At 37.3% G+C, this 130632-nt stretch overlaps 5 protein-coding genes, 1 long non-coding RNA gene, 1 other non-coding gene and 2 pseudogenes across 7 annotated transcripts; 6 read left to right on the top strand and 3 right to left on the bottom strand.

Moving 5' to 3' along the window:
* Positions 1 to 26634: 26634 nt before the first annotated feature.
* LOC103935167 lies at positions 26635 to 57254 on the bottom strand (annotated as a pseudogene).
* Positions 42847 to 43443, top strand: LOC103934635 (defensin-like protein CAL1). The gene is made up of 2 exons (XM_009344392.3): positions 42847 to 42984; positions 43066 to 43443. Exons 1-2 carry the CDS (start codon positions 42921 to 42923, stop codon positions 43269 to 43271), a joined length of 270 nt encoding a protein of 89 aa, XP_009342667.1. The 5' UTR covers positions 42847 to 42920; the 3' UTR covers positions 43272 to 43443.
* A 4512-nt stretch (positions 57255 to 61766) lies between the features above and the next one.
* LOC125469753 lies at positions 61767 to 62743 on the top strand. The gene is made up of 2 exons (XR_007251972.1): positions 61767 to 62217; positions 62378 to 62743. It is a non-coding gene; the product is annotated as an uncharacterized LOC125469753 (long non-coding RNA).
* A 528-nt stretch (positions 62744 to 63271) lies between these two features.
* Positions 63272 to 67972, bottom strand: LOC103934644 (MLO-like protein 3). Its single transcript, XM_009344400.3, has 14 exons — positions 67642 to 67972; positions 67484 to 67541; positions 67115 to 67392; positions 66917 to 67033; positions 66760 to 66820; positions 65574 to 65662; positions 65400 to 65474; positions 65177 to 65315; positions 64782 to 64822; positions 64523 to 64696; positions 64408 to 64443; positions 64164 to 64231; positions 63982 to 64042; positions 63272 to 63876 (listed from the first exon to the last, which is right to left on the bottom strand). The coding sequence occupies exons 1-14, from the start codon at positions 67762 to 67764 to the stop codon at positions 63559 to 63561; spliced, it is 1638 nt and encodes a 545-aa protein (XP_009342675.1). The 5' UTR covers positions 67765 to 67972; the 3' UTR covers positions 63272 to 63558.
* Positions 67973 to 78707: 10735 nt separating this feature from the next.
* TRNAP-AGG lies at positions 78708 to 78779 on the top strand. The gene has a single exon. It is a non-coding gene; the product is annotated as a tRNA-Pro (tRNA).
* A 1746-nt stretch (positions 78780 to 80525) lies between these two features.
* LOC103935186 (4-hydroxy-3-methylbut-2-enyl diphosphate reductase, chloroplastic-like) lies at positions 80526 to 81170 on the top strand. Its single transcript, XM_009344945.1, has 4 exons — positions 80526 to 80534; positions 80650 to 80754; positions 80891 to 80900; positions 80995 to 81170. The coding sequence occupies exons 1-4, from the start codon at positions 80526 to 80528 to the stop codon at positions 81168 to 81170; spliced, it is 300 nt and encodes a 99-aa protein (XP_009343220.1).
* Positions 81171 to 86829: 5659 nt separating this feature from the next.
* Positions 86830 to 87573, top strand: LOC103935195. Its single transcript, XM_009344958.1, has one exon. The coding sequence runs from the start codon at positions 86830 to 86832 to the stop codon at positions 87571 to 87573; it is 744 nt and encodes a 247-aa protein (XP_009343233.1).
* A 19963-nt stretch (positions 87574 to 107536) lies between these two features.
* LOC103934665 lies at positions 107537 to 111991 on the top strand (annotated as a pseudogene).
* A 4671-nt stretch (positions 111992 to 116662) lies between these two features.
* LOC103934654 (polyubiquitin 4) lies at positions 116663 to 118143 on the bottom strand. The gene has a single exon (XM_018644328.2). The coding sequence runs from the start codon at positions 117963 to 117965 to the stop codon at positions 116817 to 116819; it is 1149 nt and encodes a 382-aa protein (XP_018499844.1). The 5' UTR covers positions 117966 to 118143; the 3' UTR covers positions 116663 to 116816.
* Between the last annotated feature and the right edge of the window lie 12489 nt (positions 118144 to 130632).

Below are 130632 nucleotides of genomic sequence, written 5' to 3'. Positions count from 1 at the left end.
ATCTTTCGAATCTTGCTTTCTGGCTTTTACTTTGGGAGGCTCGTGCCATTAGTAAATTTAGCATTGGGAATTTACGGAAAATTTCTGGTGGCACGTTCGGTGTAACGAGCATTCGTTGTCACGCTACTTTTGTTTTGTTTTCTTACCAATTATTTTGCTTTACTAGTTGTGAGTCAATGATGTCACCTAATTGTCAATTATCAATGTTAATGACATGGAACTTTGAGATTTAACGGGACGAAAAATCAGATAGATTCTTTCGTAATATTCAATAAATATTTATCATGTATTAAAAAAAAGTAATGCTAAGAAGATTAAAATTTTAAATTAATTTTACAAATTAAATAGTGTATCACCAATAAGAAATAAATATGTTAATTAACGTTTAAATAACAATACAATATCAACAACCACATTGTTGGGTTTATAAATTTAGTTTTGAAATTTTAGTTTCCCTAGCATTATCCTTTAAAAAATATCATACTCTTCAACTCTTATCAATTGCACAGTAAATTAGTTATAAGAGACAATCTCTAAAAAAATGGGGTTACAATTTTTTTTGGCTTTTTAGTCAAAATGGCTTTTAAGATTGGCAGAACTCCACACTTTGGTCCCTAAGATTTGAAATCGATAAAAGTAGTCCATAAGTTTGTATCATCAATCACTTTGGTCGTCCATGAAAATCTCCATTAAATAAGGATAAAATGACATAAATACCCTCAATTTTTGTCAAATCATTTTGGCCCATTGTCAATTAAATTGATGATATTTTTGTCATTTTGATCTTTATTTAATAGAAGTTTTCACGGAATGATCAAAATGATTGATGGTGGACAAGCTCATGGACTACTTCTATTAATTTCAAATGTGAAGGACCAAAGTGGTGAGTTATAGCTAACAAGTCTTTTTATTTCCTCCAATGCGAAGCTAAATAGGGGGTTTCCGTATCTTTCTCCACACTCTTTAGCAAAATCGAGATAATGTTGTAGTTACACTCACTTTATCCTTCATTATTAAAAGTAGGCTTTTTAGCCAAACTGGTCCCTGAGATTTGCATAACTCCTCACTTTGGTCCCTGAGATTTGAAATTAATAGAAGTGGTCCCTGAGATTGTCCACCATCAATCATTTTGGTCATTGAGTGAAAAATTATGTTAAATAAGGATCAAAATGACAAAATTACCCTTAACTTAATAAACAATAAGCCAAAATGACTTGACCAAAATTGAGGGTATTTTTGTCATTTTATTCTTATTTTATGGAGATTTTCCAAAGAATGACCAAAATGATTGACAGTGAACAAACTCAGGGACTAATTCTATCTATTTCAAATCTCAAGGACCAAAATGAGAAGTTATGCAAATCTTAGAAACCATTTTGACTAAAAAGCCTTAAAAGTACAACAATAACAAAGAGTGTTGAAAGTGAAGATATATAGATCATTATTTAATAGCATTGACAATGAAGATGCTATTATAAGATGCATGATTTATCATGGTAACGTGATGGACGCTATGATTATGGTGCTCTTAAGTGAATTTGTATACCTCCAAACCATCTCCTAAATCCCACACCCTGTCTCAATCTCTAAGACCATCTCCAATAAGAAAATTTATGTTTTTACCCAGAAACAGTTTTTAACCTCCAACCCTTATGGGTTAAATTTTTAGCTTGAGATTATTAAAGAATGAATTTAAGATAATTTTTTTCTTAAAGTAAATTTAAAAAAAAAGTTATGTAGATTATCCTAATTTAATTTTATAAACATCTTAGCCTAAATATATTTAGATTTCGATATATATTGAAAAATCACTAAACCGGCATCATGAAACTCATGGAATATTATGAAAGAATATGAAACACATAAAATAAATTTCTTTAATTACTTTAGCCGTTAGATTTAAATTTGGACAGTTAGATTTTTTTTTTTTTTTTTTTACCGTTGAATTTGATCAAATTATATCTTAGCCGTTGGATTCAATGAATTTATAAATATAAAATTAAAAAAAAAAATACACATATAGGGTGGACAAACCCTACTAACTCAGGGAGGAATCATTGACTAAATTTGACCCAGAAATGAATTTTAGGTTTTAACTCATATTTATTCCAAGAGTTGGAGTAAGTTAGAGTAAATTTAGAATCTAAAATTTAAGTTTTACTCAAATTTTTTTTTTTAGCATAAATTAGATGTTTTATAGATCATGTGACGTGATGTGAGAAACACAATTAACGTATACGTGAAAACGCTCATGTAATTTACATAATTAACTAACTTTTGGGTTTGCCTAAATGACCTACATATAGTGGAAATCATCACATCAACGTTTTATGTAGAGTAGACATTGACAATGTAGAGTATTGGGCCTATAGGCACCAAGTATGGAATACTGGCCAATCATCTTCCTTTTGCTTCCTCATTAAGCACGAGGCAACATGATGAGCCTGCACACCCCTTAGGGCAGTTGCGTGGGTTTTACGGCTGTGTACTAGTTTCATAATTTCATTCCAACTCCCGGGAGATGGCATGTGGAATGTACGAGTTATAAAGGAGTTACGGTGCTTTTGTGCCATTTTATTTAAAAAAAAAAAATAGTTGAATTTACCATTGTAGTCTTAACTCTTTTGAAAGCTGAAAAAACACACAGAAACATTTTAGTTCTCATGATTATCAACGTGTGATACACTAGCACCAGTTATCGAACCCAAGACATGTGCCGTGTGAAATTATATGGGTCTGTAATTTATTTCCAACCATTGTGTCATCCCATGGTAATTGTGTTTTTGTGCCATTGATTGTTGAATCGACTATAAATTACTTCATATGCTGGATAAAGTAATGTTAGGAGATTACATTTGTGTATTATTTAATGTGGTAAGTAATGTGTATCATCTATCATGTTAATTGATGAATTTATATTCATTGGATTTTGATTTGCCACATATAATATGACACACCAATGTGGTACAAAGATATAATCTCCTTAGTATTACTCGTTGTAGAAAAAAAAAGGGGATTGTTTAATAATTATTATTTTTGCTTGTTTTTTGTTTTACTTTTGTTAGATATAGAAGGAAACTACAATTAAAAAGAACGAAATATAAAAGAGTGGATGAAGAACATGGAACAATTGTAAAACATTTTGTATAAGGAAAGATAAATAAATACAAAAGTAAAAAATAAAAACCAAAATTATTTAAAGGTATTGTTTCATAATCATTTCGTTTTGTTTTTGTTTTTGTTATTGAAATATAGTGTGTGAATTCAAGTCTTTTAGGTTTAGCTTTTCTTGTCAAATATTGTAATTGAACCAGACACGCTCAATCTAGTTTTAGGCTATATTCTGATTATGGAATGTTGCTGCTGGAGTAAACGTTCAAGATGTGGCACATTTCACTTCAAAAAGTTTGTTCATGCATGTAGATTTCATGTTTATATTCATGTTGCATTTTAACTAGTTTGATTGTCTAGTCAGTTTTGAGCGTTGACTTCCAGTTGTTTGGGCACACAAATTAAAACAACCTATATGGGCTGACTGACACCTTTTTGCTGGTGGTCAATTTCTGGCCATTGATCTGCCTATATTTTTTTGCAGTTGACTTTTTGCAGTTGACAAGCGTCATTTGCACAAGTTAGCTGATGGAAATCAGGTTTCCTTTGGTATATCTATGTTTTAGGGTTTCAGTTTATTCTCTAAGGGGTTCATAATTTATTTTAGAGTAAGAGAGTTGTCTTAAAAGCTTTAAGCTTGCCTCTTCTCCATTTATGAAACTCTAACGGTCAAATCTTCTTCAAGCATTAAACACCAATTATTAGGAAGTTGGTTTGCATTGTTTCCATGGTCTAGCATTAAGTTTCAAATCATTATTTAGACCTTGTTTTTGGATTCTCGTCAGTTTCTTCCTTTAAGTATTTGTCTGGAGAAACTGATTAATTATTGAATCCAGATTTCACATAACCATCATTGTCATATCATTTGCATCGGTTGTGTTGGTTCTCGGTGCCACAAAGTGATGAGCTTAGAAGGAGCTACCACTTTGTGAAGACTGAAGGAGTCCATCTCATGTAAGGCAAGGTTTTACAGAGCTATAAGTTGCTCCGTAGATTACGATCTAGTAATTGAGCTTGTATGGATACCTTGTATGAAACTTTTTACACTAGTGGATTAGACTTAGTGGTGAGTCTTCGGTTTTTTAACCCAACGGTGGGGTTTTTCGGCCAAAAATTCTTTGTGTTGATTATTGTTATTCTTATTCACATATCTTGTTAATTTGCATGTAACTCATTGACTTTAAGGTTTGTAAATAGATATGTGCTTTCAACTAAATTTAACAGAGTTTAAATGTGCACTGAATTGGACCTTTGTTAACTAGGGTTACGTTAGTAAACCAGTTATAATTGTTTATTTTTGGTTTTGGTAAACTAACAAATCTAATCTTAGTTGACTAGAGATTGACTAGTCAATCAAGTATATATTGAATTTTAAATTATAGGATATTTTGCCTGATACCAATTTCATTGTGAAAGTAAAGTATATGGTGTTAAGAAGAGTGAAGAAGTGAAGGAATGATTGTGGGATATACATATATATATATATATATATATGTAGAGCCTATGTATTAAGTGACAAACCAAATCTATTTTAAATTGTTTTCATTTTGGGATATTACACTTTACCACCTCAGGTTTAAGGTCTATTGCAACCTTATACAACATCTTCAAAACATTTCACTTTCATACCTCACGTACTATTATATTTGAATATAATACCGTCGTTACATTTTCCATCCATTGATCCGTTAAGAGCTGACATGTTGCCACATTTGTGCCACAAGGCAAACAAATAATTTTTTATGCACTAAAAATATAATAATAATTTACCTTAAAAAAAATACAAAAAAAAAAAAAAAAAAAAAAAAACCCTTGAAACCCAGAAACCCATATTCCCTGACACCTTCTCTATCTCCTCCACTATCTTCACCTCTCCCCCCATCCAAAAAACCCACCCCCACCTTCCCTGCACCTTCAAGATCAAATTCCACCCCATCGCACCGCAAATGCAATTTCCGTCACTCTCTCTCCTTCACCCATTCATTTCTCCCAACAAAACCACCACACACCACCATTTTTTGATTCTCGAATGCCTGACCCTCTATCAATGGTGATTGCATTTCAATCCTTTCCGACCTTCTCTACCTTCTTTTGCCGCACCTGTGAAGCCTAAAATAATCCCAAAAATTCTAGAGGCGACACGTGGACTTTTATTCAAGAAAGACAAGATTACCCTTAATAAATGGGCAGGCTTCTCAGATGCTCCCATGAGTAGCTCACACCCCTGGAGGTCTCAGCACCTAAAGACAACTGCCAACAACTCACCTGCCCTTGACAAGGAATTAAAGATAAGGATTAATTACCCAAATCCTGTCTTTAATATATTCCTAATTGAAGATTGACTCTAATAAAGTAAGTAATCCTAATTTAAATTAATTAGGGATAATTACCCTATTATCTTAAGATATTATCTCCTATTAAATATCTTGGGAATATTTAGAGAATATCTCTCCTTTAAACACTATATGGCCGGTCCTAGCCCTATAAATACCCCACATTCTACCAAATTTTGAGAGCCTTTGCAACCCTAAAAAAGCCCTATACACTTTACTTTTTCAGAGAAACTAACTTAGGCATCGGAGATCGTTGACCTAACCCCTCTCTTTGATCAAAGATGTTGATTGTTTTGCAGGTGCATTTTCGTCAAGACTGAAGACGGCGGAAATTTTCATCAACAAATTGGTGCTTTCATTGAGAGCTGATTCAAAACACTCAAAGAAGCTTCTCACATTTGTTTCTTGAATTTTCTATTACGTTGAATTTCTCACACGTCGTATCAATTAATTTTTTCTAGAAAAGTTTCCTGATCAATCCCTGGAGAAACGATACAATGGTAGGAAATTCAGAAACTACAACGAACAGAACCCCGTATGTTCAAGGATTTGGACCGGAAAGTGGAGACGAGGACATAGCCCCACGTCAAAGGTCCTCAAGGCTTTACACGATGGTAAGAGGAGCCCTACCGCTACGAAGTCGCGCCGCTATCACCATCACCGGGACCCACCAGGCCATGACACCATTTCCAACCTTGCAGTTTTGCACCCTACCAAACCCTAGGGTACCAAACCTTAGGCAGAAGGCCCAGGTCCACTTCCAAGCCCATGAGCAAGAGGCCCAAACCTTAGTAGGTGCCACAGCAAGCCTTGGGCAGAAGGCCCAGCCCACTATAGTAGCAAGCCTTGTTCCCCGTCAGGCCTAAACTCAAACCCAAAATGCGACAGCTGCTGCCAGCCAGGCAGCTCAACGGGCCTAGGCTTAAGCTACTTAACCAGCAGGCCATGATGTGGCAGCTCAACGCCCAGGAGAGCTCATGGCCATGTAGGCTCAATGAGAGCAGGCGCTGGTCCAATGTGTGCTACAACTCGCTCTAACGACCTGACCTATGGCCCAATCCATTTCGAGCCACCTCTCTGACCATAGGTTCCATGATCGATTCAGGGTTACTTACACCCCACTTTTTTGCAGGAATGCCTGCTTTAGGCTCAAGCTTTATACCTGCAGTCCACTATACTTCCACCACACATGGAGATGCCCATTATCCAAGCTCTTCCAATCCAAATGGCAAACACCACTTGCCCCAACAGGTCGCCAATTTGACGAACGCCCTTGCGTAGCAGACCATCTTGGTGAACTAACTTCTCGAGCGCATCGAGATGCAACGTGGCTCAAACAAGGTGTCCTGAAGCAGACAAGAATGGAAGAACGTGACTTATTCCAGCGACATCCGGGCAAAGAACCGCTCAGCCGGCCATAAACTGTGTGTTCAGGTAGTGTGCGCTCTTGTTTGGGCCCTCGGTGAAACGTTTTCTCCCACCTAAATACGCAGAGACGCGTTCATTTCTGACTTGGGTCACGAGTTAGTGTACATTCGAGGTTGGGTCCACACTCTGACAAGCACTTAGGACATTCCAGGCAAAGTGTTCACCAGAGGCTAGACCCATAAGGAGATCCTCCTATGAGGCAACAGAGTAGGCAACCACTTGACGCCCAGAGAAGAGCACGTGAGTAGTCCAGCTCAAGTTCCACTAGTAGCCCCCACCAAGAGCGATGGCGAGCAGTACAACAAGAACCATATGCACAACAACGGTGACACAGATGAGTAGGACATGCCGAAGAGCAACATAGACCAGTAGATCAACACCGGGGGTAGTTGAAGGCTCTACTACCTCACCAGGAGCAAATCTAAGAGGAAGTACAAAGACTCATAGTAGAGCAACTAGACAGATTCCAGCGCATTGACACTATCGACGATGCCCTTCGTAAAGATGTGGCCAATTTCAGTAGGTTACCGTTTACAGACGAAATCAAGCAGTCGGAGCCACCGCGAAAGTTTAGCCTGCCACATTTCACATATTCAAAGGAGATGAAGATCCGGACAGACACTTGATGCACTACTGAAGTGCCATGACATTTTATGCCAACAATGACGCTCTCATGTGCAAGATCTTTACCACGACGCTCCAAGACGAGGCGCAAGACTAGTTCCACACCCTACCTCCACGTTTAATCCAGAACTTTAGCGAACTTTCCTTGGTTTTCACTAAGGAATATTCGTCATAACGCTCGATTAAGAAAAAGTCTGACCACCTCTTCAGCATGAAGAAGGATCCAAATGAATCATTCCGCATTTACGTCAAGAGATTCAAGGCGGAGAAAGCAAAGATTGTCGGATGCGATGACAGCATCGCATACTCAGCTTTCCGAAAGGGGTTCCGAGCAAATCACCCGTTTTTTAGAGAATTGATTATGGGCGAGAACCTATCCTTGGAAAACTCTTATGCTTTGATAGAAAAGCACTCCCTTTGGGATGAAGAAACGTGCTCCCAGAAGCTTCCTGGGCAGCCATACGGAGTCGAGGAATCGACTTAAAAGAAGGCGAGCGATAAACAACTAAACATTAAAAGCAGGCCAGGGGACAGACGCAAAGACCGGTCTCCAACAAAAGGAGGCACAGTGCCCAAGATGTACACCAAGTTCTCAAGGAGTCAACGAATAAGTCTTTCACCCCCGAAGTAGCACCTGAAGTGCAGAAGGACGACTTTACCTCTGCCCAATAACAATCATAGCAGGCAAGTCAGGAAGGTGGTGTTAAGGTCAACAATGCCCTGGCAGATGAATCAGGATGGAAACTCAAAGAAGACGTCGAACACATCTTTCTTGACCCTAAGCAATGGTTAAACCACGCTAAACATACAACCAAAGAAGATCTGAGCAATCCCGGATATGAAGTCCCCTACTACTCTAAAGGAGATCCAAGGTCTGACCTGAAGAGCAGCTGCACTCAGCTGATTCCTTTTACGACCTACCGACCAACCTGAGCCGGAAGCAGCGGAGGATCTATGCATCTATGTGGCGGTATTTGAGCAGCAATGAGCTCTACCCTCATACGAGAAGAGTTGGGGGCCCAACCACCCATATTTCGTAGTTCAAAAGCTCTCATCGATACGGAAACCAGATACTTGAAAATCAAAACTTTGGATTTTGCGCCAGTTGTTGCAACCCCAGGATGTACCTTCAAACATACACAATCATCATCATTGACGCAATATTCCGTACAATTCAAATGCATGACATTAAAGGCTTGAAAAATGACCAACATCCAGACGAGAACAGTAACTCAGCATAGAAATGCTCCAGAGGCAGCTGAACACACTGTAGCCGCATCAGCCCTACCTGCAGGAGATTTATGATGCTTGTACGTCAACGTATCATTCAACTACTAAGGATCGGGGGCAGGTTTAGTTCTTACTACTCTGGATGGTTTGATGCTCGAGTAAACGATCACTCTAAGCTTCAAAGCATCAAACAATGAAACGGAGTATGAAGCCCTACTAGAAAGTCTTCGATTGGTAAAAGACCTAGTGGTGAAGAAGCTCGCGATCTATTCTGATTCCCAGCTGATCACCAATCAAACCTCAGGGGAGTATGCAGCAAAACATCCAAGGATAGCCCGATACCTCTAGAAGGTATGAGAACAGTTAGCGACATTCCAAGCGTACACACTCACTCAAGTTCCATGAGCAGAAAATGCCCATGCAGACACACTAGTAAGGCTAAGCTTCGTGCTAGACCATCAGCTCAGGCGCTCTATCCTAGTCGAGTGCTTGGAAAAACCAAGCATAAATGAAGAACCAGCAGTCGAGGTGGCGCAGATCAACACAACCTCGAGTTGGCAAGGTCCCATTATTGACTACATAGTTAATGGAACACTCCATGCAGATTGATTGGAGTCCAGAAAGCTCCAGATGAAGGCAACGTGCCACTACATATCGAAATGCATCCTCGTTTGAAGATCTTTTTCATAACCTTATCTCCGTTGCCTATCGTTTCTTGACGACCTAAAGATTCTTAACTCAATCCACGAAGGCGTATGTGGAAACCACTCTGGAGGTTTCTCTTCAGCAGAAAAAATTCTCAATGCTGGCTATTACTGGCCAACCATGCATCAAGACGCTAAAGAGTATGTACAAAGATGTGATAACTGTCAGCGTTTTAAGCCCGTGCCCACACTATCTACCAATGAACTCCACCCGCAGACAAGGCCTTAGCCATTCATGCAAGTGGGCGATTGAATTAGTAAGATTAATGCCGCATGCCACTGGGGGTAGATGCATGATGATCATAGCAATGGACTACTTCACAAAATGGGTTGAAGCTGAACCCATGACTACAACTACCCAGATGAACATATAACGCTTCATATGGAAGATCATCATTTGCTGCTTCAACATCTCACACTCCATCGTCATCTACAATGGTCCTACTTCATGGGCAAAGAGTTGGCGAAGTTATTCGAAAAATATGGCATCAAGCAGCACATGTTTATGCCCTGGTATTCGTATAGCAAAGGGTAGACTGATGCGTCTAACAAGACCATCCTCAACTGTCTTAAGAAGACCCTCTCCGACAATAAGCGCAAGTAGCCAGACGATCTCCTTGGTGTTCTATAGGCATATCGCACCACCAAAAGACGAGCAATCGACGAAACTTCATTATCCCTAGCGTATGGTTTTGAGGTGATCATTCCTCCTAACGTCATAATGCTAAGCATCAGCACTGTACTGCCGAACCTCAAGCAGAACGAAAAGGAGATGGCCACCAACTTAGACTTAGCAAAGGAAGAGCGCGAGAAAATTATCACCCGTATTGCGGTATATCAGTAGTAGCTCATCTTTAGCTATAACAAGAGGGAAAAAATTCGGCAGTTCCAGCTAGGAGACTTATTCATCAGAAAATCCTTCATCACTATCCGACGAGAAGGCTCCAAAAAGATGGCTCCCATTTGGGAAGGTCTGTACAAAATTAGCTGAGTAGGCAGAAGGGGTAGCTACACCCTCACCACTATAAGCGACAAATAAATCAACAAACAATGGAATGCCTACAACCTAAGGAAGTACTACGTGTGACCTCCATCATTTCTTGGACCCTGTTCAAGACAAAAAGTTTGAAGACTTAAGCAGCTCGACGAACAAGACCTCGCATGCCAAGAATTATCAGTTGTTATGCCATTACTGCCTACGAGCAAAGTTAATAAAAGCCCATATTTTCAATGAAGATTAAAGAAATTATTCACAAGCCTGGGCCAAATGCATAGACAAACTGACCAACCCTGTGACAAGCAAAAGATGCCTACTACTACGCAGACATAGCGTAAGTACTCCAACGCGAGAGGGTAAACTAATTCCCAGACACCTATCTAGGGTTTGCTTTCTAATGTGAGAGGGTAAACTACTCCAAAATATCCAGATGTGGATGGGTTATACAACTGCTCAGTTCCCTCTGAATGCAACGACTACTGGGCCAGACGACCCCCAGAATTGGCCACGATAATCCTTCCCTAAGGATAGACTTAGCCAATTGAAGGATTCAATTTTGCGGGATCCTGGGTCTTTAACCAGAAGAGACGCTAAGTGCAGGACCCCTGCCTATGAAAGAATTCGTGTGACAAGATGGTCCGTCCTCGACGTGCACATCTTCATGAAGTGGCTTGATTCTAAAGTGTTGTAATACTAGTTAAGCAACCTGCGGAATCAAAGCTATGACTCAGAATGATGTGACCTCTGAGGCATAAATTCGCTTACACCTCATGCCTAAAACGCCTTCGAAATGCTAGGGATAACGCCTAAAGTTGTTACGCGGGTTGTTTGCTTCTATAAGTAAGGCGCCCAGCTGATGACCCAATGGCTAAAAGCCTAAGGCAATCCGTAAGTCGAGACTTACACTTGCTATGCCTATGCGGACTCGCCTTTTTACTTACAAGCAGCGCTTTCAGTCGACGATCTATGGTTTAAGTTTTGCTGGAACAAAGTCGATGTACAACTATAGTGGATACGCGGACCTCCTCTGCTTCATACGGGATGCATGAGTCCAGGCTGATGACTTTATAAGTTAAACACTTCGCAACATGCCCCAGGAGAGCCAGGGTTTAAGAAGCCATTCCAAAGCGGAGGTACGACTATAGTGGATATGTAGACCTCCTCTGCTTTCTACGAGAAGCATGAGTTTCACCGACAACTCTATAAGCTAAACACTTCGCAACATACCCCGAGAAGGCCAAGGCTCAAGAAGCCTACTCCAAAGTCGAGGTACGACTATAGTGGATATGCGGACCTCTTCTACTTCCTACGAGAAGTATGAGTCCGGCCGACAACTCTATAAGTTAAACACTTTGCAACATGCCTTAGGAGGGCCAAGGTTCTAGAAGCCACTTGAAAGTCGAAATACAACCATATAAGCTACGCGAACTCCTCTGCTTCCCACAAGAAGCATGAGTCCGACCACCTGCCCTATAGGTTAAACAATTTGTAAATATGCCCCATAATGGCTAAAGGTTCATGAAGCCATTTGAAGCTAAGATTCACAACTATAGTAGCTACGCGAACTCATCTGCTCCCTACGGAACATGAGTTTGGCCTGCCGGCTCTATAAGTTAGAAATCACGCATTTTTCCTTTTGCAAGAAAAGCTCTATGAGCATCAAAGCCAAAATTGAAGCCTAAAGTGACCACACGAGTCAACTGCCCTATCGAAGTAGCCAACTCAATTGCTCGTCCTACGACGAAGTTTTGCAAGTCACCTCCAGTAGGCAAGGCTCTTAAAGCCCCGAAGCTGAAACTAATACCTAAGTGACGACGTGGGATCAACTGCTTCTTTGAAGCAGCTCACCCAGCTGCCCGTCCTACTGATAAAGTTTCGCAAAAGACATGGCAAAATATAAGGATGAAGCAGAAACAAGGAAACTTGTTTATTAAATTTCTAGCAAATTGATAAACCCACTCGAAGGCTAACAAAGTTCAAGCAAAGTGGAACAAAAAGGAAAAAGAAAAAACTCCTAACTCTAAGCAAAAAGACCATTCCTTAGCTGCTTGCGTAACCATTGGTTCATCGACTGCCATGCCTTTAGCAGCTGTGCCATTCCTAGCAACTAAAGCTTATATCAGCTTATCCTCAGCCGTTTTTGCTTGGACTGCCTGACCCTTATTTGCTCAACCGAGTCAACTGCCTTATTGAAGTAGGCAACTCAACTGCCCGTTCTACGACGAAGGTTTGCAAGTCGCCTCCAGCAGGCAAAGCTATTGAAGCCCCAAAGACAAAACTAATACCTAAGTGACGACGTGGGATTAACTGCTTCTTTGAAGTAGCTCACCCAGCTGCCCGTCCTACAGTAAAGTTTCACAAAAGACATGGCAAAATAAAAGGATGAAGCAAAAACAAGGAAAGCTGTTTATTAAATCTCTAGCAAATTGATAAACCCGCTTGAAGGCCAAGAAAGTTTAAGCAAGGTGGAACAAAAAGGAAAAAGAAAAAACTCCTAAGTCTAAGCAAAATGACCACTCGTTAGCTGCTTGCGCAACCATTGGTTCCTCGACTGCTACACCTTCAGCAGCTGTGCCATTCCCAGCAATTAAAGCTTCCATCAGCTCATCCTTAGCTGCCTCTGCTTGGACCGCCTGACCCTCAGCTGCTCCACCAAAAGCAGCCTCAAATGAGAAATTAAGCAGATCAACTGGAGAAATGGAAAAAGTCTTGAAGTCCTTCTTGGAAAACTTATAATCCGACGGCCTGCCCTAAAGATGGTGTAGATAGCCAAGCTTGTAGAAATTGGCCTGATAAGAAGCAAGCGCTACTTCGTGACTAACTTTCTCATTCTTTATCTGCACATTCTCATCAACAAGCCTAGCCTAGTATGAGCATCTTGTAACTCATCTAGTTCTTTTCTCAAGTTCTCGCTAGCAGACAGCACACTTTGCAGATCTATCTCTTTGGACTCAAGCTTACTGACAACCTTTTTGAGACGAGATACATCAACATGCATTAAGATAAGCTCTTCATCCTTGGCAAAGCAAGCAAATCGTAGCTCTAAATTGACACGCTTTAGATTCTCGAGCATTGGAGAAACATGACTGATTTCCTTTTTTGCAGCTTCTAACATCGCTTGAGTCGTACTAAGCCTAGCATTTAAATAGATAACCTCCTGATGAGCGATCTCCAGCTGCAAAGAAGTAGGGGCAAAGACATCAGACCTCTTCAAAATGATGAGTTCAGATTCGAGATTCTCAATCTTTTTAGCAGCTGAGCGAAGCTGAGCCACCAACGCCACTTTGGCTTCCTTAGCACACTTGACAACATCCTAATCAATGCGCATAGACTCAGCTGCCATGATCAAAGTCTTATGCATTCTAGCAATCAGGGATGACCTACTTGAGTAGGCAGGACGCTTCGCAAAAGAGTCTGAACGGATAACAACTTTCCCAACACTGTTAACAAACTTGGCACATGCATCAACATCTTCAAGCAGGTTAGCTTTCAGCAGCGCACAAACTTCGGGAAACTCTCTAACCTCAGACTCGGTGAATCTCTCAGAACTGCCCATGCGAGCAGATTTCCCCTTTTCAGCAGACGAGTCAGTCATAGCAAACGGAGGAGCAGGCCTAGACACCACTTTAGCAGCATAATCCACTTTTCCGCTCTTCATAGCGGCGAGCCTCTTAGAAGCGAAGCCAGACTTAGTTCCTGACTGATGCCTCGATACAAACCTGGACACTGGAGACACCACCGAACTCTTCCGTTGGGCAAGTTTCTCAGTAATGGATGCGGTTACCTTTAGAGTAGTAGGTTTCAAAGGCTCAAGCTCAAGGATCATCTTCGCCCCATTGGGAAAGTTAGATCAATGATGAGCTTCTCGGCAGCAGACGAGCTCCCACGAGCAGCAGAAAGAGTCATCGGCTTCTTCTTAACCAAAGACTCACAGGTAGGTGAGGAAAATATTTTCTTTCCACCCTAATTGGCAGTAGGCTCTACAACAACGATTGGACGAGTCAACGCCTCATCCTTTATCCGCTTTATCTCTTCCTTCGGAGGTAGCCTACCTTTCTCCTAACGAAGAAGACTGAGCAGCCAACGCCACTTACGGTACTTAGCAGGAATGCCCAATGTGACATGCACTTTTTTCATATCTGCCGACGTCCTGGGAGTTGAGCCAAACTTTGAATCTACGCAAAGCAAGAAAGATAATCAATAAATTGAAGTCATGGAGTAGCTCAACAAAAGCTCAAGTAGGACAAGAATGAAGCAGTTCACTTACCACTGATAAAGGTAGTCGGGACACGCAGCTTAGGAGAAGAGTCAGACTCCCATTCTCCACTCACCTCCAAGGAGTCTCTCACTCACTTATGATCACCTTTGCTAATAGCATCGACCAACCTATAGCAAGACCTCAGCTGCTCTACACATTCCTTGTGCCCAATCTTAAAGAAGTACTAGAACTCATTTATGGTCAATCCAAGATCAAATAACCTGCTCAAGTTCGAGAACCCCATCATCACATGAACTGCATTTGGGAGCAATGAGCAGGCACACACTTCATGGAGTAGAACACTTCCTGGAAAAGACGAGGCATGGGAAAAGTGAATCCCAACACAAAATAGTACAAGTGGAATTTGATAGCTCTCTTCCTAGCAGATGCACGCTCATTGCATGGTTCATGACCGCTATCATCTTTCACTCGCTTGACGCGAATCCTTGATGAAATCGCGTGCTTGTACGCCTCAAGAAAATCTCGAAACAGTTTGTCGAAGTTGATCTTGACTTGTGCAGCTTTGAAGTAACCCACCTTGCTGGAAAAACTATCTTGACGGTACAAAGGTGGAGGATACTCGTCACTTTTGAGGTCAGAGGAGGACATCTTAAAATCTCTGTAAAAAGTACGAAGGAAAATATTTAGAGGGCAGCTCGCGAGAAGATAATTTTTTAAAAAAAAAAAAAAAAAAAAGAGATAGGACTGTAAGCCTAGTGCCCACACGCCAGGCCTCATAGCTCTCACTCTCTCTCGCGCCTGACACCCCACGGCCCAAGCCTTTTCGACCTAATGCGCGGAGAGGCCCGCGCCACCTTCCTATCTTCTCCTTTTTCCCACTAGCCCAAGCTCCAACCCTGTAGCCATGAAGACCCGGCCCAGGCCAGTCTCCCTGCGTCCCAACGCACCATGCCACCTGGCCCGCGCCAACCAACCCCTATGCCGCACCACTGTGCTACCCATTCACACACAGCAGCCCACGACTTCTATGACGTGTCTCACTCACACCACCTCTGCCCCCGTCGAGCCAATTTTTTAAGTACCCAAGACTTCCAAAAATTCAAGAAGAAGAAAAGTCAAAATTTTCTTACCTTGTTGTGCACGGAGAAGAAGAACAACGAGAAACGACTCTTTGCAAGGGCAAGAAAACCCAGTCTTTCATGAACGTACAAAGCACATTGAGATTAACTGTCATTTGGTATGAGAAAAAATCCATGAAGGCCTGATATGAACAGCTCATATTTGAACCACAAATCAAACTACATATTTGTTGATGAAAGCACCGAATTCACCACAGTTTGGAGCTTTACTTGCCAAGTTGGGTGTCATCAATATACACTCCAACTTGAAGGGGAGTGTTGAAGATAATTCCAAGAAATAAGCAAAGGAATATTGTAAATTGATTGACATTAGTTTCCTTCCTTTTCTGTATGTATAGCAGACGTAATTATAGGAGATAGTCTAGAATCCCTATCCTTATAAAGATGTAATACTAGCATTGAGATGAAACAGAGAAATCATTTTTCACCAAATATTCTTCCTATAGAAATTCTCAAATAAATAATGATGGATAAATTGTTGACTGCCGAAAATTATTATTAAAAGAAACTTAAGAAAAATATGTTATGCATACGTAATTGGCATAGACATAAAAACGTGTGACCATCATCTACCAACGGGAATGGTTTGAAATTAAGATGCATCGTCATCGTGTGTGTATGTAGATATGGGACCTACAGTTAGGTGGAGCCTTGGAGATGCATGCAATATCTAATCATTTTACGATGTACGGAGTCTATGGACTGATCTGGGTAGCTACATTGGAAAGGAAAGCTAGGTCGATCGTCTAAGACTTCTACGTGATAATACACAGTGGAGGAGACCATTGATGCTTTGGCAGCTTCAGTTTCAGAGATTTTGAGTGCCTTTTACATTTTAACCTAGTTTTTTTAGTAATTGTATAATACGAATTTATCAACCGATTGACGTTCCTAAGCACTTTAAAAGTGTGCTTGTTTTTCTCCGTATTTTCTTATATCATTAATATGAGATATCATTGTAGTAGTATACTTGTGTCATACAAATTATTCTCCTAATTTTTCCCTTTGTTTTACGATTGCGCTAGTTCCTGAGTTCACACACGTGCTCATGTGCATGCATAGCTCAAGAAATTTCCGGGAGCAATTATACCTCTCTCAAAGTAAGCTAATTTGTATCATCTGTAGAAGTATAATTACCACATTAATTATATCATACTGTCGATTCTAACTATTGACATTAATCTTCATAATATCGCATTATGACATGTAGCAATATGTTATTGGTTGCTACTCACTCAGTCTTAATTAGTGGCATTTACGCAACATCATCTTTTTCCTTCATTTCTAATAATTAAGTCAAACAGATAATCATTCTTGCATGCTCATGAAATTTTGTTAAAATAACTTTAGATGCTCAATACATGGAAGTGTTTGTTATTGTTTATATAAGATTATACAGCAATCAGAAAGATTACATTTAGAAATAGAAAGAGATTTTTTAATGTGTTTAAAATATGGACAGTACGTCATATGTTATGCTCTAGAAATAATATTTAACGCTGATGAATTACACGATGATAGCAAAAAAAAAAAAAAAACTGAAATGCTTTTATGAATCTTTCTGGTCCTCAAAAATATGGTATGCCATGACGAAGCAGCTAATCCCCTTTTAAAAAGAAGTTATATACTCCAAATTACGATGTCATACATTGCTAGTCTGGCTTTGTTGCTAATATAAAGAATTGTAAGTTTCATGAACCCGGACACCAGTCACACCAAGTACTTTATATAATAAGAATGATCATGGATAGATCCAAGAAATGTCGACTAATAAATATTTATATTTACTTAAGCCACCTCTCAAATATGGATGATATATATATATATATATATGTGTGTGTGTGTGTGTGTATTATTGAAGGATCAAGTGATTTTAAATATCTGATTGATAGGTATGATCAATATAATATGTCAAACTGCAGATATGACAAAATTAAACACCCAAGTTGTATTACAAAATACAAACGGCTGGGAACATAGGTAACGTATATGACATGGAGTATTTATCAAATATAGCTTAAAAAAATTAACTTTTAATTTAAAAAATGTTATTTTTTATAAAAACTTTCAAATAGATTCAAAATTTCACTTAAATAGACATAAATACCCTCAAATTTAACAATTAAATAAATTAATTTTTTTTTAGCTTTTGTCGCCTTCTACACTCCACCACCACAACCCTATCCCCTTTGACCCCTCATCATTGACATTGAGCGCTGCCGCAGTTACCGTAAGTGGGAGCAGCAGAATTTTAATCATGCTTCAACGCCTGTTTTCTTACTAATATCATTTTTAGTTTTAAATATAAAAATAGTTTTTGAAGTTAATCCACATGTCGTTATATGATTGTATTTGTGAAACCTACGTGGTGCCACATCATCACACTAACAGAGCAATTGACAGATTTTTCACGAAAAAAACTAAAGTGATCACGATGGACAAATTTAAAGAAAGACTAAAATGATTCACGATAGACAAATTCAAGGACACTACTATTGATTATCATTAATTGTTAAGGACCAGATTAAGGAGTTATGTCAATGTCACGAATCATTTTGGCTAAAAAGCCTTTAATTTATTTGACTGTTAAATTTGAGGATTTTTGTATCTATTTAGGTGAAATTTTGGATATATTTGAAAGATTTTATAAAAGGTGACATTTTTGAAATTAAGGGTTAATTTTTTGCTATATATATATATATTTTGTCAAAGAGTAGATATCATTAAATTCGAATTGAAATGTTTACATAAGATGCCAGAACATTAAACAACCATTATGGCTCATAACAATCCCATACATGTACACCCCTACACGCGTGACAAAAGTTGCCACTTGATGTGCGGCCCCATTACAAACACGAGAAGTGAAAAGAAATTCAATCGACCGTAGTTGTAGCTTTAACTATAGAATATCCCACACAATACCGTCAATGATGGTCTCATTTTGTAATGCACTATTCAATATATCCACCAAGTTTTTTGAATTAGATTCCACTTGGACCATTTCAAACCCCCTATCCACACATGCCAACAACGCCTCCCTTATTGCCTCAGCCTCTGCCACTAAACTCGACTGCATGGTACACTACCCACCCCTCTAGCAGCTTTAAAAATCCTAGCAAAATCTCTTGCTACCCATCCACAACCCCCTTTCCTGTTCGAGAACACCAGGCACCATCACAATTAACTTTGATCATCTTAAATGGCGGTTTAGACCAGCTACCCCAACGCCTCTAACTTGCAGATCCTGACGACATGACTTTTGTCCTCCCTCCCCCGTAACCAATTCAATATCACTCCAATGTTGTCTTAAAAGTTCCACCGCCTCCCTTGGATCTACTGCAAGCTTATCAACAACCACCCTATTTCGACACTTCCAAATTGGCCAAAGGCCACACACCACCCATCTTAAAATCTTTCCTGCTCCATAGAATCACTAGATTTTTTACAAAGCCATTTCCAACAATCCAAAAAATCCTTCCCCTCCACGCGAGCAATATCCAGCTGAATGGGTGATCCAACCAAACACACGAGCGAAAGGATATTGAAAAAATAAATGTACCTAGGTTTCGAAAGCATCATCACAAAGTGGGCATTTTGTCTCTAACCGAACACCACACCGCTTGTAAATTCATACGAACTACCATAATATTTTTTGCACCCCTTCCATATGAAATGTTGCAACTTTGGGGGAACCTTTAATTGCCAAATAGCGGACCACACCGGATCCTTCATCTGATCACTACTAGATTGCCCCACTCCCTTACAACCAAGCTCACTATTTCGATTCATCTCCTGAGCCACTAAGTATCCTGATTTGACCGTATATAGCCCATTCCTCGTGTAATGCCAAATATGCTTATCACCACTTCCAAATTTACTAAATGGCATACCTAATATAATACCAGCTTCCTCCACATCAAAGCACCTTTCAATAACATTTTTTTTCCACTTACCTCCAGGCGCAATTAGATCCTCTACCCTTCCTAGCATCTCCTCATGCCGAGATATAGGAGAAAAGTACGAGGAGTTGGAAGCCAAGGATCCTTCATAACTCTAATACTCCGCCCGTCCCCCATCCTCCACCTAATGCCCGCCTTCAACACTTTCCTCCCCTGCACGATTATTTTCCATCCCCATGAAGTACCTCGCCCCACCGGAGCGTCGATGAACGACGAAGTAGGAAAATACTTAGCACGTAGGACTCAAGCAAGGAGGGAGTCCGGATTACAAATAAGATGCCAACCAACCTTTGCCAACATAGCTAAGTTAAAGGAAATGATTTCCTTAAAACCAAGCCCACCAACTGACTTCCTTTTCAACACTTTGTTCCAGGCTAACCAATGCACCCCTTTCTTTGTCTTTTGGTCTCGCCACCAAAACCTCGCAATCACCTGTTCAATCTCTTTTGCGAACTGAATAGGCAATTGAAAAAATGACATTGTGTAATTAGGGAGAGCCGAAGCCACACTCTTAATTAATACCTCATTCTCAGTCATCGATAAGAACTGCTCCACCCACCCATTAATTTGTGCATCCAATTTATTCCTGACCACCTCAAAAACTTTCTTTTTAGACCCTCCAAAATCTGCTTGAATGCCCAGATATCTCCTAAACCCCTCCACATGCTTGACCACCAAAAGCTCCGATATTTGGGTTTTTAAAGATTGCAGACAACCCGAACTAAAGTGGACTGAACTCTTCTCCAAATTGATAAACTACCCTAAACCCTCGCATACTATTGAAGCATATTATTAATACATTCCGCCTCAAACTTTGTAGCGTGGCAAAATAGGATCGAATCATCCGCAAAGAAAACATGGGATAGAGAATCCGCATGTGGCTTCACCTTTATCCCCTGAAACTGTCCTAGTCTCTCCTCATTATGTATCAACGATGAGAACCCCTCAGCATAAAGTAGGAATAAGAAGGGCGATAGTGGGTCACCTTGTCGAAGGCCCCTACGTGGTGTAATATACCTCGTGGTCTCCCCATTAACTACCACACTATAAGAGACAGTTTGCACACATTCCATCACCCATTGGCAAAATAAGTCATCAAATCCCAATTTACGCAACATAGCATTAAGAAAAGACCATTCAACACGATCATAGGCTTTCGCCATATTCAACTTCAGAGCCATATAGTTTATACCTTCATCACTCCCTTGATTTATAGAATGAAGCAACTCATGAACCACCAAAATATTGTCCGATATCTATCGCCCTACCACAAAAATTGACTGATTAGGACTAATCACCTTTGGAAGAACTTTCTTCAACCGATTCGTTAACACCTTTGATATCACCTTATACACTACATTACATAATGCAATAGGTCGATATTGGGACATCTTCGTAGGGGTATCCACCTTAGGAATTACCGCTATATTGGTATGGTTCAATTCCTTAAGCATTCGTTTCGATTGGAATTTTTTTGAACCATACCCATCACCACTCCATCAACCGTTTCCCAATGGTGCTGAAAGAATCTCGCAGTAAAACCATCTAGACCAAGTGATTTTGTGGGATGCATTTGATAAAAAGCTTGCTCAATTTCAACATCATGCACCGGTGCAATCAATAAACAATTATCTATCTCTCCTACCTTACATGGCACAGAAGGAAGTATATCCTCAAAACAAACCTGTCGTTTCCTGGAGAAGAGATTCATAAAATATTGAACAACAATACTATGTAAATGGCTCAAATCAGTGGACCATGTATTATCCTCATCCTCCATCCCCCGAATACAATTCCGACGTCTTCATTTCATAGTTTGAGCATGGAAGAAACATGTATTCTTATCTCCTTCATTTAAACATTGCACTCTAGACTTTGTACGCCAGTAAACTTTTTCCCTTTTGATTGCACTCTATAATTCTGATTCCATCCCTCGAATTCGTTGGCCATAAAAAACCGGTTGTTGATACGCCGATTGGAGTTCTTCCTTCAATCTACTTATTTCTTTTTTATCATTGCGACCCTTTTTTTTTCTCCACACAAGCAAACCCTTATGAACACACTTTAACTTAGAGACTAAATTAAAACCAACAGAGCCATCATGATCTCTCTCCCAACAAGTTCGGACCACCTCCTCACACTTCACCTCTTGACTTCAACTGCGAATCATACATAAATCTCTTCCTTCTCCGAGGTTGCTCCACTTCAGTCGAAAGAACAAGCATCACATGGTCAGACCCCTCAAGAACAACATGTTGCACCACTGCTTGCTGATAATACAATACCCACTTATTCGTAGCAAGGGCACGATCAATTCGCTCCTAAATAAAACCTTTATGTCGTCTGTTATGCTAGGTATAGGGATAACCTTCAAATTCCAAATTTAGCAACCCAGAAGTCGTCACAAAATCTCGGAACCCCCTTATACTTGCAGCCGTACGGCAGTTCACCTTTCCTTCTTAGAGTCCAATAATAAATCGTTAAAATACCCCCATTAACAAGCACAATTTCATATAGCTAGTAATGCACTTGGATAAAATTGCCAACTGTTAAGACCTTTTTCTCTTATCCGTACTCCCATATACCACAACGAGCCTTAATTTACATTTAGGACCACGTCATCAATCACCATTTCAATAAAGAAATCCCCATATTTGATTAAAACAACTTCCTTAGCATCTTTCCAAAATAAACACATTCCTCCAGTAATTCCCCTAGGCTCAATAGCATGTATACACTCCATATTAAGCCTCTATTTCAAATACCGATACCTCATACTATGGTTCTTTCTTTCAGTAAGGCCACAAGCCCGAGGGAGTGGAGCCCATTTTGCTCCAACAAATTGTCAACTGTCAGGTCTTCCCCGATCCCCTGACGGTTCCAACATATGATTTTCATTGTGAACGCGGAGACCCTACACAGGTAGTCTCTGCTGGGTCAATACCTAACCCATGCATTTTAAATTGCCGACACTTTACCCCATCAGTCACTTTTAACTCATCATTAGTCTGGCAACTTCATTTCACACCCTATCTCGAAACCTTAAAAGGATCGGAGTACTGAGACAACCCTCCCATCTCTATTCGAGTCACCAATAATCCCTGCTCATCGGTACCTTCATGAGAGTCTTGGTTCACCACCATCACCGAAACATTCAAGCTAATCGAGTAAGACGAATACCGCACTTTACTACTATCCGTAATACCCATATTTTCTTCAGGATGATTCACCAAAGCTATCATTCCCGCTCCGGTGCAATCACACCCCCCGGATCAATGAAGCCTACATCAAAAGCCCTTTCTCGTTTTACACGTTGATGCTCCATCTCTTCGGCTTCCCTTACACGACGTTCAATTTATTCCATATCAACTACATTCTTGTTACATCGCCAATTCGAGGACGAAGCATGACCCCTTAGTCTTCCATGCATAGCCTTCCCCCTATGACTAACCAAAGAATTTTGCCCACCCAACCAGTTCCCCCGCATATCATGTTCTGCATTAAGCCATTTGAAAGCAAATAAAGCCTCCGTATCATCCTTTGACACCTCCGTATCATCTTCTGACGCCTCATCCCCCAAAATTTTTGACCTACAACATCTCGTCACACATCCCATTTTACCACATATCAAACAATAATTAGGTAACCCCTTGTAACGAAAGTCAATCCATAATTCTCCATCATCTGGAAACTCAACATTCACTCCACGCATAAGCGATTCACAGACGTCAAAACAAATCTTAACCCGTAAGAAACGACCAATACAGTCCCGACCATCATCCTTATCCACCTTAAGCACTTGGTTGATCAACCCACTAATCGTAGATGCCACCACCCTTCTTCATACTCAGTGGATGAACATTATGCAGTTGAACCCACATAGAGACTAGATGAAGGGGTTCACTCATTCGACTATGACGTGCCCCATTAACCACCAACACCAAGTCATCCCGAAATAGCCAAGGTTTATCTGCTTTCAATACTCGGCACATATCTCTTTGACCAACAAACCGAGCATGAATCAAGCCCCACCTAGGGCTTTAATAGACACCCCTTCGCTCCCTCTCCACAAACTAGTAACTGATCAATAAACCCATTATCATTGACGGCTTTGTTGGTAAACACTTCCGCCAGTACACTATAATGGAACCCTTCCCCCTTTCTTATTCTCCATCAGAGAGAGACTCATCCCAAACTTTTGTGTCAAAGACTCCAAGTTTGTTCTTCCATACCTTGTCATTGTTGGAACCCGTACTGCTACTGATCCCAACAACCAACTCCAACTTGTGCAAACCCTAATTCTGTCTTACCCACAAACTTCCACCACACCGAGAAAAACCTAATCGCAGTCTTAACTTCAATGCTAATTGTATGCCCTCAAGCTAGGAACCCCACCACAAAAATTGGATCGAGAAAACCAAACCCTAGCACTGTCACAGTCAAGAAACCAAACTCTATGACTTGATGTGTTGACTAGTTTTTCAATTTTTTATGGTGGCCAATAACATTTTTAGTATTGTAATTTTCTAAATTATAAATGGATTCACCACACTTTGTACTCCTCTAATTCAAGTAAGGTAGTCACTTAGTACTACGATATAGTGATATTTCTCTTCGTTTGTAAGTGAGAGGTCTTAGGTTCGATTCTCACTAAAGGTGAATTTGAACCACATTATTATAAGTTCATTATGAGGCTAAGCCCACCCTTCCCCCTTAATGTAAATAATATCGTTTGTTACAAAAAAAATTCAAGTATGATAACTTTTTGGTACACGTCTTTCAAAAAAAAAAAAAGTTACAAAATCTTAGACCATCTCTAAAGAAAATGTCCAATTATAAGAGATAAATTACAATTAATGGGTGATGTGGCAATCTAAAGTCTTATGTCAAATTTTATGCTTCTCTAACCGAATTGTCAAATGTTATTTAATTATTTAAATAGAGCTTGAAATTGTTGTAATTATTAACAAAAATCTTGAAACAAAATTTTTATTGGTTGAAATGTTAGTGGAATAAGGGACCACCCATAAAATGAATTAAAAATAAATTTGATATTGATATTAAATTTGACTCTAAATCACAAATCCTTCAAATCCAGTCAGCAAAAAACTTCTGTTGGAGAGACTTTTGATGTCAAATATCCACAGTAACATTTCACCTAAAATTTTAACATCTACTTTGGAGATGCCCTTACACTTCTAGCCCCTATGTTAGAATAATTGTTTAGTTAATTTTGTTTTTAATGCATCACTCAGGTGACCCGCCTAATCTTGCTTGCATGCATTCATATCAATGACCAATTGATTAACTAATGTTACATGTGGTAACAAAAAGGAACTTTTATTTAAAAAATAAAAATAAAAACCTTAATCGTCTAGCTCTCACTAAAGATGAATAGCGACCTATTAATTTGGCGTTCAGTTAAAATTTTCTTTAGTGTGTTAATGTGTCATGCTTGTGATCCACACATCCAATGAAATAGCGATACATGGATATAATAAAAGACAAATTTAGATTTTTTTTTTTTAACAAACAATATTATCTACATTAAGAGAGATAGAGTGGACTCAGCTTCACAATATGACAAATTTGTAAAAATTATTAAAAAGAACTAAAAATAATAATAAATAAATAAAAGTTGAACAAAAAACAAACAAGTATCAGATTAGAAACAAAAAACGACCATGAAATTAAAAGAGAAATGCAAGCCCCCAACCTCTCCCCAAAATCCCAGCACTATTCCCTTCCCCCATCCCGGATCCTCAAGGGCAGCCCCACCTCTACAGCCACCATCCTAACCAAACACAGACCCAACCTAATCCCTCCCAAGTCCCAACTCTACCCGAAGGCATCCTTGCCCACCTCAATTTGAAAATTTCATTTTAGTTTGAGAGAGAGAGAGAGAGAGAGAGAGAGAGAAAGAGAGAAGAGGTCGGATGCGTGGAAGGATGTACTGGTTGAGCGCTAATTGTGGCGTTTTATTTATTTATTTATTTATTTATTACAATTGATATTATTTACACTAAAGGGTTGGGGGAATGAGCTTAGCCTTACAATGCGCTAGCAATAATGTGGTTTAGATTCGCCTTTGGCGAGAATCGAATCTAAAATTTCTCACTTACAAGTAAAGAGGAATACCACTAAAGTGTAGTACTAAGTGACTCCTCTTTTTTCTCATTAATTATTTCCTTTTCGCTTGTGTGTTATCCACGTGACAGTATGTATTTGGTTGTATGCACCTCACATAGATGCCATGTCAGTACACTAGCGGATATTTCAAACTTAATGGCATGGGGCAATTAGTGAGACACATAATTAATATTTAGGGAATTAAGTGAGAGCTTTTGAGTTTTATGAGGTAAAGTGAGAGAAATGTTGAGTAGTTTCAGAAAGCGTTTAAGTAATGGTTCACTTTGAAAGGATTAATAGTGAAATAATTTGTAAAGGATTAATAGTGAAATAATTTGTAAATTTAAGATTGTAAAGCGTTTAAATGACAATGACTAAAATGTTACATATCCTAAACCACAAGGATGCAATGTAATTTACTCTAGTAGGGTAAATTCATTTATCCCTATTTATAAATCACGCAAAATCAAGATCATCATCAATGGGCCAAGTAGTTCTTCAACCGGATTAATTTAGTTTTGGAAACTTTCTTTACTTTATAAATAGACCAAACTTGCATGTATCAAGCCCATATATAGTTTCCACAAACTCTGTCTTATGGTTCATGTTAGCAATTTCTTTTGTAATAAAGTTTGAATTTCACAAAACGAAGAACGAAGTTGGTGATTCCATTACCATATAACAAAGACAGAAAATTTAAAGTTGATAATTTATTTTACATATGTTGAGAGACATGCAACCATGCAATATAGTCTCGATTAACTTGCATTCACATATTGACATGCCTTCCTCACATTCTCCTTGGTCCCCAGTAAGAGGGTTGTTCTCAGACAAAAGAAGGGCAGCCCTAGAAAACTGCTCCCTAAAGTAGCCGTTGTCAGCGGCCATATTTTCCACAAAGGGCAATGTCAATGGGTCAGAGCCCAGTTCTTGGTCCACCGTGAGCAGACCCTTGTGGCTCAGATGGTTCTTGTAATAATAGTTGTCGAGAAGCATGGGTGTTTCACGGTCGTTCCTTGCGTAGAGGACTGCTTTTGGGTCTGGGGTCGAACTCGGGCACCGACCTGTGAGGTATTTGGCATGGTCACGGTCTAGGATTGGATCGATGGTTGGGTAGAGCCTGTGTACCAGGTTCACACAGTGGACAGAAAATAAAAATTTTCACTCGACCCCCAGAGTGAGCTCCTGCATGATTACAGAAAATAAAAATTTTCACTCGACCCCCAGAGTGAGCTCCTGCATGATTACAGAAAATAAAAATTTTCATTCTTAAATAAAGTGTGTGTTTTAATTTAAGGTTAATCTCAGCTTACTATCTTGAAATTTCTTAATTTTCAACATTTCATACATCAATTTTTTTTTGTCCCAGTCTGATACCAAAAGTGATAATTTTGAGATACTGTCATACATCGTAACCCTTATGAGAATAATGAATAGGTGGATATTAAAAAATACAAGCCATGTTCATGATATTAAAAAAAAATTAAAAAATAGAAAACTAAAAAAAGTTTAAAAAAATTAAAGAAAATTATTTTCTCATAAGACCCAAAAAGAAAAAAATTAACTCCAGAAAGAGGGCTTGCTTCGTATGGAGAGCTTGGAAGAGGAGAGTTTGGAGTTTAAGGTGGTGGCAGGGGTGGCAAGGAGGCGGATCAAACACTTGGGTTGTGACGTTTTGGGGCTGAAGGTGGAAGACAAGAAGGAAGCAGGGTGGGATTGGAGGCCATCCCTCCTACGCCGTCGCATGCACACACGTACACACAATGTTGCTCCTATGCCGTCGCACCTTGTTGGGTTCATCCTTCCCCACCAAGGTCACATACCTCACCTCCGTCCGCCGCCTGTTTTTCAAATGGATCTGGGTCTTGGCTTGCAACTTTGTTTGCAAGCATGGTGGATCCCTTGTTTTGCTTTCTCGCTTCTTCGAGAACTGAGAGAAGATGAGAGAGGGTTGATGGAAGAAGGGCTGTTTGGGTGGGCGAGATTTAGTGCTCTAGTAAGGACTTGGACGAGGGAGTTGACAGGGAAGAAGGGGTGTTTGGGAAGGGATAATGTGTAGGGAAGAAGGAGGGTAAGACAAAAGAATTTTTCTTTTAAATTTTTAAAATTTTTAATATTCACGTGGCCTACATTAACACGTTGCTATCTAGTCATTATCCACGTGGGGGCCACGTCATATGTTAACGGAGGTTCTAACGAAAAAACTTAACGGATGTATGAAAGTGTCTCAGAATTATGACTTTTGGTACCAGACTAAGACGAAAAAAATATGATGTATGAAATGTTTAAAACTAAAAAATTTCAGGATAGTAAACTAACATTCACCCCTTCTTTCACTAGTAGGAAAACCATTTACGTGATAGATGTTTGGGCGACAGAAAAATTTGTCGTGCAAGTGTGTTTTGCGCAACGAAACAATAGCTTCATCAAGCAAGAATAGTGCTACTTTGTGTGACGCACACCCTTGTCATGCAATACTATATGCACGACAAAAAAAAATACTCGTCTCGCAAAGTCAGTAAGAAAGCAGCAGGTAATTTTTTTTGGCGCAAAAAAATATGGGCGACGAAGTTTTTCCTGCGGAAACCTTGCGTGACATAGGCTTCTTCTCAGAAAGTTAATTCAGTGTTTAGGTCAAAACATTTAGTGTATGCGAATAAGCGGAATGACGAAGTTTTTCTTGTGGAATCCTTGCGTAGCACAGGCTTCGTCACACAAAGTCCATTCAGTTTTTAAGTCAGAGCATTCAGTGCATGTGAATCAGAGGAATCAATACCGTTTTTAGTGTAGATGTTTGCGGGACATAGGCTTCGTCACGCAAAGTCCCTAACCTTCCTATAAATATGTGTTTTTGCTATCCTTATTCTTCACAATTCGTTTTGGAAACACTTTACAATTTTGCATATTATAATCAATTTGCTTTTATTGTTGGTACGATAGCCGACTGTGGTGCGCATTCGTCGAAGACAATGGATGACGAATAATCTGGAAAAGGTTTGGATTGTAAATTTTGCATTTTGTATAAAGTTTTTATTTACCTTCAGTATTATGAATATATATTTTGTTGATAGACGACAAGAAGAAAAGAGTTGCAGTACAGGTCTAACACACTTGTGATCGAAGCCGCTACTGAATCACTTTAGATGAATTAATAGGGGTTGTGAAGTCAGATATGTGCGCCAAGTTTTGGTTCAACATTGGAGTACTAGTACATGACAAATGTGGCGTGGATTAGGAGTTTTGGAGATCCATGCCTGAGGAGCTGGAGATGCACTTGATCGATGAGTTAGCTTTATGTGTTAAGTTATTAGTTAAATAATAATTATGCTTGTGAAACTTAATATAATAGTGAGATTTTAATTTAATAATTTTCACATGATAGCCTAATGGGGACATTGACAAAAGTAACCCAAATCTGATGAAGTCTATCGACAACATCTTCAAGTCTCGTTTCCGAGAGTGGAAGTATGATAATCAACGTGTGGCAGAACTACAGTGGAAAGTGTTTTTTTTTTTTTTTTTTAAATAATTTTATTGCTTATTTAATAATGAGATCTGAATTAAAAGTTTTTTTTTTTTTTATGAATGGTTTAATTAAATATGTACTTAATACTTATTTTGGAATAAAATTAATGCATTTTAATAAATATTTATATTAATTAATTATGCATGAATGGTTTAATGAAGTAAGTTCTTGATTTTTTTTTAAAAATGCGCGATGAACTATGGTTCGTCACAAATTGTTCTAAAAATAGCATCCTCGTTTTCTGCAATAGTAGGACAGCAGGTGAATTTACCTTGGCGAACTTAAAACAAAAAATGCATCTCGATGAAAATAGTTTAGTTTCATCTTAGGTTGTACCTTATACGGGCTAGTCTGTCATTACCAAAGTTATAGTCAAGATTGGGTGGAGGATCAAAGATCCCCGGGTTCGAACATTGTCTTTTCTGTCTTAGGTGGATATAGAAGCTACTGATGATGAAGAAAAACTCTCAATCCTAGTTCGAGGCTATGTTGCTTCTAAGCTCTTACTTTCTTCGGGTGCATCGAAGAATATTACTGGTGATTCTTCACTTCTTTCTTCTCTTCATTCTCCATCTTAGTTTCTTTTTGTTTAAATTGAAAACTCCAAACAATTCGCTCTAGCCAATCATGGTACTCTCTCTCGTTATCATCGAATATATTCTGCTATTTTTCATTTTCCCGTTTTCTCAGCAAATCTTCTTTCCGGCTTGGAAAAAAAAAAGGCAGAGCTCTTAAATTCGGAGTTGTATACTTCTTTTTGGAATCAACATAACGCGAAGGAAGAAGTTAAATCTTGTAGATGGCGTCAAGAGTGGAAGCACCAAGTTTTGCACAATGATGCTTTTGTCGCACAAAGTCTCATCATCGCGCAAAGTCTTTTCACTTTATTGAATTTAACCAGAATGCAGGAACGTAAAAGTTGCAAAACAATTGCAGCATCTGCCTTCCTCCTGAAATTTCCAGGAATTCTATTGATGTTGCCGTTAATCTCAGAGGTATATTTTCCTAAATAACTTATTTAATTTCCATTCATTTAAATTTTTTTGTTTGTAGTTTATAATTGTTGTGAGTTTATGTATTTGTATGCAAACATTTTTGTATGAATGTACAAAAAATGGTTTGCAATGTTCATATAGCTTAGGTTTCTCGTTTGAGAATTAGTTGGATTTTGTGAATGGATGTGAAAGCATGACTGCGGTCCAATTAATTATTGAATTGTCCCAAAATTTTGGATAGTTTGAGAATGCACAGTTACATGTTGTATTTTGCGGTTCATGCATTAGAGTTTGAACGTGAAAAATTTGGTAGTATATCTTTGCGTTCTTCGGGTGCATTGTAGTTTTTTTGTATATATGTCATGCACTTGAAAATTGCAGGGAGATGCTACCTAATTTTTCTCACAATCGAACTTTAATGTGTTGGAACCGTAAATTACAGCATGTAAGTGTGCATTCTGGAATGAGATAAGACCCATATCAGAGGCATAAGGAAGCATGTCATAATTAAAGTTGTTGTAACCCTTGTAAATTTTTTATGTTTGTAGATGATATAGATCAACAATGGATACATAATCTAACAGATGTGCTGATGATTATTTGGATGGAATAAATCACTTCATTGATTTTGCAATTGCAAACAACCGGGGTTCAACTCAAATTCGGTATCCTTGTAGAAAGTGTAATAGCTCAATGATTGAATATTTTTAACTGTTTGATACCATTTAGTCAAAAATGGGATAATGGAGGCCTATACTACGTGGAATCATCATGGAGAACAAATACAACATGCTTCATCCTCACACATAACTTGAGCAGTGGAGACAATTGAATCTGTTATGGACCCAAATGAACAAATTATAGACATTATCAATGATGCTTTTCCGAACACAAATATGAATGTGGAAGTAGAAGATGACGTCCCTCCCACCATGGACAGTGAAGCATTTGAAAAACATGAAAAACTATTAAAAAGTGCCAAGCAAAAATTATATCTCGATTGCTAAGGATTTTCGATGCTCACAACCATTGTTGAGTTGATGCATAGCAAAATAAAGTTTCGTATGTCGAACCAGTGTTTTGATTACTTATTGCGAGTTTTCAAGAGGATACTTTGCCTGCCTAAAGATCATAAAGTGCAAAGAAGGTGCTGAATGGTCTTGCATCAGGATATGAAAAAATTCACGCGTGTAAAAATAATTGCATTTTGTTCTACAAAGAGAATAAAGTTTTAGATAAATGCCCTGCATGTAATGAGCAGTTTAAAATGACCACTCATAATAGAACATAGAAGATTCAAAAAAAATTATGCGTTATCTCCCATTAAAGCTCAGGTTGCAGCGATTATATATGTTGACGCACATTGCAAGCGACATGAGATAGCATAAGGACAAATGAGTAGAAGACGATGTTATGAGACATTCTGCAGATGGAGAGGCATGGAAAAAGTTTGATTGATTGTACCCCGATTTTGCACGTGAGCCCTGGAACATTAGATTGAGACTTGCGACAGACGGGTTTAATTCGTTCGAGGTTCTAAACCAAAACCACAATATTTGGCCAATCATCATAATTCTGTATAATTTCCCACCTTGGAAGTGCATGTAAAAAGAATATATGATGATGACATAATTGATAACTGAAGATCTAGGCACATCTATTGATGTTTGTTTACAACAGTTGGTCGATAAACTAAAAGAATTATAGGAAAACAGTGTTCCCACGTATGATAAATATACAGGGAAGATGTTCACTTTGTGAGCAGCAGTGATGTGGACAATAAACAATTTTCTTGCGTATGCTATAATGTCTTGGTGGAGCATTAAAGGTTATTACGCATGTCTAGTTTGCAAAGAGAACATAAAGTCTGGCTGGCACGCGGGAAAAGTTTGTTACCTAGGGCATCGTAGATGGTTGCTGTGGGACCACGAGTGGCATCAGAACGAGACAGCCTTCTTCAAAGGCACAGAGATTAGGCCAAGACCCAGAGAATGGTCCAGAGATGAAATTTTGGCTCAGGTAAATCGTTTGGATTTTGCTCCGCTGGGCAAATGTATAAGTAGGACAAGACCAGACACATATTTGAATTGGACACACAAGAGTTTGATACACCGTTAAAAACTATACTAGACATCGAGGGAAAAACAAATGACATAATAAAAGTTCAATTCGATCTGGACAAAATGGGCATTAGGCCAAGTTTATGGATGACAAGGGATGGAGACATAGCCATAAAGAAGCTTGCATCATTTTCGGTGAAAATGGATAAGAGGAAAGAGTTTTTGCAATTTCTATCATCTGTACAATTTCCATATGGGTATACTTCAAACATCGGCTGTTGCGCAATGTGAATGAAGGCAAATTTTTAAGCGTCAAGAGTCATGATTGTCATGTGATACTTCAAAGCCTTCTCTTAGTGGGAATTCGACACCTTTTGCCCAAAAGATGTGGTGAAGACGATTATGTTGCTAGTGAGATATTTTTCTCAATTAACTACAAGATCTTTGAGCAAGTCTAATGTTAAACAATTGTACAACAATATTATTGAAGTGCTATATAAGTTTGAACAAATATTTCCTCTAGCTTTCTTCACAAGCACGATCCACGCCATAATTCACTTGCCGGAGGAGGCACTTCACATTTCTAGCCGAACTCATTAACTATCGATGGATGTATCTGATATAAAGGTATTTATTCGCCATAAATGCTTTAGTTCGTGATGTATGTACAATTTGACTAATTTTACACATTTGTTTATTGATGCAGACTACTGGGTGAATAAAAAAAAGTATAGAATAAGGCAAAGCCCAAATGATCAATTGTGGAGGCATGGGTCGCATTTGAGTCGCTTACATTTTGTGCAATGTACCTAAGATGTTGAGACTACGTTCATTCAACACAACGCAATAATGACAATGTTGTGAGAAGTGAAAAACTTTCTGTTTTTACCCAAATTGCACAACCTTTTGGCTAACTAATCAGAGGGGAGTCGTTTAACAAAATGGACATGGAGGTAACACCTTGGTTTGTACTTAACAATTGTGATGAGACAATTACCTATCTAGATGAGCATGAAGAGTTGATGAAGCGGGAACATCCTTCACATTTATATGTCAAAAAGCACCATGAATTGTTTCCTTGTTGGTTTCGTGACAATGTAAGTTGTTCGTGTATTGGGTTATTTGCATAATTGTAAATGGTAAACTAGCACATGAACTTTTTATCATTAATTTAGGTGAAGAAATTGAAGGACATGAATTCACCCGCTTACACTGAAGAATTGTACAACTTGGCTATTTGGGCCCCTAAGCGCGGAATTGTACTCCGGTTATCATCTAAACAACATCAAAATTTTGGCAGTTGATCACGATGACAAGCTATGTACACAAAATAGTGGGATACATGTGAAACCCCGCCCCTAAAACTAAGTGTAATTTCACAAATTTTAAATAGAAAATGAAATTACCTTTATGTCCTTAACTTTGCCCAATCCGGATCCCTTATTTTTGGATTCCCTCTCTAGTTCTCGTCATCTCTTAGCCTACCATATGGAAGACCCCCTTATTTCTCATTCTCTCTTCTCCCCGATCATTCTTTCTCTCTCTCTCACTTGAATCTCTCTTACTCTCACAGAATCCTCTCTTCTTTCCCCGATTACACTCAACCACCCATACACCCAATTTGACAAATGAATGGTATTGACGGTGTCATCATCACCACCGGTGTCAACGCTCTTCCTCCCTTGTCTTTGTGAAGCACGAGACACCCAGAGTCCACCCAAAATTCCTCTGGTGAGCCGTGGTGTTCGAGCTTGAAGTTCGGCGAAAGTGATAAACCTTCCCTTTCGTCTTTATTGTCATTTTAAAGGGTAGATTGTAGGTTATTTTGCATGTTGATGTCAACCGGAGCTCGGGAGGCTCCGGCCTTCGTTCTCGAAGGAACCAGGTCGAAAAGACCCATACCCGGGAACTCGAAACCCAAACCCATATAACCCAGGCTCGTGGGTCGTACGAACTCGGGCCATTGGCCTGCTAAATCTTCAGCCTAAAACTTAAAGGCTTTGGCCCTCTGAGCTTTAAACCCAAAACCCTATAACCTTATGCCTGGCTTTCAAGCCTAAGCCTGTTGAACCCTTAAAACCCTTTGAACCCTAGGCCTTCAAGCTAAGATGACATGGGCCTTTGGCCTATTAAAACAAGGCCTCTGGGTTATAGAACCAGACCCAGTTTTGAAGCCTAGCTCACCGAACCTAAGCCTAAACCCAGAACCGGCCCAAAGCCTAAGCCTAGCCATGTATGGATGACATGTGGGTGACTACCAGTGCCGGCGCATGGAGTACACGCACCACCGTTCACAGCAGCACGTGGCCGCCACCTTGTTGTGGCGCGTGCGGCGGTGCATAAGGTTACCCGTGGTCCCCTTCTATGTTTTTTGACGTCCTAAATCCGTTTTTGACATCCCTTTTCCCAAATTCAATTGTTTTAGTAGGGTTTTATTAATTGGACCCTTTATGTGCTTAGGTGCGTTTATTAGCAGCGTTCCCGTCATTCCTATTTCGTACGGCTCTTCGACAATGAGTATTTGTGATTGGACCTTTCTAAAATGCATGTTTTAATAGTAGAAATGCATACATGAAAAACATGATTTAATGGTTATGTTTTATGAAACATTCTATGAGTAAATTAAATTTACACTTTATGATTATCATGCTTTACTAAGAATATTTTGGAATACCATACTTTATCTAATTTATGTTCTTTAAGTATATATGAGGGATGACTATATACTATTTATGAACATGTTTTTACACTTCTTTGTAGTATATATGATGGATGACTATATGCTATGAAGATGCTTTTGAGATATATGGATTTATGTTGGAAAGACTTTATTCAATGTTTTTGTGCTTATCTAATGGTCACTATTATGCCTATGGCGAAGATACTTGTTTATTGGTTTCGGGCCGGGAGATATAGTTATTGGCTTTGGGCTGGGAGATATAGTGATTGGCTTCGAGCCGGGAGATATATTGTTGGCTTCAGGCCTGGAAATGTAGTACCACGAGCCACTATGATACCACTACGTACACATTATACGATATATGTTTTATGAAGGTTTTATGGCATGCTAGGGTTTTCAGAAAACCTATTACACATTATGCTATTGATTTTCATAAAACTTTGGGGGTTAGTATGTTAATAACTGTTTCAGTATTATATATATATATATATATCAACTTGGTCCACTCATGTTTGTTTTGCGCCTTCTCAGGACATAGGAATAAGGCTTACGATCCGAGCTACGAGGCATTCCCCTACCAGTGATATCGTGCCATTATCTCTGTTTTTCCATCATTGTAATAGCACATTCCGTTGTATTCTAAATTAGATGTATGCTCTGAACATGTCATGCACTATCACTATCTTTATCATTGTTGGCAGTTGAATATTATTATATTATTTTATGTAGTTCGAACGAAATTTATATGCATGTTTTACACGTTCTTAGCATATACGTGCATTAAATGGCTTGTGTCACCCTCGAGTGTCAGCCAGCACGTGGTCATCCCGATGTCCCTCGGACATCAGGATCAGGGGCATGTTAGTACATGTCCCGGGTGTGGGCGGCATTGCAAACATTGATTTCTATGGAAAACTTACAAGTGTTGTGCAATTGCTTTATAAAGACTGCTGTTAAGTTATCCTGTTTAAATGTTGCAGGTTTGATACAAACCCACGTAAGGTTAAAGGTGTTAAGCGAGACGATGGTTTGTTATCGGTTAACACTAACAAATGTTGGTATAACAACAACCCTTACATTTTGGCAATGATGACCAAACAAATTTTCTATAGATGACCTTAAAGGCGGGAGGGGATGAAAAGTAGTTCAGAAGATTAAGCACATAGGGCTGTATGATATTCCAGACCGAGATATTGCTAACAATGATGATTATAGTGACGTTGCTGACCAACAACTGGAGACTTCAACTGAACTTGGTGCAGATACACTGTGAGATATGACTATTGTACAAGAATCGTATTAGGTAGCCGGATGTCCTGAAATCGAAATACCGATCGACTCTATTACGATTGACCTCGGGGATCTACCGCGATATAGTGCACCTAATCGTGCAAACGACAATGTTGACATGCCTACAGACAAGGAGGAATGGGAGTCTGAATTTGATGAAAATCACAATATTTATTCTAGTGCAGACGAGGATTAATGAAAACTTGTGATGTAAATGTAATGATATTTATTGAATGGTATTTATTTTGTGTACAAACAAAAGTTTCCTTTAAAATTTGTAAAAAATTAATTAAACAAACAAAATTATTTATTTATTTAAACAAAAAAATAAATTAAATTTACAAATATGCGCGACGACATTTTAGAAATGTTTGTCCCGTAAATATTTAAAAATTCATTTTTTTATTTAAAAACTGGACGCGCGATGAAAATTAGAACACCCTCGTTGTGCAAACATATAAAAATTTGATTTTTTTGGCGAAAATTAGACGTGTTTTTATTTTGATGAAGCTCACAGACTCTATCTCTCTCATTCTTTGCGAAGCTCACTTTTCTCTCTCTCTTTCTCGATTCTCTCTGAATCTCACTCTCCTCTCTCTCTCTAGATTCTCTCCATCTCTTGCTCTCATCACTCACTATCTCAGTCTCTGCCTCTCTCCCTCTCTCACTCTCTCTTTTTTTCAATCTCTCTGTCACTTTCTCCTCCGCACTTGACATCTGCCGCTGCACTCTGACGCCACACCATCTCACCACCGCCGCAACATTACTAGGTAAGCACCTAGTATCCCTTAATTCACTCTCCCTTAATTCAATTATTTATTAGTGCAATTTTTCATTTGTTCTATTGAATTTTTTAATTAGAACAATTAGGGATTTATGGTTTCGAATTGGGAATCCTGGGTTTGGGTTTTCGAATTGAGAATATTGGGTTAGGGCTTTTGAATTGGGAATCCGGAGTTTGTATTTTATTTTTCATTTTATTTTTTGTTATAAACAAAACTATTTATCGAATTGGGAATCAAATAGGGGTTTCAAACTGGGATTAGCAACTAGGAAGGAGAGGCAGTCCCAAAGGAGAAAAGCGCACTACGGAGTTTTTGGGAAATTGGTAAGGGTTTCAAATTGGATTCTGATCACATAAGGGTTTTGAATTGGGGTTAGTTATCTGTGTACTAATTGATTTGGGTTTCTAGAATTATTAATTTCTTTCTTCATATTAAATTGCAGTTTTTGATTTGTGCAAGTACGATTTCAATGTATTTTTACAACTACCTTCTTTTTAATTTGGTTGTTGAGTAATCCAAACACACAAATTGAGAGCATTACTGATATATATACAGACCCGGCCTAGGCCTCCTGCGAGCAGGGCGACTGTCTGGGGCCCAAAAAAATTGTGGACACCAAAATCATTAAGGTGGTATATTTATATATGTTTTTATAAGAGTATAAATTTATAAAATTTGGTTTAGTGATAAAGAAATTTAACTAGAATTGATGGTTTTGTTGTTTAAAATGAATGAGGAGGTCTTAGGTTCAAAACACCTTGTGTGCTTATTTACATTTCAATTTTTACAAATTTCTTTTCATAACATTATAAATTTATAAAATTTGGCTAAATGATCAAGAAGTTTAATTAGAAGCAATAGTTTTTGTTGTTTAAAATTAACGAGAGGTCCTAAGTTCGAAATGCTATGTGCATGTTTATTTTTTAAAATTTTTACAAATTTTTGTTTGGTTGTTAATTTATTCACTAGCTAGTAGCTATGTGGGTTGCTATTTTTAAATATCCGTTCCAATTCAAGTCTAATCTTTAGTAAAGAGTAATGCGTATACTAAATTTTTAGACCAAATTTGCAAATAATATTATGTGTCATCAAAAGGTTTAATTTAGTGTTCATTCATTACTTATACATATCCTTAAAGACTCAAAAACATTAATATTTTTTTAGTCTTGTATTGACGAGGTTAGTAAATAAGAAAAAATGACTCACGATTTATACAAAAACACTTTAAAAGTTTAGATGGAAAACAAAACTCATAATCTATCTACTTGAAAGCCCAAAATTTTTAGTATCCTTCTCTTGATACAAAATAAATTAATTATTCCATGTTTCTAAATTATTGAGTTTGAAGTGTTTTTCTAAATATAATTTTATTGATGTCTTACGTGTAAAAACAAATATTTTTTTTATATGAAATGAGGGCACATTTTTTTTTATTTGAAACTTTGAAACTTTGAAACTTTATTTCGTGTTAATACTTTGAAACTTGAGAGTGGGTTAGAAGTTTTAAAATGAGTTAACGGAAGAAAGAATGTTCTACAGGTTGAGTTTCTGATATTTCAGGATCTTGCTCAATTGCCAGCACCATTTGGAATCTTATACTAAACACAGATATTTCAGGTTCCAGTAGCAAAGTTTAGTAGAATTGTGTTAATCAATAGAGTTTACATTGTTTGCAGTTTACTTAATTGTCTTTGGCTGATAGATTAACTTCGCTTCCCTTTACAGTCATAGGTATGTCTCATACTAAAATCTAAGATCTAGAATTTAAATTTTAATGCTTAATGAGCAAACGTTTATCTATTGAATGAGCAGCTAGTAGGAAGTCCTAAACGGTTGTACATATGGGAAGGTGTTGGAGGAAATTGTTGAAGGTAGTTCATCAATCTTACAATTTCTGCACTTATGAGTTCATCTATGCATGTTCTTTACGGTGATCAGCTTTAACAACATATATACTGCATGGAGAAATATGATGCAAGTAAGGCCCTCTCTGTCACAAACTATGAATTCCAGAATTCATATAATTATTTCTTACATGCACTGAAAACACAAAGTCTAATATATATGTTAACTGGTAGTCAATGCAAGAGAGCTTTCTAAGCAGTTTGGATGTTCGGAAAGCCTTTATTAAAATGTCTCATTAAAGAGGAATAGGTAGTAAAGAATAAGAAATAGGGTTTGCTTGATAACTGTTTTGTTTTTAACTAGAAAAATGAAGGGGAAAAGAAAGAGACAAAGGAAACTGAGTAGCCAGATGATAGTTGTGACTAGTGAAACAATCAGAGAAGATAATTTCAACGCTATTTTTCGTTTGGGAATGAGTACTATATATGTTTGTGTGTGTGTGAGTGTGTGTGTGTGTACATGGATAGATAATTGATTTGAATTGATTTATATGCTATTTTGCCATTTGTTTCCCTACACCAACCAACCTTTTCCATTCACACATTGTCCCTCCATATATGCTATTGTCTCGAATGCTTTGCCATAGTTATATATTCATATAAGTTCATTAGATTTGGTGTTTTGGATCTTTTTCCCAAAAATAGATAAACTTAATTTATCTCTCACTCTGTGTGTGTGTGTGTGTGTGTGTATGTATGTGTATGTGTGTGTGTGTATATAGATATCAAGGAAAATGTTATATATTTGACTATTCTTTGTCCATTACTGATCTATTAGCGGATCGGCTACTTAGGATTCATTGCTTATGTTTTTTTATAGACAGTTGATAGCTTTTAAATGTAAAACATATACAAAAACATGTTGGTGTTGGTGGATTATGTATATTATGTGCCATGTAATATACTCTAATAAACTGACTAAAACTAGTGGAATGTGACTTTATTATTTTTGTAGATGTCGAACTTAATTTCAAACTGCTAGGCAGCTAGTAGGGTCAATCAGACACCTTCTTTAGCAAGTAGTGCTGCTACCACTTCCCCACCTGATATGGGCATGACGGGTGTGTCTCCGGTCACGCCTTTCGATCCAACTGTGTCTCCGGCTCTTGCGTCATTGACTTCTTCAGTGACGCATCCTCTACTAAGTGCCCGACAGACTCATCGACAGCCCCGAAGTTCTGAGGAGGCTGAGCAGTCTGGTGAGGCTTCCTCTGTCCCTGCAAACTTTTGAAGACGTCACAGACCACTCGCACCCCGACTGAGAAAATCACCATTACATGGGATCCTCGACATTGTGCGGCTGCAACAAATGAGCAGCACAGGTCGTTGGCTAGTGACATTGGCTCAATTATCAGGAATCATTACCCGTTCTTGTGGGAGTCATGGATAGTTGTCCCACATGAAGTCAAGGAAGCCGTTCTTCATGAATTATCGGTAAGTATTTTCAACCTCAAATACTAAATTTTTATTAAAGTATACAAATATTATAAATTTTAACTACTATTTATTTGTTGAGTTTTGCAGCATCACTATGAGCTCATGAACCTCGATGCCAATCAAAACCAGTACATCAATGAGCTTTGAGCCGGCAGGTTCACTCAGTGGAAGACTGACCTCCACAAGCATTATGAGAAATATGACGGTCTGGAGGTCACCCTAATAGTTGGGTGCCCTAAAGAGTTGGTGGACCACCGGGATGAATGGGAGTGGCTGTGCAACCATTTTCAAGACTAGAAATACCTCGTAAATATAATATTTAATCAAAATTTGTATATTTTTAAATAATATTTTAATTTTTTCATTAATTTTTTATAAATATCTAAACTAATACGTTTGTTTAATTCAACAAAAAAAAGTGAAGGAAAACTCGATCAATCGGTCGAAGAAGAAACTTCTTCACCACTCTGGCTCACAATGCTTCTCTTATATGTTGGAGGAGTGACATAAGGTAACGATATATTTATTTTAAGTTTTGATTCTTTTTACTCTCTATTACATAATTGGTAATCTATGTGTTAATATATATATATATTTTATTTTTTTTATTTAGGGGGGTCAAAGTTTCCTGAGATTGACATGTTCAAGGAGGTATACGTTTGGTCCGGGGATGAGCTAGTAGAGTAGCTTCCATGTAAGTTATTTCATTTTTTTAGTATTCAATTAGTATTAATATTAATTACATGTATATTAAAATTAATTTGTTTGTTTTCATTTTTCTAGTCCACCATGGTGGAGAAGGGTCAGACTGTTCTGGAGGAGGTGGCTTACTAGCTTCCCCCAGAGGCCCTAATCGAGGAGGTGTTTCCCCCTAAGGATGCGGGTTGTTAGATCATGACGGACACACTTGATCAGACCCTCAGTCATAGGCAAGTGCATGTTCACCGGGGGCTTGGGAAAGTTCACCTTCGGGACCCATCTACCTCCTCCTCCAGGGAGAGAATAAAAGAGATCGAATCACTGACATCTGAAGTGGTGGACCTAAAGAAGCAGATTGCCGCCTAGCAGTCTCAACTTGAGGCCTAAAGCAGTTTGATGAACCAAATTCGTCTCGCCCTTCAAATCTCTGGCATTCAGTTCCCCGACGTTGAACTAACTCCAACAATGACCACCCAACCCCTCGCAACAATAGATACGACCTCCCAGCCCCTCAACGCAGCAGCAACACCACCAACAGGCGATTGTGACGTGGACGACTACATATTGTAGCTTTTTTTAATTATTGCAAATTTTAGAATATTTTTTTCCGTTGTATGTACATTTTCAATAATTTTTTAATTCAATACTCTTCTTTACATTTTATGTTTTTAATTTCATTAAATTAATTTAAATTACATAAAACAGTATTATCAAAATTTCAAAGGAAAAAATAAATAAAAAATAGTTTCGTCGCTCGGAGGTTCACTCACAACGAACACTCATTCATCGCTCTTTGTTTCATGCAATGACCACCAATTCCATCGCGCAACATTCATTTCGTGCAATGAAGAACTTTCCTCCGTCGTGCAATGTCTGACATCACGAGCTTTGTGCGACAGAATTTGTGCGACGTCCTCTTCGCTACCCAATTGTTTTGGTGACCGTATTTACCTTTACGCAAGAACTGTCACTTCGTCGCCCAAGCAGTTATGCTTAGTAGTGTTTATCTGTCAACAAATATAAGTCTTTGTAATGCCCTACGTTTGGAATACAAGTAATTATCTTTTCCTCAACGATTCTACTTTAACATTCATTTTATTAGGCTTAGCCACATTACCTAAAGCAACGTAATATTCCTCTACACCTAAGGTGCAAACCCTAATCTATATAATTTAGATTAATTTGGTACAGATAGACTAAAATTTGTGTAAAAAACAATTATATTGTTATAAGAACTATGGCCTTTTATGTGAATATATATATATATATATATATATATATATATGCCGCCTCATTTACATATAAAAATGTGAATAATAAGTCAAATATGCTTAAAACCCAAATATTCTTTTTAAAGCAAAAGTTAATTGTGCTCGAAAACGAAACCCTAATGTGCATAGAAAAATGTATGGCGGAGAACTTAGTCAACAAAAATAGGAATTTGGTTTATGGTGACTCTTAAGTTGGAAATTTAAATTTTGTATTTTGGGTATGGAGTTACCTCACTTTATGGAGACCAATCTTCTTTAATCTGGACTAAAACCCTATATAATAAGCCTTGCATGGTTATTGTTCTTTGCATCAGCGTCTGAGATCTCTCTTATCATACATAAGCACACACATAAAAACAAGTGGATCAAGCGCACACTCACATACACACAGATTCAAATGGAGTGTTCAATGCGTCTTGTTTCAGCTGCCTTCGTTCTTGTCCTGCTTTTGGCCGCTACCGGTAATTATACCTCTTTTTAATAATTAATTTTTTATGATGTTTCGAATAAAGCATCTTATTCAACAAAAAATTGATCTTCAGAGATGGGGCCAATGGGTATTGAGGCAAAGACTGAGTCAAGCAAGGCAGTTGAGGGAAAGATCTGCGAGGTTCCGAGCACCCTGTTCAAGGGGTTGTGCGTTTCGTCTAACAACTGTAAACACACCTGCAGAAAGGAGCAATTCACCAGAGGCAAATGTATTGGCGATGGCCTCACTCGTAAATGCGTGTGCACCAAAAAGTGCTAATTATTTTGTTAAAAAAAAATGTAATCTGTGTAGAGACCGTACTTGTCTAATGCGATGGACAGATATGGTCATGTATCCACATGGTTGCTTTTGCTAATAAATTGAATGACCCTGCATGGATCATTAGTCATATGTCTTGTGTAGTGTTTTCACCGCGCCTTACTTACGTTTACTTGCCTATTGTACTGAAAAGGTTCAAAATTGCCAAATCAACTTTTAAGCAAAGACTTAATTGTTTTTTTATTTTATTTTAGAAGAAATAGTCCTTAAAGATTAATATTTTCTTGATAACATTTTAAAAGGCTCTTCCACATTTTTTTTCTTAAAACACTCTCAAATTTTTCTCTCACTTTTTTGCATAGTATGCGTGGTATTACCAAGGACGAAGCCATCTTGGGCCAAAGGGGTGGATGCCCTAACTTAGTTTTTTTGTGAAAAAACTGTACATATTGCATATAATAATTTCACGTGATAGAGCATTTTCAGTTATGAAATTTCTAAAAGATTAACTGAGAAATTGTAAGAAATTAATGTATGAATGATAATATGGTTATTTTTACAGAAAGAGATATTTGATGGTATTGGTAATGAAATTATTATGCAACGCCCTTTCAAAACTTGAAAATATGTCGTGAGAAGATATTGTAGTATGTTGTATGAAATATTTTATGGATATTTGCTTCTTCTTGCTGCTTTTGGTGGTCACCAGTAGTATTTCTTCTTGCTCAATCTTGTTACTATATATATATTATTACGATTTTAAGCATGCATAGTAACCATATTTTGTTTGGAATAATTGTTTAAAGAGACGAGAGTTGCCGAGTGTAGGACCTGCAAGTCTGAGAGTAACCGCTTCAATGGAACTTGCGTGAGTAAAAGTAATTGTGCGGTTGTTTGCCAAACCAAGGGCTTTTCCCGGTGGCTGGTGCTGGGATGTACGCCGCAGATGCTTTTGCACAGAAACTGTTAATTAGCTAATTAAGCTAGTGATAAGTTGATCATTTATCACTTAATTATTTATTAGTGGGTGCACGGACGCACGTACTTTGGTACTAGTGTGGAACTAGCTGGAATAATTCACAGTTGGGTTGCTAATTAATATCGTCTCTGTTATGTTTTTAGTGTTCTTGTTCGTTTAGTATCACCGTCATGAGTTACTTTGTACAATATGTCGTACTGCATAAATTCTCTATGGGTTAATCTTAGTTTGCTATTTTGAAATTTTTTTTTCTCAACATTTCATACATCAAGTTTTTTTTTTTTTTTTTGTCCCAGTCTGGTACCTAAAGTAATAATTCTGAGACACTGTCATACATTCATTAAGTTTTCCATTAAAACCTCCTCTGTTAACTGATGACGTAACGCCCACGTGAACAATGACTAGGTGCCATATGTCAATATAGGCCATGTGGATTTAAAAAACAAATAGAAAAACTAACAAAATTAAAAAGGGTTAATCACAGTTTACTACTTTAAAGTTTCCTGTTTTTCAACATTTGGTACATCAAGTTTTTTTCGTCCCAGTCTAGTATCTAAAGTCATAATTCTAGGACAATTTCACACATCTGTTAAGTTTTCAATCAAAACCTCCATTAACTGATAATGTTTTAGAGTAAAAATGTACTTAACGTGAACAGTATGAGTGTTTTGTTAAGACTCCAATTTAAAATTGGGGTTAATCTTATATCTTACTACTCTCAAGTTTCTTGATTTTCAACATTTGGTACTTCAAGTTTTTGTTATCCTAGAGTGGTACCTAAAGTCAAAATTTTGGGACAATTTCATATGTCTGTTAAGGTTGCTCTTAGGTCAGCCGTTAACTGGTGACGTGACGCCCACTTGGACACTAACTAGGCACCACGTGTCAATCTAGCCCCACTTCAACATTAAAAAATTAAAAAAAATTAAAAAATACTTTTTTGTTATCACATACAAAAATTACTCTTTTTCCTCAACATGTACCATTAATCTCCGCTTTCTCTCCCTAACCCTCATCTCTCTCCTCCACTTCTCAGCCTTATTCACTCCCTCCAACAACTACCTTATCAGCTGCGGCTCATCCTCCAATGCCTCCGTCTTCAACCGTGTCTTTTCGACGGACCCATACAGATCAGAGATGTGCTTCATTTTGATCGCAGGACAAAACCCCAGTCTCCCAATTCGCCCCACCTCTACTGCACAGCCAAAACCCATCTTCTCTTCCCTCTTCTCCCGCTTCGACGCCGTCACCAAGCTCACCCTTAATGTGACCGCATATCCATCAGTGTTGGCAACGAGGAAAGGTGGGTTCAGCTGATTGGACGCTCACGACGGTGATTTGATGAGGGGGAAGGCTCAACTGCAATGATGTTTTTATGCAATTCAAGCCTCGATGAACATTTGGGCTGCAGTGTTCTAGGGCTGAAGATGGAGGACAAAGAGGAAGATGGGTGGGATTGAAGAGCTTGGAAATTAAAGCTACCGCTGTTGGATTGCAGAGATGGGGAAGAGATCGGGGTTGGTGAAGACACAAAGACTGGTTGATTATGCCATGGCACATATGCCATCGAACCTTGCTAGGTTTTCCTTCCCTCACCGAGGTCATGGACCTCACCTTCGTACGTTGTCTGCCGCCCATTTTTCAAATGGATATGGGTCTTGGTCTATAACTTTGTTTGCAAGTATGGCAAATCCCTTTCTTTTGCTTTCTCGCTTCTTCTAGAACTGAGAGAAAACGAGAGACGGTTGATGGAAGAATGGGTGTTTGGGTGGGGAAGAATAAACATTTGGGAAGAGAGGATATGCGGGGAAAGATGGAGGGGAAGACGTACGAAAGAATTTTTATTTTTAATTTTTTAATATCGACATGGCTAACATATGAAACCTAGTCATCGTCCCGTAGGCGTCTTGTTATCAGTTAACAGATGTTTTGACGGAAAACTTAACGGATATATGAAAGTGTGCTAGAATTATAGCTTTTGGTACCAGGCTGGGATGAAAAAACTTGATGTATCAAATGTTGAAAACCAAGAAACTTCAGTGTAATAAACTAATATTAAGCCTAAAACAAATTATTTTCTTATCAGATCCAAAAGAAAAACAATTAAATTCGGAGAGAGAGGGGAAGACAGAGAGACTGTTTGCTTCGTACAGAGAGCTTTGAAGAGGAGAGTTTGGAGTTGAAGGTGGCGGCAAGGGTGGCGAGGAGGTAGATCAAACACTTGGGCTGCGGTGTTCTGGGGTTGAAAGTGGAGAATAAGGAGGAAGCGGGGTGGAATTATAGGTCATCGCTCCTACACCGTCGCACGCACGCACATTGTTGCTCTTACACTGTCGCACCTTGTTGGGTTCATCCTTCCCCCATCTAGGCCATGCACCTCACCTCTATCCGCCGTCCCCTGCCCGTTTTTCAAATGGATTTGGGTATTGGCCTGCACCTTTGTTTGTAGGCATGGTATATCATTTTGTTTTACTTTCCTGCTTCTTCAAGAACTGACAAAAGACGAGAAAGGGTTGATGGAAGAATGGTGTTTAGGTGGGGGAGATTTAATGTTTTAGTGAGGAATTGGGTGGGGAAGTTGGAAAACAAGAATGGGTGTTTAGGAAGGGAGGATGTGTAGAGAAGGAGAGTAAGACAAAAGTTTTTTTTTTTTTTTTAATTTTTAATTTTTTAATATCACGTGGCATCCAATCATTGTCCATGTGAGCACCACATCATCAATTAACGACGGTTTTGACAGAAAACTTAACGGATATATGAAGGTGTCCCTAGAATTATGACTTTAGGTACCAGACTGGAACGGAAAAAAAACTTGATGTATGAAATGTTGAAAGCCAATAAACTTTAGAGCAGTAAATTGATATTAGCCCTTTTATTTAATTAAAGTTGAGTGTTGCAATATTTATTTACTATTTGGGCTAATCGCAGTTTACTATTATGAAGTTTCTTGGTTTTCAACATTTCAGTTTGGTACCTAAAATCATAATTCTGGGACACTTTCATACATCTGTTAAATTTCTGTTAGAACCTCCGTTAATTGATGACGTGGCGCCCACGTGGTCACTGAATGGGCACCACGTGAACATTTAAAAATTAAGAAAAAAGTTTTTTTTTATAGGGGATGGGTTTACTTCTGGTGTCCTTTCCAACCCAAAGCTAAAGAAATTATCAAACCCCTTCCCTCAGAGGGGCTTTTCAATTTCTTTCTTCCCGGCCTTGATGAATTAAGCCGCGTCTTCAACCACTACCTCCATGTTATATCAGTCCCCAACTCCACCCACGATTCAACTTCCTCCTCATACCAAACCCCAAAACCCTAACCCAATTTTTGGCTTAAATCCCCAAAAGAGGCTTGTCGAGTTGGGCTTTGTTCGGTTCTTACAACCAAGAAACCATTTACACCCATTTCTCATCTTAGTTCAAATCCGCCCAAGATGTTGTTTTCCAATTGCAAAATTAAAGGGACGTCAATGATTTGCATGTTGGCTTTTAGATTATTGGCTACTACGATGGATGATGGTGATGAGGATGCATTGTAGCTCCGCGATGTGACTGGGAAGGAAAGGGAGTTACAGAGGAACAGAGGGTTGGTTGCCTATGTGGAGAACGAAATGATGAATCAAGTCCAACGCCGATGCCGTGCACATCCCAGTTCCAGTTGGTTCTTGCCTGAGGGACATAGTGAGGATGTTGAAAAGGCGGCGACGATAGGAAGGAAAATGAAGAAATGGCGTTTTGGAGAACATGGTAGCTCAGGTGGAGGGGGGAAGAGAAAGGAAATAGGGTTTTTAGTTTTATTATTTTGTAATTTTTAAAAATTTTTAATATCCACATGGGCTCATATTGACACATGGCAATCAATCATGTCATCTGTTAACAAAGCTTTTGACAGAAAATTTAACGGATGTATGAAAGTGTCCCAAAATTATGACTTTAGGTACCAGACTGAGACAAAAAAAACCTTCACGTATAAAATGTTGAAAAACAAAAAAATTTAGGGTAGTAAACTTTTTACCTATTTTCTTTTGTCTAATTTCGATTAGTATTGGTTGTTAATTTGTGCATGGACTTATTTCATTTGGGGAATATAATGTTAGGACCTAACTTTTTAAATTTCAGTTGATGTGATTGTATCTATTTCGTTGTTTATATTAAAGTTTACATTGAACCTTATTAGCTAACAAGTAAATTAAACGATAGACATGTTATGTTATCACAGTCAGTTGATATTAAAACCTTGAAATAGTTTGGTGCTATTTTGATATCTAACCCAATAAATAGTGATTACCATTTAAGATTCGTTTTGTACAATTTGTGTTATGGACCTACAACATGGGGGGATACATATAGCTGATTGTTGTAATGTAATATGTGGATGGCCCACTTAAATAGTTTGTGACTATTCATCCAAATTAAAATCAGATAGGTTATCATTCATATGAAGAAAGTTTGTAAAGCAAATAGTGTTGCTACATTAACATTTTTCCTATCAAATGAGAACATACAAAGGAAGGAAAGAGGTGTCAAAGAAAAGAAAAGAGAGGAAAGGAAGAAGATAAAGAAGAGAGATACATAGTAAAACACCAATGAGTTAGACTAGAGAGAAGAGAGAAAATAATGAGGATCATCTTTGTACTCCTATTATTTCACGTAATAAAAGAAAGTACTACTGCTGGCCCGAGGACGTTGGCATACTTGCTGAACCTTATAAATATTGTGTCTCATTTACTTATGCTCCACTGCAGACATACCAGTTGATTTTACGACACGTTATCAGCACAAGAAGCTTTCATGTCGGTGCAAAGCACAACGCCATAATCCGGTGAAGCATTACCTACATCTCACCTCTGTCAGCTGGAATCTCACAGATAAAAAAAATCTTTTCATTTCATCATCATATCTCTATATGACTACTTTTCTTAAAGTAGATATACATTTGGCTATATAATTATCATTATTATTAGCAAAAAATTTGACAACTATGTAAATAGCCTCTAAACTCCAACTTGCTGACCTCGCATTGAGATACTCGCAAGTACCTATAACTTGTTGACCTCGACTGAGATACTTGGATTTGACAACTTGCTGACAACTATGTAAACAACCTCTTCTTGAAAGTTGTTCGTCTACCCAGTACCTATAACATATCAAAGTTTTAGAAAATTCCAACGGTACAATCGTCGTAAATGTCTGAAACGCCAACCCAGTTTCTAATTCCTCAAAAAAACTGGACAACCATCTTATGAGTATGGAAACTCCTTTTTCAATAGCTCAGATCAAATAGTTTCTTCACAAAAGTTGTTCGGTATCCTCTTATCCATATCATACTGAATTTGAGCCCAATCTAGCGGTTTGATTTTCTCATAAGTTGCAGACACTACTCCTGACTCCAAAACCTATGGGAACCGTTTCGATTTTTTTGAAACTCACCGGAATGAGGAACATTAGTTGGGACTTATTGTTACTATTACTTCTTAGGTAACTAAAAGGACTTAGAACTATGAAATGAAAATAAAATAAAAAGGATGAAATAAAAAAAAGTGGCAGACAAAGAAAAAGAAAAAAAAAAAAAAAAGGGATGGATACTTAATCATTGCCTTTTTTGTTATGGCATATTTATGTGAATATTGCTGGTTTAAAGCCCTATTACAAGTTCTATTGATTTATAGTGGGTGGAATTATTACCCTTTGCTTTAAGTTTTGATATTTATGTGAATGATGATGGTTCAAAGCCCTTGTCACAAGCTTTATTTACTTAAAAGCAATTTATTTATTATGGCTGGAATTACCACCTATTACTTTAATTTACTTATTGTGCTACATTTTGTTATGATGAGTATAACAAGACCCGAAGTTCCTTGATCAGATTAGACCTAAAGTTTCTTGATCCTCATCATCTAAAAAGATCGAACCAGAAATTCCTTGATCAAAATCAAAACATGAAGTTTTTGAATCAACTGAGAGAACAACATTTCCTCAACTAAATTAAAATGACGGTCCTAAGTGCCTCAGTTCACAAACTATTAAATGAGGGCCAGAAGTTCCTTGATTCATGTAAATGAGGATCATAAGTTCCTTAATCCATGTACAAATTACACACGAATAATGTTTTGACTTGAAGTTCAAAATATGAATAATGTTAAGAACTTGAAGTTCTAACATTTTGTGTAGACATATGTTATATGTGGTATGAGTTAATTATCGCATTTCTATCATACCTAAATTTCTTCCTTTTGGGAATTGGAAAATGGTGAACTTAGCAAAACTTGATTTTGTGACCATCGACATCTTACACAAGAGATACTTTCATGAATTCATAATGCCCGAGAATTCATGTGGAAGCATATGATATTAGAAAACATCTATACTTAAATGTTCATTGAATCATGTTCATGAAACTAGAAGTTTCCATGGGTTACCATATATAACAAGCTAAAGTAGAAGCTTTTAGACATGTATAAAATTAAATGGGAGAAATTTTTTTTATACATACACGTGAGTTACAACTACAAAAAGAAACAATTAGAGGGGCCTTCACAAAGGTTGCTCATGTGAAGTCTCAGTACTTAGTAGTATCCCAGAAGGATGAAGCATTGGAGATTGGCCATGTGACGACCTAACACTTGCAAAACACCAGGAGGGAAGGCACCAGTTACCCTCAGAATCTAGCCATGAATCTTTGGTGATCACTTTGAATCCGACTTTCGGATTCTAGCAGCTGGTCGAACTTTCTTTTCATGCTCATTGAGTAAATATTTGCAAGTTTGTGCAACTCTTTATTCTCGTGCTTAAGCCCTTTAATTTCTTGTCTAAGACTTGCCACCTCAGCGATTAATGCTTTGACTTGGCGAGTTCGAGCAAGTAGGCGTTGGCTCATGTTGGATACAGACACACTAAACATTGAAAGCCAAAGAGTCTTAAACACTAGCTACTACTGTAGCCGTTGTATCATCCCTCATCACAAAGTCTCTAACTGTAAGAGGACCATTAGGAGATAAAAATGACAGGATATTATCTTGACACAGCTTGTGTGTATCTCCTCTGAGACTCAAATCTAAACAAAGGTTGGATAGACAAGCCACTTTTAAAAATGATGAAGAAAAAGGTTGGATAGAGTGAAATGTCAGAAATACAACAAAGATAATTTTTATAGACGACTAATCTTCAAAGCGTGCATTTTGGATACATTTGATACCTCTATAAAAGGAGAAGCAACAAAGCCACTTGTTCAAAAATCAAGACACTGCTCCCTGAATTTCAAAAGCCAAATTTTTCTGCATAAAGTTCGTCAACATTTTCTCAGACGCAATCTCAGTTTTCTAGATATCAAGGACAACTCTGTTAAAATATCTTTGGCAAAGTGAAAACGCGTAAAGTTCACTATTCTAACTACACCCATTATTACCAACAAGCGTGGGTGACAAGACCACATCCGCACCACTACCTGCTATTAGGAAATTCCTATATATGTCGATCTTCGTCCTTCATGGCAGGAGGCACCTCCAAAATGCCTAACTCGTCTTCCTTGCTAAGAATGCATCTGCAACAAAATCTCTCAACATATTCAGTCTTCATTCTCTCTGAGAATACATCTTCAACCAAGTCCCTTAAAATGCCAAACTCATTTCCTCAGCAAGAAACCCTTTTCGATCGAAAAGGTTTACACCAGCATTAAAATCTTATACTTTTTCCTTCAAGAGTAAAAGTATCACATATCATCAGGGTCGAGAGTAAGAGTATCTCATATCATTCTTTCCTTGTTTTTTCCTTTGCCCTTGGTCTTGCCTACAAGACAAGGATAAAGAAAGAAATCAATCAAAACCTAAAATCAAACTTCCAGTCAGGAACCTTTGCCTGGTTGCTTACCTTGCATTGCTCTCAAGTAGTCATCTTCAACTATTGTTAGAGCAGGGTTTCAAGTCACCAACACTGCAGAATAATTGGTACGTTGTTGGCTCTTTACACTGAAGCTACTAAGCATGGACGAGTCACCAAGAAATAATGGACCATCCAAGGGAAACGATTGCACACCACCTTTATTAGGCAACAGACTGAAGCAGAATGATCAACGATGAGTCCATGGAAGTCCAAAGAGAGATAATTAGTGGTTGACTGAGTGATTAGAAGACCAAAGTTCAAAAATGGGAATCCTACTCATAGCCTCATCAAACTCTACCAATTTATATCATTCACATGAGGAATAAAAAAAAGTAATGAAAATTACTAATTGATTACAAGTTACAGAGATGCCAAACAGATTGAAGTCTTAGCAGACTATCCATAGACTTGGTACTACTAAACTATTGCATACCCGAAGCATAACAGTCACCACATGGATTCAAGTTCCAAAAGGGATAATCCATAGACACTACAATTTTAACATATGTCATGCCTGAAGCATAATCGATGTGTAAGTTCCAATGATTCAACTCCTCAGAAATGGAGATTAAAAATTCAAGCTCTATAACGCTCTAGATGAGGTTATGATCCAAATGCTCAAACAATTCATCTAATAAGAGATGACTATCCTAGAAGAGACAATGTAAAGCCCCTGAAGAGGCAAAGATATCCAAAGTAATGAAATACTTATCAATATGCATGCGCATGCACATAAGAATTATAGGATCATGAATTGATGATTACCAATGTTAATTTTGGTTTTACAGTAGCTACTAAATTCATCAATGAGCTGTGTTGATATTGAGTCACGTTCTTTTGCTTGTCGACAAAAAAATAAAATTATTGGCCAAAATGGAGAAAGGCAATCCCATTACAATTTATTAAGAACATGAAAAAAATTGACCTATAGTACAAACCGCCAAATGATGTTAAACCCAAAAGGTTACATATGGGAATTTGTAATACAGTAAAATACACTCACATGATATGACAGAAGGTTTCTAGTTGAAACTTGAAATTGTAATACAGTCTTGGAAACATGATTTTTCATTGTAAAGCTTGTTCATTTCAGTGGAGAATTATATATATGCCCAAAGCATATCTCCACAAGTAAATCCCTCAAGTATACATGGAAGCAAGTTGCTCTGTATAAATTCTAAAGGAGAATGTGTTATGAAGTGTAGAAAATCCCTGAATGATTCAGACTGCTTGATGGAAACCCTAGAAAGGTAAAGTATAAATTATATACTCAATACCAATGAATGATATAAATTGCCTTAGTAAGTAACAATTTCACATCTCTCAGAAATTCATGAGTTTGGTTAAAACCTGTGCCATTAAAATTTGGAGCGCATGTGAACCACCTTCAGATGCAAACACTCGAACTATCATGAATGGTATCAAATTGCATCAACTTAGAATTCAGCCAGATTGAAGAATTCAAAATCAGGGGGAGATACTCATCAGGAGGATTATCCAAAACAGATCAAGTTTTAAACGAGGCAACCGAAATTGACATATGACCATCCAAAGGGGAGTGTTGTAATGTAATATGTGGATGGCTCACATGAATAGTTTGTTATTATTCATCCAAAGAAAAATCAGATAGGTTATCATTCATATGAAGAAAGTTTGTAAAGCAAATATTGTTGCTACAGTAACCGTTTTCCTATAAAATGAGAACATACGAGGGAAGGAAAGATGTGGAAAAGAAAAGAAGAGAGAGGAGAGGAAGAAGGGAAAAAAGAGAGATACATAATAAAATACCTTTGAGCTGGGCTACAGAGAAGAGAGAAAATAGTAATGGTTATCTTTGTACTCCTATTATTTCACGTAATGAAAGAAAGTATTACTGCCTGCCCCGAGGACGTAGGCACACTTACCGAACCTCGTAAATATTGTGTCTCATTTGCTTGATATTCCGCTGCACACATACCGTCAATTTTACAACACTAATCTATTCTTTGGTTGATATATGGAGGTCTAGTCTGTCTTATATAATGACATCGAAAATTAGCTGACCCATTAAGCTATTAGAATCAGATTTATAGTGAATTTTGTGTTTTTTAATTTCTTGGGTGAATTATTATACAATTAGAAGATAAATATTCAAATACTTGATATTCTCCTTTTTATTTTTCTTTAGTGAATGATATTCAAGAGTTGATGTCAAAGATAGTGGAAATTTAACCAAAACTTCCTCTGTTCCTTCAGCATGGATGCCGATGGACTGAAAGCGAGAGAGCACTAAAGTTATTGAATCATTGTGATAAGGAATAAACTCTTCCAACACACTTGCATAGATCTCCTCACTGTCCTTCCTTCCCGTCTTCGTCTCAATGCGTGGCCCTTCTAACTGCAACTAAATCTTCTTAAGTAATGAATCTCAACGAGGCAAGGAGCCTAACCTCTCAAAGAAAAACTAATTAATCGAACACGAAGAAAGTCAACTGAAACGATAATTTAATTTATTAACATACCTTTTTTTATTGCAAAGATCGTAATGAGATTTAAAGAGTGGTAATAGATGAAGAAAATTAAACGGAAAGTAATATTGAAGTTTTCTCGAACACCATGTGATAAAAAAAATGCATGATTATTACTCTTTTTTGGATTTCAGATCAAAGTTTGATGTTAAAGCTTTAAAAGTGTATCTATTTATTCTCTAATCCGATATCAAATCCAAAAGACGGGTGACCATGAATCTTTGATCACTTGACTCACTACAATATGTACATGACAGCCATCTCTTGCCGAAAGAGCAAAAACATCAGCACAAGAAACTGTGTGGAAGGGCATTCGTTCTCAAGGGCCTTTTTTTGGTTGTGTTTACGTACTTGAAATTTCTCATCCCGAAGCTCCTCCCCGATGCCTTCTCCGACTTTATTCCATTCACACTCTCTAACAATGGAGACGCATCACATCCCTGCATGCCACAAATTAATTAATGTTAATTAACTAATGAAAATTATGAATTTGATGTCTCTAACTTAATTAACTAATACTCAAAAGTCAAAGGCAGACAACTCATACCTGAACGATGCTATCGTCAAAGAGATTTCTTAACCAAGAAATTGATATTTCCATGTTTATAAAATGGATTACTGACCTCTTGCTTGATGATTTCTTCAGCTTTTAGCAACTATCACTTTTACCTATGTCAACCAGTCAAAATACACAACATTGTCAACTTAACACACTAAGTTATGGTTCCTCGTTTTATATAAATTTCTACGTACATAAGTACGTAATAGTTAAGATAATTTTGACATTCCGGAGTACTGTACTTAATCAATAGTTCAGATTGACGAACTCTGTTTGACAAGGTATGCATAGATTGATTAAAATGACATCTGGTATAGGATAGTTTTCGGAGAGGATAGTTAAAATCCACAAATAAATGTAAAAATATGGTGAAGCTGTGTACCAAATTGAAATTGCAAGAGTAATGGAAACAACATCAAGATCAGAAAGCTCGAGAAAGCGGGGTTATAGGAGGCCATCTTGTTTCGCAGTTCTTGCTCTTCGTTTGCTTGTGTGATCTATGTGAGCTATTGTTGGCTTTTTTTCTTTGTTTTTTTTGAACAAAGGTAAACATTTCCATTACCAACAACCCAAATTTACACAACAAAGGTCTAAAGACAAACAAGTACAGGCAAAATTGGACTAGCAGAATTAAACAAAAAGGAGCCCAAATAAGAATTCAGGCCCAAACCAGAAACTAGCAAAAAAAACCGTAGATGTCTACTTCCATCGCCTTTGCTACAGTGCACCAACAAGATCTGCAAGATCCCACGCCTCCAACGGACGAACACCTCACCAATCACATCAACTAGCCGCAAGCAACTTATCGAACACACCCACAAAGGAAAAAACCAGTCAATAAGTGGAAGAAGCCCGTGGTAGTACACAAGCAACGCTGTCGACAAAGGCAACAACTAGAGAGAAAGTGGTGGTGTTATGAAAACCCTAGCCGGTGGGAACACCGAAGCTCTACACACTCTCTCTACGAACCGCAACAAATCGCGATAAATAGTGATTGCAGATCAAAGTAGAGATGGTCGAAGATGACGGATGTTGTTGTGGTGTGAGGGACAATCCAAATTGGGGTGGGGAGCGGGGAGAAAAGGCAGCATCAGGGAAGAAAAGAGGAGACAAAGGGCAGGAGGAAGGAATTGCCAGCAACCCCAACCATAGCTAGGGTCGGTAGCTTCGGAATTTATCAAAATTGGATACACTCACAACCTTTGAGACGAGACTCCCAAATAGAGAGAAAGTTTCTCAAGAGAGAAGGAAAGTATAAATTGGAGGGATTTTTTTTTTTTTTTTTTTCTTTGATCGGAATTTTTTTTTTTTTTTTTTTTTTTTTCCTTTTTCTATTGTTGGCTTTTATATTGGAGTTGTGGGATGTGCTAATTATTAGGAGGATTGGATCAAAATAGAAACCCTAGAATTAATTCCTCTCTGCACCGAGCCACTTTCTTTGATGTTATCACAAATTTGCCTCACGCATGAAAGACCCACTCAAAGCAAATAATATAATATGAAATTAATATATATATATATATCAAATAATTAAAATTTGTGGTCCATGAATAATACCAGCTTATTATTTTTCTACGAAGCCATAATTATATATGGACTCTGTTGACCTTAAAAACTATATTGATGCCATGATTAAAATATAAAATTATGTAATCAAATAGCATGAGGAATTTACGTGATTCATGTTTTACCTTCACGGGCGAAGAGTCAAAGGAGATTTCGCAACACAAATGTGTTGAATTACAAAGAAGCAAAAAACAAGAAAAGTATTATATATTGAGGTGTGTAATCTCAACTCTAAATAATGATTTACAAATTAAGGATTTCAATACAAAGCCATACACTGAAACGGAAAACTAAATTCAGTTACAAGGAGAAAAAAAGAAAAAAAAAAGCAATTAGGTTTTGCAACTCAATCTTGGACTCCAAAACCGGTTGTATTGCTGTCGTGGCATGTCGCATCCCAGCCTGAGCCCCCACCACATCTCGGGCTCGACTTTACTGTAGCACGATATTGTCCGTTGGGCCCCAACCACGCCCTCACGGTTTTGTTTCTTGGAAGTCACACAAGAACTTCCCAATGGGCCCCAACCACGCCCTCACGGTTTTGTTTCTTGGAAGTCACACAAGAACTTCCCAATGGGTCACCCATCCTGAGATTGCTCTCGTGCGAACTCACTTAACTTCGGAGTTCCGATGGAACCCGAAGCCAATGAGCTCCCAAAAGACCTCGTGCTAGGTAGAGATGAGAATATACATATAAGACTTACAAGATTCACTCCCCTGGACGATGTGGGATGTTACATGGCAGGTGCCATGTGTTCAAGAATTAGGCACTATCAAAGCCACATTAAGGGCTACCCTTGGCTATAGCCAATATAGCTTTTGGTAGAAAATAAAATTTTACATGTAATTTTTATAGATTTTCAAATGTAGCTCACCATATATTTAGTCACTGATTCAAATTCTCTTGGTTTAATTATATAATACAATTTACAAACCATCTCTTTTTCTCACATCTTTTTTCTCATCGCTTCGTGTACATGTACAAGTTTGAATTTGTTTGAATAATGAAAGTTCTTGGCTCACCTTGTGAAATTTTTCTTAAGCTAGCTAATACTGTAAAAAATATATATAGTATCAAGTTTCTTTATTTATAAAGATTTAAATCTTTAAGCTAGCCCACCTGATAAAAATTTTCTAGCTCTACCATTAGAACTAGGTTTATCAGGTTTATCCTTTTGCCGTTTAGGTAAAAGAGGGAGAAAGTTCATACCATTGTAGGAATAAGTTCTCAGTATAAAGCTTATAATAAAAATGAAGGGATATAAAAGTATTGATGGAGATTCCTTTTTTCTTTTTTTTTTCTTTTATGTATATAACGATATTCTACTGTGCCACTTTTTGTGAGTTGAATACGAGACTTCTGACTTCAACTAAATAGAAATACAATTGTGCTATAGTATTTGTTGATACTTAAAATATTCTAATTATGCAATAAGGGTTGGCTTGGGTAATCTTAATTTTATCTTTTATACAAGCAATGGTGTGGGAAGGAGAAAATGAACGTTGAACCTTGAGTGCAAGAGTAAATGTTGACTTTGATTTGAATTTCTTAATAACTCTAAAATGTCTAGTCCTAAACATTATTGAATGGAGATACATAGGAAGTCTATATGCAACAATGTTTCATAATAAAATCCTTTTTCAAGTTGTAAATCCGACCCCAAAATATATATTACACAGTCTGTCTTGACTTTGATTTCTGTTGTTATTGAATCACACGATGGTGCCCTGTGAAAGGCTGAAATGTTTCTGTGAGTCATCTCGACCCCTCAAAAAAATGGATTGTGATAGCGAAACCACCAACTAGTCATTTTTTTTATAAGAAAATAAATTAATGAAATACTGTGCATACGGACATAGAGAGAGAGAGAGAGAGAGAGAGAGAGAGAGAGAGAGAACAAATGAGTTAATAAGTCACAAACTGCCGTTCAAAGACTCCAAACTAATTATTAAATAGATAATGGAAGAAATGGGATCATGGCAGATCTGATCATGTAGCTTCTAAGATTCATAGACATGTATGTCAAACACTTGAAGGCGTAGAGATAATTTTGTTTATTCATTTACATTTCTTAAATGTATATATCATTATTCTCGTAAGATGAGAATTTCGCTGTGGAACCGTTTACAATAAAATATATTATTGGGCCTTAGTTTAGTCTAATAAGGTGACTCATAAGGAAATAAAACTTGGGCTTTTAATTTACTATAAATGAATCGTACATGCTCAGATTGTTTTTGACTTGTCAAAGGTATCAAAATTTAAGTTTTCTTTATCGACTGCAGAGAGCATTATGCACAATACTTTGGTTGTTTTTTTTATATTTTTGGAACTTTAACGAAAAATTTCTGGTATTATTTATTTTAATGAAAAATTATATTTTTACATTAAAAAGTTAATCATAATACTATTTACTTTACCCTTTATTTTGTTCTTATCGTTAAAACTCAAAATTTTCAAACTCTTTTCATTAATTTTTTTTTTTTTTTTTTCAGGGAAGGTCATCATGGATTTAGGCAAAACTACTGTTTTGGTTATGCTACTCTTCATTCACCACCCAAATATTTTGGATTACTTTCCTATTGGTATATTATTTAAATGAAAGTAATCCTAGATCGGCTTCAAATGAAAACATAGGAAGCATTGATTTAAGATGTGAAAGGTGAAGGGTCTATAATACAAGTGAAGGACTCGTATTAAAGGACACTCAAATCATTTAACAAAACTTTCAAACCAAAGGCTCTCTGCCTTCTACCCGTTTCATTCCTTTTGCCTTACCAAAAGACTACTTGAAACCAAGACCTTGGAACTTTAGGAAACCTTCCTTTAGACTCTTAAGATTATTTAGAATTAGCTTTGCTACCGTCTTTCTTGCATAGTATGAATTTACCAACCTTAAGACAGTAAGTCTCCTTAGTTGTAACCCTTTACAAGGAAGCATCTTTAACCCAATCCAATGGTCCCACATCCACTCAGATAAGAGTCTAAACGATTGTTCTAAGTTCATATATGTATATGCTTTGTTTGTTTTGTGATATTCAGCAATATTAAATTAATATCAATTTCAGTTACTTACTGTCTTGACTTTCTATAGTGAATGATTGAAATGATGCGCTTGAAATAACCAGTTATGTGTAACCCGTCTAGTTTCTTGTTTAATATCGAGAAACAGTTGAAGTCCTTAACATATAAGCCGTTAAAAAGAAACTAACTCGAGGTAAACACTGCCACAATCCTTTGTAAAAGAAGTTTTATTACTTGTGTGCAAATATTGATTATAAATACATTATATTCTACTTAAATATAACATATCTTTCTGTTGGCAAAAGTCAGCTGTGACGCACCTGATAATCTACGAACTAAAGGACTCATTAAGCCTGTTCAAAGGACAAAGTGTGAAGCCTATACCAACTGAGAAAGAAAACTACTCGGCAAACCAACAATGTTTGTTTTCACGCGAATAGAAAGAAACGAGAAAATTGAGCTCATAAGCTGTGAATTTAAAAGTCCCCACAATAATCAGGTTGAAGATTAATATTAGTTGAAAATCATAGCACTATAGACAAACGAAAGATAAACTGTGAGTACTATTTTATTAAACGGAAACTCTACAACTTTGTTGAGATGGCTACACAACTCGAATGGACTACATTATGATTGACTTGCTTCTCATACTAAATTATAGACTATATTTATATAACAAAACCTAAGAAACTCTAATTTAGATGGATTAGGCACAAACCCAAAGAATAAAATAAGAGTTTGCCAACAAGTAGATGTGAATGCTAGCTTTATTGTGCTAACTTCCGATGCCAATCCAAATACAAAATTTCATCGGTGCCAGTGCAAGATTTCAATGCTTGTGTAAGGTTACAATGTCAGTGCCAGTGCAATTGACATTGTGCCTCTTCCCAAGGTTTAGCTACTGTGTGCCTATTGTTGGAAAAATCTCCATTTCATTAAGCTAAACCAAGCCTACTCGCTAAGCGATGGGCCAGTCTCCCCGGTTGGTACATTTACATTCAATCCCTATTTTTATCATTTTCCCCCTCTTTCTTTCCTTCCTCCTAGTCCGAAGGTCCCTTCAAATCACGCAAAACAAGCGCAACAGCAACAGAGGTGTGGCAACAAATGGTGGGTGTGGTGGTGAGTTTGATGCCGGTATGTCAGGCGCGGCGGTGCAGTTTGTCAAATTGTGAGCAGGCTGTGGTAGTGAGATGTAGACGGTACGATGCGGAGAGTCGCGGATGCAGACTTGGGTGAGGGTGCATATGGTGGTTCGTTAGGCAGATGCTTTAGCGGATTCGATCTCTAGAACTTTTTTTTTTTTTTTTACAAACCGAAAGTGACGACTCCTTACCGAAATAAAAAAAAAGGGACAATTCGTACGGATTCAACCAAGTCAAAACAATGGAAAAGACGATGATAGATGTCACACAAACTCTTGCACACCCAATGCGGGTTAAACCCAAATCCAAAAAAAAAAAAAAAAAAAAAAAAAGTGGAAGACACAAATAAACGACAGACATATACCGAACATAAACTGATTAAATCCAGAAGGACTAAACTTGTTCTGATACCAAGTTGAAAATTAGAGTATTACAAACACATGAAGGATAAACTATGAAAATTATTTTATTAAATGGAAAAAAAAAACCCTACAACTTTGCCGAGAGGGTTACACAACTCGGTGGACTACAATTTGACTAACTTGTTTCACATAATAAACTACAACCTATATTTATAAAGAACAAAACCTAAGAAATTGTAACTCAAATGGGCTAGGTCAAACCCAAACAACAAAATAAATAACTAGTATTAGCGTCTAGAATTGGATTTGTTAGTTGATGCATGACATCATATATATATATATATATATTTAGATATGGCGCGTTTACTAATCTGTAATCAAATTAAGATGAATTGAATTGAGGACGAATAAAAATGAGGTGGAATTAGAATCAGATTCATTTTGAAGTTGTTTACTAAAACTGTCTGGAATCAAAGTAGGAAACATTGATCTATATAACTGTTTACTAATTCACATGAATCAGAACGAAAACTATTGTGATTACTAAAATACCCCTAGTTTAATTAATCTATTTATAAGCTAATTATTTTTAGTAAATCTTTTATTGTTTCGTTTTTTTTTTAGGAGAACAATTATTATTTTTTAGTAAAACTTTTATTACTTTATTTTTGGATTTTTTAGTGGAATTCTCATGCTTATCTACTAACCCAGAACCCACTGTCCTCATCCAAATTTGCATTATCTAGAACCCACAGCTCATAGCCTCACCTCGACGAAGAGATCACCGTTCCTACCACTTCTTCTTCAATGATGTGCGGGCATCAGAGCCTGCGCCTCAACGTGGGACTTCGCAAACCCGAGCTCCAATTTGGGTCTTTCTCGGGTCCCTCTCACCTGAACTCGTCCCTCTCCCTTGGCCTCTCTGGTACCACTTTTCTTCTCTGTCACTTCCGTTTCCTTTTGTTGCTGAATTTTCTGTTATTATCAATGGTGGCAACTGGGTTCGAATTTTCTGAAAATTTGATTTTTGCTTTGGGTGTGCTTGCCATTTTTGGGTTGATTTTGATGTGTTGAATCCTATGGAGGAGGACGTGGAGGATTTTGAGGTGGTGGAGCGAGAGGAGGCAACGGAGGAGCAGAGAGCTGCTGGAGAGGATGGCGGAGGACAACGAGAAGATGGAAAGGAGTACTAAAGGTGCAGGGCATTTTGGGAAGGAAATTTTGATTCTAGATGAAGCCTTCTTCCCGGAATCCAAATACTACCTTCTTCTATGTAATCCAATTCCGACAATATCAAGAATTGAATTCCTAATTTTATGTGGGGTCCACAAAACTATTCATTCCAATTTGGTAAACGGAGGTATAATCAGGAATAGGGGATGATTCCTATTCTGCTATATCCTTTCCCCATATGTAAACACGCCATTAGTGGATTAGATTCGTTCAAACCACTAAATATTTTTAGGCGCTAATAGATTAATGGCCAACATTCATAATAGATAGATTAGTGGGTTGGAAACTTGGAATCATATTTACGATTGGAAACTAATTTTAATCCGTCGTTGCACTAGTTGACAGGATTTGTTTATTAAGGCCATTCTCTCGGTGCGCATGCGTATTTCTTTTTAAACTGAAACGGTAGCGGAATTTTATTTATGAAACAAAGAATTACAAGAGGCATATCCATGAGTAATATACTTCAGTAACTAATTCTTTGATTTCGGAAGAAGATTTGCACAAACAACAAAAAGAATATAACCGCTACAAATCATATCTCAATCATATTAATTGTTTACCGACCAACATTCAGTTACTCGTTCAATACATGTATAAGATTGAGGTTTTGAATTTTGTGGTTCATTTCTCATTAACTTGACCTCAATCCCTTGAGACTTGGAAATATCCATCGGCCGTGTAGACTTGTTTAGGTTGAAACCTTGGATTCATTAGTGCATTCCAAATGAATTGGTCATGCTAACTAAAGAATAATTCAAGTTCCTAAACTACTTTGTATAGAGATACAGTGCAAATTAAAGTTAGACGAAGTTTGATCCCTATGATTGGTTCGCATTGGATAACTCACTAGATTTGACAACATACCTTGTTGCCAATCAGTCATCCTATCCAATTCAATACTAGAAACCAAACATGGTAATGGTTTTTCAATTTACAAGCAATAGGAGAAGTCTCATCCCTATACTATGATGATTGACGTGTATTTCCCTGTAATTTTCTGTATATACTAATTACAGCTTTCTGATTCTACTCAAGCCCCATAATCCCCATTTCTTCTATAACCCCTTGAGCTTCCCTCTTGTTCTACTATCTCGTCTTGTACATTCCCTCTGTTAGACAACTGGACACTGCTTTCAGCTGGTTCATCTGGTTTGAAAACCCTTCTTATATAAGAAGGCATTTCTGAAAGGCTATTCCTCACGGAGCTCCAATCGGTGGAGAAAGATGTTCTTGCTGATTGCGGAGTTTGTTGTTCCTTTCTCCTTCTATTCCTCACCTCAGCATGCCATTGCTTTAAAATGTCTGCCATGTTATCTTCCATAATCTTACCCTTGAACTGTGAACCCATCTGTGTTCATATATATAAGCAGAAGTACTTCAGATATGAACAAATTAGGTTTTTGGATCCTTAAAGATATAGCTAAGAACAGTACTTCAGACCAATAGACTTCACCTGTGTGACAAGTGCATAGAGAGGAAGAGTGATGTAGCTGCAGAGGACTTGAGTAGCCACCCTGAAAAATCAGAGGAATTAATATGCAATCACTACTGCAAACAAGGCATATGTGATTATTAATTCATAACAATTTTAAAATTATGATCTGATCAAAATGAATATAATTTCGGTAGTCTTACGCTAAGAAAATCCTCGTAATAATGACCACAGTGTGCTCGTGGTAGCACGATGTGAACCCGAATTGGATCTAATAGCAAGAAGAGAATTAAATCACATATATATTTGTTTTGTCATAAATTTAAAATTTCAAATGTTGAACTTCTGTAGAGCGAGGAGCCAACTTTTCCTAATCCTCTTCTATTTATATAAAGAACGCAGAATTTCTGTAGACTATGGAGGATATATATGGGAAAGAAAACTCACTGTAACCCAAATGAAGAAGGCCAGCTCAAATGCATTCTACAAGGTCCAAAGAAAGTAAAATCAGTTCAATTAATGTTTACACATGAAATCTTAGGAAAGTTGTGAGGGCATTTACCAAAAATAGAGTATAATGTAGCAGCACCAAGACAAATCTAGGTTTCCTGAACCAGAAGAGATCGTCGTTTACTCGCACAAGTGGTGTTCCGACGATCACACTGTTCTGATCTTTAATTTGAAGAGCCATTTTTGCAACGATATACTGAAGTTTGGTTCCTAGAACCAGAACGACCTACAAAAAATCCAATTATTATTGTATTTGGAACACATAAGAACTTATGTACTACATACATATATACACACAGCACTGCACTTACCAAGAGTGGAACATAGGAAAGCCAGAGATATACATACCAACCTGGTAAGGGTTCAAACAAATGCCATGAGGATAACACTTATCGATAATCTCAATTACAACACGAATAGTTCAGAATTAAGAGTCAATTACACTATGAAAATTGACATAAACAACTAAGTGATGAATCCTCTTGGCCCCTCCTACAGTCTAACTATCAAGTTAACTTTTTTTTTCTTTCTTTTTTTTTTTTTTTTTTTTCTAACATAGTACTCAGTTGACCCACTTTTTGTTTGCATGGATGCTTGATTGATAACATGTGAATTAACAGATGTCATATGAGCAACAATTGAAAAAAAAATTCATAAGAAAACCTTAACATTCTTGACATGGAGTAGATAGATGAAGAATTGTTACCATACACGTCGAGGAGCATGAGAATTGCTACTGCAAACCACATTAAGGGGCTGATTGCAACCATGATCTTGAAATCTTCCTCCAAAGATCGCTGTATGTATTTTTGGAAATCAAAGCTTTGCCTGCTTGGCAAATGAGCCTGGAGAAAGTTGTTCATTAGCAACAAACTCAATTAATTCCATCAAAACAGTTAGTAAATTGGACTTGATCTTCATTAATTTACCGCTATGAAGCCATGTCTCATGGTGATGTAGTCAACTTTTGCCACTGAGTTATGGAATTGCCTCAAAAAACATCTCTGCGCCATATTCACAATTATCATCCAAAACCAAATTAGAAGTGTACTTATTCTTTGTTGTGTTGTTATACATAAGATTAAGCTAGTAAAAGCACTCACCATCCACAGATGAAATGACGTTTCTGAACTAGAATTCATGTGCCTTCTTCCAAATGTTGTTTGCCTGGTAATCCTGAACCGGTTGGGATCTGCATACATGCTAACCATGTCAGCAAGGAGCAACTCAAAGGTGTAACTAAAAATATAGGCCGATGAAACTATAAAATATTCAATTTGGAGAGCAATGCTCATGACTAAACGAAAAGTAGCAGTGCTTAACCACCGTAAACCTTAAACCCTAAATACTAAACCCTGACCAAAAAATAAAGCTAGGTTTCTTTTGTTACCTTCTTTTACTTGTGGTAAATCCCATAGGATTAAACAGCGAAACACAAAAGCGTAAATTGGTTTCACTGCATACGGTCTATATTGGCTACATAGTTCGTTGGAATATTTTCAGTCATATTCTGACTTTTATGTTTGAAAACCTTCATGAAAGAGCAAAATTCCCTTCCAACGTCTTCGAAAGCGCACCAAGGTTAAATTAATGATTTTTTTCGGAACCAGCAAAGTCAAAGAGATCTACTGCCATACAGATATACACATATAACGCTCTAATACAAAAGAAAACGCAACAAATTTGGAAGAACTTTCCTTTTACAGGTGGCCTAGCATAAGAAAAAGTCTAAAAAAAATAAAATAAATCGCATCTTTATGTCGACAACGTGCTAAAGACCAAAAGCACTAACATATGTGAGATATTTTTAAAGGATTTAAATGTAAACATAGCAGTCTTTGGAAGACGCCAAGGTCAAGTCAGCACACATACCAGACAAAAAGAAAAAAATAATACATACAAAAATCAACAAGCATGTTTAGAATTCCCTTTTTCTCTTTTTTGGTCAAACTTTTCTCCTTCTAGTTATGATTAAGGTCATGGACAGTTTTTTTTTATTTTTTATTTATTTTTATTGAACAAATAATATTATCTATACTAAGAAATAGAGATGTAAGTTTAGCCTCACATTGGTCATGGACAGTTCTTTGATAAACTATAATGTGCCTTTTGAGGAATTGAACTCATCTTTCGTCGACAATTTTTTCTTATCAAACTATGCATATTTAGTGATCGCATTATATGGTCATATCTCCACGAGACATGCTATTCTCATTTCCAGTTGAAAGACTATATTATCAATCACCTTATTAACCGCGTTATTAGTTAATATCTTAGAATGAGACTTACCATTCTCAACTTGGTACTCCATTGTTCGAGTTTCTTGCTCCCAAGCTTCCCAGCGCGTCATCTATACAAATTGAAAATTAAAGTATTTGGGATAATTCTTGCTTAATCATAATTAATCGCATTGATAAAGCTTAGAACAATCTTGAAACAAACGCACCTTGGCCCTCCCCAAAGCCATGGTAAGAACACTATACACAATATGCATAACCGCCAGCGCAAAAATAAGTATGTGAAGCTGATGAAGAGCATCTTTCGTCATGAAAGGTAATTTTCCCTGCAAAATTTCGTCCGAATTAATAACAAAGCACCCAAATTAACCCGATTAACTGCATGTTCAGAACTATTAATGCATTACCTCACCGCAAGAACCTGTAGCATCTGCATCGTCCTCTGCAAGTCGCCTATGCACTGATATTTGCCTTAGTATTTCATCATACAAACTATTTGCACCGGTCGAAAAGTTTGTCACAATCTTATTCACAGTCACAAATTTCTCGACATCTTCTTTTTTGGTTGTCTCATTTCTGCGACATGGAAGCATGATGTTTCCCACCTTTGCAGATATACAGATTTTAGATATCGAATTTTGGGTTATTGCCAGCAAAAGTGACACAAATCCCATAAGCATCAACTCTGCACAACAACAAACCAACTTTAAGCCAATAAGCCAATATAATCAGAATCAAATAGTTACAGAATAATTCATTTGGCTTGACTATTGCACCTGATTTGAGCTTCTCAACCGCGTCCATCAAGGCAGTTTTCCTGTGCCTTCTGAGAAACTGCACCAAATTAGATGTGTCCTAACGTCAGAATTGATTTTAAAAAATTTCTCGTGACATCTTAGGCTTTAGACTGAATTCAAAAGAAAGAAAAGCTTACGTTGACAAGGAGATGGATGGAGTGCTCGATGACAAGGGAGGTGAAGATGAAGAAAAAGCAAACGGTGGCGAGTGCCCATGTCGGAGTGTATTCCAGAGAGGCGCCTTTGGAGTCTCCTGCCATGACTGCCTTGAATTTCTCTTCTTCTTCTTCTCCTTTTTGGTCTTTTATGTGATATTTGTTCTTCTTCTGTCCTCTTTTCTTCAAATAATGGGACGGGAAGAACGCAGACTTTTTGGAACGAAGTTTTGAGAATTGGAAATTGTTTTCTTTCCACACTATGATTCATTTCCCATAACATGTTATGCAAATTTCAGCTATATATATTGATAAACATTGATTATTAAGAAAAAGTCTACATAATTTGGGTTAACGTCAAACGTCAAATATATGTAAATGAAGAGAGAAATTTCAAAGAATTTGATTAACTTTCTACATTTGTATACTGCAATTGTCATCATCACATTCCTTTCCCATGACTACCATTTGACAATTTGAGTTTATGACTTTATAAACAACGGTCAATTCTTACCATAGTATTAGACAATTATTACTTTAATAAAAATTGTGACGCCCATAAAAACTTTTCAAACTTCTGATTAATGACTACACATCTATTTTCTTTTAAACCTTCTTCTATGGTTGATTTGACTTTTGAGAGGTACAAAAGTACATTTACATCTCATTTTACATAATTGGTAATATTGTTCCAACTTAACTACTTATTATTAGGTGTTAAGTTTTACCACAAAGGCCTGTGTAATATTAGGAGCGAGAACTCCTACATACAACCTGCATATGATTTTGTTATATGCTCGGTGTTAGACTTCATTTTCTAACATGTCCCCTCACGAGTGGTTTGGATCACACGTGAAACCAATTCGCACAACAGGAACTAGTTAATTCATGATGCTGAAGCTAACACAACTTTTCGAGAGCTCTATCATCATTCATTCATTGAAGTCAACACAACTTAATCCACCACCAACATCATTAATATCGTCCAAACTTAAACCACTATTACTAAGTGTTGGATTTTATCACAAAAAACCTCAGTGATATTTTGAGCAAAACTCCCACATATAAGCTGAATATTGTTTTGTTATATGACTGATTTAGAACTTTATTCCTCAAGATACGGGAGATGTAAATATGAGTTCTACTCTAACGTGAAAAATGCATATTTAAGGTCAAATTTATTTTTCTCTCTTTGACTAGTGGTCACCCCACTTCTATTCCCAAAGTTTCCGTGGATGCAAATCAACGGGTCTCTTCCATTATTCAGTTGGATTCTCATGATTGGAAGTGGGACTCCATTGGCAGAATTATCCCTGAGGTGGAGTGTGCGGCCATCTCCTTGACTTAGGTGGGAAATCCCAAGCGCAATGATAGGTTGATTTGGTCGGCTGATAAACGGGGTGAGTACTCCATTAAGTCCGAGCCTCCAAAGCAACTAATCCTTCGGTGTGGAAGTGCATATGGGGCATTAATGCTCCTCCCAAAATTAGATATTTCTTATGGATAGGGTTAAGGGGTGCTTTGGCAATGCAAATCCATTCAAGAGAAGATGTTCCCCCTTCCCTCATCTGTCCTTTATGCAACGAACATGAGGAATCAGTTAAGCATGTTTTTCTTTTTTGCCTGTGGACTATTTGGGTTTGGTTTGGAGGACCGCTAAACTATAGGGTCGATCGGATGGTTGTGACAACTCTTGATGCCTGGATCCTCTTGGTTTCTAAGGAGTGCCCTAACAACTTGGATGACAAGAAGTTTCTCCTTACAATTGTGGCATTTACATGCTGGAATATCTGGAAGGATCGATGCAAGACAATTTTCAACAGAAAGCCTTCGTCCCCTATCCAGACAATTAATGCCGTAGTCTGTGATGTGGATGTTGTTCTTGAAGGTCAGCTTTGGTTCATTCCCCTCCGGTCCCAGGCTTTCGTCCTCAGGTGCATCGGTGCTCGTGGACCCCTCCACCCCCGCATATGATAAAAATTAATGTGGATGTTAGCTAATAGGCTGGTAGTTGTAGTGGTGTTGTTGGGGTGGTAATGAAAGATTCTTTGGGCAGATGCTTGGCGTCATACGAAGAAAGGTGATAGCTACGCAAAGTGCTCATGTAGCCAAGGCAATTGCGATTTTGGAGGGATGCTTGCTTGCCCAACAAGAAAATTTGTCTCACGTTGTTGTGAAATCTGACTGTAAACATATAATTTCTTGTTTATTGGATAGTATAGACAACGCATACTGGGAGGTGTGCCCCATATTGTCTCGAGCAATGGACGTTGGTGATTCATTACCCTCATGTACCTACTATTGGGTCCCAAGATCAGAGGAAGCGACGGACTTCGAGGCGTCCTTCCAATCTACGGAGATGTGCGACTTTGTCTAGGTCGAAAGTGAAAGAAACTAAACTAGGGTATGAAAATCTGAATTGCATGCTCAACTCAGTTATCGTTAAGTGAGTCAATGACTTCATATATATAGAGATTACATGAAACTGTTTGTTACAGATTACAAGTATTTCAGATTTACAAAACAACTAAATAGGTTACAAAGAGATATAGATAAGCTAGAATTGAACATATTACAAAGAGATGTAGATAAGCTAGGATTGTTCAGATATCCTTTGACTGATATTTGAACTGTGGCAATCTGTTTGAATGGCAGGAGCTGGGATTTGCTGACTTGGCACAGTTTTCGACTTGTATGGTTGATATGGTTTATCACTCCCTCCGCAAGCTTAACGGGCGCTGACGAATGGGAAGCTTGGAGAGAAGATATGAGAAACGAGATGATGAAAGGCCTTTGGTTAACAAGTCAGCAAGTTGGTCTGTAGTAGCCACATATCCAACGTCAACCTCCTTCCGAACAACCTTTTCACGAACATAATGATAATCTACTTCAATATGTCTCATGCGTGCTTGATAAACTGGATTGGAAACAACTGCTAGGGCACTTATGTTATCACACCATAGACGTGGAGGTGCAACAGATAATGAAAGTAGTGAAAAAGTTGTCGAAACCATGATAAAGTGGCAGCTGTGTAAGCTAACTGATGATATTCGACCTCTGTGCTAGACCGAGATACACCGCGTTTCTTCTTGGAGCTCCAGGAAATAAGATTATCCCCCAAAAAAATACAATAACCACCTGTGGATCGGCAATCATCAGGATCACCCGCATAGTCAACATCGGCAAAAGCCGTGAGCACCAAGGAACTGGGTGTGTAGACTAGAGCATGATCATAAGTGCCTTTTAAATAGCGAAGAATTCGCTTCACTGCTGCCCAGTGACTGGTAGTGGGAGAATGCATGTATTGGCATACCTGATTTACGGCAAAGGCGATGTCGGGACGTGTGAAAAGCAAGTACTGTCAAGCACCTACCACACTTCTGAATGTAGTGCCATCAGAAAGAGGTTCACCCTCATATAAGCTGAGTTTACGTCCAGGAGCGGCGGGAGTAGTCAATGGCTTTGCATCAGCCATATTTGTCTTCGTGAGAAGGTCAAGAATATATTTTGACTGAGATATATACATGGCCTGAGAGGTACGCTTTATTTCCATCCCCAAAAAATAACTTAGAGGACCGAGATCTTCATAGAGAACATATTGCCGAGTTGTGCAATCAGACTGGAAATTTGTGAAGTATCATTTCCTGTAATAAGAATATCATCCACGTAAATTAATTAGTAGACCACAGTTTTCCCGTTGAAGAATTTGAAAAGGGAAGAGTCGGCAACAGAAGCAATGAATCCCAAGTCTTCAAGATGATGGGAAAAACACTGAAACCAGGCACGAGGTGCTTGTTTCAAGCCATATAATGACTTGCGTAAACGGCAAACATGAGAAGGAAATTGAGGGTCAACAAAACCTGAAGGTTGACGCATGTAAACTTCCTCAGCTAGTGTGCCATGAAGGAATGCATTGTGGACATCAAGTTGGCGAATGGGCCATTGATAGTGTAAAGCAATGGATAATATCATACGAATGGTGGCACGAGTCACAACAGGACTAAATGTTCCATTGTAATCAATACCTTCTTGTTGATGAAATCTATTGGCAACAAGACGAGCTTTATATCGCTCAATGGAACCATCAAATTTTCTTTTAATGCGATAGACCCATTTATTCGGCAGTACATTCATTGATGGTTGAATGGGAACGAGAGTCCATGTTCCGGTATGTTGCAAGGCATTGAACTCATCCGCCATAGCTATTCTCCATTCAGGAGACTTATTGGCCTGGGAAAAACAAGTCGGCTCAATAATATCGTTAGCTAAAACAGTGTGAAAACTATATTTAGGATTGAGTTTCCTTATGCCATCCTTTGCTCGAGTGATCATTTGATGACCAATAGAAGTAGTTAGTAAACTTGCATTCACAGGTAAGATTTCTAGGATAGGTGCTACGGCAGGGGTAGAAGAGGGGATCGGGGTGTGCGTGGGAGGTAATGGGTGAGTTGGTTGTGTAGTTGGTGAGTTTATGGAGAGAGATGATGTCTGATGTGGGTTTTGTTGAGGTGGGATAGGTGGGGTGGTTTGAGGAGTGTTAATATGAGTAGGATTAGAGTGAGGCAGGTGGAGTCGGTGGAGGATAAGGGTGAAGGGATGAAGGGTATAAATCAAAAAGTAGGATAGGGGAAACGGATGAGGAAGTCGTAGCCGTAGTAGGAGTGGTTTCTTTAAATGGAAAACACTTCTCATCAAAAATAACATGTCAAGAAAGAAAAATGCGACCTCTAGACAAATCTAAACACCAATATCCTTGTTGGTTTAAGGAATAACCTAAGAAAACACATTTTTGGATCGGAATTCAAGTTTGGTTGTGTTATAGGGTTGAAGATATGGAAAACAAGCACAACCAAAAACTTTTAAAAAATCATATTGAGAAGGCTTTGAAAACAATTTTTGAAAAGGACTCTCATCACCTAAAACTTTGGTTGAGAGCCGATTAATTAGATAAGTGGCAGTGTGAAACGCCTCATCCCAAAAGGAGGTGGGGACAGAGGCATGAGCAAGTAATGTTAACCTGATTTCAACTAAATGACGATGTTTTCTTTCGGAAATGCCATTTTGCTCAGGGTGATGAGGACATGTAAGACGATGATTAATCCCATGTTTAGCAAAGAATTGTTTGAAATGAGTGTTGACAAATTCTCCGCCTCCATTAGATTGAAACGATTTGATGGTTTTGTTAAACATATTTTCAACAAGCTTTTTAAATAACACAAATGTAGCAAACACATCCGATTTTAATTTTAAAGGAAATAGCCAAGAGTAACGAGAAAAATCATCAACGAACACAACGTAATACTTAAAACCATTCATTGAATAAGTGGGAGAAGTCCATACATCAGAGTGAATAATTTCTAATGGAAAAGAGGAAACAGAAGTAGACAAACTAAATGGTAACTTATGGCTTTTACCTAGGGGACATGAGTGGCAAAAGTCAGGAGTTACATTACCACTAAGTGGTAATTTATTTCGATTAATTAAAAACTTCAAAACATTGGATGAGGGATGCCCTAATCGAGAGTGCCACATAGTATTTGACACTCTACTACCTACAAATGCATGAACGCCACTGTTATTTGATGAGACAGTTGAAAAAGGGTAGAAACCATTCCTACTCCGGCCGTGGAAAAGGGTCTTCCTCGTGTGAACATCCTGGACATGATAAGAGGTAGGGTAAAGTGTTAGGGAGCAGTTGTTATCATTGGTAAACTGATGGATTGAAATGACATTAGTAAAAGCATTTGGGCAAAGTAAGGTATTGGGAAGGTTAAATGTATGGTGTGGTGTGTGAATGCAAGAGGAACCAATATGAGTGATATCCAAACCTGTTCCACCCACAACTCTGTTGACATGATCTGTGCCATTGTAAGGCCTGTGGATTACTAACTTGTCCAGGGTCATTGGTGATGTGCACATTGGCGCCGGAGTCAAATAGCCAATTTTGAACTGTAGGAGTTGAGGCGGAAGACAATGGTGCTGCAGCAGCAAAGGCTTGGAGTTTGGGTGCGGGAACACGGCCTTCATACGTCATGTTTAAGCGATTGTAGCAGTCAATCGCAGAATGACCCGGATGGCGACAAATTTGGCAGTGTATGTGTCCAAAAGAAGGAGGAGCACCAAGAACACCATCATGGACAACACGGAATTGAGCTCCAGGATGACGATTGGGATTGGCAAGCCTGTACTGATTTCTCAGAGTTGATGAGGAGCCACGTCCTCCATGAGAAGAGGAAGAGAACGTTCCATGACCATGATTGCCGTGGCTGCCACCATGACCACCTCGAGTGGCAGCGAGAGCTGTGGGTCCAGTTTCTGCAACAATAGAGCAGTGCATCTTCTGCCGGCGTTCAGCACTGAGGAGAAGGGCTTCAAGTGCACCATAACTGATGGCTTCTTCTCGAGCTTGAGCGGAGGAAACTATACTTTCATATGCTGGGCCAACATTGTTAAGGATAACAGCAACTAAATCCGAACCGGAGATAGGAGCCCCAGAGAGTGACAATGTATCAGCAAGACAATTTATTTTATCCAAAAAATCAGAAATGGAAGAATCACCTCTGTGAGTATTCATTAACTCACTACGAAGCTGGAGAAGACGACAGGTGGATTGAGAGGCATATCTCTCACGAAGAGTGGTCCAAGAAGAATGGAAACTAGTCTTCCCAATCAAGGCTGCTAGTACAGTAGGATGAACGGACGAGTTGATCCATGACATGACCATGGCATCTTGTTGTAACTAGGTGTCAAATTCAGGATTCACCAAGTCGGTGACGTTGCCAGCATCATCTTTCAGGAATGCAAGCGGGCATTGGCTTGTTCCATTGACAAAGGAAACGAGATTGCGGCTTCGAAGTAAGGGTAGCATCTGGGCATGCCAAAGGGGATAGTTCGTACGATCTAATTTGATCATAAGAAAATGGGAGGCATTAGGTAGAACAGGGAGAGAAGATTGGGTTGCCATGTGAGTGAGGAGAGAAAAGAAAAAGAAAATTGGATCAAAGATTGTCGTATGACTTTAGCTCTGTGATACTATGAAAGAAACTAAACTAGGGTATGAAAATCTGAATTGCATGCTCAACTTAGTTATCATTGAGTGAGTCAATGACTTCATATTTATAGAGATTACATGAAACTGTTTGTTACAGATTACAAGTATTTCAGATTTACAAAACAACTGAATATGTTACAAAGAGATATAGATGAGCTAGAAATGAACATATTACAAAGAGATGTAGATAAGCTAGGATTGTTCAGATATCCTTTGATTGATATTTGAATTGTGGCAATCTGTTTGAATGGTGGGAGCTGGGATTTGCTGACTTGGCACAGTTTTCGACTTGTACGGTTGATATGGTTTATCAGAAAGACCCCATCTTTGTTTGTAAGAATTTTGAAAAAGGACAGGTTACCATGTCCTCCGTAGTTTTTTTTGGCATCGTGGGGTAGGGTCGACGTTTGTGCCATGCTTGGCAACGTCTATGTATGCCCTGACCTCATTTCTATTTTGCTATGTTTGCCCTTTTTTCGGCTTTCTTAGTTCCCCTGGTTATAATATTTCCAGTTTCTTCGGAAAAAAAAAAAAAAAAGATGTAAAAAAAAAAATTACTTTTATCTTTCTCCAAACGATAATTAACCTTCTGCCATTAGAAAGCTTTCCAGCTAATTAGAAAATGTGTTGCATCTTCTATTGAAGATGTTCTTATAAATAAGGAAAATAAAAGGCATATTCATGGTTTTTCTTTTTATGGTACAAAAACAAGTAAAGGTCAACATGCATGTATGAAAAGAACGAGATTATTTCAATCTCTAAGGCAAAATAGCTTATCTACCTTAGTAAGTAACATAAGTTTGTTTATCGTTTTGTGATTGGCCATGATTTATTGTAATTCTTTAGATTTAGTTTGCAAGGATCTTTTTAGGGCTAAATTCTTGGTTAGTATAAATTTGCAATACCCTTTCGTTAATGAATGAAACATCATTCTTCTTAAAACAATTACCTGGAATTGTCTTATGTTTGACAAGAGCACATGCTAGAGGATGTTAAAAAAGTTCCCACGTTAGTGCTGACAAAGATTTTGAATCTCTATGGGCCAAAAATTTCTTTGTGATGGCAACTTTATATTACAATGACCACATTTTTCTATTAACGATCACATCAAGTAGAAGCTAGAACCACCTTTTTCGTGTAGTCCACAAATCTTATAATTCTAATATAGCTTGTTAAGACACATCACTACAAGAAATACCTTGATTATTTGTAGGAACAATGTAGTCACAATTTGTACATTTGTTTGTTCAGTTGAAAGATGCATCATGTATAATGTGGTAACAAAAATATTATCATTCCAGTGTCGTTATTTTGAGTAATATGTACATACATTGAAAACCATAACCTAGAAAAACATTTTATTTATGTTTGATAAGTAGAAATATGTACATAAATAACTTCGTTGGCACGTATTAACATACAAGACATAGCTGTTTTCTTTTTGTTGCACCAAAAACAACTGTGGCTGTGTGTGTGTGTGTGTGTGTGTGTGGGTGGGGGGCAACTGCCTCTCGTGGGCTTAAGCTCCATACGTAATAGTTTGACATGATCAAGAATTAAATTAAAAACACCTGCCTCAATTGGATGTGACCATAGTGGTGGGTGAAGATTTTATGGAGTGTTGGAAGTGGCCAAGTAAGAAATATGGTGAGGAGAAGGAGGCTACAGATTTAATGCACTCGGTGGTTTGTGGTTTGCGGAGGATATGAAAGGGTGAAGATTTTATGGAGTGTTGGAAGTGGCTAAGTAAGAAATATGGTGAGGAGAAGGAGGCTACGGATTTAATGCACTCGGTGGTTTATGGTTTGTGGAGGATATGGAAGTGTCGAAATACCGTGGTGTTTGACAAAGCCGAGGTTGATCCTAGTGTTGCCGTGCAGCTACTATGACAGCATTGGAGTGAGAGAGTAGGGGAGTGATGGGGAATTGGGGCAGCAGCTAACTTGGGGGAATACTATGAGTAGGATGTGTCATGTAGGCTGGATGAAACCCCCATTCGGTACCTTCAAAGTGAACTGTGATGGTGCTTGGTGTAGCAGTACGGGGGTGGGTGGGTTTGGATGGGTTGTGAGGGATTTTGCGAGGATCCTTCAAGATGATGGAGGTGTGAGGAATGTTTGATGTGTATCCAGTGTCATGGCGGAAACTGAGGCACTAAGAGTGGCGTTGGTGGCTTGTGTGGAAAGAGGATTTGGGGTGGTTTAGGTTGAAACTAATTCTAAGGTCCTAGTTGATATGATCAATGGGGTCTTGCAACCGAAGGCTGTCATGGAGGGTATTTTATGGGACATTAATCACATTAAGTAACAATTTTATTCTGTTCAATTTCAGTATGCTCCTCGGGCCTGTAATAAGGCTTCTTATGTAACGTGTATTTTTGGTGGGAGGGGGGGGGAGGGGAGGAGCGGCGTAAGTCATTTATGGGATGGGTTAGAACCATAGTGGTTGTTTAACACTTTGGCTACTGATGTAAACATTTCGATTCGTATTTAATATTATCTTTATTTCGACAGAAAAAAAAAAATTAAACTTTAGCTACTGATGTAAACATTTCGATTCATATTTAATATTATCTTCATTTCGACAAAAAAAAAAAATTAAAGTAAAAAGAAAAATATACACATGGGGGTACTTGGACAAGATTCCTGTTTTGCATTCGTTTTTATTTTTTATTTTTTTTCCTTACAATTAAAGAAGTAATGACAGATAAGCTAGGGTTGGAAGAATTCGTTTATTCTCCAAAGGAAGACCCAAGACCGTTATGTGATCACAAACACATCTAGAACTATTGGTCTTAGAGTTTATTAGGATCTCGACATCTCACCTTCAAAATTGCAGTATCTTGGACTAATATATAAGCTATTGAGCAACATTATTATTATTATTATTTTAAAGTCGGTTTTGAAACGTTTTCAGTTTTAAAAATTCGTTGAAAAATTCAAATAGGCCGTCTATGTATTCTGATAATTCCTTTCATTAACATACATGATGAATGTGCAAAAAGAAAAAAAAAATGAAACAGAGAATTTCAAGAGTAAGAAAAAAAAATTTGAACAAACGATATTATTTACAAGATTAATTACACCATCACTCCCTTAGGTTTATTATGTTTTCACAAAACTCCTTACGTTTGAAACATAACACTAACATCACTTGAGGTTTTAGTTCACTTTCACACCCTTTTAGGACAAATTTTCTCTCATTATAATTAAAAAAATAAAAAGAAAATTAAATAAATGTCATTATCTTTCTTCCTCTACTATGAACCCGGATCTTCCCTGGAATTCGACAAAAAAGGTTCAAGGTTTCCAATGACAACTTGCATTTCATGAGGAAGATTATTGGGAATTTGGCGTTTTCAATTTTTTATTTATTTTTATTTTTATGGGGGAGGGTGAAGCCAAGCTTGTGAGAGGATGATTAATCGAAAAACTGAGATGAAGGAGTAGCTTCTTGTGAGGATGGCTAGGGAGAAGGTGAAACATGTTAAGAATTTCTATTAAGTTGTGGTGAATGTGGAGGAGAGACCCTAAACCCTGTATTGTTTTTTAAAAAGGTTTTTTTTTTTTTTTTTTTTTAAGTAATTAAAAACAAGGACAAATTTGTCTTTCAGAAACTATTTTAAGGTGATGTCAACACTAAAGGGATTATGTGAAAGAAAATTAGAACCTCAAAGGAGGCTAGTGTTATGTTTCAAACGTGAGGGGATTTTATAAAAACATGATAAACCTAAAGAGACGTTAGTATAATTAACCCATTATATACACTAAGGGAGATCAGGTGGGTTCAGCCTCATAATGAACTATTAATAATATGGTTCAAATCAGGCATAGTTGCTTTTGTAGTGATTTTTTATTTTTTTTTGGTGAACTCGTAGTGAGTTTCTTCTGCTTAACAATAACGCATTATTTCCACATTTCAGGATAGAGAGCCAAGAATATGCGTGGTATGATTCACTAAGTATAAAATTTAATTTAGTAGAACATTTCGTTAAATAGGGCATTTGGTCTAGTGGTATGATTCTCGCTTAGGGTGCGAGAGGTCCCGAGTTCAATTCTCGGAATGCCCCTCTTCTCAAGCTTTTCTTTTTCACTTTTTTGGTTCTTCACCTTTCCGGATTGGGCCACTTATAATAAATAACCCTGGTCCACACATCTTAAGCATTCTGTTGGGCTTTGCGATTTTGGGCTGATTTTAGTTTTTTCACATCTACTTTTAAGATACGGCTGGCCCTAAATATTAAAAAATAAATAAAAAATTTAAGAGTGGGCTACAATACATAGCTGCGTCCCATTGGTGAATCTTTGATGAGAGATTTAATTGTTGTAAAAATTCATTAGATATGCAAGTTTTAACTGTTGATTTTCAAACTACTTAAAAAAAAAAAAGTGTTACTATGTCCACCTTATTATCTTATTATCGCACCCACTTTTTTTGTAAAAGTTATAATGACAAGCTTACATGATTGTAAAATTACATAAAAGGACATAGGTAAAATGTAAAGAAAGTATTTTTGTCTCTCTCCGGCACCGCACCACTTCTCACAACCCAACCCAACTCAAAACCAAGTGAAAGACTCAAGGTTTAAGTTATTGTTTCCTTCCACCTCAGATCACGTCTAATATTGATCTTTGATTGAGCAAAGATTATATTCAATTCTTTGAATTTAAGAAAACATTCGTGATATAGACACAAATAGTAAGAACAATAGAACAAATTAAAAATTAGGGTTTGTCTGTAGTAGGACAAATAACAATTTAGGTACTCTTCAGATGGGTTCTGTGATTTGGTCGACAAATGACGAAAAAGACAAAGAGATGAGAGTTTAATAAACCATAAAAAGCTTATGAAAGTGGGTCTTCATAGAGCAAAAGATTCTTTGTATCTGGTTTTATTTGTATCAGGTTACCAATCTTCAATTTTGTTACTTGCGAACTAACTTTACAGGAAATTTGCAACCACGTAGTCTTAGAGATCATTTTGCCTTGAATCACTATTGCTACTTATCAATATTGAACTGGTAAGTACAATAGCACCATATTCACATCCATTAAGGGTTAATGAGCATATTTTGCTCAAAAGTGTTTTGCTTATTAATTCTTGTGTTGTTGTTCAAGAAATTGAGCTTATGGTTTATATCTTATTGATGGATAATTAATCTGCTGAAGTTGTTTTTTTTTTTTTTTATTCAGTCCAACTATAATCATTGTTGTTCAAGAAATTGAGCTTATGGTTTATATCTTATTGATGGATAATTAATCTGCTGAAGTTGTTTTTTTTTTATTCAGTCCAACTATAATCAATGTATAGTGAAGCATGAAATTGACAAGATTGTATATACTTCATCTGCTCAAAAGTAGTGTTGAAGCTATATACGTTTGCTCATATATTTCATGTTTTGGCTATGCAAACCTAATATAATTAGTTTCTATCCAAAGATAATTGTGGAATTATATGTTATTGTTGCGATCAGAAAACGTTTAGTTAAAGTTTTATTTCTGTTAAACGCCTGATGAGCAAAATTTACAAACTCTTTTGTGCAGTTTTTAGTCACAATAACCACTTCTCTATAGTTATCTGGAATAAAGATGAGGTCCGAAAATTTTTAAATGTGTTTTGAGCTCACAAATTCTATAATTGTATATCCCAACTAATGCTTTACTAGTGGGAGTATTAACTATGATAGGCGGTTATAGAGCAGCCCTAATCACTATATTAAGGATGTCCCTACTTTCATAATACACATGTTCCACAACCCTATTATTGCAACCGTTTGCTGAGAGTTGAAGACTCTCCTTTGTCATCTACAACAGCTATGTCTTCCGTATTATATAGATAAGTTAACTACAATTGATCTATTGCAATTTAATTTGTTAAATCCATAATCCTAATGTCTTGCTGTTGTTCTTATGATTTAAGAAATATCTTACATGATCCAGGCAGACCTGGTAGAAGTTGGGATTGCAAATCAGACAACAACGCTTAAGGGGGAAACCGAAGAGAATGGTCCATCTGCAGTGAACACAATATCTGATGCAACTCAGGTAAGTTCTTTCTCTAGTCATGGTTTTTTCTGGTTAGGTTTAGATTTTTATGTTGGTGTGCCACGGAACAATTTGTATCCATGCTTTGCGTTTTATCTTCTTGTAAGATTGTGTTTATTATTCTAATACCCCACAGCAACAGCAACGTGCATACCCTTTGTGAAGCTAGTTTATAGTTTGCGTACATTTTTTGAAAATTTAGAGAAACTTACAAGGTGATTTTATGTGTTCCTTTTACAGGAGCGACAAGAGATGCAATGTACCAGCTCGTTGAGGAACAGCTAGATCTTCTGTTAATCATTCGCGGGTGGAACTCAAGTAACACCTCTCACCTACAAGAGATTGCAGAAGAACGTGGAATTCCCTCTACTGGATTGACAGAAGAGAATAGCCACCGGAAACAGAATAGTTTATAACCTCAATGTGAGTCTCTGAAGCCATAGAACTGCAATTTAGTTTGTTTTGGTTTACAAAATTAAGTTATTGTTCTTTCGAAAACAATAACCTAAACAAAAGTGGATTATATATATACAATTACTTCTTGTCTTTTCTCTATGGCTTTGTTCCTATCATAACTGTCTGTTGTGTCTCTATGGCTAAGTGTACCGTACAGTCAAACCTCAGTACGGGTTTGCAATTGAACCAAGAGGAAGATTTTTTTTTAACCTCGGATGAGAATTATGAAGACTCTCAAGAGTGAAGGTCCGCTAATTTAATCTATGGAAGCCTCACATCCTGCTTCCAACAGCCCGAGAACATCTTTTCTTCTTTTATTTTCTGCTAATTTCTTTATTTCAGTTTAATTTCTTAATACCATTTAGTGATTAATAAACTTGTACACCACTCTTAACGAGGACTTTACGATGTTAGGTAATACAATGGATCACAAAGAGTGTAAACATTAATTGTCAAAATGTTTGTCCCTAAATACGAACCCTCTATACACACATGGAATGAATACTTTGACATAACTAACCATGTCCAGAAAATTCATCCTTATATTTAGAAGAATGCAACCAATGATATATTTTGTACAAAATTACAATAAAACGAAGTATCAATTAAAACAGCTAACTAGAATCGCTTAAACCCTAATGTCGCCTTCGTCTTGTGATCCACGTTCAATAAAAATCTCGAAGCGGCAGATAGGGCAATTAAGGTGACTCCGTTCGAACCATCTCCATATGCAGTTTTCATGAAACACATGCGTGCAAGGCATGGACCTCAAATCCTCTAATCCCACAACAAACTCTTCCAAACAAATAGAGCAAACCTCACTTTCATGCACTACGCGTCGTCTTTTTCTTCCTCAGCCTCTCTCTACCACATTAACATCATCATCATCAGCATCAGCGCATCCCTCTTGAGTTGTTTTTCTTTAGAACAATACTCACAACGAATCCAGTCATGGTATTTTTTTATACCAACCCTCATACGCAGGACTTTAGGACCTTTCTTGGAATCGAAGTTTCTGATTTGGATACCCCTGTCCATAATCGTCTCCACCATATCACTGTGCATGTTCTCATGAATTTTAAGAAAGGACAACACCTGAGAAAGAAAGGGTCTGACGTATTCGTTTCGGGTTCCAAACCAGTACGCATCAATTCTTTTGCCTTCGTAACTTCTGGCTTGCACTTCAGATTGGTGCACCAGACCAGGGTTAGGGTTCCGTCTTGTGAGAGATCGCGGTCGAAGAAGCTGTAGTTTCTGGAGACTTCGAAGTAGATTTCAAGTGGAACCCAAGGAGAATATTGCTCGTGATGGCCGAGGGGGTCTAGTACTTGTGTGTCAAGTGGATCAACGTGACAGTAAAAATTCTGGCTCATCTCGTGATGGACGGCTTCCATATCGCAAGTCACCAGACGATCAAAAGGAAAATAAGAAAGCTAGCAGCATTAGTGAATAATAGATGCAAAAGCACGCACAGATATTTATATATTTTAAATTCTTAAGAATTTTGGAAGCTGAGTCCAATTCTAAAACTGTTTCCTTTTGGTCATAGGAGTCCCAACTTTTACTTTTTCTATTTAGTTAAGAAGAATGTTGGAAAAATTTATGTGAAACGAATGGAGAGATTTGGGAAAATCAAGAATAATTGGATTTTTAATCATCAATTATTTGATGCCGATATGTTTGCATACATATCCAAAATTATTCATCCCAATAGTTTCGATCACGACATTATCCCAACATTCTTTTTAGGGTTTCTGAACCTCCACATGTGAGTCAACAGAATCATCGCCAATCAAATCTTCAGGAGTCTTTATCAATAGTAGCCAAAATTTATGACTCAAATTCATAAATGTCATTTTTTTATAAAATCTTTCAAAATTAACAAAAAGTCCACTTAAATAGACTTAAATACCCTCAAAATTAAAACCAAATATGTAGTTGGTAGTGTAATGGAAAAAATTCTCAGCTACGTAGATTTTCGAACTGATGTGGGAGAATTTATTGCTGAAGGTGGAGGGTGTGACTTCGCCACTGCTCGCAGAGGTGCTTGTTGCATGTACAGCGGCGAAATTGGCCATGAACTCAGAGTTGAGGCGATTGAATTTGAAAGGGACTCTTCCATTGTACTTGCCGCCATAAACCAGGACTGTGATGATAACTCCCACTTTGGTACGGTAATTAACGAGGTGCATCATTATCTACGATCAATCCCAATTTTGAAGATTTTGCATACACGGAGAGGGGCAAATAGGTTGGCTCATCGATTAGCATGGCTCGGATTGCGGAACGGACATGGTTTGAAGAACCACCTGATATAATTTGCGACATTCTTTTTGAAGATATAATTTATATTTAATTTGAGTGCGGAACGCTCTTTTTTCCTTTGTCTAGGTTGAAATCCTTAGCAAAATTTTTATCAAGACCCATGTAATTGCACCCTGTTCTCATGTTTACGTATGTATTCCTATTATCTATGAATGAATATGGTACTTTACCTCAACAAAAAGTCAATGAAATGGACATCAATGAGAATTTGCAGACGCTTGTCTATGATTGATCAATTGCCTAGCTATATAGGAAAACACAAATAATTCAACAAAAAAAAAAAACATCTGGTAGGCTTTGATATGTGAGTTGTTGATTGGGAATAATATTGTCGAATGTGAGTTGTTCATAAAAAAAATCATCAAGTCACTTGCATTATATTATCAAATAGGCAATTTTTCCCTTCTGAATGTAATTTTCTGCTTATATGGATAGATGACCATCGATTCTATAATTGGACAAGTTAGTTATGTTCAAGAATTTTACAGGAGTTTTCATCTTCTTCACAGGAGTTTTCAATTGGAATTTACTGTAGCATGTATAGTTTAGTTCTCGAATTGTTCCTGGCTATATTTGCTTTTAGGATTACAGATCTTAATCTGATACTCAAGTAATATATATTACAAGTTGTTAAAAAAAAGAAAGTGGAGAAATGATTTCTTGTTTAATCATCTCAACTTAGTTCTAATCTTTTTCTTTTAAAGCTTAATGCTGTTGTGATTTGACTCTCGTATATCAGCTTATTCTATAAGTAAAGTCAATCTCTGTTTTATATATATATATATATATATATATATATATATTTTTTTTTTTTTTTTTAAGTTTGTTACAGATCTTTACATTCATTATTACAATTTCTACTGTGTACTAAATAATTTTCCATACTCATACGCTCTAAATAAGTACAAAGACCTTCCTAGTAGATCATTGCTCATGCAAGATGTTTATAAGTAGGTCGGGCAATTCTTAACACGACACGATACGAAATTAACAGGTGTTTGGATCGACACGATAATGAATCGGATCGTTATCGAGTAATCCGATAAGCACCTGTTAAGATAACGGGTTGGTTCGGGTATACACTTGGGTAATACGATACACGATAAGCAAAATATTAATTTTATAATTTTATAACCCTAAAAAAAATACTATATATTTATTAATTTAACAATTTTATACCCCTAAAAACTAATATATATATATATATATTAAATTAAACATTAAAAATTGGTGACCATTGGATCGGCTTAAATATACATACCATTCAATTTCTTAAGTGTTATATGCACAAAATAAATAAATTTAAATCTACTTAATATATATATATACACACACCATTGAACTTGATGGAATACGAAATTACAAATTCTACAAAACTAATTTCAACGATCCAACCGTCAAACTTGTTTATATATGCTTCGAGATCGCATCAGCAAAAAATCGCAAAAAACAAACATTCAAAGATCAAGTAATGAGACAAAACTTTTCAATGGTTATCAACGAAAAATCACGATTTAACAGTTATTTTAACTCCAATTTTGATGATTTTTTACAACTACACTCCTTGACCCAATATGAATACAATGATAAACTCAATTTTCAATTTAAAATATTTACACTAGTGGATATCACAAAATCTTATATTATTCTTAATAAAAGTATGAATAAACTCTTAAATATTAGTAAATCTATTGTTTTGATGGGATACGCATTCTACGAAACTAATTTCAACGATCCAACCGTCAAACGAGATAACATATGCCAAAAATTGCAAAAAAAACAAAATATTCAGAGATCAAGTAACGGGACAAAACTTTTGGACGGTTATTAATGAAAAATCACGATTTAACGGTTATTTTAACTCCGATTTTGATGATTTTTTTATAGTTATACTCCTTGACCCTATATGAATACAATAAATGAACTCGATCTTCAATTTAAAATATTTACACTAGTGGATACCACAAAATCTTATGTCATTATGATTGATGAAAATTGAGGATTTTGAAAACAAAAACTCTTTCATTTTGCTTATCCTTGAACATTTAATATTTTGTAATAGACTAGTAGTGTATGCATGTTTGGTTATTAGGCTCTTATTTTCGAGTGTAGATGTAGTACTTAAACAACAAATGTGTTTTAATGTTTTGAAGTAATATTTATGTGGCAATGTGTGGATACTTGAAAACATTAAATCTTATGTCATGATGATTGATGAAAATTGAGAATTTTGTAAAAGGAATAATATGCAAGTTTTGAGTTCCATTGGCAAGGTTTAAACTTTTGAGAAAGGCTTCACAACCTTGAAAACAAAAACTCTTTCATTTTGCTTATCCTTGCACATTTAATATTTTGTAATAGACTAGTAGTGTATGCATGTTTGGTTATTAGGCTCTTATTTTCGAGTGTAGATGTAGTACTTAAACGACAAATGTGTTTTAATGTTTTGAAGTAATATTTATGTGTCAATGTGTGGTATGTGCAAATTTAAGAAAAAATATATTTTTTTCTTAACGGGTCGGGTTGGGTAAAATGACCTGACCTGTTCAGGACCCGTTAAGATAACGGATGTGACACGACACGACCCGTTAAGATAACAGGTATTACATGAAAACTATACGAACACGACAGACACAACCCATTTGTCAAGCCTATTTATGAGCTTCAATTTTTATTAGGAATATCTAAGATTTTACTCCAAGACTATCTATTGAATGACAAACACTACATGAAAGCTTTAGTCCGGTTTAGGCTAAAGCTTATTATTTGTACATGATATTGCTTTAGTGTACACCACGGAATCCATATGGATAATTTCTTTTGGCACCGTGAGCAATGAATTTACCTATATTACACTAATTACACATTGTATCCAAGTATTGGGTTTCCATTGAGTGTGCTACTGGTGGGAATCCAAAGGTTTTATCATTTTATTAGTTATGTATAGATGGAAATATATTTTAATTTTGTGTTCAGTTGTGCAGAAATAAATGAGAAAAACTATTTTACTAAATATTAATGTGGTTTTTTTATTTTCTTATGTTAAGATGGCCGGATTAGATGAACAACATGACAATGATTTTGATGGGAATGCTGGGAACATTTTTGCTATTCAAGAAATGGCAAATGCTAAAAGGGAAACTACTCAGAATAATCATGGACCTGATCATGAAACTGAAGATAATCGAGTGATAGAGGATTCAAGGAGAATTTCGTAAGACGTGACCACCGGTATTCAAAGGGGAATTGAACCCTATGGCAGCCCAAGAATGGCTACGCCAAATCAAGCGGAAAATGAATAACCAATGTGTTCCAGAATTTCTAAGGGTGATTATTGCTTGTACTTACATGGAGGGACAAGCATGTCATTGGTGGGAATCAGTCTTGGTTATGCCTGACAATGAGATAACTACTTGGATTGAGTTTGAGAAAAAATTTCTTGAGAAATATTTTCCTAGTGCTATAAAGGCAATGAAGGGCAAAGAATTTATGAATCTTATTCAACAAGACTTGACAGTGGCCGAATACCAAGCAAAGTTTGAGGAGCTAATGTGTTTTGCACTTGAGATGATTCCTAATGAGGGCAAGAAAGTACAACGATTTGAGGAAGGTCTGAAACCAGCAACCAAGGAAAATGTGGTTATTTTGAGGCTAACTAAATATGTTGATGTTGTTGAAAGAGCCCTTGTAGCTGAACAAAGTGCTCCTGAAGGCAAGAGAGCTTGGGAGGTGAGGAATTCTAGTGGAGGACAAAGTAATAGGCGTTCCAAATTCAGTCCTCATAGATATATCAGCAACCACAAGGATCATACAAGATGGCTCAGAATGCACGACAATGTTATTATTATAAGCAAACTGGACATTATTAGAGGGATTGTCCATAACTGCAGCCATATCCAACACCTTGAGCACCACCATTACAATATCATGCTTCGAAACGACAGTTCAATGCTCCGCTGCCTCAGTATCGTCCTCCTTATCAGCCCCAACAAAATCAGCCAAGAGGTCGAGTTAATCAACCACCACAATGTACAATAAGACAACGTGCACAAACTAGACCAAGGGCACTCGGATGAGCTAGAAAGTCAGGGCAATTAGCTTAAGGCCAAGTATATGCTTTTGTACAAGTGATAGACCGAAATGACCCTGCACCAGACGAAAATGATCATGCCGTGGTGGAAGGTATATTCTTAGTTTACAACTCATGGGCTAGTATACTATTTGACTCTCGTGCTACACAATCTTTCATTTCCACATCATTTACATCCATTCTTGGTTTGGAGTCTGAAACGATGTCATCTCCTTTAGTTATTGGATCTCTAATGGGAATAGTGTGGAAGTTAATACATTGTGTAAATCTTGTTTCATAGAGATATTAAACCATAGACTTGTCTTTGATCTTATCATATTAGAGATGCTGGAATATGATGTCATCTTAGGGATGGATTGGCTTACGCATTTCAATGCCATAATTGATTGCGGTAAGAAAAGAGTGACTATTAAGATTCCTGATGGCGAAACATTTAGTTTCCATGGAATTGGAAACAAAGTTAAGCCCAAATTTATTTTGGATATAAGAGAATGCAGTTACTTGAATTTAATAACAAGTATTGCAATGGAGATACAAACAACTTTCAAATGGAATTCATTGCTATAGTGAAGGACTTCAATGATATATTTCTAGAAGAACTGTTAGAACTACCACCGGAAAGAGAAGTGGAGTTTGCCATTGAAGTATATCTTAGCACAACACCAATTTCTATTCCTCCATACCGTATGACCCCTTCAGAACTCAAAGAGCTTAAGGTATAACTACAGGAGCTACAAGAGAAATGATTCATTCGTCCTAGTACATCATCATGGGGTGCACCAGATCTATTTGTGAAGAAGAAAAAAGGAACTCTTCGTATGTGTATAGATTATCGACAACTCAATAAAGTTACTGTGAAGAATAAGTACTCTTTACCAAGAATTGATGATTTATTTGATCAATTAAGGGATGCTTGTTTCTTCTTAAAGATTGATCTTCGCTCTGGCTATCACCAACTTCGAGTGAAGGCGGAAGATGTACCAAAGACAGCTTTCAGAACTAGTTATGGCCATTATGAATTTTTGGTCATGCCTTTTGGATTAACAAATGCCCTAGCAGCATTCATGGACTTAATGAATAGATTTTTTTGATCTCATCTAGATCAATTTGTGATCATTTTCATCGATGATATTCTCATCTACTCTAAGTCCAAGAAGGAACATAAAGAACACTTGAAGATCATTTTGCAGTCTTTGAGGGAACACCAATTGTTTGCTAAATTTACCAAATGTGAATTTTGGTTAACTGAAGTAAAGTTTTTGGGACATGTAATTTCTAACAAAGGAATTGCAGTAAATTCTTCCAAAGTTGAAGCGGTGTTTAATTGGGATCAACCGAAAAAAGTTCATGAGATACGAAGCTTTATGGAATTAGCTGATATTATAGACGGTTCATACAAGATTTCTCTCTGATAGCTGCACCAATAACCAAATTGACAAAGAAAGGAGTTAAGTTATGTGGGACAACCAATGTGAAGAATCATTTCAGGAATTAAAGACGCGGTTGACTACCTCTCCAGTTTTAATTATTCCTGAACGAGATGTAGGTTATGTGGTATACATTGATGCCTCACTATATGGATTAGGTTGTGTTTTAATGCAGTCGAATAGAGTTGTTGCCTTTGCATCTCGACAACTGAAGTCGCACGAGAGAAATTATCCAACATATGATTTGGAGCTAGCAGCTATTGTTCATGCATTGAAACATGGAGACATTATCTTTATGGTGAGCGATTTGAACTTTTTTCAGATCACAAGAGTTTGAGTATTTATTCGCACAGAATGAGTTGAATTTAATGCAAGGCGTTGGATGGAATACCTTGAAGATTATGACTTCAGTTTACATTATCATCCAGGAAAAGAAAATGTTGTGGCAAATGCTTTGAGCAGAAAATCAAGAGGAACTGTAGCAACTTTGCATCTTCAAAAATGGAAAATGATAGAAACTCTTTGTCAGTTTAAATTGCATGTAGACATAAAGAAGGATTGTGTTTATCTATGCAATTTGGTTACTCAACCATTTTTGGGGGAAAGATTATTGAAGCGCAAAAAGATGATTCCTTGTCGAAGTCAATCCAAGCTGAGATTGCAAGCAGAGAAGCACATAAGATTGCATACGGTGGACTAAGATACTCATGAAGGTTATTTGTACCTGAAATTCTTGAATTAAGGAATGAAGTTCTTCGGGAAAGCCATTGTTCTTCTTACATGATTCATCTTGGAGATACAAAAATGTAGTATGATCTTCAACGTCAATTTTGGTGGAATGGTACGAAGAAAGATGTAACAATATTTGTAGCAAAGTGTCTCATTTGTCAACAAGTGAAAGTGAACATAAAAAACTATCAGGCTTACTTCAACCACTAGCCGTAACTAACTGGAAATGGGATCATATCACAATGGACTTTACAATAGGTCTACCAAAATCACAAATAAGCCGAGATGCAGTATGGGTTATTGTAGACTGTTTGACCAAGTCTGCACATTTCTTACCAATTAAGATAACGAATTCCATTGAAACACTTGGAAAGCTTTACATTCAAGAAATAGTAAGATTGCATGGAATTCCCATTTCAATTGTGTCTGATCGGGATTCCAAGTTTACTTCTAAGTTTTGTGAAACCTTGCAACAAGCTTTAGGATCTCAAGTACATTTTAGTACTGCTTTTCATCCACAGACAGATGGGCAGTCCGACAGAACCATCCAAATCTTCGAAGACATGTTGAGGGCATGTATTTTAGATTTTGGAAGAAGTTGGGAAGATCATTTATCACTTGCTGAATTTGCCTACAACAATAGTTACCATTCAAACATTGAAATGGCACCATATGAAGCAATATATGGAAGACCATGTAGATCACCCTAATTGTTGGGCAGAAATGGTGACAAGGTGATATTAAGACCTGACCTTGTACAAGAGACTACTGAAAAGATCAAGACAGTTAAGCAATGTCTTATAATAGCTCAAAGTCAACAGAAATGCTATGCAGATCGAAGAATGAAACCTGTGAAGTTCGAGGTTGGTGATTTGTGTTTTTGAAAGTATCACCTTGCAAAGGAGTCAAAAGATTTGGAAAGTCAGGAAAATTATCTCCAAGATTTATTGGACCTTTTGAAATTCTGCAACGAATTGGTGAAGTGGCATATAGATCAGCGTTGCCCCCTCAACTTTCAGGTATTCACAACGTATTTCATGTCCCTATGCTACGGAAGTATGAACCTGATCCATCTCATGTCATTGATTGGGAGAGCTAAGCATGGATGAACAATTGTCATATGAAGAAAGAGCAGTTCGTATTCTAGATCGCAAAGAACAGACATTACGAACGAAGACTATTATGTTGGTCAAAGTTCTGTGGCAACATGGTGATGTAGAAGAAACCACATGGGAGTTGGAGACTGAGATGCATTATGCATACAAAATACACAGAACTTTTCCTTCACTCCAGTAAGTTTTTAAATTTCGAGGACTAAATTTTTTTAAGGGAGCAGATTGTGAGAACCCAATTTTTTTTTTAATTAGTTAGTAGTGCAAGTGTATGAGTTTAACCTCTCTATTTATATGGTTAGGAACCCCCCCCCTAAATTATAAATTGGTCCTATGTTTGAGATTCATTAGATATATATAATAAGACTATATAACTTTTGACAAAAAGACAAATACATATTTTGTTATTATTTTTTTTTAGGTTTGTTTCTTTTTCGGGACGAATAACTCCAATAAAGGAGTCCACAATCTCTTTTCCCTCAAATCCCCGTCGTCCCTGAAAAGGGAAAACAACCCCTAGCTTTTCTCTCTTCCGAATTTCGACGCAAGAATAATTTGTCTTTGGATCCTCTTCAATTCCATACTACTAAGTCAATTGGGAGTAGGCCAACAAATAATTCATGAGGTAAGCTTTTTTTATTTCCTTACGACTGTACAATTGACCTTGTGATTTCCATGCCTCTTTCTCTCTTACCACCACGTAAGAATTTAAAATCAGGAGGTGTGTTATTATCATTTGCTAAGATTTTCATCTCAATCTCGTTTCCATGTGGTAGTCAAGTGAATCCTCCTCTTACTACTAGCAAGCAGGAGGTGTTCAATTTTCTGTGGCTTGGTGGCTTGTGTCACCTAAGTGTTAGTTCCAAGAGAACTTGTGGAGTCTATGGAAGCAGGAGGTGAAGGTCTAAGAAGCAGGTGGTGAAGAGTCTAGAGTTAGGCATCATGATTGTTAGGATAAGTAAGAGTTTTTTTTTAGCCAGTTAAAAAGAAACAAAAAGCTGTATAAATAGGGAGTCAGTAGTTCTCTTGAGAATCAACAGTAATAAAAATACCAGACAAAAAGCTTTATAGTTTCAGAAGGCTAGTGAAGGAGAAAGGGTGCTAAGAGTTGAAGTAATTTTCTTTTTGTTAGACTTCTCATTCCTTTTATTTTATTCATCTTTCTATTTTAGTGGGCTTTTAGTCAAAAACCCCATATTTTTATATTATAAAATGTTCAGTTTCCTCTTTGATTTCAAAATATACTTATGTTCTGTTACTGTTTAAAACAGAGAGCTTCATAAACTAAAAAAAAAAAAAAAAGAGTCTTTTATGTTGAGGTTTTGGTTATGGATTGGTAGGAAGGAAGGGATTTCAAGGTGAAATTTTGAAACATGAAACTTTTGAACTAGTCATCTAAGTCAATAAATAAACTTTGGTGTTGGAAATGAGTTCTAATTGTAATAATATATTTGGATATTATTGGTGGGTTCGTACATATATCCAATATTAATTTTGCATAACAAATTTACACCATACAAAAACTTTTAGTTTTAAAACTATTTTACCAGAAATCTGAAGTATGTTTTGTACTAAATACGAGTTATATTTTAAATTGAGTGCTTAAATAGTGATGGTTTATACTTTGAATAGGAACTCACGAGCTGGACCAAGATACTTGATTAGTTTGTCTGTTACGTGGACTTACATTGTAGCTTTGGAACCAAGTAGGGGGTGCTTGGGAAATCTTATAATTATTTATTCATTTATTATCTGATTAATACATATTGATTGATATTTATCTATTTGGTTGGGTTCATAAACTCATTGCCTATATGATTACTTGGATGGATTGATATACATGTTTTTCATTCATTTGTTAAACAATGAACTGATTACCTTGAGTTGAGATTCTTGTGAAGGAGATAGGGAAATGGGCAATGAGGAAGGCTTTTGCGTAGTTGAGCCTAATTCTTGACAGGTACCAGGTCTCAAGCCAACCCTAAAGTGCACAATAATTTAAGGGTAATACGGGACTGGCGAAAGGGAATTAGGCAAGAGCACTAACAAAAGGGAAATATTGTGTTTGGGTTCAAGCTAAAGGGTTTGAAGAGAGAAACTTTATGCATTCATACATATCATTTTTCTAATGTGTTTTAACTAAAAAATAAAATAAAATAATATACTCATGCTTATATATAATTACTTTAATGTAAGGGGATTCATCATTCGAAGGGAAGTAGACTACTCAAGAATTTCACATTTCATTTAAAAATTGAATAAAGAATTCAGAAAATCTAATAAAACGAAGAATGAATCAATGAAATGTTGCTTGATCTTCTTTGGGAACTTGAGTAAGGAGTAGTTGTGGTTTTATAGAATTTTAAAGTGGGAACCCCTCTCTTTATCTTTATTTGGTGTAACTACTTGAGCCGGATGAGAGGAAACTTTCACGTCCGGTTTTGAAAGGGGGAGATCCTATAGGATCCTATCCAAATTTTTCTTTTGCTAGGCCCATAGCTAAAAAACCTACTTTCTTACGATTACGAGGTTCATTCGAATATGAAATCCAATCCTGGAAATACAGCATCCCACTTTTTTTTACTACCCAGGGCTTCGATACATTTCGAAATAGAGAAATTTCTACTGGAGCAGGTGCTATCCGAGAACAATTAGCCGATTTGGATTTGCGAATTATTATAGATTATTCGTTGGTAGAATGGAAAGAATTAGGGGAAGAGGGGCCCACGGGTAATGAATGGGAAGATCGAAAAGTTGGAAGGTGTATATATATATATATATATATTGAGGTATACTATTCCTAGTGAGCTTTATGCTCACCCTAATTAAATTTGTGTAAGTTCGGAACCAAAGAATTAAGTCTTGTGCTAGAGATGTTACTTACTATACGATATGTATAAATAGAAATAAAATAAAGAGCTTGGTGGTGTTTGCTCTTTTGTTTGAATAAGGGACAAGAAGCTTTATGTAAATTTATTTAAAGTGTGCTTTGTAAAACTTGAGAATTACCTCTTGGTGAATAAATGTGAATTATGTTTGAACAGGTTTGTATCTTCTAATTTTTATTGTATTTTCCTTCTTCACTTTTTGATTATGGATAAATCTGCTCTTAAAGATTTTATTCCATACTAAATTGTGAATTATGCTTTAATTGGAGTTTTAAGTTAATTATCTGATTTGGGTGCAACAAATATGTTAATTATGGATCTAGTTAATTAAGCATTCTTGGGCCACTTAATACTATGGTCTAGTGGCAGTCCTCTTCACTTGTAAGTGAGAGGTCTTACGTTCAATTCTCGTCAAGGGTGAAGTTGAACCACATTATTATGGCAAGCCTATTATAAGGCTTAACCCACTCCCCCACCTCTTAAGTGTACATCTTATCGTTTGTTCAAAAAAAAAAAGCATTCTTGGAAAATTAATTATATATTTGTTTTTCTAATTGATTTTAATAGAGTAACAAGGGTAATTAGGGAAACTAAAAATGCAATAAATTTATAAAAATATGATTAAATGTGATATGAAATACTATAATCTGACATGGAGGATTATTTTTAGTTTTTAATATTACATACGGTATTATTGAAAGAAAAAAAAAACAATCTTATTTAGGAATTAAAATAAAGTTTTCCAAAAAAAAAAAAAAAGGAACGTTGAGGGTATCGGCTGTGTGAATACTTGAGGCTTTCTTCAATGGCTTTAGCAAGTTGCTTACGATATTGTTCATTATCACCATTGCAGCCAAATTCATTCTCTAAATCGAAAGTAATAAATTTTGCAATAGTTAATTTCGTCAAGTTCAGTAAAAAGAGATGAACTAATTAGAATCCTTGTTCTCATGTTTTTTTTTAGATCATTAGGCATAATCATAATCAGCCTCACAGATTTCAATGTTTTAGCCCTTTTCTTGTAAATCTAACAGAGAAAGCCTGGCACATTCTATATTATCAATTTCGTCTTGCGACAATTTAATTCTATATTTAAATTAACGAAAATAAACTTAAATTTCAACAAAAAATAAAATAAAATAAAATTTAAAAGGGGTAAAATTGGTAAAATCACAAAGAAAAAAGTAGGGAGAAAGGAAAAGACAGTGATATGGCCAAACGTGAAAGCAGTGGTCAAGCATTACCATTAGATGATCAGTTAGACAAACAAATACTCCTTTGAAATCGACTAGTACTATTACTATAGTTAATGGAAGGGTAATAACAAAGGAAATATTTATAGGTTAGATCACGGAATAAGCATGTTGGAAATGTATAAATGAAGAGTTATTAAGAGACCGTGAGTGCAAATACAAATCCCATGCGCAGAAGCTCTCACATTAATTAGTGTTTGCACGATAATTAGTTAACAATCAAACTATTTAGACACGCAGAAATGATTTACGTAGTCTACTTTCTAACGAAAATAGTTTATTTTGGGTATTTGATGGTACATGCAGACAAGAGTTTGTATTTAGACACGCTGAAAAGGGTTTGTATAAATGGAGAAATTTTTCCAAATACCTGGAACATTAGTTGACTTAGTGTTCCCAACGAATAGGGTAATGACAGCTGTCTATCTCATTTTTAAAATTAAAAATGTGCCACGTTTGTTCACTTTGGGCAATAGAATTCCTAATTTAACCCTAACATAAGCAGTCAGAAAACTCATTGCACCCCTTCCACGCCAAGCACCCACCACACCAGCAACTACCCACCTCCGTCGGCGACATGCCGTCTCTTCTCTATTTTCCTCTTTTTCTTTCTCCTATTCTCTCTCTTCCCCACTCTTATTTGGGCATGGAACCCGATGATGGTCGGTGGCACCCTCAAGTCTGCCTTCGTCGATCTCCGAATTAAGAGTTTATGAGGTTGTCAGCGTCCGTTGTGTCCTTCTCCGGTGCGGGTCTCCTGGGAATCTGGGTATTTTGTTTTTCTTATTTAAAATTTTTGTGTTTTATTTTATTTTATTGATCTAGAAAGATGATAAAATATAAATTTTAGAGGAGAGGTTTGATGGATTTTTTAGAAGTACGGTGACAATGGTAGTCGGCCACCGGAAAAAGAGGGGACAGTTGGTCGCTGAAATTTTGGGGATTGAGAATTTATTTTATTTTATTTTTTATTTTGCTCAAAAGAACTATTCTTTTGAGGTGTTTAATTATTTTGTTAGTTGGATACAGATGTCAAGAGATAATTAGTAGGGATAACCACCTGTTGGCTGAGGTGTGGGTTCCCAGAACAGGGAAAGATTTCTCGTATAAATGATGAGCCAATCATTTGAAATTTATAAAGGGTACATATTATGAAGAGAGGATTCTCATTGGATCATCTTTGTGAGTATTCTGGAAATTCTTTAATCACATCTATTCATTATATATCGTACGGTTAATTTTCATTAGGTACTTTTTATATTTTGAATAAAAAAATTAAAATAATTTTTAATTACACGATGTATGATAAACGAATGTGGTGATATATTCACAAAGAGTATTCTGCGAAAATTTTCACTAAATATTATATAGTACACTGATGGGTTTTAAAACAAAGAGGGTACTTGATGGTACACGATGATTAGAAAATATTCAGATGCTGCCTGAGGCTGTGTTGAAAGTTGTGTAGAAAACTATGATTATTAATAATAAAAAATGGTAGATTATATATATATATATCATAAGGTGACCAAATTAAATTAGTAATAAAAGGGGAATAGTTTCAAACATCTCTATTATCATAAGATATTAATACTCGTTGAAATTGTGGCCTTTCTTAAAAATTTAAAATTTAGGGTTTAGTAGACTCGGTGATGGGCTAACGGCATGAGACAGCAGCTCGTCAACTTCACGATCACAATTATAAATTAATTTAGAAGTGTCGCCCAGTCAACCATAACGCCACTTTTTGGAGGTCTTGTTCCCACTCTCGACGGCTTGCTTCCCCAGGGAAACGTTTTGTAGCTAATAATTTACTTCATTATCTCCAATTTTCTCATTTTCCAAATTTGGCCATTTACTTACATTGTGTTTTTTGATGCATATATCTTTCCGATCGGATCTACCCAATAGAAAGAAGCCACGTGGAAGCAAGCTGATACGAGTGGCGGAGCTACTTCTTACGTACATAAGTAATTTAAACAAAAAACGTGAAAGATTGGATTGTAAATTGGATAAAAAATTAAAGACCTTAATTTCAATCAAGTGAACTAAAAACATTGTACAAACCCAGAAATCCAAACATGAGGTAAAGAGTAAGCAAGAAAATTTTAAAATATAGTTAAAGCTAATGAAAATTTGATAGAATAAGAAGGGAAGCGAAGTCTGCACCACAATAAGAGAGGAGAAGAGAAAATAAGGTCTAGCCTGGAACGGAAAAGAGTTTGCATTAAGAACACACTTTAATTTAACAGTATTAAACTAATATGCAGCATAAGCATTTATTAAAATAGCAAGAAGAAAAAAAAAAGGCAGGATAGGCCAAGGACCATTATCGTCTCTTAGTGGCTCCACCCATGTTTGACAAAATAGTCCAGCTGAGAAGAGGCAGTGGGGTTAGAGGGGACACATTGGCAGATGAGACCAGCATATTCCAGCAAGAATGGCCTCCTGGAGCAATAAAGAAGTCGTCACCCACAAAGTGACTGACCCGGTTGAGATGGCTCAGAACACCAACACAAGGTCATTAAAAGGAAGAACTTTGAAGGTTCTCAACTCGATACCTTGGTTAGATGACCAACTTGATGCTTCTCGAAGAGTGCTACACCGACGACTGAAAATATGAAGGGTAGAGATCAGGTCAGCTCGGAAGGCTATCATCACGACTGAGGCATTTATGAAGGTTGGTTAGAAGATTTGGGAATAATTATTAGATCCCAGGATTCCTGAAGTCATTGATGGCTGTTAGAGACATGTGTCATAATTGTTGAGAATGAATCTCACATTGATAGGATGAGGGACCTTGCATGGGCTTACAAATAAGTTGGACAACTCCCCATATTGTCAACTGATTTTATGGTGGAACCTTAACTTCTTTTATGGTATCAGAGCAGGTTGTCCTACATGTGAATCCAAATGGCCATATGTGCTCCACGTCACCCTATTGTGTTGTCCAAATGGAGGCTTGAAAATTCGCCACAAGTGAGAGGGCATGTTGAGAATGAATCCCACATTGATGGGAGAATGGACCTTGCATGGGCTTATAAGTATGTTGAACTACTCCCTATATTGCTAATTTAATTTATGGTGTAACCTTAACTTCCTTCAACAACCCTATAGTGCAACTGAGCTTTTACCATGGCAAAGCCTTCTGGGAAATAGGAGATTTGTTCCCCCTTAATTATTGGAAGTACTCTTGGTTTCTCACCGGAGCACCAATGGCAGCCACCACATCAGTATGACTCCAATAACCTTTCTGTTTATACTTTGCAGGTGATTCCATGCAGACAAGTTTGATTGTCTGAAACTTGGATCGAAAGACTTTACCACCATGCCTTGGAGGTCCTTTTGTTGACTCTCAGTTCTGGCGACAATAGTGTTTATGATCATAGGAACAACGAGCAATGGTGTTAAGATATGAACATATTGTATCAATGGTGATGAAGAATCAAGAACTAGAGAGAGAAAGTAAAGAGATAGCTGAATATTCTTTATATTAATGTTTTCTTAGTAGTAAAGTTATTACATTGAGGATATATGTATACAATCATTAACTACCAAATCCTAACTAACTCTTTAATCATTTGACCAAGTGTCATAATCTAAGCTTACATAATCCTAAGCTTATACTATCTCTAACATGCCCCCTCAATCTTATGATTGGTAGAACCTAACATATGGTTGAAACAATGTATTCGAAAAAGAGTAGAACTCAAGCCCTTAGTTAAGATGTCTGTGCAAAATGTTTGCTTAGTGAAACAAATTGCACTGTGAGCTTGTTCTTGGCAACCCTTTCTTGGACTAAATGCACATCAATCTTGATGTGTTTGGTCTTTTGGTGCTGAATAGGATTGAAAGAAAAAGTTATGGCAGAAAAATTGTCACAAAAAAAAAAAAAAAAAAAAGCACCTGGAGGCATGAAGATGGAAACATGCAGAAAAAGGAAAAAGTCAATAACTGTTGAATCTAATCAAGTTCAACAACAGTGGTAGACATAGCTCCGTACTCAGCTTCTTTGAATGATCAAGACAAGAAATTGGATTGGATCCTAAGAAAACAACCAAACATGTTGTAGATTATCTGTCATTGGGATTTCCTGCTCAATTAGCATGACTAAATGCTTTGAGAGACAAATCCCTTTTGGAATATGTAATTCCACAATGCTGAGTACCTTTCAAATACCTAAGAATCTTTCTAACTGCTATGAAATGAGCAATCATTGGATTCTGCATAAATTGACAGGACTTGATGCATAGATAAGGCAATATTAGGCCTTGTAAAAGTCAAATAGTGTAAAGCAACTGTAATGCTTCTTTATGCAGTGAGATTATTGTATGGAACACCATCATCCTTGGCAAGTCTACTGTAGGGAAGACAATAAGTATCAAAATGCTAAGAATCAAGTAGGGCTGGGCACGGGCTGAACCGGGCCCAATTTTGAAGGGACCGAACCAGACCTGGGTTCAAAGGAAACGGGCCAGGCCGGGGATTACATTTTCTAATATAGGAAATGAACATTACCCGACCTGGTTGAAACGGGCCAGTTCGGGCTGGGTCCACGAGTCCCTTCTTTTTTTTTTGTTTGAAAAAAATAATAATAAAATTTGTACAGATTGCAAACTGCATTGCACAAATTGCAAACTGCATTGCACAAATTGCAAACTGCATAGATTTGCACAGATTGCAACTACAAAGAGTCACATACTACATTTATGCAGATTTTGCACAAATTCATCATTATTCACATCTAATCTAAATACAAAGTCCAACATCCAAGTTCATAGATTAACAATACATCCAAAATAACAATATTACATCGTCCAACATCTAAAAGTCAAATCAACATACAAAATATTCGAAAAAGGAATGATTTATCAAATATGGGAATAACTATTGTCCACATTCTCATTCTCCTTATGTGTATGGGATCAAGTGAATGAAATTTTCCCTAATGCTGCAATAATTAGTCAACAGAGGACATTCGGCAAAATTATAGAAAAATTGTCTCAATGTTGCCCCTTATTTCTTTTTCTTCCTCCTCAAAAGTTCCAGATCAAGTAATGTTAAAAAACTTCATCAACGTTGAAATCAGAATTTTAACATTGGTATTAAGAGTCTGTTGTTATACAAAAGTAAGAACACAAGAATCAAAGTGGCTCGATGTATAGCTTACAAGAAATTAACCTAATTCCAAACTCAAATACGTTGAAAGCCAAATTTCAAGCCCAATATCTCCTTCGCACACCTTCCTTCTGTCCCTCTTCTTTCTTTCCCTTTTTCTTCTTTTCTCCCTAGTGCGACAACAATCAAAGCGGAATTTGATATACAGATGAAATGATTTGAGACTACATATTGTAAAACTCAGAGTGTGGCTCGAAAGCTCCATGAAAAATGATTGTGATGCTGATGCAGACCAAGATTTTGACCAGTTTTTGCATCCAACTTAACTCAAAAGGAAGAAGAAATGTATAGACTCACACTATCTACTAATCTAGTATCTAATTTCCTTAGGAAATTAAAAGTTAGAAGCATCAAAGCTTGCCAAATTACTGCAAAATTATCAATTCAATCATCAATCTACTGCAAAATTAACTCTAGTAACCTAGTTCGAAAACCCTAAAATCCCAAATTCCAATTTAAAAACCCTAAAATCACTACACCCAAAATTCAAAATTTCAAATTAATAACAAAACCCTAATTCAAAATTATCTAAATTTTAGAGGGATGATGACTAGTACCAGTTTCTTCGACAACGGTGATGGGGTTGTTATCGAAGAGGAGAGAATCGACAGCAAGGGTGATGGCCTGGCCCCTGGGTTCTTTGGGATGCTGTCAAGGAGGATGATGGGTGGTGCCGTTGTGTTCGCGGAGGAAAATCGACGGTTGGTGAGGGGGAGGACGATTGGAGTTAAAGGAACTGTCGATGAGGGACTGAGACTGAGAGTCTGAGAAAGAGAGAGACTGAGAGTCTGAGAAAGAAAGAGACTGAGAGTCTGAGTGTGAGTAAGAGTCAAGATGAGAGAGAGATTGAGGACTTAGGGTAAAACTAAAACTAACGGTTCATATTAGATATGGTAACTTATTCATCAATCTAGTTTGTTCCTTTTAATTACAAACGGGCCGGTCCGGGTACCCGCAGTTCCTCTACTCCAAGAACCGACCTGAACCGAAAATCACAAAGGCCCGCCTCGACCCGCCCCGTTTCTCTATTTTAAAAGTAGAAATCGGACCGTACCCATCCCGAACAGCCATTACCTGTCTCGACCCGTGGTTCCTGTACCCGTTTACCCATCCCTAGAATCAAGCATTTCTATTTTCTGCAGCAAATCATGAACTTACTTAGATTGTGACAGAACCAAACCAGTTAATGACTTGGTGATTTGAATCCCCAAAAAATAATGCAAAGTCCCCAAATCCTTAATATCAAACTCATGAGTCAAAGAATCAATCACTTGTTAAATTGTAGATTGTGCACTGCCAATGATAATAATGTCATCCAAATAACGAAGCATTACCACAATATATTTGCCAACCTATTTAACAAACAAAGAAGAATTTGAGTATGTACTTTGAAACCCAAGAGAAGGGAGAAGGGCTATAAATATCTCATTCCAAGCTCGAGGAGCTTGTTTTAAACCATAGAGAGACTTCTGCAATTTACAAACTAGATGAGGATGTGGTGTCTTCAAATCTTAAAGGTTGAGCCATGTAAACCTCTTCTTGCAGAATTCCATGTAAAAAAAGCATTATTAACATCTAGTTGTCTCAATGGCCAATCAAATTGACTTGCAAGTGCCAAAACCAACTTAATTGTAGTAGGCTTCACAACAAGACTAAAGGTCTCTTCATAGTCTAAACCAAGTTCTTGAATAAACCCATTTGCAACAAGCCTATCTTTATGTCTAACTATGGACCCGTCTGAATTTTTCTTAATTTTAAACACTCATTTACATCCAACTAATTCTTTTGAGAGGGCAGAGAAACCAAGTTCCAAGTAACTTGAGCATGCAAGGCATCAATTTCCCCTTGCATAGCTTTAACCCAAACTGGACATTTCAATGCTGACTTATAAGAAATTGGCTCAATGGAAGACAAATCAGAAATGCCAGAATCACCAAGAGCTCTTAGAAAAGCTATTGGCTTGACTATACCACTTTTTGCTTCTGGTTTGCATAGGATGCAAATTCACAGGTTCTATACGGAGCACAACATGAAGAAATTTTGGTGCAAACTCAATAATTGAACTAACCTCACGTACCATATGGAAGAAGGATGAAGAACTTGCAGCTGCAGTAATGGACTAAGGTGTATCTGGTGTAGATAATGTATCTGGTGCAAATAATGTTTCTGGTGTCTGTTGTATTAAAGAAATGACATATATATAGGTATGCATAGATGAAGATAAACTTGGTAATGAATAATGTGAGTGGTTTAGGCTAGGTAGAGATGATGAAGATGAAGTATGATCTGGTAGAACCATAACATTTTGTAAATTATGAACTGGTATAACTTACTGGTGTAAAAAACTGAAGAACAGTTGAAATAAGTTGTTTTGGTTTTAAACCCAAGGTTGTATAAGGAAACTCAGTTTCATTAAACACTACATGTCTAGAGATAAAAAGTTTACTCTTAGACACATTATAGTACATGTAACCCTTATACTTTGATGCATATCCCGAAAATATACATTTGGTAGTTTTGACTTGGAGCTTAAAGTTATTATATGGTCTAAGTAATGGATGGCATGAGCAAGCAAATATTCTAAGATGAGTGATGACTGGAATAAAACCATACAAAAGCTCAAAAGGTGACTTATGTTGTAAACGGGCATTTTATTGATAAGATGTATTGCAATTTAACATGCAAAGGACCAAAATTGAGATGGTAGTTTTGCATTTTGCAATAAAGTCACAGTGGTCTCAACAATATGCATTGTTCTAAAAATCCCCGCCTAGATGCTAAATGGCTGGCCACTGTCCCGATTAATGCCTAGGCATTTGAAAATTAAGAAAGGGCGCCTAGACCTGCTGAGGTGCCTGTTTAGACCCTATAGGCACCCACTTAGGTTGCAACTCACTTAGACAGAAAATAGATAACTTTCATTTTGCATTTTATTTTTTACAATAAATTATTAGGGACTTGTTGTATACTTAAATGAACACACATGATATGCTTATTCCCCATGTTTTCATTATGTTCCAATACTTCATTATATATATATATATATATATATATATATATCATTCTACTTTGTAGTTTATGATGAAATTATATATATATATATATATGTATATATATTAAGTATAAACACACTTATATACACGAAATATAATAGATTTACTTAAATTTGCCTAGTCCGCCTAGCCGCCTAGGTGCTAGGCTCCAGCATGCTGCCCAACTAGCGCCTAGCGTTTTTTAGAACCTTGACAATATGTCTATGTTTCCTCTCTGCTAAACCATTTTGTTCAAGGGTATAGGGACAAAAATTATGGTGAGAAATACTCTTAGTTTGAAAAAAAAATTCTGGAGCTGCTTACTAATGTATTCATCCCCTCTCATCACTCTGCAAGATTTTAATATTTGCAGAGAAATGGCAATTTGGTGAATTTTCCTTCCAAACAACTTTGACACATACTAGGTACACTATCAGTGTTACATTTAATATTTGCTTTTTGTAAAACTGAAGTAACAACTGAGTTGGTAGGGTGACCTAGCCTACTATGCCAAACATTAGAGTTTATAAGGTAACCAAGTTAGGCAACAGAAGAAGCATGTTTGAATAAAGAAGCTAGATGATAGTTGGCAAGTGAAGGGATTGGGTAAAGTCCATTAGTGCACAATCCAAAAACAATAGGCATAAAAAATCAGCCAGCAATTGTTATGAAGACACACTTCATGTATTAATAACAAATTTTGAGTTAGTTTGAGACATAGAGTTTGGAGTTCAATTTAATTGGATGAGCATGAGTTTGAATAACATAACTACCAACTGTAGACACTTTCAAACTTTCACCATTAGCTTGCTAAACTGTTTCATTGATCGGATAGGGAAAAGCTAATGACAAATTACCGAAATCAGCAGTCATGTGACTGGTAGCTCCATAATCATTGATGCAAACTGTGGATAAGTCTGAGAATTAACCTGCTGAGAAGATTGAGTCATGACAATGCGTATAGCTTGCATAAAAGGTTGAGAATTTCCTGATAGCTAAGGAGAATAACCAAATATTGATGAAGAAACACCATAAGTATATCCTGATGCAGACTGAGATTCATGTCCAATATAATTTGGTCCCTTGTCATTGTAGAAACAAAACCAAATGGTGTGATTGGTTTTGCCATAAATATGACAGCCAGCTATGAGATTGGATTTGTTGAGACAATACTGGTGCAGTGTGACCCTCAGCACCACATAGTTGACAAGTTTGTATAAGAATAGCAAAATGACTACCAAAGTAAGTACTTGGAGATTGACCAAGCACTCCAGGAGTTAGTATAGGCAACACATGAGTTTGAGTTGGATAAGACTGTCTAGGATTATATAATCTATGTCTAGAATTGAATCTTTCTTTCCCTTTGTTTCTATTGTTGTTATATGGCTAAAAACCAGCAAAAACAAACTGAGATTGACCAGAATTGGAATGAAATGACTGAGAACCAGAACCTTTAGACATTGGATTCCCTTTAGAAGCAACCATTGCAGTTACAAAAGGAGCATGTGACACAGATTCAACTATGACTTCCTCTGCAAGCAGCTGAGTTCAAAACTCTTTAAGAGAAATGACATTCTCACGATCCCTTATAACACACATGAATGTATTATATTCAAGTGGCAAGCCATTCAAACCCAAAATAACAATGTATTCATCTGCAAAATACACACCAGCAGTAGAAAGATAATCTCTAGCTTCCTTAATCTTTTGCATATATTGTGTAATATAATCAAACTATTTTCTGATGGTTTGCAAATTGGACTTCATTTGAAATATACTAGTTCTAGATACAGCAGAAAATTGTTCTTTGAGTCTGGTCTAGTACTGCCAATGGCACAAGAGATAGCAACAAGAGACAAAGTTGTAGCGATCAACTACATTAAGGCACGATCATGCAATTTCCAAACTGTAAAGTCATCTCTTTCAATAACAGAGGCAGAATTCGAAGAATTAATGCCGGATTCACAGTCACAAATGCAAGTCGAGGAGGACAGGGTGTTGAGCCATCAACAAACCCTAGAATTCATTACTCTTAAGCAATAATTGCATTTGAAAATGCCAATTCAAGTAATTCGAATCATCCAATTTCACATTAATGGAAGTAGATATAGTAAATATAAGAACAACAATTGGTGATTACAAAAGCTGTAATTGTGTAGCAGTTACCATTTTTGCAAATTTGCAATAAGAAAAGAACAAATTCTTAAAAGATGCAAAAAGTAAAACTTACCACAAACACCTTGCGAGCAAGAATCGCATAGAAGAAGTAGTCGAAAAGCTGGATCAATCTTCAAGATCACAGCAAGAACCATAGAATTCGCAGAAAAAATGACTTCGTCCAAGCTTTGCCTAAATTGAAGACCTCTGAGTATAGATCAAAAGAATGCAGAAGCAAAAAGAGGATCGAAGAAGAATGCATTAGCAACAATGGCGATTGATACCATGTTAAGCTATATGAACAGCTTGTATCAATGGTGATGAGGAATCAAGAACTAGTAGAGAAGTAGAGAGAGAGAGAGAGAGAGAGAGAGAGAGAGAGAGAGAGAGAGTTGAATATTCTTTGTATTAATGTTTTTTTAGTAGTGAAGTTATTACATTGAGGATATATATATACACACACAGACACACACAATCATTAACCAACAAATCCTAGTGAAGTTATTATAATATCTCTAACAATTGCTTGGGTTAGTTGTTGAATTTTTTAGGTTGATGGGCTAAGTAACTCACTCTAACACTAGAGATAGTGTCCCCAACTTGGTAATTACCACATTCCCAATCCGTCAGCGTGGAGTTTTATCACAAAATACCTCGATATTAGTTAAAGTAGAGTAATCATATTTAAACTCATAATTTTTTCTTTCTGGGATAGCCAATATTAGTAACCTCCGCACAATTGAGCAATGTTCTCATCATGTGAACCTAATGGTCAAGAATCGCTCATGTGTAGACGATTATCCCTAACAAAATCCGAACTACACCACTGTAGACTTGCATTAATTGCATTTTATTACTTTAAACCCTAAATTCTGAATCCAATCTAATAAGCCAACTTTCATTCCAAGATCAAGTACTAGACATAATATTCGATACGTGACAAGTTTAAGCATTAAAAAGATAAATAAATAAATAAAACAACTTAGTCAAGAACTAGTTTGTCCGACTAACTGATATAACTTTGAATCCTAGAACACCATGTTAGTTTGTTGTGGGAAAAAAGAACAATAGTTTTGCTCACAAGCACATACATATATAGGACATCATGAAATATATTCTGTAAAGAAGAGGCATCTTAATCTGAATAATGTCTCACTGGAGTCATTCTAAATTAAGAAAAAGACTGTATTGCTACAGAACTTGCCTACACTATACGTTAAATTCCATCCTGGAATACAATATTATCTGGTCAGCATTCTGTGTCTTTTAATTATCACATGGACATAGATAGGAGTTGAAAAATATAAATTTATTGCATGGAAAATATTACGATATTTGGTTTTCATCTAGAACTGGCCCCCATTAGCCATGGAGTTTGCAAGCAGATCAAAGGCCACTGTTGGAAACTGGCATGTATAATGAATTTATTACATGGAAAATATTACGATGTTTGGTTTTCATCCAGAACTGGCCCCCATTCGCTTTGGAGTTTGCAAGAAGATCAAAGGCCATGGATGGAAACCGGCATATATTATGATGTATTTATATTCACATGAAGAAAAAAACTGTGTAATGTGCAACAACGCAGCACCTTAATACAAGTAATCTACTATTTTCCTTTTTCTTTTCTGCTTTATTTTATCTCAATTATCAGGTTATGACTATGTGTTTTGAGTGAGTAATTTTTCAATATGTTCGTAATAACGCTAGCTATAAGGTGTAACCATATACTCAAATTATAGTACTTCTATTTTTTTCTTTATTAATATATTTTAAAAGTGTAACATATCAAACTATGTCGTGCAATAATATGAACACACGTAAAAAACCACACTACGTTGCAAATGTACTCGGTCCACACAAAATTTCTCTACTAGCAACGTTAAACAGCCTTACTGTGTGCGTGGTCAAAGAATATTTTCTTGGAGTCAAATACAATATGCTTAGGAAGATATCAATATATAAGTGATTAAAACCCATCTCCACTAATCAAGTTCCAATCAGTGGTCTTCTCTTTACACTATTCTTTATCCATTTTTGTTAATACGCAGTCAAAGTCTAAAGTCATCCACATCTTATATTCCACTCCACCCCTGTTTTAAATTTGAAACACCACGTCTTCTCCTTTTGGCTCTCTCTTCGTGATGTCTATATATACTTATCTATAAGAGTCTATATATACTTTTCTATTTGCTTACTAGCTAGCTAGCTAATTAAAAGTTCATAAATACCATTATTAATTTCTTAGTGCAATAGCATTATTTGGTAGTGAGGAAATAGGGTTTCAATTAAAGGATGGCAGGAGGAAAAAAAGGAAGATCTTTGGAGCAAACACCAACTTGGGCAGTTGCCGTTGTTTGTTTCGTTTTGGTTTTGATTTCGATCCTCATCGAATATTTCATTCATTTAATTGGAAAGGTGAGTAATTAGGCTACATAATTGATCATTTGGAGCTCTTTTGGGTTAATCATGAATGGGAAATGAGATTTTCTTATTAAATCTTAATTGCACTCTCTGCAGTGGTTGAAAAGGAGAAACAAAAGAGCTCTCTATGAAGCACTTGAGAAGATCAAGTCGGAGCTTATGCTATTAGGGTTCCTATCCTTGCTTCTAACAGTAGGACAAGGCCCCATTTCAAATATTTGTATATCCAAGGCTGTTGGATCAACTTGGCATCCATGCAGTAAGAAGCAAGAGGTCAAATCAGACAAGAACGAAGATAAGAGTAGTGCTTCAGATGACAACGCCCGCAGAAGGCTTCTCTCAGCCTTGGATTCCAGTGGGGGTGGCCGACGTGTTTTAGCAGCTGCTGGATATGACAAATGTGCTGCCAAGGTACATTAAATTAATTGTCCATGCTTTTGGTTTTATAAAATAAAACAAGCGGATATAATAAAAAAGAAAATATTTTAGGATTTGATTTAATTAGTGTTTTTATATGATCTAATTAGGTTTTTGATATGATTTGATTTGGTCTAGGTTTCCTTATCTTACTGATAAATGATTGTTTAGATTTATTTCCTTATATTGCTCCTATGATACATCAGAAGAATAAAGTATTGAAATTGTATTTGAGAATTTTGAGATTGTAAAGAATTCTAATTTACCCTAAACCCTTTATTTTCAACTGAACTGGCATCTCTTGTTAGATTGTGTTGCTAAAGAGTTTTCACATTTTGGATCAAAATAAAGTTTTTTATGTTATTTTATCAAACTATCAATTTAGAATAATATTCCTGATCGGAATGCCTGATTAGAACAAATAATGTATAGGGGGTGTAGAATGAGTAAACTAGAGTTGGAATGAAAATGTCAATATAGGACCAAGTATTCATGCATATCTTTATTTCATGCAAATTAACCATGAAGTTAGTCTATGGTAATTTTTTGTTTTTCTTTTATATCAACAAAGTATATGTTGTAATTTTTTTTTTTTTTTTTTTTTCTGCAGAACAAAGTTCCATTTGTATCATATTATGGGATCCACCAGCTTCACATACTCATCTTTGTGCTAGCCGTCTTCCACGTGCTTTACTGCATAACAACCCTAGTTTTGGGCAGAGCAAAGGTATCTCTCTCTCTCTCTCTCTCTCTCTCTCTCTCTCTCTCCTTTTTTTTATTCTCTCTCTCGAAATGAATAATTTCAAATGTTTGGGATGGGATGGGGCGCAGATGAGAAAATGGAAAGCATGGGAACTGGAAACAAAAACAGCTGCTTACCAATTCTCACATGGTATGCTACCTCCCGCTTTCACACGTAATTTTATTTTTTGAACTTTGACCAGCAACCAGTAATCCAATTATTTCTGACCAAATTTTACTACTTGATTAGTTACTTGTATAAATTGTTAATTTTTGTTTATTATAATTAGTTTATTTATGCTGTAGACCCGGAAAGATTCAGATTTGCCAGAGACACATCCTTTGGGAGAAGACACTTGAGCTTTTGGAGCCGTTCTCCCATTAGTTTATGGATTGTAAGAGTTGAAAATCCATAATCTATTTGTAAATTTGTTTGATAAATATGTGTCAAAACTAAAATTCGAGGAATACTATGACATCAACAAAAGGGGGCACTAAACGCAATTCCTAGACAGTTTTTGTCAGTTTAACGTCTCTCAGATTCTCCTTTTTAACGTTTTTGTTTGCGTGTATTTCTGAATGAAAATCTCTTAATTTGATGTCCAATACTAACTTTAAATTGCAGGTTTGCTTCTTCAGACAGTTTGTAAGATCTGTGCCCAAAGTTGATTACTTGACTCTGCGACATGGGTTTATTGCTGTAAGTCTCTTACTAAATTTACAATTTTCATTATTTTTTTCTGCATGAAATTAAAGTAAGCTTTTGGTTCATGGTTTGTAGGCACATTTGGCTCCTCAAAGTCAAACTAAGTTTGACTTCCAGAAGTACATTAACAGGGCACTTGAAGAGGATTTCAAGGTTGTCGTAGGGATCAGGTGGGTCACTAGAGCTAAGCATAATTAACCTTTCAAGCCAATCCATTAATCACCTGACTATTAGGAAGTTAGGGCTTGGGGGAATTCCGTAGGAAACACTTCTGCTCAAATCGATAAACATTTTGAAAAGAAGCACAACATACTTTATTAAGATAAAAAAACATTCAACAAAACGTATGCGGTGTTTTGTTTTTATAAGGACCGAAGAGCTTATAGCGGTTTAAAAGCATTTTTAACTCTTTAAGCACTGCGAGACATAATTAGCATGCTTTATGCTACCATTATAGTATAATATGCATGACTAAATACTTCATCTTTCAAAAATATGGTCTGAGATTAACAACTTTCCACACTTGCAGCCCAACTATTTGGTTATTTGCTGTATTATTCCTTATGTCAAACACCCACGGTAAGCTTCCCTTGACTTACTAACCTGTTTTTTTTTTTTTTTTTTTTTTGTGTTAATCATGGTTTCACTTTTAGTTATACACCGAGATGACGTCCCTAATGATTTCCTTAATGACGTGTTTTTGTTGTTTACAGGCTCACGTTCTTATCTGTGGCTCCCATTTGTTCCCCTAGTTGTAAGCGCCAATCCCCACCGTTCAATCCTTTTCCTCAATTCCAACGTTCCAACAACTTGGATATTATTTATACCTGATTTTGTCCTAATCGCTTTGATTGTGCAGATGATCTTAATGGTAGGGACAAAGCTGCAAGTTATAATAACAAAGATGGGGCTCCAATTATCAGAAAGAGGTGAAGTGGTTAGGGGAACCCCACTGGTTGAGCCTGGTGACCATCTCTTCTGGTTCAATAACCCCCGACTCCTGCTTTATATCATCCACTTTGTTCTCTTTCAGGTAATAATTCACTTTCTTTCCAATTGGATTTAGTGATTTATACACTTTCGTTTTAAGCCTCTGCTTCTTCCGTGAGGTAAATTATAAAATATACAATTTGGCTTGTAGAGGCAAAATGAGAGTGCGAAATCACTACTGTACATACATTTGTTACGTTCCTTGTCTTGTCAATTTTGCTAATACTTGTATATTTTAACGCATTTTGTCCTCGTACGTAGAATGCTTTTGCACTTGCTTTCTTTGCATGGACTTGGGTAAGTAAAACTGTAAACCCATATTTACTTTCACGAGCCACAGTCAGGAAAAGGTGGTTTACATTTTTACCTTTTTACAGTATGAATTTGGCTTGAAGTCTTGCTTCCATGAGAAGTTGGAAGATGTCGTTTTAAGAATATCAATGGGGTAAGCTCAAATTATTTTTAGATTTTTTTTTCACTCAAATCTTGCAGATAAACTTATTTACTGTGAGAATTTAACTTAACAAATCCCTTCATTGGTTATTTACTGCAGGGTGATCATACAAATTCTGTGCAGCTATGTAACTCTTCCTCTTTATGCATTGGTAACACAGGTAATAAAGTGGCCATGATGCAAAATTAGATGCTAAAAAAACTAAGAAATATTAAGTTCTAATTAACTGTACATTTCTGTGTACAAAAAGATGGGTTCAACTATGAAGCCTATAATCTTCAACGACAGAGTGGCGACTGCACTCAAAAAATGGCACATCACAGCGAAGAAGCACCTAAAACACAAGAATGCAAGTCCAGCCAGTGCACCAGGCACTCCTTTGCACTCTATGTCCCCTGTTCATCTACTACACAACTATAGATATGAACAGGACATTGACAGCATTCGGACATCACCAAGAATATCTTATTTTGATAACGAAGGTTCAGACTCTCCATTTCATCACCAAGACAATTTGACTTGGTCCCAGCAAGGTACAAACATGGAGGGTCAGAAGAAAGAGATTAGTGCTCATGGACCTATACTCAGAGAGCAATGCTTTAGGCGCTTATGGTTCGATAATTCAACATGAGATTCAAATTCACTCGGCAGCACTCACATTTGAGAAATCAGAAAGGAGTTGAGAAATTAGGAAGTAAATGGTATACAACTTGCAACATTACAATCAAACCTAAAGCCTGATCTCATAAACTTCCCAACGAATCACTGTACATGAAGACACTCGGTGCTAGATATCATTAGTTGTACACCTGTAACATAAATTTTGATATTCATGCAAATAAACCTTCACCTTGATCACGTTGAGGCAGTATAGATATCTACATATGTAATCACTTTCCGGGCAACACATTGATATGCTAATATACATGCTGTGAGGAACACGTATGAATGCATGCCTCCAAATGGCGAGTATGGTAATCGGATATTTCAACCTTGTTAATCTATGTTTCGTTCAACAACTGAAATGGACTAATCATTAAATCATTTGAAAGAAGAAAACTGCTGACCTTAGCTTGCAAACCAATGTCACAACCGCGCTCCCTAATACCTGCAACGCCAATAGATGGATCACTCTTCCGTCATATCTTTGCATGTATTAACAGGCGAAGTCAAATGTTGCTATTAACTGGTTTACTTGAAGCTAAGAAGATCAACAATGGTCGTGAGAAAATTCACCCACAACCAAAAATCTTGTGAGCAGAAGAACAGACTATTTTCTGACACGAGACAAATTCGGTCATGTTTCTCCAGTTCAGGATTCTCCGAGTAGAACACCTGCACACTATATTGACAGAAGGCAGAAAACAAACATGAAGAAAAGCTCACTTTAAGAACTACAACTTGAATAGAAACCAAAAGCTTACACAGAGAGAAATTTTACAGAGGTAAAACTTTTAGCAAGAACTGTTATTAATGGAATTCATGAATCCTGAACTGAATGTTTCAATTACTCTCCATCGTTTAGCAAAACAAGTGGGTGCCTGTTGCACTTGCACATATCGTAACTCCTAAACTTAATACAATAACAAAAAATAACATTGTAAGCAAAAAACATGTTTCAATTTTTACATGCCTCCAGAGGCAAGTATTGTAATCCTATGCACTGAACAAAGTAACTAAAGCAAAAAGACCATGCATCAAGTAACAATAAGTCACCACCAAGTTAGAATGACCCAATTTCAAATCGGGCAATTATTTTCTGCTGGGGCTGGAATGGCAAATTCCAGCTCCAAACCACAAATCTCATTTGACCCTGGGCAGGCATATGAATACATCAGGAAAGACAGCAACCTTGTTAATCTATGTTTCAAGCACCATTAAGAACATTCAATTTTGATAACTAAGGGGAAGAAGGCCCATTCAATTTCATTACGCGATATCATCAAAGTGTTAAATTCATTGGCTCAACCCAATCAATTGTGCTCAAGCTACTAAAATGATGTTACGTGGAAAACGTTTAGAAATAGAGAAGAGGAAAGTTTGCTCAACATACTCCTGCATTATCTAATGTTTTCATGTTCAGCATAAATTGGCATGCATTCATCGCTTCTCAATGGAACAAGGTTCAAGAATCTGAAATAATCAATAGAAATTCAAGTTACAACAGGGCTTCTTGAGATGCACCTATCCTAAACCAAAATATAAACATAATGGGATCCACCAACCATAATCATGTAAAAACCAAACACTAACCTTGTAGGGAAAACCATGTAAAGATTGCTCCCTAACACCTGCCATGCAAACAGATGCATAACTTTTTCACCAATGTTAGCGAGAGAAGCCAACTGTTTCTATCGTTTTCTTCATCATAAGAGGATCAACAATGTTCATGAGCAATTCACACGCTACCAGTACAGTAACCTCGTGACCAGAAGAGTAATAGGCTCTAATTGTCTGATATAAGACAGACAAGGATGCATGCTTCACCAGTTCAGAGTTCTACGAAAGAAGGCAGAAATCAAAGAGAGAGAAAAACTTGCATTTAAACTACAACACAATGGAATAAACCAGGAAACACATAGAGAGAGAGAGAGAGAGAGAGAGAGAGAGAGAGAGAGATCCTACGACCCTTCTGACTGAAATTCACTACTCCCCAGTTGAAGATTTGAATTACTCTCTTGCACATATCCAATCTCCACAAACTAGCCAACAATAACACCTACCACAACAACAGAAGAATCATCTATTCACAAAACTTCTGCTAGTCCTGTTAACTGGCTCTCCCAAAGAGAAGAGAAAAACAACGTTGTAAATGAGCAATCAACACACAACCAAACCTCATGAGTAGAACAGGATAGGTTCTATTATCTTAAGAACAAAACTATATCGCCTCTTAGCTACTGCACAGTTCAAGATTCCTAAAGGTCAAGATATGCATAGCACAATGTAATCGAAAATATCAAGGTTGGGAGCAAAGACACTCACAATTCAAAAATCATTTAAGTATCAGATTAGCCAGTTCAAACCAATGAAAGGTATCACTTGACTTAGAGGTGTTACAATCCGTTCATAATTTTATTTTATTTTATTTTTTTAAATATGAAAAGACCAAAATACCCTTAAAGATAATAGCATTAAAATAAAATAATAAATATAATAGCATTAGAATAAAATAATAAAGAAAGAAGGAAAATGAGAAGGATCGAGAAAAAGGAAAGAAGGAAAGAGTAAAAAAAAATAAAAATAAAAAAAGGGGAGAGAAAAGGGGGGGAGGGGGGAGGGGAACTCGCTTCCCATGGGGAACGAGTCTGATCACCAAAACACTACCAGGGAAGAGTGAAAGAACTGGGAGAGAATGTGCAAATAGTTCCCCATTAGTCGACCCAAAAATAAAGATAAGAAAGGACAAATGGAAGGAAGGGATTAGATATTAATTAGAAGCAGAGAGAAGGGAGTTGAAGATATTCGTATCCTTCTCACTTGGGATGTCAACCTGCACCTGCAGTATGGATTCATATTCTCAACTCTCTTTATCCTTTCCGTTTAGCTAATTATCATTAATATTTCTTTCGGTTAATCTGCCGTGGATTAGCTATTGTTTGCAAAACTGGTATTATATATATGCAAATGCCTAAACCCTAGAATGGTATAAAAGCCGAAAGGGATGTTTTGTTTATTAGCCCTGTTTCTGAAGACTTGTATTATGCAGAAAGCTATATTGTTGTATTACTACGCTTGGCAAAGTATTTCGACTAGTCCACTTCGGGAAGCTGGTTGTTTTCCAAACGATTGTATACTGAATACATAATTACTTATAAAGAGAAAATATATGCAGGTGGTTTTATCTAAATGTGTATCAAAGTACATGCATATCTTCCTCACGCAATTTTTACAATCCAATCGGATTGGTTTTGAAGAAAACAAGCTATTTTAGTTGCTACAAGTAGTCCAGCTAATTATTATCAAACCATTGGCTCTATGTTTTGATATAGAATTTGAAAGGGGTCTGCATATAGAAATTGATTGTGATTGTATTTAAATTATATTGGTTGGTAAGGTTAGGGCTGATATAGATATCAATAGTTTGACAAATCTGATTCGGTGTGATTACTATTTTGATTAAGTGCTTCATGTTTATACATCACTTTCTTTGTTTGAATGTTAAAATGGGTGTCTTAATAAGTATACATATCTATATGCATTACTACACTAAGACCAAAACCAATTTGACGATTCACGTTCTGAAGCTATGTGCCTATACTATCTCATAAGGGTTACTATGTTTACATGTATGTAGTAATGACTTGCAGTGGTGATAGAAGTTTATTGAAACGGTGAACTATGAATGGCTTGATCCCTTTTTAGAATATTTAGGCAATCTAACGATAAGGTTAGATGCAGCCATAAAGTAAACGAAGATTTCTATACAATCTGAATCTTGAGTTACGCTTTGTACATATCCCAGAGGCGGGGTATGTTAGATATGCAGATACTTGGTGATGTCACGTGTTGATTCTGGACGTAATATCGGGGCCTGACAAGATGCATGTTAGCTCAAAGCATTACTACTTAATTCTGTAATTTTTGCATATTCAAGATAAATTGGTATGCATTATAAGCTTCTAATTGGAACAGTATCTGAAAGAAAAGATAGAAATCGAAGTAACAAAACCAACAAACTAGTAACACACAAGATTTGTACTAGTTCGGCATAACTCAACAATTGTTACTACTTCGACATCACTCTAGATCTTGTTCCTTGACGTATACGACAATAAACTAAACTTATCAAATAGAGAATAACTAGAAACACACAAGATTTGTACTAGTTCGGAATATTTTTTGCCAACATCCAATTGTGATTTCTCTTGGTCGAGAAATCACGGCTTCTTTGACAGTATTTTTTAAAACCCTTGAGCTAATCCCTCTTTTCTCTCTACGCTGTCTCTGTTTTCTGCTTTGCTTTTCAGCTCCTTGCTCTCTGCTTTTACAATTCCTAATCTAATGGTACAGGAAAACTTATTCTTTCCTAATCCTTGTAGGACAAGAACATGTGCAACCTTTAGCTTTCCTAATACAATCCTAAACAAAATAAGACTAACAAATGACGAGCCAAATCCTAACAACAATAACCCCAGATTGATCAACCCAAAATAAAATTTCAGCACACAATAAGGGATGTTTCAATCTGCATATTCGAAAGCTTAAAGCATAGAAACACCAAGCCAAACATGTGCAGTGAAATTTTACTCCATACAGATCAGATCAGAACATCCCTTCGCGATGGAATTCACTAAACCTAATTTGAGTATTTCAATTACTATCCATCCCTTGCTGCTCCTTCTTAAGCCACAACAGATGCACACAGATTCATTGTTTAATCGAATCCATTCCTTTTCTAATTCACGCACAACCAATAACCTCATGAGCAGGATTAGGCTAACTGAATTATAGCAGAACACCATCGTTAGAAATTGAATGAAGTCATTACTCAACAAAAAGCAATTGCAAAGAGAGCAACACAGATAGTGTTCACAAAACTAAAAATTATTCATTGATACTAAACTGAGTTTTGACGATTAAAAGTACGATAGCACACGGTGGCAGACTGGCCACTCAGCACAATTACACCACCATCATAACCAACATATCAGAACAAAACAAAATGAAACTAACAAACTTTCTAGAAATCACCGCCACGGAGACGAAGAACAAGATGGAGGGTAGACTCTTTCTGAATGTTGTAATCCGCAAGGGTACGACCATCCTCTAGCTGTTTCCCAGCGAAGATCAACCTCTGCTGGTCAGGTGGGATCCCCTCCTTGTCCTGAATCTTAGCTTTGACATTGTCAATAGTGTCAGAGCTCTCAACCTCGAGAGTGATCGTCTTCCCTGTCAGTGTCTTCACAAATATCTGCATACCACCGCGAAGCCTGAGCACAAGGTGAAGGGTCGACTCCTTCTGGATGTTGTAATCCGCCAGGGTCCTGCCATCCTCCAACTGCTTCCCGGCAAAAATAAGCCTCTGCTGATCTGGAGGAATGCCCTCCTTGTCTTGAATCTTCGCCTTCACGTTATCTATGGTATCTGAACTCTCCACCTCCAGAGTGATAGTCTTTCCAGTCAGGGTCTTCACAAAAATCTGCATACCACCCCTCAGTCGAAGAACCAAGTGCAAAGTTGACTCCTTTTGGATGTTGTAATCCGCAAGAGTCCTGCCATCCTCCAATTGCTTACCAGCAAAAATTAATCTCTGCTGGTCTGGGGGGATTCCCTCCTTATCTTGGATCTTTGCCTTGACGTTATCGATCGTATCAGAACTTTCGACCTCCAAAGTAATTGTCTTCCCGGTCAGGGTTTTGACAAAGATCTGCATACCGCCTCTCAATCGAAGAACCAAGTGCAAAGTCGACTCCTTCTGGATGTTGTAGTCGGCTAGGGTGCGACCGTCCTCCAATTGCTTGCCGGCGAAGATAAGCCTCTGCTGGTCCGGAGGAATCCCCTCCTTATCTTGGATCTTGGCCTTGACGTTGTCGATCGTATCGGAGCTCTCGACCTCCAAAGTTATCGTCTTCCCGGTTAGGGTTTTGACGAAGATCTGCATACCTCCACGGAGACGGAGGACCAGATGAAGAGTCGATTCCTTCTGGATATTGTAATCGGCAAGGGTCCGGCCATCCTCGAGCTGCTTCCCGGCGAAGATAAGCCGCTGCTGATCGGGAGGGATGCCCTCCTTGTCCTGGATCTTAGCCTTCACGTTATCGATCGTGTCGGAGCTCTCGACCTCGAGAGTGATGGTCTTGCCGGTTAGGGTTTTCACGAAGATCTGCATGATTTCAGAAGACGGGAGATGAAATTCGAAAGCGGTTTGAAATTAGGGATTTGGAAATTTGAGAGAGATTTGGGATCGATGAGAAATTGTTGAATCAATTGACTTGTGAGGAAGAGAGTAGGGGGAGAGGGGTTTATATAGGGAAAGAGAAGCCGAGGATTGTGCGGCCAACAAGAGTCGGTGAAACGAAATGTCTGGAAGCTTCTAGCTGGCCCACTTTTCTGGTGAGGAGAAATGTCTAGGATTTTCTGAAAATTTCAATTCCGGGGTGTTCTAACTCGGAGATTTTAACAGTTTGGTACTCCGGCGAAATTACAACCGATAAAATTTAAAGAAACTAATAAAAAATATTTAAAATTTTAAGTTTTAACGATAAAATAAAGGATAAAGTGAATAGTACTATGATTGACTTTTTAGTGTTAAAATATGATTTTTCTTTAAAGTTAGCAGTACTGGAAGCTTTTCGTTAAAGTTCCCTAAAATATAACAGTTACTATTCTTGGATTTATCAAATTATGTTATAGTGTGATATTTTAATGATTAAAAATTAAACGATTAAGTCACTAAGGTCTTGTTTCGCAATCCGTATAAAGAATTAGACATGATAAGTAACACAAACCTGGATGTTTGGTGCAACTATGTACTAAATAGTAACCTGTATTACTTAAATTGGGCCCACATGTTTTATACAGTGTATGGCCGCTTATTTATCCTTCCATTTGTAAGTTAAAGATCTTAAATTCAATTCTCGCTAAAGACGAATTTGAACTACATAATTACTAGTTCATTTTGAGGTTTAGCCTATTTCCCACCCTCTTAGTGAAAATATCGTTTTTCAAAAAAATTAAAGGTATCCAATCATGTTATTAATGTCAAGTTTTCTTATCGGAGAATTAATAGAAGTGTACAGAGAATTATTTCAATAATATTGCTATTGGCACTCAAAAATTACCATCTTAGACCTTCACATTAGGGCAAAAAGAAAAAAAGTGATATTAATATATTGAACTCATGAATGTGATGTCCACATACTGAACTCACACTAGTGTAATACGTATCAAACTCAAGTTTCTTGATTCCTAAATACAGGTATCACTCGCTTAAACTTTTGTGGATGGCCTTACTCTTCTTATACAATTTTTTTTTCATAGATTTGAAACACAAAATGACGCTTTGGAGCCTAGGCAACAACTTTTATAATCTTTACCAACACATAAAAATAAAAGGCTTATTTACGACAACACTTCTAAAACTCAATAGTGATCTCATTTAATCTCATAAAAATCAATTTTTTCACTTAGCCTTTTTCACCTAGCCAACTAAAAACTCAACTATATGTCTGCCCCTTCCAATTTTGTTAAATAATCCGCCATGAAGTGAGAAAGAGAGAAAAAAAATGAAAGGAATTAATTAGAAATTTATGAGAGAGAGAGAGAGAGAGAGAAAGAGAGAGAGAGAGAGAGAGCACTATTTATAGTCAAGCTCACTAACAGCCAAAAGGATCTTCTCTGATCATTTTGGTGAGGATCTTGGTGATTCGTAAATCGTGTCCGTTCATCATATATCATGTGATCAGTTTTTATCAGGTACTGTTTGTATTTAATTTTAAATAAAAATATTTAAAATGATTTCAGAATGCACGATCAAAGGAAGCGTTGAGGGGGAGAGAAATGTGCAGTTGCACAGGGCCCCAAATTTTAAGGGGCCCCACATTTTTGTCACCTAACATAATGTAATAATGTTTTATATTTAAAAATTATTTTTGTTAGCACTTTAAAATCTCATTGTGCACTGCTTAGAAGAGTAATTTTTTTTCTATTCTAAATATAAAAAATTTGGAGTTCAATGAGATATTTTGGGTATCAATAGTAACATCCTAAAAAAGGGATATTTTTCAATTTTATTATATAATAATGTTATATATTCAAGTGAAATTTTAAACTTAGAGTTTTGAAGTTTTTTTTTTTTTCATGTTTGGTTGTTGAAGATTGAAATTCTTTTGATCATTTAGTGAATGTTATATTTGTAGCTCTTTTTACTTATAACTAATGATATTTGTAAACTTAAAATAAGTGAGTGCTAAAGTTTGTTTTGATTTAAGTGATTGTTTTCTAACATCAATATTGTTACACCCCACCCCTACTTATATGTATTATAAAGGCAGTTTCAACTAGATTTAACAAAGAAAACATTTGAAGTTGCAACTTATAGTAGAAAGAAACATACATCATCAATCTTGTCATAACAACTTAACAAATAAAAGAAAAAGTACCTATTCAAGTTGTGTCCTTCGATCCTTAATGGAATTGAAATTTTTTGTTATTTCTTCTGAATCAATCTTTTTGGCAAACTCTTTTACAATGTACATAACCATTGAATTTGCTAAAAATTCACTCTCCTTCTTGCTGCGACATCTTGTTTTAATAAGATTCATTGATGAAAAAACTCGTTAAGTAGTTGCTGTAGAAACGGGAAAAGTCAATACAAGTTGAATTAACCTAACAAATTGAACAACAATAATGCAAGTTTATATAATAAATTATATTTCTAAGAAATCTATCAGACTATCAGAAAAAATATATTAAACTTGAAATTGAATTTTTAAAGTACGAATTCTTAAAATGAAAGCAATAAACAAATAAAATCATCATGACATAAGAATAAAGTGGTTAAAAACTTACATATTGATAAGAAAAATCAACAAGTTTTCTCACTTGTATTGCATGCTTGGTTTCTGTGAACTGCAGTGCAGAGACGAGAGGTCGAGACGGGACAAAGGCTTTTCTGAAAGTCAGAAAGTGAAAGAGGGTCATTGTGTTGTAATCCAAAAGTCGAAATAAAATAATAAACTAGTCTACTCCTAGGAAACCTAAATTAATAAAATATTAAATTTACTTTTTAAAACCGGATGAGATGACTACTCTACTCCTAAACTAATCACTATACTTGTCACATCCCGACCCGGGGCAAATCACTTTCCGGACCCACTCCACCACCGTAGCACGATATTGTCCGTTTTGGGCTTACCATTCCCTCATGGTTTTGTTTTTGGGAACTCACGAGCAACTTCCCAGTGGGTCACCCATCATGGGATTGCTCTAGCCCCCTTCTCGCTTAACTTCGAAGTTTCTATGGAACCCGAAGCCAGTGAGCTCCCAAAAGGCCTCGTGCTAGGTAGGGATGGGAATATACATATAAGGATCACTCCCCTGGGCGATGTAGGATGTCACAATCCACCCCCCTTAGGGGCCCGACGTCCTCGTCGGCACACACGCGACCAGGGTTAGGCTCTGATACCATATTGTCACATCCTGGCCTGGGGCGAATCACTTCCCGGGCTCGCTCCACCACTGTAGCACGATATTGTCCGCTTTGGGCTTACCATTCCCTCACGGTTTTGTTTTTGGGAACTCACGAGCAACTTCCCAGTGGGTCACCCATCATGGGATTGCTCTAGCCCTCTTCTCGCTTAACTTCGGAGTTCCTACGGAACCCGAAGCTAGTGAGCTCCCAAAAGGCCTCGTGCTAGGTAGGGATGAGAATATACATATAAGAATCACTCCCCTGGGCGATATGGGATGTCACAATACTACTCCCTAGAAACTAATCAAATAAAAAGACTTAATGGGACGTGACTGCCAGTGTGTGTGTACGATTTGAAATATAATAATAATAATAAATTTTGATATTGATTAAAGTAAATAGTTTATTTAATATTTATTAACTCTTAACTTTTCTAAAAGTAGTTCTACTGTTCAGAACTTTTACTTATTAGGTGGGCTATAACAATTAAAATTAATAAAATAATCTAAATTATTAGTATTTTTAACCTTAAACAACTAAAACTCTCCCTAAGCTAGAGCCCACCCTAGCCCTGTTACTAGCTTCGCCATTGGTTTTGATTTAAGTGATTGTTTTCTGACATAATTATTGTTACACCCCACCCCTACTTATATGTATAATTCCGGGATTTTCCCTAAAATTTAATGGAATTATCAATTAAATCCTTAGCTTTTCACCCAATCAGGATCTAAAAGTGTTGTATTTTCTCTACCCTCAAACTGCCACGTGGTAGCACCCCAACACTCCTCACGTTTCTCTTTCTGTCCCCCACCTGTGACCTCTCTCTCTCTCTCTCTCTCTCTCTCTCTCTCTCTCTCTCTCTCACTTTCAACTCTTTTTCTCTGCACTCCCTTCTCTTTCTCGAAACCCTCTCATCTCTCTTTCCCTTTCTTTAACCCATGAGAACCCACGTAACCCACACCCACACCATCGTTCCAGTGTCAACAACATCATCATCATCATTTCATCATCCCTTTCTCTCTCTATCTCATCGCTGCTAGGACGGTGAAACACAGAAACTCTCCGGCGAGATTTACTTGTTTTTCCAGTTAGGTAAGCCTTGGGTTTCCCTCTATCTATTTTAGATTGATGCTTGGATGTGAGTATTGAGTGTTATCTCATTGTTGTCAAGGTTTTAAAACGAGATCGGCTCAGGGAAAAGCAAAACCCATCTCCGGCGAACTCGTGGGTGTCGAGGAGTTTTTCGACCAACACTGACCGTTTCACGGCGAACCAAAGGTATAAACTTACTCCTCTCACCTTGTGCTTCCTTTTGGTGCTTAGATCAGAGCCAAAGGTTCACATTTGCAATCGGTCAGAGCTGGGAAAGCTCCGACGTTCACCTCCATCAAGCCCAGGCCTTTCAGGCCGTGTTGAATAAACCAAGGCCTCATGGCCGTGACACGCAAGCCCAAACCCTTGGCTTTCAAGCCTCAGGGCCAAGAGGAACTCGGGCCTCAAGCCCGTTAAGCCCAAGCCCCTTTCCTTTTTATTTTGGTTTTATTTTAATTCCTTTTAGTTTTAAAAAGCCTTTGGGTCGTATCTGTTGGGGGCTTAATGCCCAAACCCTAAACCCAATTCCTTCAACCCATTTCCCTAACCCAAAACCCAAGGCCCAAACCTTAGGGCCCAATCAGTCCAAACCCTTACCCTAAACCAGGTTGACCCAATTTGACCGAACCGGTTGACCCAACTCGTGATCCATTGACTTGGACCCATTATAACCGTTGACCGATCAACGGTCAGCGTTGACTTTAACTTTGACAGTTGACTCTTCGGGTTTTCGTCCATGACCCCTCATAGGATAATTTTGATGTCCTGAACCCATTTCCATCGTCCGTTTTCCCAAATTAAGTCGTTTGAGTAGAGTTGACTAAATGTACCCTTTATGTGCATAGGTGAAATTAATAGCGGCGATTCTGTTATTCCTGTTTGGTACGGCTTGGCACCAACGTGTATGGTGAGTGAACCCCTTCTAAAAATGTATGTTTTAATGGTAAAAATGCATACATAGAAAAGTAAGATTTAGCAATTATGTTCTGTGAAACGTTTTGAGTTAACATGCTTATTGAGGCTATTTTGAATTATTACTATTTTTCCTATAACCCATGTTCTTATAAAATATCTGATGGATGACAATATGATATTTAGAACATGTTTAGAACACCTATTTATAGTATAGATGATGGATGACTTTATACCATGAAGTTGTTTTTCAAATGTATATATATTCAATGGTTTTGTACTTACCTAGTGGTCCTTATTCCGCTACGGGATGAAAGATAGAGTCTGGTCTGTCCCGGGCGACGATTATGGTGTTGGCATAGGGCCTAAAGTGTTTTTCCTCTAGCTATTAGCACAGGGACAGAGAGATGGCACGGGGGTTGGGGATAATTTTCCTCTGGCTGTTTGCACAGTGACAGGGAGTTGACGTGGGGCTTGGGGATTATCAGACATTGACTAGTGATTATTACATATACAAGCTATGATTTGAGACATTGCACGGCATGCTAGGTTTTGGAAAACCTATGTTTATCATAATATATATGTGTTTTCATAAAACTTGGGGGTTAGTACGTTGATAATTGTTTTAGTATATATATCAACTTGGTCTACTCATGTTTGTTTTATGCCCCCTTCAGAACCTAGGAACAAAGATTACGATCTAAGCTACGAGGAATTCCCCTACCATTGACATCTTACTATATTCTCTCTGCATTCAGCATATATTGTAATAAACACTCTTCTATCTTAAATTTCCGCTTGTACTCTGTATTAGACGTATGCTTTAAACATGTCATGCATTATGTTAATATTAAATTGTTAGCAATTGAACTTTAGTATTGTGTTTTTCGTTCTTATTGCATGATAAATTCCAATTTTTATGCATGTTCTTAGCTTTTGCATAAATTAAATGGCTTTCGTCACCTTTTGGGTGTCGGCCAGCACGTGACCATCCCGATGTCCTTAGGACATCGGGATCGGGGTGTGTTAGATTGTTATCAGAGCATGGTATTCAGAGCATACTGAGGATTTCATTCCACCATTTGGTAATCATAATTCTCATTGTATCCTTAATCTCCAATTGTTCTACATCTTGCTTGTCTCTTATCAGAATTAAGGATCCCTTTGGTGGGAATGTACCTCATCGAGCTCGTTCTGGTATAGGAGGAGGAATCCAACAATTGACCAACGCTCTACAGAATGCCCTTACCGGTGGCAGTAGATCAAATCACACCTATATTGAGATTGTTCATAATCATGGTATTTCGGATCTTCGAGTAGTTGGAGCCTGTCCTGAAGCTAAGGAATGGTTGGAACAGGTGGAAGACACCCTGGAGAGTATGAGATGCCCAGAAGGTGGATAGGCGGAGACCGCAACTTATTTTCTTAAGGAGGATGCTAAGACTTAGTGGAAGTCAAAGAAGGGTTCTCGTCCACTAGCTACTACGATGACTTGGGCTGCGTTTCGAAGAATTTTCTGAGCCCCATTTATCAGTTAAGGATGAGACAACAATTTCTGGAGTTTCACCAGGGTGACCTGAGTATCACTGAGGTTGATAATACTTTTCGACGCCTATCGAGACATCATGCAGGGACATATGGGATCCAGAGTGAAATGATGATTCAGTTACTGATCTGCTTGAATCCAAACTACTGTGAAGCAGTGGCAGCCCAGAGGCACAGAAGTTATGAAGAGATGATCGAGAATTGCTTGAGAATCGAGCAGTTTAGGTGTGAGACTAATAATCAGGAGCAGTCACAGTTTTAGGAACCACCCTAGAATCAGTACCGACCTCGGAACGAGAACTAGAGGGGTCGTGGTTTTCGATCTAGAAGCCTGAGGGAATCTGCTAGCTTTTCTAACCCCGTTAGCTGTAGACACTCTGATTCCTTCAAACGTCAAGGTCAGAGTTCAAGTTCTTCTAGCCAGGGCTCAAGTAATGAATCAGGGAGACGATCATTCAGTCACTTCAAATCACCAGTCATGTGTCACAGGTGTGGAAGCATAGGGCATATTGCTAGATATTGCCCTTCGGCGCTACCAACCGAGAGTTATGTTTCTATGCCGAGTTATGGTGGAGGGGGTAACCTGAGGTCTAGTTATGTCGGCAATTATACTCAAAGCTATGGCAGGAGTGGAAGCCAGAATACTCAGTTTTCCACGCAAAGACAACCGCAGCGGTTTAATGCAGCTTCGGGTAGCCGCACTTAAGGCAATCGAGCAGGTCGTAACAACCAGGGTTTTAAGGCTCGAGGTGGCTGTAACGATGATGCAGGACATCAGCTCTATGGAAGTATCAACACCATGACTCAACAGGAGGCTGAACAGGATCCCCAAGTTATTACTGGTATGTTACTTATTTGTGGAAATTGAGCAAGAGTTCTAATTGATCCGGGTGCTATTTTTTCATTTATGTCTTCATCATTTACACCAAATTTAAATTCGCAACCTACACCACTTGGCTATGATATGCTTGTACAAATGCCGCATGGAGATCTGTTTTGTGCACAGTGGGAATATAAAAGTTGCCCGGTAACAGTAGAAGGATAGATTATAGAGGCTAATTTGGTTCCTTTCAATTTGGCGGAGTTCGATGTTATTTTGGGGATGTATTGGCTATCTAGGCACCGTGCTTATGTCATATGTTGGGAGAAATTTGTGACGTTCAATTGGCATGGACGACCGTCGATTACATTTTAAGGTGAGCAACGAATCCTTCCTAATAGTATTATTTCTGCTATCCATGCGACTAAGTTCTTGAATAAAGGATGTATGGGATTCCTAGCTCACGTAGTGACGAGGGATAAACCTTCATTAAGTCCTGAAGATGTGCCAGTGGTGAAGAAATTCACCGATGTAGTTCTGGAAGATTTACCATGATTACCACCTGTGAGGGAAATTGAATTTACCATCGATTTACTTCCAAGTACAGACCTTATTTCCTTACCACCATATCAAATAGCACCAATGGAATTGAGGGAATTGAAGATTCAACTTCAAGAGATAATGGATAAAGGTTACATCCAGCCTAGCATGTCTCCCTAGGGCGTTCCCGTTTTGTTTCTTAAAAAGAATGATGGGTCGATGAGACTTTGCATCAAGTATCGACAGCTAAACCAAGTGACGATGAAGAACCGTTATCCTCTGCCCCAGATCGATGACCTATTTGACCAGTTGAAGGGTGCTTATATATTTTCTAAAATCGATCTTCGCTCAGGTTATCACCAGCTACTAATAAAGGAGGAAGATGTACCGAAAACTTCCTTCCGCACTAGGTATGAACACTTTGAATTTCGTGTTATGTCTTTTAGATTAATGAATGCACCTGTAACGTTCATGGATTTGATGAACAGTGTCTTTAGACCGTATCTGGATGGGTTTGCGATTGTGTTCATCGATGACATCCTGACCTATTCTAAGAGTGTTGCCAAACATAGGAAACATTTGAGGTTGGTGCTGGAAAGGTTGAGAAGTCAGCAGCTATATGCTAAGCTCAGTAAGTGTCAGTTATGGCTAAACCAGATCAGCTTTCTCGGACATGTAGTATCTGCTGAGGGCTCAGAAGGTTTCGGCAGTATCTACATGAGAGCAATCGAGGAATGTTACAGAGGTAAAGAGTTTTCTAGGTCTGGCTAGCTATTACCAATGATTTATTCAGGGTTTCTCAGCAATTGCCCTACCTTTGACTAAGTTGACTCAGAAGGAGGTCAAGTTTCAGTGGGATGAAGACTGCGAGTGAAGTTTTTAGAAGCTGAAGCAGTGTCTTACTCAAGCTCCCGTCCTTGCCCTTCCGGACGATGACAGTGAGTTTGAGATCTACACAGATGCATCTCTGTTAGGTTTGGTTAATGTACTAATGCAGCATGACAAAGTCATTGCCTATACTTCTAGGCAGCTCAAGACCCATAAGAGAAACTATCCCACTCATGATTTGGAACTTGGTGCAGTGGTGTTCGCTCTGAAGATCTGGAGACATTACCTGTACGGCAATAAGTGTCGTGTTTTCATTGATCATAACAACCTCAAATATATCTTTACACAGAGAGACTTAAACTTGAGGTAGAGAAGATGGATGGAGCTTATCAGTGATTATAACTGCACGATCGAATATCATCCTGGACATGCCAATGTAGTGGTAGATGCATTGAGTTGGAAATATCACGGACAACTTGTTTCCCTAATAGCTATCCATGTTCCGCTACTATTTTCTCTTCAAGAAACCGGCGTTACTGTGAAACTGGGTGATCAGGGAGCTTGGTTGGCACACTTCCAGGTTAGATCTGTTTTGGTGGATATGGTCAAAGAAGCCCAGGAACTCGATTAGGAGTGTGCTGACATAAAGAGACTGGTTTTGGAAGGAAAAAGGGAAGATTTTAATATCCGAAAGGATGAAGCCTTGATGTTGGAAAACAGGTTGTACGTGCCTTAAGATAACAAAGTGGTTAAGAAGGAAATCTTGGATGAAACGCACATTTCAGTATATGCCATGCATCCGGGAAGCACCAAACTGTATCACACCATCCGTCCATTCTATTACTGGGTTGGAATGAAACGGGATGTGGCGGATTATGTGAGTAGATGTATTATCTGCCAACAGGTGAAGGCTGAAAGACAACGACTTGGGGGACTAATGCAATATCTTCCAATACCAACATGGAAATAGGAAGACATCACCATGGATTTTGTGTATGGTTTGCCGAGGACACAGTCGAGATTTGACGGCATTTGGGTAATTGTAGATCGACTCACAAAGACCGCTCATTTCTTGCCTATTTGACAGACCTATTCACTAGAAAAGTTGTCAAAGTTGTTTATCAATAATATTGTCAGACTTCATGGTGTACCCGTCTCCATCGTTTCAGACAGAGATCCCAGGTTTACTTCCAGATTTTGGAAAGCTTTTAATACTGCCATGGGTACTCGGTTGCTGTTTAGCACTACCTACCATCTGCAGACCGATGGTCAGTTCGAGCGGACAATTCAGACATTGGAGGACATGTTGAGAGTGTTTGTTCTCCAATGGAAGGGTAGTTGGGATAGCTATCTGTCATTGGTTGAGTTTGCATACAATAACAGCTATCATTCGGGTATCGGCATGGCACATCATGAGGCTTTGTATGGGAAACTATGTCGAATGCCATTGTGTTAGACAGAGGTCGGCGAACGGGTGTTAGTGGGACCAAAGATTAGGGACACCACAAATGCTAACATCCAGCTGATTAAGAGAAATCTAAAAGCAGCACAAGATCGACAGAAAAGCATTGCGGATAAACATTCCAGGGACCGTGAGTATAAGATTGGTGACTTTGTGTTCTTGAAATTGTCTCCCTGGAAGGGTGTTGTTCGTTTTGGTAAGCGAGGAAAGCTGAGTCCTCGATACGTTGGTCCCTATCAAGTTATTGAGAGAATTGGTGCAGTTGCCTATAGGTTGTAGCTACCACCAGAGTTGTCATTAATTCACAACGTTTTTCATGTTTCCATGCTTCGGAAATATGTACCAGATCCTTCTCTTATCATTCAGTTAGAGTCGCTAGAAGTAAATCAAGATGCTAGCTATGTCAAAAAATGAGTGGCTATCCTTGATCGATAGGATAACGTGTTGAGGAACAAAGTTATTTCATTGGTGAAAGTGTTTTAGAAGAACCACACTGTGGAGGAAGCAACATGGGAAACGGAGCATTTGATGAGAAGTTAGTATCCGTTTTTATTTGGTTAAGGTTGTAAATTTCGGGGATGAAATTTTTATAAGGGGGTAGATTGTTACACCCCACCCCTACTTATATGTATAATTCTGAGATTTTCCCAAAAATTTAATGGAATTATCAATTAAATCCTTAGCTTTTCACCCAATCAGGATCTAAAAAGTGTTGTATTTTCTCTACCCTCAAAGTGCCACGTGGCAGCACCCCAACACTCCCCACGTTTCTTTCTTTGTCCCCCACCCGTGACCCTTTTCTCTCTCTTTCTCTCTCTCTCTCACTTTCAACTCTCTTTCTCTGCACTCTCTTCTCTCTCGAATCGCTTTCATCTCTCTTTCCATTTCTTTAACCCGTGAGAACCCACGTACACCCACACCCACACCATCGTTCCGGCGTCAACATCATCATCATCATCATTTCGTCGTCCTTTTCTCTCTTTATCTCGTCACTGCGAGGACGGCGAAACACAGAAACTCTCCGGCAAGATTTACTTATTTTTCCAGTTACGTAAGCCTCGGGTTTCCCACTATCCGTTTTAGATTGATGCTTGGATGTGAGTATTGAGTGTTATCTCATTGTTGTCAAGGTTTTAAAACGAGATCGGCTAAGGGAAAAACAAAACCCATTTCTGGCGAACCTGTGGGTGTCGAAGAGTTTTCCGACCACTACCGACCGTTTCACGGTGAACCAAAGGTATAAACTTACTCATCTCACCTTGTGCTTCCTTTTGGTGCTTAAATCGGAGCCTAAGGTTCACAATTGCAGTCGGCCGGAGCTGGGAAAGCTCTGGCGTTCACCTCTGCCAAGCTTAGGCCTTTTAGGCCGTGTTGAAGAAACGAAGGCCTCAGGGCCGTGACACGCAAGCTTAAACCCTTGGCTTTCAAGCCTTAGGGTCGGGATGAACTCGAGCCTTAAGCCCGTTAAGCCCAAGCCCATTTCCTTTTTATTTTGGTCTTATTTTTAATTCCTTTTAGTTTTAAAAAGCCTTTGGGCTGTATCTATTGGGGGCTTGATGCCCAAACCCTAACCCAATTCCTTAAACCCATTTCCCAAACCCAAAACCCAAGGCCCAAACCCTAGGGCCCAATCGGTCCAAACCCTAACCCTAAACCGGGTTGACCCGGTTTGACCGAACCGGTTTACCCCTTAACTTTGACCCGTTTTGACCGTTGACCCAGTCAACGGTTAGCGTTGACTTTGACTTCGACCAGTCAACGGTCAACGTTGACTTTGATCGTCGACTCTTCAGATTTTCGTCCGAGACCCCTTCTAGGCTAATTTCGACGTCCTGAACTCATTTCCAACGTCCGTTTTCCCAAATTAAGTCGTTTGAGTAGAGTTGACTAAATGTACCCTTTATGTTCATAGGTGAAATTAATAGCGGCAATTCTGCTATTCCTATTTGGTACGGCTTGGTACCAATGGTGTACGATGAGTGGATCCCTTCTAAAAATGCATGTTTTAATGGTAGAAATGCATACATGGAAAAACATGATTTAACAATTATGTTCTGTGAAACGTTTTGAGATAACATGCTTACTAAGGCTATTTTGAATTATTACTATTTTACCTATAACCCATGTTCTTATAGAATATCTGATGGATGACAATATGATATTTA

This window comes from the organism of the source record quoted next, unplaced genomic scaffold, assembly GCF_019419815.1.
Source record: "Pyrus x bretschneideri cultivar Hongxiangsu unplaced genomic scaffold, Pyrus_bretschneideri_v1 Contig45, whole genome shotgun sequence".
Lineage (NCBI taxonomy): Eukaryota > Viridiplantae > Streptophyta > Magnoliopsida > Rosales > Rosaceae > Pyrus > Pyrus x bretschneideri.
The sequence above is the reverse complement of the archived record's forward strand: the minus strand, read 5'-3'. Positions and strand labels throughout refer to the sequence as shown.

Coding starts and splice junctions, on each gene's coding strand:
- LOC103934635 (XM_009344392.3), top strand. CDS start 42,921: ATGGAGTGTTCAATGCGTCTTGTTTCAGCTGCCTTCGTTCTTGTCCTG. Junction 42,985..43,065: donor CCTGCTTTTGGCCGCTACCG/GTAATTATACCT, acceptor ATTGATCTTCAG/AGATGGGGCCAATGGGTATT.
- LOC103934644 (XM_009344400.3), bottom strand. CDS start 67,764: ATGGCAGGAGACTCCAAAGGCGCCTCTCTGGAATACACTCCGACATGG. Junction 67,034..67,114: donor CTACAGGTTCTTGCGGTGAG/GTAATGCATTAA, acceptor GAAATTTTGCAG/GGAAAATTACCTTTCATGAC. Junction 63,877..63,981: donor TCTATGCACTTGTCACACAG/GTGAAGTCTATT, acceptor ATATGAACACAG/ATGGGTTCACAGTTCAAGGG.
- LOC103935195 (XM_009344958.1), top strand. CDS start 86,830: ATGAATAACCAATGTGTTCCAGAATTTCTAAGGGTGATTATTGCTTGT.
- LOC103934654 (XM_018644328.2), bottom strand. CDS start 117,965: ATGCAGATCTTCGTGAAAACCCTAACCGGCAAGACCATCACTCTCGAG.